This window comes from Poecile atricapillus, chromosome 2 (genome assembly GCF_030490865.1).
Source record: "Poecile atricapillus isolate bPoeAtr1 chromosome 2, bPoeAtr1.hap1, whole genome shotgun sequence".
Lineage (NCBI taxonomy): Eukaryota > Metazoa > Chordata > Aves > Passeriformes > Paridae > Poecile > Poecile atricapillus.
Window position 1 is genome coordinate 99,609,318 of NC_081250.1, and position 144,179 is coordinate 99,753,496.

General features: G+C 36.3%; 1 protein-coding gene across 1 annotated transcript; it reads right to left on the bottom strand.

The window, feature by feature from the left end:
• Nucleotides 1–29,750: 29,750 nt before the first annotated feature.
• On the bottom strand, nt 29,751–110,912 carry LOC131575816 (cadherin-7). The gene is made up of 12 exons (XM_058831799.1): nt 110,583–110,912; nt 101,403–101,815; nt 71,212–71,506; nt 63,713–63,832; nt 61,231–61,398; nt 59,693–59,880; nt 47,913–48,166; nt 44,012–44,148; nt 41,983–42,104; nt 40,468–40,585; nt 38,173–38,424; nt 29,751–30,907 (listed from the first exon to the last, which is right to left on the bottom strand). The coding sequence occupies exons 2-12, from the start codon at nt 101,610–101,612 to the stop codon at nt 30,414–30,416; spliced, it is 2,358 nt and encodes a 785-aa protein (XP_058687782.1). The 5' UTR covers nt 101,613–101,815; nt 110,583–110,912; the 3' UTR covers nt 29,751–30,413.
• Between the last annotated feature and the right edge of the window lie 33,267 nt (nt 110,913–144,179).

Here is a 144,179-nt window from a genome sequence, read left to right on the forward strand (position 1 = left end):
ACTGTTCCATTTAAGCGAACATGCTTAACTCAAACATGGCAGAGGAGTAAAAATCAGTGTGGACTAAATATGAAGAGATACAGCAGCTTTAGAAGATACCACCAGAGACAGAAAGGGGAAGAATGAGCTGTGCAAGAACAGATAGCACTTATTATGTTAAAAAAAAAACCAACAAAACACCTCTCAGAAACAGAACAAATGTAACTTTATCGTTAATATAGAGGTTTGTATGTCTTCTCTGGAAAGGTGCTAAGGAGGATCTTTCTTAGAGCTCATCATGCAGAAATAGGTCTAATCCTAATGGAGGAAGAGTCCGCACAATCTAATGCCACTTGAAGCCTTGAGGATGAGCACTAATCTCATGCTGTGATGCAGGACCTGGGTCTACAGAATCGCAGAATTAGAGAATATTCAGAGTTGAAAGGGATCTACAAGGTTGCTACAGATTTCAACTCCTGGCCCTGCACAGCCCCATCTTCAAGAGTCCCACCATGTCTCTGAGAGTGTTGTCCAAACACTTCTTGTCCTGTGTCAGGCTGATGCTGGGACCAGTTCTGTGGGGAGCCTGTTCCAGTGCCTAACCACCCTCTGGGTGAAGAACCTTCTCTTAATATACAATTTAAACCTCCCCTGACACAACTTCAAGCCATTCCCTCAGGTTCTGTCACAGGTCACCACAGAGCAGAGATCAGTGCTTGCCTCTCCTCTTCCCCTCACAAGGAAGTTGCAGAATGCCATAAGGTCTTCCCCCAGTCTTAATTTCTTCAGGATAAACAGAACAAGTGACCTCAACTGTTCCTCATATGGCTTCCCCTCTAGACCCTTCACCATCCTCTTGGCTCTCCTTTGGATATTCTATAACAGTTTAATATCTTTCTCATATTGCAGGGCCAAAAACTGCACACAATATTCAAGGCAAGGCTGCACTAGGTGCAGAGCTGATTGGGACAATCCCTTCCCTATTGCTGAACTTCTTTCTTACTGAATGAATCAAATTAGGTTAAGTTTTTAAAACAGAACTATAGGGTTTTTTTATGAAATGTTATAAGTGAAATCATTTTATAAATGATATGATAAAGGATATTTCAACAATTGGCAGAAAAACAGAATCTTAACTGCCTGAAGTATTCCTGAACATTAAAACACCTAAAGTTTCTTCTGCTCCCAAAGAGACTGTTTTACAATCCTCTGATTTCTTCTGGGAAGTTTCTTGAGTCTGTGATTTTGAGAAATTTTGGGATGTTACTTTTCTTGATGGGAAAGGCAAGAAGAACTGACTGGCAAGAGACTACTAGGAGGTATCTTCCCTGATACAAACCCTTAGCCTTCAAAAATGTACCCACTACAGGAGAGTTGCTTCTGTTCCTTCACACCACAGGCACATATACATAGCTGCAATCAGCAGTCACAGAAGCAGCTTATTTGCACTTTTTAATCACAGCCTTCAAAAAAACCCCATCATCATGTCGTGTTATCACATTATTCCAAGAATATTTTGAATTCATTCATTTTATATTTGGGTCGCTAACTCTGAAAATTTTTGTCTGTGGTCTTTGGTGAAAATTTTAAAACTTTTTACAATCATATTTTTTAATTCCCCTAACTCAGTTTGTTCGAGTATGGTTTAATGATGCCAAGGTTGTTGATTCAATCCATGTATGGACCACTCACTTTAGAGCTGGACTCCATGACTCTTGTGACTCCCTTCCAACACAGAATATTCTGTGAATCTGTGTCCAGACAACAGTAATCATTATTCCTTCTTTATTCATCAGATTTTATAATAGGGTTTTTTGGGGCTTTTTGTTGGGGTTTTTTTTCTTTTTCACAGTTTGTTTTTTTAGTGGGTAGTTTTGGGATTTTGTGTGGGTGTGGGTGTGCATGTGTATATATTAAATTTTTCCCTTTTCTTCATTTTGAAATACTTAAATAATACAGAAGAATGCTATAGTGGAACATTCTCTGACTAAACTACTAAGAAATTGTGTTAAATTTTTATTTTCTCTACTTTATTCAATAATTTCAGCCTGTTTTTGGAGAATCATAAACTCTTGACCTATATTGTTTATACACTTCATAGTCTTGTTGAAGGGTTTGAAAAATGTACTTACTCAAAAGAGGCAAATAAAATTAAATTTTCTACAGCAGATGTGATTAAGAAGAATCTCAGTTTTGACATGTGTAAGATTTCTTACTCAATATGAATGAGGAGAAATACGAATAACAAGGAAGAGAGTTTCTGCTGCCATTGCATGGGGTGATTGAAAGAAAAATGTCTATGATATGCATTTGGAAGTAGGAGTGATCAAAGCGTCTATTTCCTGAGGTCTCCTCTCCTCTGATGCCTTTTTAATAGCAGATCCCGCAGTGCACCTGGAGATTAGGAGCTGTCTGCTTTGTATTAGTACATGTATGGATTAGTTAAAATGTATAAAATCAAGTCTGTATTCAACAATGAAATAATTTTAAAAGTATTTTATATTTTTAAGAACACTGAATTGAATAGTTTTATGACTAAACTTGTGTAAGTGATACTGGAGGGGAATATGTTAAAAAGTGAGAGTTTATGAGTTCAGAGGTTGATTAGAGAAGGGCTTCAGTCACAAATATGGACTTGATTTAAAACCACTACCCACTCTTTTCAAGATGTCTATTGAAAGTGTGTTGTGTTTTAAAAGTAATTTTGAACAGCTGTTAATTAGGAGAGATTTGATAGAAAATCTGTAAAAATTTCTGCTCCAGACCTACCACTTAAGGCAGGTGTTTTTACTCAGTAGTCACTTACATAAATATTCCTTGCTGGAATTTACTACAGCACCCAGACACAGGAAGCTTTATGACTGTTTTAGGGGCTGGTGCCATCTAATAAGAACATTAATCTTGCTCACATCACTTTCCCAGTGTTGCAAAGCAGAATGAGTTAAATGATGTGAGCAGCACAGCTGATTTGTTAAAGCTTGTGCAGCAGCAGCCTTGAAGCTGATCACGGGACACGAACTGCGTCCCAGAAGAAGAAACATCGCATCCTGCTCATGTATGCAGCATAACCACAGCACCCTCTGTTCAGGAGGAGAGCACAGTAACAAGTAAGCAATAAGCATTAAGTGGAGCATCTTATCACAGCTTTGGAAAGTATAAAATAAAGTGCTTGAAACCAATAGAAGTCTTTGCATTACCGCTGCAGTGTCCGAGCCCTATTTCGTAGGCATTACAAGACATTAGTATTTAAATCTGCATGGTGTTCCTTCTGGTGTGTATCATATGAGCCTTATCCCTTCAAGATAAGAAGAAACCCTTCAGTTTTGGTTCAGTGACTGTGAGATTGAGAGCTGCTGTTAGGAAAGAGCTTAACATTCACAGCTTCCACACATTTGGTAGGAAACTGTCTTGTAAGACTAAAAATCTAAGCAATACAACAAACAATAAACATTAAAAAAAAACCTCTCCAAAACATTTCTCTAGTCAAATACAAGCTTTTATATTTTGCAAAAAATTATTTAATGCCTTGTAGAAATATCAAATGAGTAGTGATTTTCTAGTGCTGCTAACAGCAGGAGGCCAGAAGTAGGAGTAAATAAAGTGGAATTTTAACTGATAAAAAGTCCAAGAGCTTATACTCTCTTGTCCCCACATGTACATTCTCCATTTTGTAACTGGAAACTGAGTTATTTACAAGATGACTTGCAACACTTCCATTCCACTTTCTCATATTATTTTTATTTCTTGCAGATAGAAAAAACAAGCCTTTCTTGCCAGCCTTCAGTTATTTAGAATATTTTCTTATTTTTTTGCACCTAAAACGTGTCATTGTCAACATAACTACTGCATGTGACTATATAGGTGGATGGTTACTTGTTAAAAGGAGGGACATCTGTAAAACTGATGAAGGGATCATGCAGTGCACAAATAAGGTTTGCAGTCTTGGGCTCCTACCTGTATTTACTTTCCCAAACAAGTAGCCTGCTTTTCAAAATCTTTGAATCCCAAGGATTTTACTAGGAAGTAAAAGAAACTTATTATTCTTCATATCCACTGAAGATTAGCATTCTTCCCATACTTCTTACTGAAATCTAAACACATTTCTGCTAATTCTATATTCAAAAGGGTTTCTTCATACCCATCTCATCTGTAAGAACCTCTTCAATATTTATCTCTAACAAAGAAAATGCATTTTTTTCCTTACATGTCTTTAGGGGGGCAACAAAACATTCAGTAATAATCTGCTTTCTGTGATAGGATATGAAAACATACAGAATGAGATTAAAATTAAATTGTTAAAACTGAAACTCTTAAAATTCTTGTTTGGGGAAATAAATTAAGGAGCTCTTTATGTCTGTATTTCTTCCTAACCCAAAAATGCAGCAAATACTCTCCAATGTTAATAAATCTTAGAAAGTAATACTAAACTGTGATTTATAGGTTGGTCCCCAAGGATGTCAGTAATGTTCTTTCAGTATCTTGGGCTTCTAAAGGCTTATGCACTCAAGAGAGATTTGATTGCTTGGCAAAGATAATGATAAAAAGGACTTGAAAAACTTGCAGAAACATAAAGATCAAGTATGAAAGAGGAAATTTGGTGCAAAACATACCTGCCGCATTTTCTTCCTAGTTACAGCACCTTCAAAAGTGTGAAGTTTCTATGTATGATGTGAAGAGAAATGCACAAAAAAAAATCTGTAGCTTGTTAAGAAAATTGTTGGGATGTCAGTTAGCTCACAAAAGGATATATCTTTGTAAAGGATTTTGTGAATGACAGCTGTTCCTCTCACCAGTAACTGATGAAATGGAGGTGACTGCTCACAGAATAGCAATGGCAATATGAGGGGCAAAGGAAGAAATGTGACAAAATGTACAAGTAATATAATACTTGGCAATCAGAAGAAGAAAAAGGTGGTGAATATACTAATTGTTCTTCAGATTTTATATTCTTATGTTACTTTATCAGCAAAATAAAGCAAGGTATCAGATTAAATACCAAGTAGAATTCCATTTAGTCATTTTAAACTTGAGATAAAACTAAATTAAAAATGATAAAGGGTCATGGGATTTTCAGAATAAACATTAAATTCACTACTGATCAGAGGCCTGTTCTTATCAAGTTCATTATAATTCATAGAACCATAGATAACTAGGTTCAAACAAAACTCTGAAGCTCACAAAGTCAAGACTTCTACTGAAAGCAGGGTTAAATTCAAACTGAGATCAAAAGTCCCATAGTCTTAAATCAATTGCTCATTGTCTACCTGAACTTTGAGTAACTGCCAATAATGATAGCTGAGGGACTGGGAAATTCCAAACCTATAAACATGAATTTCAACAGCTTGAGCTAAAAAGCCAATCTTTTGGCAAGCCTTATGTACTTATATATATTCATATTTTTTGTGAATTGAGGAAGGTTGAGTGCTTAGCCCATATTCCCCAGTCTGCTACACTGTAATTCATCTTTAAAAGAGATTAGGTTAGCTCCAGCCTGTACTGTGAAATAAAAAGTCTTGTGCTGTACAACTTGGGCTTGTAATGCTGAGAGTTATGCTGACGAGGGCAACTTTAAGTGTGCCGATACCTGACACAATATACAAAAGAAATAAAAGCCCGGCAGCATACCAGCTCATTGGAGGAAATGCTCTGACTCAGAAGGAAGTTTCAGAAATAAATTAAAGGAATCAAAGGAGAGCAGAAAGTAGTTTACATTTTAAAAGTGAGGAAGACCTGATGAGGCAGCAAATATCCGCTAGAGAAAATTCATTGCTCAAACATCTCGGAAAAGGCAAGACATAGACGATAAGCTATTGCTAAGGAATTCTCCATATTCTGATCCCAACACAGGCATAACTTTAACGTTAGCAGCAGCTGGGGAAGACATTGTCTATAGAAGGAAAAAATTTATTATTATTATTATTATTATTATTATTATTATTATTATTATTATTATTATTATTATTAGTAAAAGTATTAGAAATAAAAGTATTAGAAATAAAAGGCTCAATGGGACTATTCTTTTCACGTTCCATGCATTGTGTCCCAACCTTCCCCAGAGCAGTTCTTAACATTTCTTAGGTGAAAATCAAATCTCCCTTTTCTGCAGACTAAAATATCTTTCTTACTTCCATGCCTAACATTTTTTTCTGCTTGAGAGAAATTAAGTCCAAATGCCCTAAAACCAATAAACAGTAACAAAAGTTAAATTCAGGGTGCATTTTGATGTAGATATTTCCACATTTGTTAGCTCCCAAGGACTGTCATTATCCCGGATTGTTTTAATCATCTGGCATGTAGCAGTGGCCCACACCAGTAGCCTGCAAGCATTTACTGTCACAGCTGAGGCCCCCAAAAGTTGTATGAAGGACCACTCAGAGGGAAAAGCCAGGGACATATGAAACCAGGGGAAGGTGTATGAATGCTGGCAGTCAGTACCAGCTTGGCCTTAGTCTGAGTTCTGATGAAAAGTGGTGGTGGGTTCAAAAGTTTAGTTTTCACAAATACTCTATTTTTTCTAGGTAGGAATATTACTTGTCATTACAGCCTTTTCTCACTTTCATCCACTAAGTGCTTTATATTCAGAAGGAGCTTGGTTCTCTTCATACATTTCAATTTCAGAATAAATATTTTGATTTTCAGTTGCTAAAATCCTATCTGGAAACCAGAAGAAGTGAACAGTAGTCTCTAAAAGCAAGGAGGAAAGATTTCTTTTTTTTTTTTATTTTTTTTTATTTTGTTTGTATTCTGTGACTAAGAAAAGAGTATGTTTGCCATCAGAACTTCATGAAATATAGTTTCCCAGAAAGCTTCTGTTTTTCCATATGTGACTTTTCTGGAAGTGGGGATCGCTAGGCTGAGATGATGATCAAAACAGCACTGTCCTTGTTCTGTCTGTGCCTGTCCCCACAGCCCTGCCTTGGGCTCCAACAAGAAGGAGATGCCCGATGCCAGGGTCTGGGGCTGCCCTAGTGCCCTCCTGGCTGCTCCTGGCTGGGGTGCTGGGATGGGCCCGGATGCCAGGCTCCCCAGCTGTCACAGAGCCCCAACACATTCTGCCAAATAATCAGGAATGAAACTGCAGATCATTTTCCACGTGTTCAGCCTATATGAACTTACTATAGCAGAGTTATAAAAATTAAATAAATGCTGAACAGGAACAAGAAAATGAGAGATCCTTAATTGTTTTCAATTAATTTTAATTGCTGGCATTTTAAGCAGCAATTTAGATACCTGAGTTCTTCCCTTCTCTGTCTCTAGATGACATTGTGATTTCTGCTAGTTTTTTATTGCTTTGGGTCCTCTCAGTGCTGTTTAAAATAGAAGAGCTTTAACAGGTGAAAAGTTTAAAATCCATTTTAGTCAAGTGACTACATGGAGACAGGATAGCATTTGAAAGCTTAGAAGTTTATTTCAAGGAATGAAAAGGGATAAAAGGAGGCAGCTCATCAGCAGTAGACTGAAATCCACCTTGCCAGTTTTGTGTATTTGTGTTATATATAGCCACTGCTGCCACACACACATCATGCACTGTACAAAAACAACCTTTGGAACCATTGGGACTAATAAAAAGAAAGAGGTTTTTCTGACATAAAAATGGGGTTGGTTGTTTTTTCTACACTTTTGCTGGTGCTGCTGTTGTTAAAATAGGACAAACATTTTAAGGTAAATCTTATTAAACAAGATGGAAGAAGACCAGCAGCCCAAACTGACAATAAAAGGCATGTGGAGTTTTAGATACCATAATCCATTTATAAGTATAGTCATTTTTCAGATGAATATTTCTTAAGATGCCACTTGCAAACACTTGCAAAACTCCCTGCAGTCGTCAGCTAGATTTGTCCCACGTACTTCCCTATCCTTCACTGTGTAAATGCTGACACCTTGCTCTTTTCTTAAATCCACAAGCCATTAATTACTGACAACTTGCCTTCTACCTCTGAGGTACCTTAGTGACTATAAGATCTATTCCAAGTTCAAAGTTAACCATCTTATGCTATGTCAGGGCTTTGCTGCTGCTGCAGCTGTTTGCAGATAAATAATTGAAGTGTTCCACCTATCTCATCTGAATCAATGTCTCTGTCTTATTCTACCTGTGCAGCTCCACACCACTGACAGACATCTTGGTGCCAGTGTTTCCAGCATTATAGCCTCCACAGTCATTTTTTATGCACATTAGACATTATGATCGAAAACTTTGATAATCTGCTTGTTTCCTGTCAAGATATACTGCCAAAAAAAATCCCTCTGCAGCCCTCATGGTCAAAAATCACTAAATGATCAGTGATGTGTTCAGTGAAAATGGGAACGAGTTAGATTGATTTTCCTGAAAGGCAGAATTTTTATGTATTACGAATAAATAATTAAAGATTCCTATAACTTAATCCTGCATTTTCACAATTAAAATATGCTTCCACCAAATGTCCATATTTATACAAAATGCTTACATATTTTACTTAGATAAAGGTGCAGCTGGATCTTTATGAGACACCAGTTTTCTATAAATATAAAAATTAGGTAATTATCACTGCTGTGCAGCAGTAATAAGCACAGCTGGGAAATGCTGCTGTAGTTGTTTCTTTGGCTACAAAGCTAAATTTCAGACTTGCAGGTTCTCTCTAGTTTTCATCTGTTTTTTTATTCTACATGGAATAAAGCAGCTTCAGCATATCAGACTTAAACCTGTGCCTGGTCTGTACATCTGGCTGTCCGTGACATGTTCCAAGGCAGTGAAAATGGAGTTAGTATGATTGTTTCTGTGCCTGTGGATCAAGCCACAGACCTCATTCAGAACTGAATCATTGATATGTCTAAGCAAAAGATGAAACTGAAAACAACAGCACTTTACTTCCTCTCCTCCCTCCTCTGCTGTAAATTTCCTAGCTGTTACAATTAAAAACTGGAATTATCTTTTAAGCCTTTCATTCTTTCTTTGTCTCTTTCTCCTTCCCTATATTTTATTGAGTAATCAAGGAACGGTGGTGTTTAAACTAATGGGCAGTATGCAAGAATGCTAACTATGCAATGATAGACAGCTAAACTGAACTAATATTCAGGAGGCTCTAATTACTTTGAAATTATATAGACACATAGGCACCTGGTTGCTAACATTTTAAATTGTCACCTGCTAATTAAATGTGAGACATTCACATACAGATTTCATTTATAGCTTGTAGAGCTTGAAGCTTGTTCCTGACTTGGTAGAAATTGCAGTCGTTTTTTGGCTTTTTAAGAAAATAGGCATTTAATTGAGGTATTTCTCTTTACTTACTCTCACTTTGTATTTCTGAAGTCAATATGGAGCTGTTTTTTCTACTCCTTCCAACATAAGAAGGTCAGACAGTCCTTCTTTGGAATGCATCCTCCATGATCTGATATGATTGTTCTTAATATAGAATTTACATTATCAATGCATCTCCATTTGGAAAGAAGATGTCCCCAAAAGCTGATTGGAAGAGTGACCTTTGTTGCCCTGTTGCATTGGTCTTCCAATCTGGTTGTCAATGCAGAGGACAGCTGCCTTTCATACTGTGAAATCCATTGTAGGTGTATTTCATTCCTCATCCTTTTCTGGTTTTATAACCAAGAAGTAAATATTACTTATTGAATATGTATCTTTGATACAGTTTTATTTTTTGCAAATTACATTGAGAAGGAAATCATGTAATAGCCAAGTCAAAATATCCACTAAACCTTTACTGAATTCCACAGGATTTTCAAGTGTTCAAGGTCTGTGAAAAATGAAAAGGCAGAGCAAATTGTATACTCTTGACAGAAGGCATTTGTTTAATTTCTGTTAAAGGAGACATTTATAAAACTTGTTCATAGTCTGGCTATACTTCAGCTTCTGGCAATCTCTCTTCTAAAGCTCTATGTCTGTAAACCACTATCTGTGAAACTAATTTCAGGGACCACATCCTGATTAGTTATTTGGGTTACTTGGGGGGCGGTTGTTTATTTTGTCTTGTTTTGTCTTCAGCTCATGCAGAAGGAAAATACGTGATGAAATAGAAAATAAAAATAAAGAAAGTAGGAAGTAATGTCATAACTTAGTGAAAAATTGTAGCAAAACTTAGTGCAGGCCCTGTAGGAGAGAAAGATGATGTTATTAAAAAGTAAACAAAATGGAAATAAATAAATAAATATACTCAATTACATTAGTTAATTACACATTAACACCCAGGCTCACATACTCACAGGCATCAAGAGTTTTGTAGTTTAGCATCCTCTTCGGTGTGCAATGACCAAGGTTCTTGTACAATAGTAGCTGGCCTCAGGATGATAACGTTTCCAAAGAACAACTCATCACCTCAGTTTTTCTTAGGTGAGAGACTTCCCCATTTTTCACTTGTCTATTGGACTCTTCTAGATTAATCTCTCCATCTTATTCAACCTCTACAGTCCTTCAGAATTTACTCAGTTTTCTATTGAATAGGATGTTTTGAAAATCAGTGCTACATGATATCAGCATATGCTGTTCTTAGAGGTTTAGTGTTCCGCTTTTTATTCCATTGCTTCTATAGCAGAAAAATCCTGTTAATTCTCCATTCGCACCAATCTTAATGATTTTACTGCAGTTCCATAGAAAGTTTCAGAACCAATTTCCTCTCAACTAATTGTGTCAACTAGTAAAGCAATCTCTCAAAACGCAATAGCCTGGTTTTGTAAGCAAACTGTGCCAATAAGTAACCATTACTGCCTTTTCAGATGTGACAGATGAGGAATATACATGAACTCATAATGGTCCTTGGTTCTCTGATGAGAAAACTTATCATTACCAAAGAATATGAAGTCACTGAAGTATGTTTATACAGCAATTGGTAGTTTGTTTTGAGGAAAACAAAGTATGAGTGGGATAAAATTAAATAAAACAGGAAGAACATATATGCCTAGAGATGTGAAAGTGCTTTCCATTCTTGACTTTCATCTGGGTGGTACAGACTAGGATATACCATCTGCCTTGTGGCCTAGAAATACAATTCCCATCTCAAGCCTAGAAAAGTTTTTTGAGAACCTTTCAGCACATCCTCTACTTGCTAGGTTTTTTCTAAACCAATTTTTCACTTTTGATTACAGGGCTTTTAGTCTGAACTATAGCCATTCTTAACATTTTTGTGGAACTTTATCTCATCTATGTCTTAGCATACCTCTCCAGATTTTCAAGGCTTCCTTGAATGACATCATCTTCTTATCTAAAATGCTGATGTAGTATTAAAAATTATTCACATAAATATGTTGTCACTTCTCAAAAGCACAGCAGAACCTGGATATTTTATATTTGCTGCAGTTTCATCCAAACTGCAGTTATTACCACATATGAGTAAGACTGTGTGAGGGGGAAGGAGAACATAAATGATGGATGATTACTCTCCATTATAGTGCTGAAAAGCAGCCAGTTACATCCTTCTTTGCTGTAGACCTCTACTTTCAATCTGTGAATAAGAAATTTAAGTATGAATGAAAAACACAGAGCTGATCACATCTTGTAAAGGATTTTGTGGGGCCATATGCAATAACAAGCACACAAACGCTGTTGAAATTGGAAACTTGCAGTTCTTCACTGTAAACCTCCCTTCAAATATGTGACAAATTGATTAAGGTGCAGCAAGATGTACTCAAAAACTATAAAAGATTAACAGATCTTTTAATTAAATGTTGTATAATCATTCCATGTGTTAGATATTTTAGTTCCCTAGCACTCTAAACAAAGTACTAACAAGTACATTACAGCACCCCAAAATAATACAGAAGTTTAAAAGTTTAGAATTTTTCTAAATATGTGTATATGTTTTAAATGGTAGTTCTGCAGAGATGAGAAAGTAGCATTTTATACAGGTATGCCATAAAAATGTAATTTTAAATGGATTTGAATGCATTGGTAATCCATTGGAAAATTTTATACAGTTTGAATATTTTAACATCTGTCTGAATTCATAATTAAAAAAATGCTTAATGGTATTGCAAACACTGGGAAAAAAAAGTGAGTACTCATGAAAATGCATATGTTACTTCTTATTCTGTATTTTCTCACTTAAATATTGATCATAAGGAAAGAATCTTCTTCCCTGTCTTTCTTGGTCTGATTCCACACTGCCTTAGGTAATCACTATCTTGTGTGCAAAGAAGTGTGGGTATGATCAGAATAGTAGCATTTTACATGCAAACTGAAAAGCTATAAAAAATTGCAGAGGCTTCAGGCAGTAAAAAAATTGGATTCCCTGCCTAGGTTGGATTGTACACTGCTGGCTAGTACCCAGTTTTGCAAAGGTAAAAGATGCACAGAAGATTTATAGACAGCTGTTCTGTCAGGCAGTGAAACTTTAAAGCCATACTTCCTCTTGCTCCTTCTGGTTTCTTACCAACTTATTTTTGTTCTTGTTTTTACTAACATACAGAACCACATATCACCCTACAGGAAGCATATATAGAGTTTGTCAGAAGACTGAACTTATTTTCCTAGCAAACTTATGTTAGTAATAATTAAAAAAGCCTATGTCAAGGAAAAAATCACCTAAAATAACTAACTGCTGGTGTTGGAAAAGTTATGGCTCTGCATGTCTTCCTTCACTGACTCATCCCCTGAACGTTACACCTGCTTTGGGGAATTACTGTTCAGAAAGGCACATTGTGTTACCTCGGAAACAGCTGTGACTGCATGTGTATATTTAGATAGAAGGTATTTAACTTCCTTCACATTTCTGTCTGATATGCCATTTACTTTGTGTTTAAGCTGTTAATACAGTCAGTCCTTTGCTATCACATCTGCTTTCTTGAATCTACCCAGCTGTAAGAGATGGTCTTGCAAGTATGTACCTCTGCTGACACTGCCACATTTCTGTTATTTCCAAAATTTCTACAGAAGAAAGAGTAAAAGAATATTATTAACATATTTAGGACCAGAAAGATAAATTCTATGCACCATCTTTAGAGAATTCAATATTTCATTAAGACAGGTCATCTAATAAAATCACACAAGGTGACTTCATTTCCTTTCATTTCACTTCACAATTGAGAACAAGGGTACTAGTCTGTAAGACAGATCCTTGGCAGGAATGAAGTATAGCTAGGTACAAAGGAGACTAGAATTATGGAATCTTATTTTTGTTACGGGAATTGAATTGTTGTGTGGCCTTGGGTAAGTAATTTAAATTGTCCATGCCAAGATTCTTAGCTTCCCGTTTCAGTAGAGTTTTAATAGTTGACTAAATGCTACTGAGCTTCAAAAATACTTTGAATTCTTCACACACAACACATAATATATATTTGAAATGTTTTCACTAACATTATTATTTTTATTATACACTGACCTTTCCCTAATTAGGGGAAACAGATTCATTACTGATTTAAATGCAGCATGATTCTGCTATGAGTGAATCTAATATTTTAAGTCATTCTGCTTTCTGTATAATAACGATATTTACTTCAGAAATATGTATTTCATAAAGCTGATATGTAAAAATTAGTGTTTCAAAAGAGATAACAAAAGAACTGAGAAAATACACCCAGCAATTTCCTGCTACTGTCTTGTCATGATAGAGCAGAAAAAAGTAGTGAAGAAGAAAAATATTAAGAAAAAATTAATATCTTCGTACAAATCTGCGTCCAAAATGGTCTACATTTATTTTAGCATATAAATGTGCAAAACAAATAAATATGCAAAATAAACTGTTGATTGAAATTATGTTTATTCCTTCAGTATTAAACATTTGATTTTCTCCTTCCTTAATCTCAATTTACCTTTTTATTTTTATCTAACAAAAATCTCTTTTTCTTTTTTCTCATTTTTCTTTTATAGTTCTGTAAAGAAAAATATTGCGTGTGTCTTCTGGATCTCTTGTTCTTTTCTATTTAGTGATATATAGAGAGCAGCATCAGTCATGATAACATAGTGATGAAGACTCCTGCGTGCAAGTATCATGAGGTTATTCCTGCCAGCCTGAGCTGTCTTTTCCCAATTAGCTACTGGGAAAGTGATCTGGAATGACATACAGTAGAGGAATGATAAGAGGTAGTTTCAGATATTCAACCAGAAATGAGAGAAAATGAAAAAAGTGAGATAAGTTTCAGTAAAGAGAAAAAGAAAAAAAAAAAAGAAAAAAAAAAAAAAAGAAAATAAAGAAAATTCAGAGCACCTTAACTAAAACCGGTGGTTTTGCAGTGTTTAAGACACTCTAACTGGCTGTCTAACTTCTAGAATTTTGTTCTTTGCCATGTCAATTTCAAAATGTTGTTTTAATACCCTAACAAACAAGGGTTACACAAAATGGGGTATTACTTCTGTAATCATGTGGGAAAAGAAAAGTCAATAACATAGCCTAAATGCATATATAAATGCAAGTAAGTAAGGAAAGAGATTGCAGGGGAAAAAAAAAGTTCCATAGCAACAGGAGTCAGTGCTCACCAGTTGTAGATAGAATTGTATCTTCATGGGCAGGCACTGGGAAACCTAAACTCAAAAGTCATAATAGGATTTTCTTTCACCCAACTGAAGATTTCAGTGTTTCATCATCAGATCAAAAGCTACAAAAATGCACAGAAATAAAGCCGAGAATATCAAGGACATTGACATTGTCCTAGATTACAGGAAGAATATGAGCATTTGTCAGATGAAACTATCTAGATAAGGAGATTGAAAATAAATTGAAACAAATTTCCAATGTTTTCTGACAGTCAGTTTTTGATTAATCCCTGACTGTTACTTCAATGATATACGAGGATCGCTTCAGTATCTAAGTACCTAAATATCTAAAGTATCTAAATACCATGTAGATACTTGAAAAATTATCAGTATTCCTAGAGCTACTTTTGAACCTGTATTGCGCGCAGTGATCAGTCTCCGAATGCTTCTTGGGAAGAAGAATGAAAGATGGAACACCAAAAGAAAAGCAAATTTATTTGTCTAGGACACAGTCTTGGTGACATGTAAATTTTGTGTACAACCAAAAAGCAGGGTCGGCATTTTTGATCAATGAAACCCTTATGTTTACTTCAAAAACCTTTGAAAATTTACATGAGTTGAATATATATAATCTTTCATCACAAGAATTAGGATTTTTGTTTTATGTAATCCTTTTTTCTCTAATCTTTTCAGCTTCAGTGTTAGAGCCAAAATCATTAGAAACCTTATCCCAGAACCTTACTTAGAAACACCTTTCTGATTGTAATGACATTATTCATAACCATCTCAAATCCCTCTGGTCATGCATAAGCATTGTCTTCTCGAGGCAGATTATTCTTTTCCTTCTTACATTTTCACACTTATAAAGAAGGTAATCTTCACTCCACATGTGTTTCACTATCTCTTCTAACATGAATTCATAGGGATTTTTCCATTTTTACAGTCATCCTTACTGTAGTTTTCTGTTTCAAATTCAGGTATATTTTATCTTTATCAGCTGACTAATATTGTATATAATATTTTGAGTAAGATCATGACAATATGTTCAAAAATGGGAGTAATATTTTCCTATCTGTAATGAGAATTCCTTGTTTGATGCACTACAGGATATTATTTTCAGAACCATGTCACAGTCATCCTGTTACTCACCAATGTATTCAAGTTTTCCTTTCCTTTCTTGCATACAATGAATGTGGTTTACATTTATAGGCTCAAATTCTCATTAATCATAAATCGTTTATGATTTAGATTTTTTTTATTTTTTTTATTTAATTAAATTTAATTTCCACTGCTTTAGCACCCAAGTTCATCCAACTCTTCCACTTACTGATCAGGTTTGGATAACACTTTCTACTTTCTAACACTTCCACATTTCAGGGTGCCCACTTACTTCCTGCATAAAAGTCTCTAATGGAAATATTAAACATATCTACCACAAGAAGAATGACTGAGGGAAATAATTGTCTAATTTCTTCCCAGTCTGATCTGTTTAACTCAACTGTTGCCACGTTCCTGTTGCCTTGCTATTCATAATTCCTAATGAATATGAGTGCATTCCTCTATAGGGAAGTGTATGAAGTGTTTTGTAACTCTAGACAGATTGGAATGACTTGACTACAATGACCTAATAAATCAGCTGTCACAAAATATTTATATATGTGTATTTCCAAAAAAATATATACAGAGTGAATCTACTGTGCTAGATAATAATTTTATAATTTACTCAATGGTCCACAAAGTTGCATGGATTTAGCATTTTTCTCCAAAATATGTTCTAGGCCATTATGCAGCACCACAGCCTGTTATGTGCATATATCTGAATTACTCACAGTGGTGTGTTTTCTTTTCATTCAGAGAGCATTTCCTTCATTCATTCATAGTACTAGACTTTAAATTTCAAATGATGTTTCTTTAAAGGACTATATTTCTCAAGTCAGACACTAAATGACTATTCTGATTCTTTTTAGGATTTGAAATCCAAGTTTTAATTCCCTTTCAGATATCCTAACTTTTGCCATGTAATTCTTTTTTGTCATCATTTATTTTTTTAATTATTTTAATTGTAATTGGCTACTATTTTTTTTTCCTGTATAGCAGTTAATTTGAAAAAAAGAAAGTCTGATGCAAAATTATTCCTTTGGCAATTGGAATAGATTATCATTGATCTTTTCTCCTTTCTGAGCATGTATTAGTATAATTTTTCTTCTGTTTCCTTTTCCTGCTGACCCTTTTCTATTTTTATCTTTGTCACTGACAGATGTAATTTTCTTTAAAAGACTCAGCTTAACTGTATTTTGACTATTTTCACTTTGTTTCTATGCTTCTTTGCAATTTTGTCATAGGAAAATTTATTGTAGAGTCTTTTCCCATACTTTGTCATTGTTTTCCTAACTGTTTGGACATACATTATGTTGTTTTGTGTTGGTTTTCTTCTCATTCAGTAAGGCTTCCACTTCTTCCATATGAGTTCTCTCCTGCTTTGAATGAAAGATCATGCTTAAGTTTGCCCTTTTTTCAGAAAATAATTATTTGCTCATTCCATTCCAATACTTGTGTTCATCATTCAAACCAATCAACATCATCAATTAGAAATAAAAAAGTCAGAGGTTAATTTTTGTCTTACATTTCAAAATATCAGATTGCTTTCTGTGCCTAGCTCTGTTATAAATATGCTTTCTGATCTAAAAGAACTTATTTCTCTGCTTCATTTCAGCACTTGGTAGAGATATCTGCCCTCTCCATGTTCTAGAATAATTTGTCCCTGAAGTTATTATGATATCTATTTTTAAGTATATGCCTAGAAAATTATAGTGTTTTAGACCTGTTTTCCTTGTTACTTCCAGAATTTTACAGAGCTTATTCCACAGTGATCTTCTTATTTCTTATAGGTAAAAGGAAACAAAAAAGTGAGGAGAAAGGAAGACTCTGGAACTTTATCAAAACCTGGATTTAAAGTCTATCTAAAAACATATCTCATTTAATGGTTGGTTTTGATACGATTCGAACATAACTGATAGATGTTTTGAAAGTTGAGCAAGGTAAGATATTAAATATCAGAAAGGTTTTATGACTGACCTTCACTTGAATTATCTTTGCTTAGTCAACAATCTCCTTTTGTTTCCACTGCTATAAGAAAAATGCTGAATTAACAGTTTATTAACATCTAAAGCTTTCTTGTTCTTGCTCTGTGATGGCTAATACAGCTGGTGTGACTAAAAAAATAGGCCTGAAGGAATTTTGTAATCAGATGGACAGAGGGAGGATATTTTATTCTGTGTGTTGCTTTAGTTCTTTTTGTCTTCATTGAAATTGCTGAAAAAAGTCATTAAATTAATGGTCAGCAGTTACGTGAGGACTTACACTCTTGACCTAGTTTCAAAACCAAATTTATTTGACATAGGCTCCCTGATTCTCACCTGAGTGTAATGCAATGTCATTCAAATATTATTGACTATCACTGCTTCCTACTCAAAACTCATTTCACATAAGTAGGTTTTTCTTCCTAATTCACTATTAACTTTCTGAGGCACAAAATCCATTGTCTTACTCCATCCTTACACTATACAGTGTCACAGCTTCTTGAAAAACTTTTCTTTTAGAATTCATAGAATATGAATATATTATATTAATATATATGTACATTCACAGAATACACATGCAGAGGAAAAAAACATAAGGTAGTGTATTGGTTTTATGTCTTTTCCCTGCCTTTTATACAAAGGAAAAATTCTGATCACATGTAAATAGCTGTAGAGAAAATGTTGAAGGTGGATCTAGAAGGCAGCACTACCATAAGCAATGATTACAAAACCCATTCCTGAAATCTAATTTTGCAACTCAAATAGTGAGAGTGCCTGGTATATCTTATCCTTTTAGAGATTGAAAGATTGTATAACAAAACAGATTTATTAAAGGAAAAAGAAGACAAGGGGAATAAAGAGAGGAGAAATAACAGAAAAAAGTGGAATATGGTTTTAACAGAAGTCTGTAAAATCATGTGAAATATCATTTATTTCCAAGCTCCCAACATGGCTAACCTCCATAAAACTGGTGTACTATCACTGCTAATTGATCTTTAAATTTTATGCTAATATTATATTTTAGATATATTTTAGAAATACGAGAAGGTTAAATTTATTTCTTGCAGATTATAATTTATATATTTGTTCTTCCATGTTCAATTACATTTTTCTGAAGTGCTTTAAGTTTAATTATTCATACTTAACAGCTCTCTGATGAATACACTCAGTTGTATACAAGATGTGCTGTTTCTAAGCTGGTTAAAATTGCATCCTTTTAACCTAACATCATGTTGTCTTGTACATACTCAGTCTTCTGCCTGTTGGGTATAAATAACACTTCTCTATGTCCTTGGACAGTATGTATAAAACCTGTTACATTTGTTGTCTGTCTTGTCAGTAGGATCTCACTTATAGAAAAAGCATTTAAAAATAAAAATAATAAGTTGTTTCAGGAGGTATTACAGTTTTATCTGAAGCCCGGGTAGTTTGCTAATTTTCTAAACACAAGATTCTCTAATTTATTCTCCTGTTCATACTGTCAGAAAATTAGATTTTATAGGAGACTAAATAGTAAAATAAGAGCCTTATTGATGTTCTTCATCCAGCCCATGGAGTGCATTGGTTTAATGCTGTCTGGATGCCAGGTGCCCACCAAAGCTGCTCTATCACTCACCTCCAAAACTGGAGAGAGGAGAGAAAATATAGGAAGTTAAGGACTGGGAATCACTCACTGGTTACAGTCATAGGCAAAGCAGAATCAGCTTGGGGTTATTAAAGGAATTTATTCCCAACAAAATCAGAGCAGGATAATGAAAAGCAAAGTAAATGTTAAAAACATCTTCCCCACACCCCTCCCTCCTTCCCAGCTCTACTGCCTTACACCCAGGGGTGCAGGGAAACAAGTAATGGAGTTTATGGCAAACTCTTCACATGTTGTTTCTGCCAGTGCTTGAGGAGAGGAATCTTTCTCTGCAAACTTTGCCAGTGTAAATCTTTCTCACAGGCTACAGGTCTTCATGAACTGATCAAGAGTGGGTCCCTTTCCACAGGGTGCAGTCCTTCAGGCACACCCTTCATCCAAATCCAGCATGGATTCCTCACAGGTCACAAGTCCTACCAGGAAATCTCCTATTCCAAGGACTGCAGGGAGGCAGCTGCTTCACCACAGGTTGCAGGGGAATCTCAGCTTCAGCAGCTGGAGCACCTCCTCTCCCTCTTTCTCCAATGATCTTTGGTGTCTACACAGTGGTTACTCTCACATATTTTCACCCTGCCCTTCTCTGGCAACAATTACATCTGCACAATAACATTTTTTTCCCTCTAAATGCATTATTGCAGAGGAGATACCACCATTTTTGACTGGCTTGACCTTTTCCAGTGGCACATCCAATCTTGGAGGCAGCTGGCATTGGCTCTGATGGACTTGAAGGAGCTTCTGTCAGCATCTCACAGAAGCACCCCCTGTAGGTTCCCTGCTGCTAAAACCTGACCAAACAAACCCAATACACAGAGGAGAAGAAAGAAGGCATAGATAATTAGAAACTTTAAAAGACTTCCTTTTTAAATGCCAAAAATTCCCAAGAATAATTAAGGAGATTTTCTAAAGAATTTAGCTTACAGAGTTTTAACATGAATTTTGCTGATAAAGGTTTATGCAATGCTTTGGTTGTTTGTTGATAACTAGATTTCCTAAGGTAGAGACTTTTGTCATATTCTACTGTCTAAAGGGTGTTGTCCTCAGATGTCTGGTCTCTGGGGAATTTGGAAGATGAGGGTTCAGTTCTGATCATGGCCCTTTAGAGGTCTTTAGCTGTCCCACTGCCATTGGTCATGTGCCTAAATACTGCTAAAATTCTGAGGCTGAATATGCTGAAAACCATATTGTTCTCTGGGTCAGTTCACTGCTGCTTTAGTACCAAACAGGGCACCAAATAATTGCCACCATATTGTACAAAATCTTAGCCATAAGAAGACAAATAACTACTGTAATTGCAAAAATATCCTCTTTGAGAACTTTGAACTCACGTCTTATGTTTCTCTGGGTATTGTTTTTATTTTTTTTTCTCTTAAGCATGTTGAAAGCAAACAGTGGAACACATGTTCTGTGAAATCCCATTTAGTCCAGAAAATAATTTTGCTGTCAGATATTGGCATCCTTTTTAATTCACTCAGAAAAAAAATATAAGCAGTCCAGATTTATTGGCCTGAATCTTGATGAATTATTTCACACATTATTTTTGGACAGCATGGTCACCTTTAAATCCAACAATGTGTTAATTTCTTTTTTATCAATTGGTTTACATAATTTCAATTTGCCAAAAATTTACAGAAATAAGGTGATAGACCTAAACTTGTTTTTCTACTGAAGTTGATAAGAACTTACATGAACTGCCTCCACTCTGGTTTTCTAAAAGAGTAGTGATTTTGCTTTTTTAACCTGATGATTCCTTAGGCACATGGCAGATTAATCTTAGAGATACCGTTTGGTGAAGTAGTCTGTTCAAGGCCATTAGATTTTTTCACATTGCTTTGCCAATAAAACTCGCTAGTGAGAGAGCCTTTAATTTCTTTAATTTCTGATTTCCAACAAGAGGACAGATTTTCAAATTTACAAAGCCATTGGGTTTTCTTATGATTAAATGGCAAGCAAGATGAATTAATTATCCCTCTTCAGATGGAGCTTCCATGTCAATAAAATTTTTATTTTTTAGTCTCATATTAGTTAAACCATAAGGTTTTAAAGATAGATGTTTTACTTTAGGATTGGGTATTAACAAGCTTCAGCTGTTGAAATAAGTTAGCTGAGGAGAAAATACATTCTCAAAACCTCCCTGGTTACTTGCAAATATGTCTTCTTTCATATTAATGTATCAATCAAGTATTTGTCTTTACCTCCTTGTAGAATATATTCCTTCAAAGGAAGGCTATGTAGCCTTCTTTTACTTCAGTATAAAGTGTACTAGTCCTCCAAATTATTTGTGTGGCATTGTTTTGTTGCCGATTTGAGAGAATGCTTACTTCGATGACAGAATGACTAAGCAAATTAATTTAATGGCTCTTTTTTGAAACTCTATGAATTATAAAATGTCTGAAGTTAAAGTATTTGAAACCATTTTGTGTGCTTTTTTTTTTCCCCCTAGAGCATTTCATCACATTGTTATGACTATCACATTGCATTTCTATGCCTTCTTAATGCTAAGACTTTGTTGTTTTCTGAAGCTTCCTTGTCATCCTATATACAGCATTGAGATTTCATTGTTGCTGACATTGACTAGGGAGCAGTTTACTCCACACTTATGCCACGGATGAAATAAATTAACAAAACAAACAAGCAGTTATGAAAAAGTTGCCGTATTATATTCATTCTCCAAAATATTGAAAGTCCTCTGTTCCTCTTCAGGTCTTTTTGTCAACAGGTGACAAAGATAGATCAACCAGTGCCAGAGATCAGATCACTGACAAAGCTGGGCAAATACCTTGATATTCTGATTCCAAGACCAACAATGTCTATTTTTGACAGCATCATTGCTATTAGTAGTAAGAATAACATCAGTATTGCTGTTCTGTTTTTATGGTTTAATTGACATCTATGACTAGTGGTATGAACCACCAGACACAGGGAATTCACAAAGTTACATCTCTTCTCTAGGAAATACCAGCTAGAGAAAGAGATGAGCAGTGGAAGGATGAAGAGTGAGGCAGCAAGACATTGTCATTTACTGTAGGGAAAAGAGTGAGGCAAAAATTAAAGAAAACTGGGAAGTTATAACAGTACGGAAAGAATAGGGGGGGAATGCAATTGCTGTTCCTTGGATGGAAAGTAGCCAACATGCCCAACATCCCACACACAATATATGGGAAAGGAGGGATGAAACTGAAAGAGGAGCAGAGTGGAGAAACGGTGACAAAGCTCAGCGGAAATCCTTGCAGAGTAGGGAACTCAGTGAAATTTTTTAGATGAAAAGCCACATATCAGCTTTCTACCAAGAGAGATAAAAAGAGATGTCTTGCTGTTGAAACAGAAACCAGGGTGAAATCACTCTCATCATAAATAATACTGATGTCCATCTCCATCCCAAAGTTACACCAGATGTAATACCGATCCTCTATCCCAAAGCTACCTGTCTCCAGGATATAAGCGCTCCTCTCTGAACATGATGTACGTCTAGAGTTACTCAAGCTCCACCACAAAGAAATATTACAAAAGTTAATAACTGGGAGAAGTTAGGGAAGACTCCATGATAACTGCCAGGATCAGCTGACAAGCTGAACATGTCTTCTCCCTCATGGTGATGTCTTCAAGGTGAGAATCACTCTATGCACACTGAATTATTATCACTAGCTAATGTTTTTAGGGATTAGAGCTTATTCATATACTGCTTTGAATAAGTTTTTACAAATACTATCACCAGAAATCTTTGGGCCTTAACCTTACAATTTACTATTATACCAATAATATTATTCTGTAAATTGTTCATGTGAGTCCTTCAAGGGTGCTGGCAGTCACTGGCAGTGGGTAACGCTCTTGGCTGCAGGGGCCTGGGAGGGGGTCTCTCCTACACTGTTGGTGTGTGTCCTTGAACAAGTTAATTGAACAGCCCCGTGTTTCAGTGGACTACTCAGTGGAGAGTCCCCATAATGACAAACTGGTTGGGCACAAGGATCTTGGCTTTCCTGAGGTCATGACACACAAATCAAGCACAAGGGGTTTGAGGAAATCTTCCCTTTCATGTGCCATTCAGCATGGCCCTCCCATACCATCAGGTGAGACCAGACTTCAGACTGCCAGTCAGCCACAGCTTTGGTCTGGGTTTGCTTTACCTCTTCATGAATGCAAAATTGACCAGAAGGCAACTCAAATATTTTCACTTTTGAAGTTGTTGCTTTTTGCATTACACAAAGCCCAAACTAAAGACAACTCTTAACACAAACAACGTTAATTAGCTAAATTAGACTGAATAGATGCTGAAAGCAGGAAGGGAGCACAGACCCTCTGTGAAACTAAGTCACACAGGCTTCTCATTCTGGTCTGAGAAAGCATAAGAAAGAATCCAAACAGTCCTTGGTAAAGGACAACAATCTTTGCAAGTGGTGTTTAGGAAAACAGTCAAGGAGTGATGTTACATTTAACCAATGATGGTGGATGTGTTGCTTTAATGACCAATGAGAGTTTTACCTCTCAGACCTTCTCGAACTTGTCTATAAAAGAAGATTAAGAGTAATAAACTTTGCTCTCTTGGACAATGCAGTGAAGAGAGTCATGTCGTACTGCTTTGCCATTCCCAAAACAGTGAGACAAGACTGACTAGAATGAGCACCGTTGACAGATGCCTTCTGGGTTTCTATCTTGCTTTCAGTTGAAGTCAATTGGATTTTCATCCATATTCACTACAGGTGTTAAATTCAAAGAGCTTGCCCTTTCAGACTTCTCTGCATATATCTACCTGTTCACAGAGAGAGAAGAAGTATGGATTGCTAATTACCTCTGTTTATTTCCAAGGAACAGTGGCTTCTGAATATTTAAATAACTGCACATTTTATAGTAGCTATTTGAATTAAAAGCCCTTCATGGAGATGCTATGTGAATGAGCCAAGTTGGTCTACATTAATCTCTGAGTCTCAATAAAGTATATTGACCTGCACTAAGCTACAATAAAAAAATATGTCGTACATCCTATATTAACCTATTTTTCATGATCAGCTGCTAATTACTATCATTTTATCATATTATTTTATTTTGTTATCACATACTAACTTCCACTAAAGATAAGTCACAAACTACTAGAAACAGAAGGGGGAAAAAACATGAACAAATATCCAGAAAAAATCAGTAGCTTCATCAACAGGTTGCATGTCCTATGAGAGCTTTATGCATGTGTTCTTCACACCTAGAACAGGAAACCTCCATGTCTTGACCAATTGAAAATTTCTTATTAGCAGTTATGTGTTTAATCTGTCTTAATAACTCTTTCTTTATATTTGAATAAGAAGATGAGGCCAGGCCAGGCCAAGCACTGCAGACTGTCGGAAAATTATGTTCCACAGGATGGAAATATTGTTTCCTGAAAGGAAATTGTAATTCAGTATAACATTATTTTTCACATCATTAGATCATCTATGAAACAAACAAACAAACAAAAAAAAACAAACAGAAAAAGCTTGATACTTTTAACCTGTTTGGTTGTTTTTTGGTTTTTTTTTGCTACAGCCCTTTTCTATGATTTAACAAAATCTGAAGCATCAGCAATGCAAAATATTTTGAAAGAAGATTATGGTTAATCTGAATTGTACCTGCAGTCACTGAAGTCAGTAAAGCTACAGATAGTCCCACAGTCTGAGGGAAATATAATAATTTAATTCTGATAGCCTGAAAATTCTGTATGTTATTTATTTTAATGAGAAAGTGTTGTTTGTCTGTGTTTTGCTTTGGTTTGGATTTGTTCTCCAGACAGTATTTTACCATTGATACTTCATCAAATATAAACCTGTCCTAACACTGTATTTAGCATGTGCACAGAAATTATCTTTATGAGCAGGGATACTACTCAGTACAGAAAGGTTATGTGTACTATGCTACTGGTAGTAAGTAAGTAGCTTATGCCATTAAAACATCCTATTAAGCTACATGCATTACCATTCTAAAAGGTTGTGTCTTCCAAAATGAAAAAGTTATTAGAAGAGATTGTGTAAAAAGAAAAGGTATCCAACTCAAAGCAGCAATCCCCCATCCTGATGGTGTAAATGATCATTTATCTGTCTCCCCTTACAATGTATAAATCTTGACACCTCTTGAAAGCCATAAGGAGATCTGCCAAGTACTTCAACATGATAAAGATTTTGCCTAGCATTTTGTAGGTGAATCAGTAAACACTTCTTTCTCCATAAAATTTCGACAATCTGATGACAATAATAAAGGATGCCCTGATCATTAAGGAAATAGAAGGACATTAAAATTCAGACTGAATATTCTTGTCAGACTCAAATGGTCTAACGCGACTTGAATATCTGGCTCGATATCACACTATCTTAATTTATTAGTAGTTAGTCTCAAAGAAAGGAAAAGCTACCAGTGTATGAGGAATACTAAAGCAGAGCAGTAATTAAAATGCTGCATTAAATGTCAGTGCACATAGGGGCTTCTTGTACTGTGGTTGTTTTACTTTGCAATTTTTCCTTCTTCTGCGCATCTACATCATGACATAAATAATTAGGATGAAACTGAGTTACAGGTAACAAACCTTGACAATTCTAAAATTTGATTTCATTAAATGTGTAAAAATTGCTGCTAATAATGCTGGAATATTTTAAAGTTTCAAGTTGCAATCCATGTCTTTATTTGAATGGTGTTAATGCCAGCTTAACTATGGAATCTGTGAGTTTGTGTTTCAAGAAAATGACAGATTAGTTTCACTGCAGTCTGTTGATCCTCTGTTTATCTTTTTCTTCACAGCTTCTTGACATCAAAGAGAGGGAACACCTCAGGACTTTCTTTTTGCTACTAACAGTACAGTAAAAGGTGGGTTTGGAGTCAAAATAGAAGAAAAGTCAGGATATACATGGCCGGCATTGTTTTGACCAAAGAAAAACAAACCAAATAAATTCAATGAAAAAGGTCAGGTCATTCAAACATAAGCATTCCAGCAAAAATACCAGTTTTAACACTAACAAAAACATAAACAAACAAGCAAACCTCACTCCCCCCACAAACCACAACAACTTCACAGGTCTCAGGAAGAATGATCTAGGCATTCAAGACATAATCAGAAAAGAATATGCGAATAAATTGATAAGGTAAAGAAAAAAGAGTAAACAATAAAATACATTTTTAGCTGCATTAAAAGTGAACTGAAGAATAACGATTGGTGTGGAAGGAATCATTCTGTGGTGAAAACATTTCTTAGGATGTATCTGAAAAACTTAGCTGTTGATCTGGCAGACTTAAGGATGGCATAGTTAAGAAAGCAATTTTTAGAGCTCTTGGTATCTTGCAGACTTTCCCATTTCTGTCAAATAAAGTGACATTTCTGTCTTTAGCAATTCACTTTTAGTGTCACAGACCAGTAAAAATATACTTGACCCCTTCTATCGCTAATGAGGTGAAGCCAACAATGCCTCAAAGCAGTATTACTCTGCATAGATTCTAAAGTAGACAAAAAAAATCTATATGTAAAAAATTAAAATCAGTCACATGACAGACTGCAAACAAGAATTTAATACTAGATTTGATATAGGTAATCGTGCTCACCTTTCAACTCTTTAAGGATCTTAAAAGCCAATGTAATTGTTTGCTTGATTTATATTCATATTTATTTCCTTTTCAGAATGACAAACTATGACTTTTCTTTATATCATACAAGAGTATCTGTCCATAAAAATAAGATATATTTTATAACATGTTTTCATCCAAAATGTCTAAACGAAAAAGTATAAGAAACATTTTTATTAATTATTGCTAGCGCTTGAAGGGTAAACAGAAAAAAAAAATTGAGAAAAGACCTTAACTAAAAAGGGACATTGTAATGAATCATCCCTCTCCCTTTTGAAATGGCAAAAAAAGAAAGAGTAAAAAGGAAGTTGGGTTTTTCTCTCCCTTAATTCTTGGGGAGTATGAGAAGTTTGAGTTGGTGCCATCAAAGTTCATGGGTGAACTTTGTGCAATCACCTACAGTGATTGTACTAAGCAACCATCAGAACTAGAAGGCTTAGGAAGGCCTGTGCTATGTCTTAGTGGGAATATAACCTAGAATAAGTACACTAAATTTATTCTTTTGAATAAGGAATATAAGTCAGAATGTCCATTCTTTGAGTCTCCTGAATTCGGTTGATTTCACACTGGTCAAAACAGAGGAAGAAGTCTTTGTCACAAGTCTTCTTCAAACAGCTTAATTTTATGTAAGGGTATTCTAGTAGCACTCTTAAAACTGTGCACTTTTCAAGATTCTTGGAATTCTCAATTTAAAATAAGCCTATTCAATTGGCATATGGCAGAAGGAAAGACATGTTATTCCACTATAAGATGGGAGTGATTTCTATGTTTGACATATTTTTTATCTAGGATTTATGGCCTCTATTTTATACTGAAGCTGTTCAGAAAGTTAAATAAATAAACATGATTGCAAGTCTTTTTAAGGGGCTGTTCTAACTAATTTTCACAAATAATTTCATTACCTTTCCAGGACAGAGAAAATATTTTATATTATATTTTATATTATTTAGTCAGCAGAATATACTTTATGCCATCCAGCTATGCAACACAAATAAGACTCAATGAAAGAATTTGAATCAGATTACAAACTGTAAAAACTTATAATCGTGGTAATTTTTGATGAGCATTATATATTGTGTATATTATGCACACGCTATGTATATTCTAGAGTAATATCTGTCATCAAGCACAAGGGATTTCCACCTTCCTTTCTTACTGCAACAACTCTATCAGTAGGCAAGCACGTAGAACATAACTGTAAACTTAAATTAGAACTGTGCAACAGAAAACATATATGCAAGAGTTTCTATTATATCAGAGTAAAACTTTTTTTTTTTTTTTTCTCTAGGAAGCACACCAGAAAACCCCCACCCTAACATAGTTTCTTGATAGTGGAGATTTTGGGGTTTTTTACAGATACGGAGGGTGGAAAAACCAAGGAAATTGGGCTGTTTACTCTAAACCACATTTAAATCTCCTGTGAATGTTATGTGCTAAAATCAGCATTTTTGACATTTTAATCCAGATGCATGAATTATCTTCCCACAAACAACAAGGAGATTAATGAAAAACGGTTCTCTCAGAACCTTGCTGACTTAATACCTGCTTGAATTCTGCAGCATATCTTGCTCTCATTAAACTGTATACACATGGTTCTTTTTTTTTCTATTTTTTAATATTTTTATTGAAAATCTTACATGTATGACTAAAAGTCATGGACGATATCTTTCAGTTCCATTACAAAATCTGTCATATATATATATATGCCTATATATATATATTTCATACAACTAGAAGCAAATCTACTGAATTATGAAACAATGATTGTCTATTAAAATGTAACTCAAATTATGTTGTAGATGATTAAAATTATTTTTCTTTTCTGTTGGAGCTGAAGGCCACTTTCACATAGTTAATTGATAATGCTGGGCTGCAAAAATTACAAAGCCTTAATGATAATTTCCCATCCCCCAGCCTCACATCACTCATACATTAGAATTTCAGTACAAGGATCCTTCTCTCAGAAAGAAGTACTTTTAGAGTGAGCATCATCCTCTGTGGAGCACCTTCTCTTCACAAACATAGTTCTGTAAACAATTCTGTGTACCTTTCAGTAATTGCAGGCAGGTCAAGTCATTTCAAGTTAGGTACAAGCAAAAAATTTGCAGGAACAGACTCTAATTTAGGAACTCATCTACATTGTATCTAAAACAAAAAAAAAAATCTGAAAGAATACCTAAACCCTCTATTTTACTTGAATATATGCCTTATTATGTAGTAATAAATCATGAAAGATGAAGTATAAATATTGTCAGAATCATAAAAAAGTTTTCTTATTCTAAGAAATCCTACTTCAAAATCATACAGTATATTAACCAACAATAGTTTTCCTTCTGTTTTGGCACTCCTGAAAGAGCATAGAAATTATGTGTAGTGAGTTAACACCTTGGGGAAATAATACTTATGTGCAGCAGGATCTAAAGATGACTGCTGAAGTTAATAGTATTACATTGCTTAACATAAGAAAGAAATAGAAAAATCTTTTACTGTGATTCATCAGCAGCAAAAGAGAAGGGGAAGGAGAAAAGCAAGGTGTTTACAGTCTTTGAAGTCTACAGCATGTTTAACCTTGAAAATTAAATCTTGCATTAAAGACGCTCCCAGCTACCTCTGCAGTCTTCTTTCAAAAAATTCAATGTACAAATATTCTCTTTAAATGTCTCAGACTTTGTAATGGCTCAGAAGAACAACTGCACATCCTTGGAGCTGCTCTCCTTTCTGTGGGTGAATGGTGGGTGGCATTGTTTACTGTAATTTCTCCACTTCCATGCTTCATTTCCTACATTTATCTGAGACTGGAGAAAAATCAGCATGTTCTGACAAGTCTAAAACCATGAGGCAGTAAAATGGACCTGAATTTAGTGGAGATTGGAGTTCCAAAATAAACATAACAGTTTATGTCAAACAATAATAAAAAAGGATAAATTCTCCTGTACAAATCAGAAGAGAGAATAAAAAATAGCAAATAGATAGCAACACCTTTTTTATACCTACATCACAAAACTTCCCAACCAGGAGATTACATGTCCATATTTATCATTTTATGTCGATTTTCGTCTGCTTCGTAAGTTGATGACACACTGTGGAATTTCTTAGTAAAAACAATATTTTCTCAAAAACTACCCAGAAAGTTAGAGATATTTCTAATTAAATAGCTATGAAAACAAACAGGGAGAAACACAAAAAATGTATTTCCTGGGCTTTTGTTTGTTTTCATCAGTTCTCCTGCTTTTGTTCTAGTAAGCTGTATGCACACAGTAAAGAAAATTTGCTAAAAAACCTTTGCCTGTGTAAATACCATGAACTGTAATATTTTAATTGATATTGTATTTAGTTATATATTTGAAAATTTATTTCTTCTTAAAACAGAGACTCTGCATTCTCAATATAGTAAAACTGTGAAGGCATCTACAGAGTATCACCAGCTCACTGAGGTGACTGTATAACATACTCTTGAAAGTGAGTTGCCTCTGCAGGTATTTGAGGGTTGCTATCTATTTGAACGTGGCCGAGCATTTCATTTTATCAAAAATGCCACCAAACGCTCATATTCTGTGTGGTCAGTGCAGTCCCTAGGACAGGTCTAATGAAGATATGTTCCACAAAGGAAAGAAGAAAAAAAAAAAAAAAAAAAAAAGGAAAAAACCTAAAATTTTAAAAATGGAGAAATATTTACAACTTTCCTCAGTCTGTCAGGTTGAGTTTTCTGTTTTAATATTCTTCAGTGCATTTTCAGAGAAAGGTTCCAAGGCTAGGAGTATAAGCAGTCTGGTCCAGTCCCATACATATCTGCAAGCCTTTTAAAACGAGGGCCCCAGTCACTGAGGTAATCATAGTTCTGGTCAGAGTTTGAGCTGATGGAATCTAAAGAACTGAGTGACTCTGCCACCGAACCATTCCCCTCAAATGCATACGTCTGCAGGGAGTCGTAGGGTGGCGCGCAGGGGTCCACGTCAGCTTCTTTTAGTCTTTCCCAGATAAATTCCCTAAAAATGACATTATCTGGGATACTTTTAAAAGTTGGTCTGCTCAAGAACTGAATCTCAGGTGTCACGTCCCTTCTGGTCTTGGTGTCCCGCATGATGTTGAGGTTCCTCAAGGCAGCCATGTCAAAAGCCTCTGTGTCTTCTTCTCCACCACCCTCGTCATCGTACCTGACAATGTTTTCTCTGATATCTCTCTCTTCATCAAAAATGAGGGGCTCTTTTTTCCGTCGCCTCATGGTGACAATCAGCAAGACAAGAACTGGAAAAAAGAAAAGCTCGAGCTTTAGCAGAGCTGAAGTTTTCTCATATTTTCCTAATGTTGGAAGTACTTATTAATTTATATGGCAAAGACCAAAGGAAATAGCAAGCAATTTATGTGATTAGATGTGAAACCTAGCAGATTATGAAATAACGTTTAAACCATAAGCTTTTTAGACACTAAGGAATCTATTTCCCAAATCATTTAGGTGTAGCATCTTCATCTCAAATTCTAATATTCTATACTGTCTGCTAAACATAAATTTCAATACTAGTTCAGTCTGACTATGACAATCTCAACCCAAAAAATTATAACAACTAAAAAAAATAATTAAAAAAAAATACCTTTACCTGAACCCTTAAATGCCCAAGGGGTAAAAGCATACATAAATTGATGGAACAGAAACAAAAAAATGTAGTTTGGCAAGTGACTGAACTAAAGTCACTGCACCAATATTTGCTGAATAAATATAAAGTTAAAAAAAAAAATTATATTGGAGAACACTGTCTTAATTCATGGAGTAAAACCATCTCTATATAAGATCTCACTTTTCTGAAAAGTGCAAAGTACTGCACTTGAAATTTATGCCTTATATCTAATGAGAGCTGCTAGGGCTAGAGTTTACTGGATGAACCAGTGCTGCAAATGTAATTGGTTATTTAATTTTAGCTCTTAAAGTTTCTTTCAGCTTGAAAGCTAATACTAAACTGCAGTTAGTACTAGCCAAAAGCACTGCAAGAAACTAGCTCAAGGCTCCTCTTGTTCTAATACAGTTTTGGTAGAGAAACATCACTGGTGACACACAAACCATGGAACCAATACCAGGAATATTGCACCTATCTGTGAGACATGATGGAGTGTGAATCATCCATCTAGAAAATAATTAATACTATATTGCAGCATCTGGATAACATTTGCTGAATTAATGCCAGTCCTAGGAAATCACAGGCATCACTGTGATTGTAAAGATAACAGTATATTGAAAAGTGTCACTCCACATTTAATTAACCTCTTCTGATTTTATGATTATTTTTAATGTTAAGAATATGTGATTATATGCACTGATAACATTTTCAGTCTTACAATGCCAATTAAATGCTGTAGAAACATATGGAAAAGCAAAAGCTAAAAAGTGATAGAGATAAAATTGAGGTTCCCTAGGTACTCCCAAAAGTGGCCTCCACAAATTGCATGATGCAGGACTATCATTCTTGAAAGCCTTTTCATGGAGGAATCTTAAAATCAGTATCAATCTAGTCATTGTGAGGAATGACTTAATATAAGGACCACTTGGCTAGAATAAACCAGTAACTTGCACATGCAAGAAAGCTGTCTACAGATATTACGATAATATTTAGAACTGGCTAAAGCTGGAGATGCCTTTCTGCACTATTTTTATTTCCCTTTGGAGCCACATGTCTAAAAATAAAACTGCAACTACATTTCTTTTGCCCTAAATTTTTTGAAAAATATATTAGGCAACAATTCTTTCCTCTTTTCTCAGTAGCTACCAAGCATATATCCAATAATCCATCTACTAATACATGTCTTGTGACTATAGTACTACATAATCAGCATCAGCCTTTCACATTTTTTGCCCCTGGCATCCACCTGATTCATCCTTTATGTATTGAATTCAGAAGCCACTAGTTTGGGGCATTTTGCTTTGAACAATATTTACATAAGCAGTTTAATAATATGAAATATTGACCTTTAAAGTGACATTTGTGGAATTTCAAAACATTCTGATATTTGTATAATACAAATTAAGCTGTAAATTATACAGCAGAGAACATAAAATTGTCACCAGATACAATTGCACTCCACTCTTAATATGTTTCCTTATTGTAAAAGATATTTTAAAGTGAAATTAACTTGCTGACAGTACAAATAGATATTTAAACCAAGATTTCTAGTGACATAACTTTGTAATTATTATTTTTAACATTTGCTGCTACATTTTTATTGCCATAAAAGTAAGCAGCTAATAATTTACTTTACTCAAGTGTAAATGCATTTTTACTCTACTGTCCCTCTTAACATACTTTATGTTGAAAGTTAAAGACATGCTAATAAGTGTAAAATAAGAAACTTAGTAGGAAGGTCTGCCTAAAGGTACAATAAAAATCAAGATACAATGAATGTTTTATATAGTGTTCCTTCTACCTCTCACACTTGCTTGAAGCCAAGAAAAATATGGAGTCTTTCTAAAGGTTAAATATTTTAGCATTTAGATGACTTTATAAGATTATTAATTTCCAGTCTTTCCAACAGCCATGAACAATAAAGTTTAACCTCTAAATGAACAAAGCTTTAGCTGCATTGCAGGAGCTGCAGAGATGAATAAAAGTCCTAAACAATTTTCACAGCTATCTAAATCAAATGATTTTAAAGTTTTTTTCATTTCTCATTAAGTCATGGTGGGTTTTTATTTCCTACATTTCTGAAAAAAGCAGAGATTAAGTTAGTAATTAGGGACTGTCTAAATTTCTAAAAACTTAATTTTATGATTCTTAGAGAAGAAATAATACAGTGGAAAACCTTTAGGCACATATGTATTGCACATCGAGGGCACTAGATTGGCTCCATACTGATACACCCAACTTATACTAAGGAGATGACAATACAGATTTCATATGTGATGTAACAAATAAACAAATTAATCAATATTTTAAGCAACTAATAACCAGAATTAACAAAGACAGATTTAAATTAACCTTTTAATTCTTCTGGTTTACCTGACTTCTTTTAAAATATTGATTTCCTTTAATAGTTACAATAGCCAAGAAAAAAGATTTGTTTGTCTTTATATTAGCTGTGGTAATACACAGTTTTATCCTTGTATTTAGTATATATTTAATGCTAATATTTGTAGTTTCAGTACATCCAAATCAGTCTTTTAGCAAACACCTTTGAATGCAAGAGTGGACTTTTGCTTTGCCACTTTTCAGTGTGTTTTCTGGAATTACCATGAAATTTCCATTTTGGTATGATCTGGTAATAAGTCAGGTTTACTTCAGCTGAACATATTTCTCTGGTTTAGTATTAATTTTTCCTTTTGTACTCAAGGCAACTGCAACATAATTGTAAGGAAGCCATAAAGGTCGTGAGACACCCTGAGGGAGAAGACTACATGCAGAGCTGTACAGAAAGGCACAGAGCTAAATCACAAGCATTACCGTGCTTTGTATACACTACACCCCTAAGCCAGGAATTTACTATAGCAATAAGCCACATCAGCTGCGAGGAGATCTGCACACTGCTTTATGCCTTAGGTGTGTCATGATTCATAAAGCTGATGATTGGAGATCCTCAGCCATCTAAGCAGTGCACTAATAACCTATTTAGTTATACCTTGCAGTTGCCAGTACAGTCAGACAAGGTTTGGGGATTACAGAGGCCAAGACTCAGGAAACTTGAATTTAATTCTCACTTAACAAGCTTCACTTATACCTGTTGTTTAATCAGTTTGGACTGATATTTGCAAAGTGACTGTGACCTTTAAATGCCCACACTGAGTGACCCTAATCAGCTCCCTAACTTTCCAAAAACAGCTGCTGCATTTCATACTCAACCACTTTCTGGAAATGTTGCTTTAGGTACCTCTAGTTAATTGTTTTCTCCCCGTTACACATTTATCACTTTAAAACTGCAAGGCCAAACCATACACATATTACATAGTCACATTCTGTACATGTTGTACCTATTAAGAGACTAGGATCCTTATGACTCACTGTTTCTTCTTGTTTACAAATCACAGTTATGTGTTCTGATTTAATTTGGGTTTTTCAGGTATTTTGATAATGATAACAATTTTGCTGTCTTTAAACTGAAAAGAAAATTATTTAAAGTTGTGTTTTCTAGTCTTATTAAAGTATTATTCTTGTAAACTCTAGTGCTACACCAATAGGAAGTTTTCTTCCATGTCTCTAAGAAAATAGGAATAATAAATTACATTCAGAAGTATGAAAGATAAAAATAAGGAAAAAGTATTGTGCCAATCTAGCTTTCAATACAATCAATACAAAGAAAATACTTAACCTCTCAAATGTGATTAGGTTATCTACAGGTGAATATTGTGTGTGTGATTTTATGTAAACATTTTATGCTAAGATGTTGTTACAATAGCAATTACTGTTTCTGGAAGATGCTAACTGAAAAACAAATTACCTTGAATTAAATTACCATATAATTTTCAGAAAAGCTAAAAAATTCCTACTTACTTTCTTCAAAAGTATGTGCAGTCCAAAATTAAACAAACTACCTTTTCATATGCTTTTTACTATTTTTTAGATTTTTTTTTTCTTTCTGTAAAACAGCCTTACTTCATAATTGGAAGGCTGCTTCGTGAAATTAAAAAAGTACTGGAATTTTCTTGTAAAATAAAAATTACAACTTAAACTCCATCAGTCAGTATGAAGATAGAGACTTTGTTTTTAAATGTTTTTAACTTTTAAAAATTATTTTATTTTGAAAAAATAGTCTATACTTAGTCTATACCTAGTCTATACTAGTCTATGTATGCAATTTTCATAAAAGAGTGTGATTTAATAATTTTCTTCCTTCTTAGATTTAGTGAAAACATTGTGCTTATCTAAAAATGATTGGTTTCTTAAATAAAAGTAGAAACACTAAGAAATCCCACTGAGACAATCTGGGTCTCGGTAAAGACTAATGGTTATATACCAGCCATGGGCATGTATGGGGCAAGATCAAAAAGTGTATCATACTAACTTTGAGAAAGTAAGAGCTGATTGAGAATTCAAGACAGAATGCATGTACTCATTCTATGCAAATTTCATGCTTTCTCTGCTTTACAACTGGCACCCACATTAAGATGACATTGATTAATGTGACTGGATTTGCACTGCGTGTTAATCTCGAGTTAGGAAAAGATATTGATCCAGTAGACTGTATCTCTTTTCACTGATAAAGTCTTACACAAAAACATGCATCTCTTGTCCCAGTCCTGGAACCACTTGCCAACAGCTGAAGCCTGTGTTTTATGCTGTACTAGTGGAACTTCAGCATTTTTCTCAGGAATGTATGCAAAGAGCAAAAGGGAAAAGAGTAATTCCTAGAAATACCACCATGCAGCTGTTCCCAGAAAACATACTCTAGGAGAAAATGAGAGAAGAAGAAAGGCTCTGGGACCAGACTAGCAGCTGGGTTTCACTGGGAATCAGTGATGCTTAAGTACCTCTTCCTCGTGGACACTGGCATGTGGCTGAGACTAAAACAGCATACAGTATCAAAATGCAACACTCAAAGCCAGGGTTACCATACAAACACAGCCTAACCTGTTCCTGCAGCTTTGAACCATATTCAAAAGGAACAGTTTAGGCTGGAAGTGATGATGGCACATACAAATGTCTTTTTTGGATAAACAGTGTTGATGCCTTCAGACAGAAGACATTGGAAACCCAAAGTCTTTGACAAATAAAATCAGTGGTAAGGTGGTAATATGTAAGATTTTTTTACCAAACCCTTGTTCAGAACACTTTAATAATAACTGGAATAAAATCTCAAATTTGTGTGTTTACTGGTTGTATTTGACCCCAGATGTACCAAGGAAAATAAGCAAGTTATTTGGTGCCAACATGCTATGTCTCCACTCAATGGTCTTCTTGAAATCCTACTGCTTCTATTGAAGTCAATTTTGTGACCAGACCAAGCTACATGGTACCTACAGCAGTTTCCCATGTAATTTTCAGAAACTCCCTTCTCATATATAACAAAAATAGTGACATTTCATTTCAGGATCAAATGAATTGCTATGGTTACAGGAATTTTATTCCTAAGTATATTGGACTAAAGTTTAAAGAGGGTGTTTTTTCACCGATACTAATGCCAGTTGATATAAGGGAATATTTTTATATCTTTTTGAACTCTAACATTTAGCTTCATGTCCAAATAAAGTTCATTTGTGTACATAAATTGGCTAGAAATGCTACTAGAAAAATGGTATTTAAAAAGGTTCGTTAAAACTTTTGGCAATAATTCCCTTCCATTTCTTAAACCTAGGCCTAACCATGTGTTGAGCGAGAATAAAGTCTTATGGTGTTAGATTTTTTTATGTCACGGAGATGGAAAACTTTAGAAATGCCACCTCCTATACGTATATATAGCTACTGGGTGAGTTGGTTGAGTTCATTGCAGAGGTAGTGATTTTTATTACTCTGTAAAAAAAGTATGAAACAGGTTTTTCCTTTTGGAGTCCTTTAGAAATATTTTAGCAGAAGGAACACTTGCTTCTAATGTTTTCCAGCGACATGAATCAGAGTGTGAAAGAAGACATATCTATACGTGGTAGAAGTGCTGCCATGAACAGAAGTTTAGACACAAGTCTCTTGATTTGACCTATCCAAATTACTTTGATAAGAGTGACAGATAAAACACCACTGGGATTATACCAACATAAGAAGACCGTGGTCTTCTCCGTTTCCTTAGATTGGTATGTAGAGATAGGGAATAGAAAAATTTCTTCATTGATAGCAACCCTGAGGAAAATTCTTGTGTGCTGAACTGGATATCCTTACTAACATGAATTTTCAGACAAAAAGCAAAACTTCACTTTTGCTTACCTTATCCTTCATCTTTATTTCTTGATTTGACCCCTTACTCTCCCATTTATTGTTTAATGACTAGGTATTACACAAGAAATGCTAGGCAAACTAGGATGTTGACACCATTCCACTCTTTTCAAATGCCTTTTATCTAGTTGCAGTTTCAATGTTCAACATAAAATCCAGCTGTGCTACCATTTGCATAAGTAACAAAAGATCACTCTGTAGATGATGTCAGTTAATTATGATTCTTAGCAGTAAATTGCATCTGCTATATTTTCTGAATATCTTTTGTTCTATGCAAATCAATAAATGTTTAAGAACTGTTATGGCTGTGGAAAACAGATACACTGATACTGGTTATATAGTGAGCATGCTAAACCAAATGATTCCATAAACTGTCTTATCTTTTAAATATTGCATTTGATGCAAGTCATGATTTTTTTTTTTTTTCTTTTATTGCTATTTCTTATATCTGTCTGGAGGCAGCTTGATATAGAAACAAACTATCTGAATTGATAATCTCAATCCAAAGGGGGTTTTTTTGAGCTAATGTTGTTAAAAATGTTGTTCTTTCTTGAGTACTATCTGTGCCAGTTCACAGAAATCAGGGTGGAGGGGAATGTTGAAGCTTATATACATGTATCTTTTGCTATGATGCATTGAATGGAAAACAAGGGTAACAGAAAGAAGACATACCTAGCAGTGTCAAGACACAAGCCAATATTGCTATCAGGGCTCCAGTGCTAAGTCCTGCAGGCAAGATGTAAGCTTCTGCATTGCATGTCTGAGCAATGCCATCTGCGTCACAGTCACAGACCCTGATGGTGAGAGTGTTAGTGCTACTAAGGGAGGGTGATCCACTGTCCACTATGAATATTGGCAAGTAGAAAACAGACTGTTCCTGTCTTCGAAACCCATTTCTTTTGGTTAATACTGTAGCAGTGTTATCTAGATAAAGGAATAAAAAGACAAATTATAAAATATGTAACTTTTCTAAAACACAAGCCTATAAATTCTATAGTCTTCTACTTAAAGACTATAAAAACATTCATATTATTTCAACAAGTTTACTTTTCCAGTCGTATTGTTTTTAATCTGCAGAGGTAAATTCAACTTAGGTATCACACACTACTAAACAAGAAGATTTCTATTTTCAAGAAAAACGAACATTTCAAAAATGCAGAGGTCCATTTGTTTTTATCTAACCTTACATTTTCACAGTCTGGATAGACAGCTGAAGAACAGATCATTATAAAAAGAAAAAAAAATACCCTTCAGTGATCAGAGTAGGTATCTAAATACACGTTTCCAGTTAATTTACCAACATCTATTTCAACTATTTACAGATACAGATATCATATTAATGGAAGCAATGACCATATTAATAGGAGAATAGGTTCTGAAGATCAATGAAATGTTTTTTGAATGCAAAAAATATTCCAGTCTGTGCACAAACAAGGTAATTGTGCATGAAACAAAGAAATGCTGTTGTTTTTAGACTCTTCTGAGATCAAGATGGCCATTATAATCAGTTGAAAATGTATAGTTTGACACTGGTCTGAGTTATGTGATTAAAAAGCCTGTGTGTTCAAGAAGATATGTGCAAAACCCACTGCGTACAACACAAATTGGGAGCTCCTGAGAAGTAGGGAGTTACATCCCCCAGGATGTATAGAAATGTTCATTCAGTTGGTCTATCTGCTTACCTAGCTATCCATAGACAGATATACTGACAGTCAGTAAAGTTATCTCATTGTGTCACCCATTATGATCTAATTGGCTAAATATGCAAAAACCTCTTGATATAACATAACATGAGACATGCATAAAATTAACTAATATTGAATGAGGCAGCTGCTGCTGTGTCTTATACCTCCACTGATTTTATGGGCATTACAAAAGTCTGTTATTACTCTTATCAAATTATAAGTTCTCTGGAGGAGGGTCTCTTTTCATTAACTGCTTTACAGTTCTCATGATTTCAGATTTCTGAACAGTCCTATTCTAATGCACTTTTATTATTTTGATCGTTGATACTATTAGAGTCTTCAGTTTTAAACTGCAAGCTGCTCATATGAAGAAAATTAAGCATTTCATTAACTACATGTAAGGTAAGGCAATGAAGAGCTGCATGAAAGAACTTTTTTAGGTCACACATTATACTTACTGGATACTATTCAAAGTCTGCCTGTACAAACAGTGTCCTTCAGTGTCCATATGTTTGTTTTTCTTGTTTTACTAATAGGATGACTCTGTAGCTCTGGCTAAGTACTGATCCACAAAAGAGCAACGCAAGAGCAATACCGTGTCTAGTTAGTTCTGTTTGCTACAGCTAATAGCTAAACTGCCTGACACGTGCCCAGCTGCTGTACTGTGCAGTGCAACTAATGAGGGCAGTAATTAGAGTGTGTTCTCGGATATTTTAACTAACAGAAATGGGACGTCAGTGGGAGTCTTTGAGGAAACAGTCATAAGACGTCTGTGCAAATATTATAGGCAGCTTTTATTATTAAAAGCATTCTTCAAAAGGGGATATACATAGTCACTGAAAATATGTATTTTTCTAAAAACAAAACAAAATCCTCACAAATCACAAAACATCTCCATCTATCATGCACTCATTTTTTATGCCCTGAGTTATATTAATAAGACATGAATTCCTGGACATTTTTCAGTCACTGCCCCAAGATAAAATCTAATTTAGATAAAAACCTATAAATACAGGGAAAAAATGTGAAGAGTGACTGTTGGGGTGGGGGGAAAAAGGAAAGATTTAAAGATTTTATGCTGCTCTGTTTGGCTCAAGGCTTTAAATGATTCAAACAACAGCTTAATTCCTTTGACAAATAGTCTACGGATAAAATTATTTGGCAGGCTGATTGTAGTTTATGTCCTTACCAGAACACAAGTTTATGTAGGTCATAATAAGCATGCTGCATTGAAAATGGAAAGCCCTAGTGGTGAGTATTTGCCAAATCAAAATTTTCTTACCTTTGTTGTCTTGCAATGTAAAATTGTGGTTATTTGCTGCCTCTGCTGTTAAACTGAAGTAGAACTGATGGCCATTTGGTGGGTCATCCTTATCAATTGCACTAATTTTTTGGATCACCTGTTTTGAAATACATCAGGGTTTCATTGGAACATATGTACACGTACATTACCTAACCACTCTGTTACCTATCAAAATACCAACCCTCCCTTGAGTTCTAATCATCTTCCATTTTGGTCTTCTAAACTCTTAAGCATGCAGAGATTGTTAATCGGTGACTCAACTCTTTACCTGTAACAAATTTCTTGGCCAAAGCAATGCTCTGCAGGGTCTGGGGAGAAAGTTAGGTCCTGTCATTCATCAAAGCTTGGAGTAATAAGTTATATAGCAATGGAAGAATTGTCCTCTGGATGGTTCTTAGTGTAGTTATCAGTGGCTGCAATCAATGTTGCAAACCTTCACAAGGAAACTGTGATGGTGTTGATCATTTGAATTAATGCATTTTTTTTTAACTTTTTTTTTTTTTTTAATATAATGAGAAACAGAAAGGCACATCATAAGTATATTATTATTTTCTGGAATTTCATTACTATTATTTTTTTATTTTTATTTTCTAAAGTTCTGTCAAAATGTATCTCTACAGGAAGTGTCGCCAATTCTTAAAATCCACAAAAATTGGAAATTCCAATTCTCTGGTCCAGTTCTGATCAGAGCACAGGGAAAACAGGGAGCTTCAACAATAAGAGCATGAACACTGTGTTTCTCGTGAACACAAGCTAATAATCATAGTGGTTTTTCATCAGAATTTAAATTATGAGGTGATTTTGAACTATCTGCTACAGGAAGGACAATACACTGGGAGAAGGCACAAAAGTGTGAAGTCTTCCAGTAAATACGTGGGATTTATGCAGTTGCAGCATCTTCTAGTTTTCTGGAAGTGGGAAGAGAGACTGAGAAAGCACATGTATTTTTTGAGGTCTTCCAAAGTAGAGATGAAAAGGCCAAATATAAGGGATGCCAAGGACAAACAAGTGATAGATTTAGTATAAGTCTAGGACCATTTGGAAGATATTTGGGTAGTTAAAAATATAGAAATAAAAAATAGGAATATATTCCCTGTTGTTAAACTGTGTCCTTACAGTCCATACTTCCTAGGGGGATTAAAAGTGTCTACTCATTTTCAGAATGGTGAGCATTTAGCCTCAGAATAACCCTTGTGTTACTGCTTCCCACTTCTCAAAAAAATTAGGAGGAAGTATACATTCTCAGTATTATTCAAAATTAGGTGAGTTAAGCAGAATACATCAGTTATACAAGTAAGAAAGCCAGAGATTTTAACACTACTTTTGACCAATATTTTTTATACCTGCATCTTTCTTATTGTTTGCTTGTACTGCTCATCAGAGCCTCATTTTTACTGTTATAAGATGATTTTTCTTTATCTTAAAGCTGGAAGGCTTTCATAAGGAATGGCTGTTTATCTGGTAAAAATAAACATAAAACCTATCAAGACATACCTGACCAGGCTGAGCATTTTCACAGACAGTTGTCTCATACTCCATGGCAAACTCAGGGGCATTGTCATTGATGTCAAGGATTGTGATGGCTACATAGCCTCTCCCAATCTGTGCTGGATTCTCTATAGGAAAATGTCCAATAAAACAGTTAAGAGGAGATCCTTGCAAGTTATTCTGAAGGTCATTATCTTTTTCACTTGCTTTCATCTTTTGGATATGCATGTCAAATCAATTATAATCCCTCCCTCAAATACAAAGGAAGCTCTTGTCTTGATCTTCCAGACCAACATTTATGTGCTCCAGCTGCTTCAATTAACCTAAGGTTTTACTTTCAGGATAAACTGGAAATCTAACTCACTAATCACAGCATTGAATTAAATCACATGGAAGGCTAAGAGCAAGATGATATAAAATCATCACCAAGCTAGCCCAGACATCACTATTCATACTGGGAATAGCAGGACTATTATGGGTTAAACTCTTTTTTTTTTTTTCCTTTGAACTTTAGATGTATCAGTCTATTAAGAAGTCAAAATCAGAATTTTATCAGCTATGTGTAAGAGAAAAGAAGGCTGCATTCTGAAGCAAATCCCAAAGTATTTAGAGTGTGCACACAGCTAAGCATTTTAATACTGTTATTAATATATTGAACAGCTTAAATACAAATCACATCCTAAATTGATACACATTTCTAGCTATGAGTATATTCAGTTTCCAATGTCATAGTTTAACCTTAAACACTATATTTTGTACTAAGCATAGGGACATCAGTCAGTGCAATACTTCTTTTGTCTCTCTTTTGGAGCAGGGAATAGAGTTGTTATAGTCCTTTTTTACCAAAAATGTTGGTATTAGTGTTGCAGTAGGACAAAATGAAAAACTTTACAAAATGTGAAATATGTATCTATCATTTTATAGTGTAGTGCAACCACATATAAATAAATATTTTAAGCACCTAAATGTAAATCACAAAGTGGGTTTTTTTTCATTTGTTTGTTTTTATACCACATGTGAAATACCAAAGTAAGCCATTTTGACATCAAAATTTTCATCTGTTGAACTAAATTTATTGAAAATCAAGCAGGCATGAATATAAGTTAGTACAGTTACTTGTGTTCCTAGACTGTAATTTTTGTCAGGTATTCCCCTTGTCTATCTCATCAGTTTTGCTACCACCCAGGAAAATTTTTGGTTTTCATTTTGGGTTTGTAGACCAAAATTCTACTTGTGATCAAGCAGAGTAATACAAGATAAATTCATAGAGACACTAAATGGTAGATCTTAACTTTCAGGTTAAATGTTAAATTAAGCTCACTGAAATCAAGAAATGATGGTTTTTACAGCAGCAAGCCAGAGAACTGATAATGTTTTTATTATCACAGCCCAACAGAGCAGTAATAAAGTTAAATTTAAAGATATAAATTCTTCAAATATAAAAACACTTCAAAAAACGTATTCAAAGCATAATAAGTTTAGGTTTGAACCTGCATTAGAAGAATTCCTGTAGCCATTTGAAGCATTACATTTTTTAACACTTTTTATCTTACACCAGAAAAAGATACCAAGTACAAAATAACTTCTACAGTGGTACCTTAGAGTCAAAATGAAACCACATTAGTATTCACATCCCCTTTTTTTTATACCTTCTGAGAATGCTGTGGTTGACCAACAGCAATCAGCTCTGACAGCCCTCGCTGAGATGGGGTAACCACTCTCCCCCATCTTCTATATCACCTTTCCTGTAATCAGTCTTAGTGTGAGACTGCTGACTTAACATATTTCATCTTCCTTTGTACTTGTCTTTCTGAGACAAAAGAATACACAAGGTGTGAAGCAAATGAAAGAGCAAACACCTAAACTGCTGTATTTTAAAATTTTTATCATATAGATTTCTTTTGCATTAAGTAATATGTTATTTTTATCTGCCATAGCTTGCAACTGCCAGAATTTCTCTGAATGAAGCTCATCAAAACCGAGCCTGAAGCTTTACACATAAACTGTAGATAAAAATCTTTCTATGGATACTTACGACTTTCCATGGCCAAAACTGTGATATTATGAACAGCATTAGTTTCCCTGTCCAAAGATTTGGCAGTTGTAATGACTCCACTGTTGGCATCAATATTGAAATACCTCTCCAGGTCTGTGTTTCGATCTATCGAATACCTAGGTAAAGGAGTATAGAAACTTTTCATTTATGTTCAATTACAGCTTGTAAAAATATTTCACTGATTTCTTATTAGAGGGAAAGCATTTCCACTGTTTCCTCAGCTTGACCATTGCTCAGTAGAGTTTCCCTGGGGCATGGAGAGAAGCAAAGCCACATGCAAAGGTGAGAGAATTACACAGTGACTTGTGCTGACAGTGGCAGGCCCCACTCCCACAGTGTTAAGTGAGGTTTTAGGTATTCTTCTTTTCTTTCCTCCTCTCTGCTGTAAAGCAAACCCAGGAATTAATCAAACAGTATCCTCCTGAGAGCCAGCAAAGGAGAAGGTGAGTTGGAATTTGCTACAAGGCTATACCAGCCAGGCACTGGTCCCATGGGGCCTGGCAACCTGAGCGCAGAGCTTTCTATCACCAGCAGAAGAACCCCTGAGTCACCCAGAGCTGCAGGGGAAGAGGGAAAAAGCAAAGATGATGCCGACTAGGGTCAAGAGATTGCATGTGATCACTGCCAGCTCACAGTGCTTTACTGTCATTAGACAAACACGGACTCATGCCCTTAACTCTTTGGCTTAACATTACTTTACCTCCCAATTTGTTTTAGGAAGGGGATCCCCTTAGGAGCTCCTTAGAAAACTGAAAGTAGCATAAGAGAAAAGGTCAAAATAGCTATGGGTGATTTGTTTATATCCCCTTTGAGAGTAAGGGACAGTTGATTAGGCAGATTTAGATTTACACTTGGAATATTCTTGACATTAGATTTATTATTGGGTTAGATTCTTGCACTCTCATTTAGGTAAAGTATGTACTCCAGAGCACTTCCTTACACTCAGGATGAATTAAAATGTCTGAACCAGATCAAGTATTATCATTGCAATTACTGACACAGTGATGATATATTAGATTATTGATATAACATAAACCAAATTCTTTGAACAACATGGAAAGAAAGAATTATGCAAGGCAATTTAAAAAATTGGACTTTCTGGACACAGTGATTTTATGAAACTACTTGTTCTGTGTTGTAATATATCATCTTCTTTACTGTATTGCTGTGTTTTTGTCTATCCCTCTTAAGTGTGCAATCTAAGTGCAGGGCCTTTGTTAAATAATTAGAATTGTTTTGCTGTATTGTGTCACAGTGAGAGAGAGAATGAGCTGTAACAACAGTAACAGTATTTTTTGTGGATTACTGCTTTCCCTCTTTCACTTTTCCTTTTCTTCTTTCACTTTGTCTTAACTGTAGGCCATTTTTCACTTTGTTTCTTGCCAGAACTGCTGTTTATTTGGTCAGCAGTGCTCTACAACTGCTCTGTGGCTGGCAAGTTTCCCCACGAGACTATACCTGTCACCTCTGCTATGTAGTCAATCTTGGCAGGCCTCATAGCTGAGATTCAATCTCCTGCCAGATTTCCCTTAGAAATCCTTAGATTTCTCAATTATTAAGACTATCACTATGCAGCTTGAAGAGTCAAAGGATAAGAAGTAAAAGAAAGGAGAAAGAGAAATGAAGGAGGACATGGAGAGGTAGGAAAGAAGAAAAGGAAGAAAGCAGTAAAGGAGGGAGACAAGGAGGGAGACAGGGAAAGAGGAAGGAAAAGCAAACAAGTTATATAAATTGGATGACAGATCCTTATGAAACAAGGAGAAAAATAATTTTATTCATAGGAAACAAGCAGTTTCCCTTATTTATAAGCATTGTATCCACACTTGAATTCTAAAAAAAATATTTTAAATACATTTAATCCTTTAATTCCTCACAGCCATAGTACTTGGAAATCTTCGAGCTGCAGGAGTTTTAAATCCTTTATTTAAGCTAGTTCAAACATCAATAGTTCTCTGGTCCTTATGAGATAACCTCTTATTTTCAAAACATTTATTATTTTCCCTAGTCCTTGGCATTGTCAAGGTTCTGTGTTTGATCATGTAATTTCAACATTTTATGAATTGTAACAAATCTAGTTTTTAATCAGTATCAATATAATCTAATGTTTGGAAGTTGGAATACTTATTTATAGATTAATAGTTTAAACTCCTTAAACAGATCATGAAAAGTTTTATGCATTAATCCTACTTAGCACATTCCAATTTTAGGTGAATCTGTCTCTGATGTATCATAGCATATGTAGAACAGCTTTAAATTTTATGATCTTTCAGTACCTTTGACCATGTACACAGTAGGTTCACAAGTATATTGATAAATCCTCACTACTTTTCTTTTTTCCTCTCCCTAAAATTTCAAGAAACTTTGAAACAGAAGAAATCTTCAAGATGTTAGCAGGTGATATAATTATTTTTTATGCTGGAATTGTAAAAATTCACCAGATCAAGGCCAGCAAACCCATCTGTATGTTTGCAAAGGAGTCAAAAGAATTCTGAGCACGGCCTGCACTAGTGGAACTGTGTTTAAGCCTGTTCTAAATGATTCTGGTAACCAGATATCATACACCAGATGCTAACATTGGTGCCAAAAAGTACTGCCACAGCAAAGATAAATTTCACAAGTAAATCCATGCCAAAGATTCATCTAGGACTTGTTTATACATGATAGGAATCAGCTATTTTGAATATGCTGCAAATATATAACGAAAAAGATAGAACACTTGCATCACCTCTAGGAGTGAAACATATGCTTTACTTTTGCAACGTAAGATCTCTGCTTTAGAAATTACACTAGATTCCCAAGTTCCCATTTTCAATGCATGAAAGGAATGATTTACCAAAACAAGTGACACCCAAACAAATACCCACAAAGATCTTTCCTATGTATGCCCTAAGCGAGCAATAAAAACAAAAGATATTAAGCACTAATTTTTAATGGTATATGAGTTCCTCCCCCTGCAGGTGTTTAAATTCATGGAATTCCTGATTTATAACCATTACTCTCTAGATGCTTTGCATGTTCCTTTGAGAAATAATAATCCTACTCTGCATAAGAAAAATAACAAGTACTTCATTAGTGGTTTAGCTAAGGTGGTGAGCCTTTGCCCTTGAGATCTGACCTTAGATACAGGCAAACAAGATTGAGAATTTGTGTTCTCTTGTGATTTCTTAATGATCTTGGACATTGTATTGTGTAAGACATGCAGGTTTTTCAGACACTGAAGACAAAGGAAGACAAACAGTGTCTTGACAGTTTAAGAATCTCCAGTGATCATACCTCTTCCCATTCAAATGGAAGATACTTGGCCACAGTAAAAGTTACAAAACTAAAAGCCTCTAACTATCCTGACTGGAACAGGATGCATTTTATCCTGTCCACTTCTCTCATCTACAGAGTTTTCACTAATGTTTCCTGCTATGGGGCCTCAACTCCATGTGGGAATTGATGTCCCATTACCTTCTGATTCCTAGTGGACACAGACTGTGAATCATTATTCAAGCATGCATGTATAGTATAGATATAATTTTTGATCCTAGTTGATTTAAGAGACTGTAACTTGCTACAGATAATAATAGTCTCTTCCTAAGTGTAGAGAGTAATAAATATGAGCAATATTTTTAGGTGAATTTTTCATTTGGGATTCTGAATCTTTATCTTCTCTTCTCTGCTTCACAGACTTCAACTTTTTTTCTTTTTTTTTCCAGAGGTTCTGTAGTTCAGGTTATAAAAGTTAAACCATGCAAACTCATAGAACATCTGAATGTCCCTCTGCAAAGGAAGAATGCTTATTAATTACTTTCAGTGTAACCAAATACCTTCCCAGTACAAGATGAACAACTTCAATGCAAAGGATGTATAAATAATTAAGATCTCTTACAATTACCTGACAGGACTATTTGAGGCATCTGGATCATGGGCCGCTACAGTTCCAATGATAGTGCCAACCTTTGCTGCTTCAGACACCACCATGGAGTACAGACGTGAAGTAAACACAGGCGGCTCATCAACATCTTCTACAATTATCTTCACTGTTGTCATATCACTGAAGGGCCCCAGACTCAGGAAACGAGGGTCAACATGCATATTGGCTGCTTCTATCCTCAAGGTATAGCTTGTCTTAGCTTCAAAATCCAGCTCCTATACAGGCAAAATTATTTGGAAATTTTATTATTCAGTGATGTTGATACAAAACTGTTCTGCTTAAAACTTCCAGTAAGTATAAAATGAAATGAGGTTTACTATTTGTATACAAACAGCACTTCTGACTGACTGACCATAGTTGTTGGTTCACTTTTTAGCTTTCTCGAAATACTATTTGCAGAGTCTCACTAGTGAATACTCTGCAATGACTTTAGTGATAAAGATAGTTCTCCTTTGCGAGTGAAACAAATTTATGAGATAGTGGCAAAACTTCCTGTAACTTCTGTGAGGACCAGATTCTCACTGATTATTTCACCATTGTGAATTAATACTTATTTTTGTCTCACTAAAATTTTATCTAAGCTAATGGCAAATAAACTGTAGCATACTACCCAGACATAAGAACTCAATATAATCTTTAAAGGTTACTTAAAGGTGAAAACACCTCATTCAGAAAATTATGGGTGGGATTTTTTTTTTTTTAATTGAATTTATTGGTTTTTGTATAGTATTAGGATTGACTAAACAATTTTTTCTCCAAGCTCTTATAAATTTGTGTAGAAAATGTGGCAATGACTTAAATGACACTGTTTATATCACAATATTTTGTACTGAGATTGTTTTGGTCTGTTTTTCTTAATAAGCAAAATACACAAATTTTTATATCATCCTTCTGCTTTAATTTTTAATTTTTTAATTTTCATCAGTGGAAGTACAGTTTCTTTTATAATAAATACTGCATTAGAATCAAAAACTAGCCCCCACAACAAATGAGATACTGTAATCTGAGGTTATTCAGATTCTTCAGAAATAAGAAAATTTTATTTGAGGAAAAAATAATTTTAGCTCACATGAAATTACTGAAAGAAAACATCAAATCAATATTACTAGAACCATTTACCCTGTATCTATAGTCTTAGTTGGTCAGCTTGCACCAAATATCCAGCTAACCATTCCTTTAAAATTTCAAGTTTAAGTCATTAAAAACAACAGCAAAACACCTAGCTGAAGCACTCTAAAGCTACAGTCTGGTTACTCAACCACATCTTCAAACTACAATTCCAAGTGTATAAAACAGATTAAAAATGTTTTTCTGCAGTTCTGCTACTGAATACATCACAGGGATCTGAGATGTGCTTGCAAATTAATCCTCCAGCATCTGTGAAACATTCCAGTTTTCACTCAGAGGAGCAGCAGAGGTGAAACACACATCTGTTGACCTACAAGGGCCTAAGTTCTCCATCTAGTTACAGTCAGATAAATCCCAAATGAGCATCTTAAAGTCAGCGATTATGTTGATGCTATAATACAGCTGCAAACAGTCTAGATTTAAATATGAAAGATGAAGTGCAGCACAGCACACTCAGAAAGGCACTGAACTTTTACAAACTCTGTGTGGCAGCAAAAGGCTTCTCCATTTGGGAATACATGTGATCCTCATATTATGCAAGCACTTCTTGAACTGAATCAAAGCTGCAGTACCCACAGCTCTTGGAAAACAGATATGCTATAATAGAAAGTTTGTCTGGATACTGGTCCCTGTCCTGGATACAACTGGTCAGTATTCATTAGTAAAGCATGTTTAATAATTTTTTTTTTTTATTTTCATTTTGGTTTTATATTTAAAGTGCAATAAATGTGTTATGAAACAACCTCACAGCCATATTGCAAATGTAATGTGATGTTGGAATAAGGAAAAATGACTCAGAAACTTCATTCTGCAGTGATAACAATTAGGCAAATGATATGACTAGATGAGGACAAACAAGCACACAAATATCTTAAGATATCACATTATCTAATAAAAGCAAAATATTAATTAAAAAATTAAAACTTGAAAAAACAGCATAATAAATAATGATAATTTGAAAAATGTCAAAGGCAAAAGGCTTTTTTGTTGAACAAAAAAAAAAGAAAAACAACAAAAAACACCAAAATCAAAACTCCCCATCAATAAACAAAAACACCGACCCTTTCACAAACAGTATATTTGCAGTCAGAATGTACAAAAGTATGTAGTGGAGAAAGGAAAGCTAATTTAGCCTCGTTAATGAAGGGTATCCCTTGAAATTGAGTGATTGAGATTACAGTCTAATCAAACACATGGAAACATATCATGAGACTGCAGAAAAGTTAGCTGTTTCTGACATACTAATGTAAACAGCACAGCCCTTCAAAGTAAAGAAATTATTAAATTTCTGATTTAATAGACAAAATGCATACCATATATGTACTTGGAAAATTATATAAATTTTAATTTTATTTTAATAGACCAGCACAACAAAAAAGAAATACTTAAAATAATTTTAAGACACCCCCATGGTTTTTTTTTTCAGGAGGAAAAACTCCCATCAGTCACCAGTAGCTTCAACTTCCCCTCTTTTTTACTCTGTCTTAAAGGTGAAGCTACCCCATGACAATTGATTAAAGAAGACTCCTTTAAAACTTTATTAACTGAAATAATAAATAAGTGTTTTTTCATATGAATTTTTATCATAAGGGAGTGTTAGACTAGTAGGGAATTCACCAAAAAATACACATTCATTAGAAAAATATTTCCTTATAGGAAAAAAAGGTTGAAAAACTAACAGCGGTGCAGATACATATTCTAAACAGCCTTACTTACTAAGTGCATGTTCAACCTTCTCTAACGTAGCCATGTACATCTGAGAAAATCACCATATGGTCCTTAGTGTGACTGTAGCAAAATTATTCCAGGAAAGATATCAGCTGGTGAATGCCTGTTTTACACCAGTCACTAGTAAGGGACTCTAAATAACTGAAAGAAGCAAACATCTGTTCTCAGCAACATGAATCCTTCCCTAGGATTCCCTCAGATATCTTCTGGTACCCAATGCTGCTGGCAGTATTCAAAATATATAAGGATCCTTGTTAATGAAAAAATAAATAAATAAATAAATTTAAAAGATCTAATCTATGTATCTATGCAGTGGATAAGAGTTGGTGTTTAGAAGAGGGTAATTATGGATTGACTGATGGATTTTACAATATCCAGTGATTTTATTTTCAGTATTGTTATTTTCAGTTCTTTCTAGCAGAGCCTTTCTTCTGTCTTCAAGTATGGCAATGTCTACAAAAGCTACAGTCATCATCCTCGATCTGTTGCTCTAAAATATACAACCTCAGATCCTGTGGGGAATACAGAGGTGTCAATCAGGGTTTGAGGCCAAACATAATCTGGGAAAATCAAACAAATTATCTAAAGTATGATTAATGTGAAAGTGCTCTTGACCTGGCGCAAATATTTCAACATTTCTTAGCTAATATAATGAAGAAATTGCACGCTACATACACTAATGAAAGACTGATAAAATGAAAGGGAAATATTTTCTTTTTTTTGTTTCTCCTTATCTAGTCATCATTGGTGTCTGCTATACAGAGAGCATTATTTAAATGGCTTTTGGATCATGCCTTCATTATTTCCTGCTATAACAAAAGCACAAGATTCTAGTGATGGAACACCAAGTTCACAGTCTGCAAATCACTACATCAATGGTGAAGGTTAAAGGGACAACGTATATTTCGGTTCTTCAGTACAGTGAATAGAACTTCATTAATATCTGTGCATTAGTATTATCTGATTAGATCCTGTGCAGGATCCATTAATCTTTCCTTTTGTGAGGTCTGTCTTTTTTTTTTCTTCTTTTCCTTTTAAGGGGTAAGAAATTTATCCTTTCTGGAGGAAATTGCAAAACAAGTCTTCTATTTTAGAGAGGCTGGATATGAAGTTATAACTCACAGAAAGCCCATTTTTATAATGTTCATTTTTATTGCATGGTAACTTTGTAATAATATACTTTTCAGGGGTGAAAATCCCATTTTTAAGCCCAGTTGAGGTTTTATATTGAAAACTGCAGTACATCAAACAAATGCACACAATCTCTCAAAGGAACCAGGGAAGCCTCAATTTCTCACATTGTAAACTCTGATACAGAATTGAAAGAATAATTTTTAGCTAAAAAGAAAAAAAAAAATGTTAACAATAATGGAAAGATAACTTTTCACTCAAAAGCTTATGCATAAACCCTCTCTTCCCCCTACCCCCATTTTATAATTGCCAATATTGCTTTTAGAATGAACTCAGGTTTTAAAATAATCTCTTAGCAGTCAATTTCTATGAGAAAGTACTTTACAACATTATTTTTCCCTTTAACATTCATACCGGTTGGTGATGGTGGTTGGGCTGTGTATTGAGGGTAGAAATGAAGGCAAAGTGAGCAAGAACTCTACCATGGGAAATATTAATGCTTGTCACTTTCAGCAGTAAGACATTACAACCCTCACTCTACAGAGTATTTAGGAGTTTTTGCTCTTTTTTTTTTCCCCCTTAAATCCACTAAAATCTCTCCATAGACTTCCAAATGGCTTGAATCACATCTCATGACATTTCAAGAAGTCACAAATGATACATAAAATAAAAATATACCTTGAAGCCTTTTTTTATTATTAAATTACCATAACTACTTTAAGTACCAAATATTTGATAAAAGTGTAGGTGGATAATGAGCATCATGTTTTTATCTTCAGATGTTTTGCTACTAAGCTATTAATATTACTAAAGTCTAACTTTAGCCTGCAACTTTGTGGATAAAGTGAGATCTGTACTTATACGATGCTTTTTTTAGTACACTATTTCTAGTAATAGTGCTTTGGAAACCACAAAAAATAAGGGTTTGTGTACTTTGCTTAGAAAGTAAAGCCGAGACTCCATTCATGTGTATTACAATCAGGATTCTGTGAAAAATCAAGATGAATTCATTTCAAAATTGTACATAGGTTTGCAAGGACACTTCAGAATCTGTTGTATTAAATGACCGAACCATCATTCACTTCAGTAAATGTGTCTTCAATTCTAAGATTTCTACTGCACAGGAAAATCTGACACATTTTTTAAAACTCCAATATGTGCAGAAAAATTACGCTTTTTCTCCAAACACCCTCACCACTGTGAAACTGAGTTATGCAAATGATCTGAGTCCTTACTGACGGAGCATTGATAGCAGTATGTAAATTACAAATGAAACCACAGGAAGGAATTGATCCTACTCTACAGATGGAGAATTGAGTCACACTGCGAACGAAGAAAAAATGTTGAGATACTTCTAAGAAATATGAATGCTTGATTCTTTTTCATAAACTCTACAACTCTTCCTTTTTTTTTTTTTCTTGAAAAGAACACATAAGATGGATGTTTTCCTAAATCTGATTTAAGGATAACTTACACATCTAGTTTAATTTTACTTTGGAATTGTCAGCCCATGGTTTCAACCTGCGCTCTCTTCACTGAGTTAAAAACTGGCCAGGCTCAGACATTTGGTAGTGAATGGAGATCCAAACAGTTGCCAGCCAATCAGCAGTGATGTTCTCCAGGGCTCAGTGCTCAGTGAAGTCCCAGTTAATATCTATAAATAATTTGGATAAGGGCATCGACTGCACCTCAGTAAGTTTGCAGATGACACCAAGTTGTGTGGGAGCATTGATCTGCTGGAGGGCAGGAAGGCTCTGTAGAGGAATCTGGATGGGGTGGATCAATGAGCTGGGCCACTTGTGTGATATTAAACAACAAAAGTGGATGGTTCTGTGCCCGAGTGACAACAACCCTCTGCAGTGCTACAGGCTGGGGACAGAGTGGCTGGAGAACTGCCCATCAGGGGATGCTGATCATGAGCCAGCGTGTACCCACGTGCCTCAGAAGATTAATGGCTTGCATCAAACCCAGCGTGTCTGGAAGGACCAGGGCAACAACTGCCCCCCTGTACTTGGCACAGGTGAGACCATGCCTTGAGTCCCGTGTCCAGTTTTGGGCCCCCCACTGAGGAGGTGTTGGAGTTTAAAGGGAAGGGCAATGGAGATGGCAAAGGGTCTAGACAGTAAGTTGTCTAAGAAGTGGCTGAAGGAACTGGAGTTATTTAGCCTAAAGAAAAGGGGTCTCAGAGGCAACAGTGTTTTCTCCAGCTACCTAAAAAGAGATTGTGGTGAGGTGGCGGTCAGCCTCTTCTTCTAGGCAGCTAGGGATAGCACAAGACAACACAGCCACAAAATTTTCCAGGCAAAGGTTCAGGCTGGGCATCATGAAGACTTTTTTTCACTGAAAGGGTACTTATGCATAGACTTCCCAGGGGATCATCATCCCTGGAAGTATTCAAGAAATGACTGGATGAGGCACTATAGTTCAACTGACACGGTGGTGTTCAGCAAAGATTGGACTTGATGAATTTGGAGGTCTCTTCCAACCTTAATGATGCTATCTTATGATTCTATTCTCTTCTATTCTGTTCTATTTTATGATTTACCAAGAGACTGTGATACAGTATGGAGGTTAACCAAACTCTCTTATAATTTGCAACATCATAATTGTAGCATGAACTCCTCTGAACAGGATAAAAATAAGAAAGATTTCTTCTCTCTTATTTGACAAGCAAGAACTTTTAATTTGTTTGTTAGTATTATTTAACAAAAGAGAAAGTCAGTAAATAAAGGAGTGGGAAGATTTCCACGGGGACTTGAAACTGCTAGGCAACAAATTGTATGAACATACTAGGCTACAGGAAAAGACCCTTATTAGCTTTCCTACCTCTTTCCCACCCTTCATTTAAGCTGAGAATACAGGTCTTATTCACTTGTTATTTATAACTTATGAAGAAAAAAGAAAGACCAAGGAAAAGAAAGTCAAAGTTTGTCTTCTAGAATTTTTCATATCCTATTTCAGGTAATGAAACAGCTGAAAATAGCCTAAAAATTATTTACACACTTTTATATCCAATTATAGATACATGCTGGATATATTTTTATATATGAAATCGGTTAATATATTGCAGAAGACAGTAGATTCTATTTAAGTGCCAATAACCAAATAAATGGTTCAACACTGTTTTACTAACTTCTATCATTAGATGAACTTTTAGCTTTTCTAATCCTACAAAAACCAATTCTACCCAGAAGTAACATGCTGTTAGTATGTAAGCCATAAATTCATTAACAAAATTAGTCCTTGTTCCAAATATTTTAAAAATGTTTTCTGTGGGGTTCTTCATTTATTTGTTTTTGTTTGATTGGTTTATTTTGGTTTGGGGTTTTTTTTTGGTAGGGAGTGGTGGTTTTTTTTTGTTTCAAAGGAACTAAAGCAGCTCCTGGAATATGTGAACTACTTATTCATTTAATTTTGACTCAAATATCCCAACAGGGATAAAATAAGGTGTGACAAGTATGTGAAAGCCCATACGGCTGCAAAAACTGAACAGAGATACAGCACACATGTTTTTAGTTGTACTGCATAAGGCAGTACAATCCCACTCTTTACTCTTTGAAAAGAAAAAAACAGGTGGATAGAAACACAGACAAAGCATTCTTCCCTTGTCTGCTTCCATATGGACAAGGGAGTAATTACAACAGTGCCAGACTATTGCCAAAATGTTATTTTGATTGAGGTTTGGTCTAGTTGCTAACCTACACTGACATTAGGCACTAGGTAGCAACAGTACTTGCATGTTCAGGAGCATGTAATCCCTAGTCCTGCCATGGCTATACAAACTATGAGCAGAACTACCACTACTACTCAGAAAACACCATTGTTCTCAAAATGTTAGAAGAAAAATCCATCCTGAATAAACTGTGCAAGCCAGAGAGATATCTGGGTTTGTAGCAGTGCTGGAGAGTTATTAAGGAAGGAATACACACTATATATTTCAATGATTATCAGTACTAATAGTAAAAAGACCTTTTTTTTTTCCCCACTGGCTTGTGACATTTTGAAGTCTCTTTGTTGCAGTGTACAGAAAAGAAATATGTTAAAACAGGCATGGAAATCAACCAAAAAAGATTAAACAAAACCCAAACCTATTCACCAGTAATCTTGAGATACACCTAACCATGTAACATTTTTCTCATTATAATATCATGGTACTTGGTATCTCTGTTTCAAACCAGATCCTTTTCTTGCAGTTTTTGCTCATCCCTGGGCATTTTTTTAATTGCATAAAATGAATATTGTGGAATAAAAGTAAGAAAGAACATAAAAATCTGTCTTTACAGACCGATTTTTTAAATCTCACTTATTTTCCTACTGTTCTCTTTTATTCTTACAATAACTCTCTTTTTTTAAATTTAATGCTACATATGTGTTAGAAGAAGTGTTAGTTTTGAGTGAGGAAGTCAACTTTCAAAATTGTCTTGAAGTGGTTATCCTTCTAAAAACGGAAAGCAAAATCCTCAGCTTGTGTTTGGAACTGGGATAACCAGGTGCCAAACTTTCTCCAACAACACCCAGCACAAAAATGAATGGAGAAGTGCCTTCAGCTGCTCAGTTACTGCTGGTGATGTTCATGCCCAGCCTGCTGAGCTTTATGTACAACTGCAGCAGAAGCATGCAAAACTAAAGCACCCATTTGCATTTAGAACCAAATTGTGCCTTTTCATAAGTCTTTGTCTTGGCATTTTACTGCCTGATGTGTACACAGACATGTCATCTGAGCATATAAATAATCAGAAGTTGAAAAGGATAGGCATGCATTTTGAGGCTGAGCTGCTTTTCAATACCTCATCTGATTTTAGGGTATGAAAAGTAGAAAGGTAATTGCATCAGAGGAGTACAGAACATCATGTGCTGGACAATAAAATTTTTAGGCAGATTCCAGGCTAAAAACTTAATTTCTTCCATGATTTCTTACTAACAAGCATACATTATCATGCAGGGATAACGTGACTCCACAGCGAACTGGAAGGTAAGGCTCAGAAACCCACTTAACCTGCATACACAGTTATTAATGGTCTTTAATTCAATTTGTTGTCCAGAAGACAGTGTAGTTGCCTTATTCCTGTGCTTCAATTCCTCACTTCTATCCTAGACAATGTTCTTTACAGGGTGGGCAGGGAGGGTCTCTCAGCACTGGGAAAAGCACAAGGTTCCCTGTAGTCAAAATGAAAAGCTAAGGACATCCTGAGGTTTGGGAGACAGCCACCAGCGTGGAGAATCACCTTTGCGTATTTCAGAGTATGTTGTCGAGTTTGGGTGAAGGGCAGTCAGTTTTCCCCAGAGCATAATAGTTCCGTGCTTTGCATTGGTAGCTGGAAAGGTACTGACAACACACCAGTTTTTTAGCTACTGCCAAGCAGTGCTGGCACAGCATCAGTGCTGTCTTTCCAACATTTCCCACACAGATGGGCAAGATCTTGGGAGGAGACACAGCCAGAACAGTGGACCCAAACTGACCAAAGAGATATCCCATGGCATAGGGCATCTGCTCAGATATAAAACAGAAGAGAAAGGTAGAGGGGATGGAGTTGGGGAGTGGGCATTCATTATTTATAACCTTTGCCTTCTGATGAAATTGTCACTTGAACTGAATCCCTGCCTCCTAGGAAATGGCTGGGCATTTCCATAAGGAATAAGATCTGTTTTTTTCACTTTTCTTGGCATGTATGTGACCTTCAGTTTTGCATTTGTAAACTCCTCTTTTCTTGAACCACAAGGTTCACCCCATCTTATTTTGTCACACTGTCCTTCTGGAAAGGAGGTGATAGACTGGCTTGGTGGGCACCTGGCACTAGCCAAGGACTACCTACCACACAGAGGAAAGTAGGTCAAAAATAGAAGGAAAATTAGAGGAAAGGTCTAACACTGCAGAGAAAGAAGTCTGAATTCTTGTGTCAAAATACAGCAGAATGTAGGTATAAAAATTATTAACAGATTAGACCATTTGATCATGTCAACAATTTGTACCCTTTTAATGTAGTTCAACAGCTATCTCATACAGCACCTCTCTGGTCAAATATTCAGTAGTGCAAAGTCCAGTTCAGCTCCCTAGCTAAAATGATTATAGAAATAACAAATGCCAATTTTTGGTCCACTCTATAGCACTGAAATCAGGATACTCTAGGAACAAATAAACAACAAAACCATACTAAAAAATGGAAATTAACTCACCAGTTCTCATATTAGATCACTGAAGACCCTGACTGATTCAGTGTTGCTAATTGTGGCACCAGTAAATGTTCTCCCTCTAGTATAGGCACATTTCTCTCAAATCCTTGCCCAAAAACTTTAAATGAGCAAGCTGAAGGAGCCACATTGAATTTGGCTGTTGAACAAGAAGACTACTAACTTTTCATCACTTGTATTTCAAACGTGCTAAGCAGAAGTACATTTTGCAAGAAGTCTAAGATGGGTGTTTTTTCCTTGAAAAAAGATGATTCACATTACACGTATTATGATCTTTCAAGGGTGAACATGCTTCATTTGTTGTGACATCTATGGATGATTACCAGCTCTCAACAGGTGTTAAGGACATCAGAGAATTAACCCATTGCTTTGCAACATCTTGCAGTCTTAACTTCTTTCAGAGGAGAAATATAACTGAAGCTCTATATTGTTTGAAGAAGAAATTGGTACACCAGAGAAGGGGAAAAAAAGCCCAACACAAGACAAGAAAAGCCAGCCCCCAATGGATAGGTGAAGTCTACAAAGATTTTAAAGAATACATAGGGAAGAAAAATCTGTTACGGAATAATAATAATAAGTACAAACATAGGTCCTTGTTTGGAAACATAGATCCATGTATTACAAAATGCCAAGTCATTCCCACATTTTAAGGATATTAAACTGTTGAGGAATCAATTCAGTGTAGGTCACTGGGTAAGCAGCTGCAGTGGGAGCTGCAGGTTGAGCTCTGGCTGGGAATCCCAGGCCCTGACATACCACCCTTTGCATAACAAGTGTCACAGGGACCTTGCCAAGCATTCACACATTAAGAGTATGAAATTATATGACAGATTATTCTAAGGTGTTATATTTCTTTTACTGTTCAAAAAATTTAAATTTTCTTGAAAAATGTTTCAGCACATTTTTACTTTTTAAAGGAGTAGTCTAAAAATATGTTGCAGCAATGTAAGAAAGCTCAGTTTTAATAATTTTGTATCAGCATGATTTTTCAATTTCATAATGATTTCTAACTGCACATGTAGAAAACTACGAAGAAAAAAAATACTTATTTAAATTTTTCAGGGTTTTTTGAAACAATATTTTTAATAATATATGATCTTGTAAACCTACTACTTTTACTGTTAAATAATTTTGAATAAATAATGTGTGCTTTCTGAATAGTACCACCTCAGCCAAAGACATTTAGATAATTATTTTCAAATTTAATTTCAGGATCCATTTTTATTTGGAGCTTCAATTTTTTGCTGCAAGATATATTTTCACACTTTCCACTATTTGATACAAAGATAAATGAGATTAAAGTTTAGATTCCTATTCAAATGCAGTGTTTTTAAACATCCTCCTCAGGATGATGTTTTAAAGACAGGTCTTGTCAAAGAAAATACAGCATATTTTTCAGCATAAGTCATTAAAAACCTCAAAATCACAGAGTAAAATTAAGATGAAGTACATTAATGGAAACATTTACAGCAGACAGGGCTCTTAGAAACAAAAGCTCATGCTCTCATTAGTTGCCTTCAATTTGAAGAGTTCCAAACAGAATCAGTGGATAAAATCAGACTCACCTTCTGAATAGTTATGATTCCCTCCTGGGTGTCTTTGTCAACAGAAATTTTGAATACTCCCAAACCATCACCATCTACAATCTTGTACTCCATTTCAGCATTAGGTCCAACATCTGCATCTGCAGCTTTTATTCTGGCCACCACAGAAGCCACTGGCAAAGACTCTGGGACATTATACTGATATGATCCTGCAAAATTTAAAAAGTTCATGAATTCAGAGTCTTCTGGGACTGAAAACCAAAAAAAAAAAATCTAGCATTCTTAAATCCACCTTCATTTAAATCATGTGCCTGAACCTCTACTCAGGCTACAAGAATATATTCCTCAGTTTTGAAATAGAATTGCCCTTTTTGTTAGGTTTTCTTTGTGATAGGCTCTAAGTACAACAGGCATAACTTCTTAAGAAAACAGAAGTATAAAGCAAAAATTGCAACAACAAGATTTAAAAGTTAAATGAAAATCATGATTTGAGTCCCTGATAATGCAGTTTTACTTTGTTTTCCAGAAAAGAGGAAAGAGGAGATAAATAATATCAATATAAAAACTTATTATTCTATATATATATTCTATATATAGAATATTCTATTATTCTATAGCTGTATATCTTGATTAGTCAGTTCACAATCTTAATATTAGAAACTAATATATGTTAATTTCTTTAACAGTAAGTGCACAATCTTGAGAACTCTAGCTTTTTTTATTCAAGCACAATATGCTGTCAAAAGGATATCAGAATGCATTCTGTAGGCAATCCCTCACCTTCAAAAACAACTTTGTTATTCTATTATTATTTCAAGCAGCTGGTGGCTTGAAACAACAGGAAATCTATTATGTGCAGATCCATTTTTTCCATCGTTGGAGGTGAGGCTGGAGCCGACATGAATATAGCCTTCACATTACTTTAATTTTATGTTACCATGGTTTTTTTGCTGTGTTTTATTTTTTTTTTTTTTTTTAGAAAAAGCACCCCAGACAGAATTCTATGAATAAACTGAGCTCTTCTGGTTTGAGCATACAACTGTGTTCTCCTTTCTTTAGGTTAGGGTGAGAGCCACCTTGGTCACGAAAATCAAATGGAGAGAAGGTGACTTTCATGATTGACTCTTTAGGAAACAATGTAAGCATATATCAATGCCAAGGGAATACAAAGAATTAAGGGTCAAATTAAAGAATCCTTAAGTCTAAGTGGAAAGACCTAAATATCTATTTGGATATATATATATATTTTTGTCTATTTATTCATAGAGAAGAAGTAAAATACATTAATGCATGTCCCTTCTGCTGTACACCACTTCATTTCAACTGTGCAATTTCAAATGTACATGAGGCAAACCAAAACAATGCTTAACTATTATTATTATTATTATTATTATTAATAATAATAATAATAATAATAAAAATAATAGTAATGTTGCAGTCAGTGTTTAACAAAGTACTTAACATGGAAAATAAGCACTTTTTGTTCAGACATAGCACAGTTAGAAAACAGCAGTGTGTAGGAATAATACCACAAGTCACACATTTACAAAGTAACTTACTGCGTGGAAAGCGGGGTGGGTTGTCATTAACATCAGTCAGGGTGACAGTTACAGATGTAGTCCCTGACAATCCCCCATTCTGCCCAACCATGTCCTTTGCTTGGATGACTAAGAGGTACTGGTCCTTGGCTTCTCTGTCCATATTTGGAAGGGCAGTCTTGATAACACCTGCAGAAAGAAAAGGTGTCAAGGATCGAGCAAGCAAAAATATGCTACTGTGAAAGCTGAGTTTGCCTTCAAAAGGGAACAGCAGATAAGTGATTGCAGCAGGAGTGGAATGAATTAATTCCAACACTAATATAACAGGTTTTGACTAGGAGTTGCACTGACATACAGTAAATTTATTTTAAAGAGTCACCAAATCCACTAATTTTTATTTAGTACTAGATTCACTGAGTAATGCTGTGCATGATTGTGTTTTTCAAGTATCTTCTCCCTGAACTAGTCTTCAAAATGTCTTGGGTAACACCTCCTTCCTTGGAAGGTGTAATCTTCTGTATTTGATTTCCCACTCTTTTAGAGCTAGGAAGAACAGCATATTCTGCATTCATTTTTAAAATTCTAAGGTCAAGATTCATTTAATTATCTTTTGAACACCCATTCAAGACATTAACCCTTACCAATACTGACAGCATGCCACACTTTGCAGATATATGAAATTATTGTATTTTGCCATATATTGGGTTTACCAATATCCACTTCTAAATCATAGACATAATTAAGGAATATTTTTTTTATTTATTAATGCAATACTTAAATATCTGAAATAGTTTTTCTTATGTCCATTTGATGATCTACATAATGAATTAACTAGTAATTAATTGACCTGAAATGACAACTAGAAGAAAATTCTGTGTTTCATCCTTTCAGCTATGCTGATATACACCCTAAAATAAATATGCTTTCTCAAAATATGATGATTTTATGAATATTTCATGCTCAGTACATAGTACAGATGCTAACCCTGATTTCCAGAGAGGCAGCCGTTTGCTCCTCCAGCACTTAGTGTCAGCAGTAAAAGAAACATAAACAAACTAAATAAAGAAAAGGCACATTGGGACACATATCTCTTCATCTGCTATTTGCTGAATGTTTGCTTAGAGTTTTATTTCTTTTTTCCCTTATGAATGTTAGACCTGCCATTAATCACCTCTGGGTTGAAACATTTATTTCACACACAGACTACCTGGCACTATTTCACCCATTTTTCGAGACATGTAAAAATACAATTAATAGACAATTTAATAGTGTTACTGTTTCTACCTTGCTTCTCGTGGCATGCTTGTTTTTCTGACACAGTTAAATTACCAGCCAAAGTTACCCAATCATTTGGAAGAAAACTGTCATGCACACAGAAAATTTGAGTATCACATTAAAGTGATGAAAATGTATGCAAACACTTCAGTCTGATTTCTTCAAGATTTTCATTTAGCAGAAACTACCATATTATTGTTCAAGGGCTGCCTGCAGTCATTATCACAACATACATGGTACATAAACACACATGGAAAGGTAGAAAGAGAAACAGAGAGAAAAACACTATAAATCATACCCATCAGAGGGAAAAGGAGAGTGCTATATATCCCTGCTGAGCATGGATCTGTTGCAATATGAAGATAATTATAGTGCTTATTTCTGCAAATTTAGATGTTGCTAAATAGAGTGTAACCTTTTGGTCACAACATTGGGACTCAAGTCTGATTCACATCACAGTTTATTATACAAAGGGAATTTTTTTTTCCTCTTTTGTCTCAGCTTGGTTGTATACAAAATGAAGGTTATAACTCTTCTTGTATGTATAAGTGAAGGTTCAAACACTAAACTGAAATGAGTAGAGCAGGAACCTAGTTTCCTTCTTTATGAAATGATACAGTAGAATGCGCAATATCTATTAAACCAACAGAGGATAAAAATTTGCATTTTGTCGTGGCTTCAAAATATTCACAAAATTTCAAGCAAATTGTAAAAACAAAGTTTCACCAGTAATATGCTTTGAAAGCGGCAGAAAAGTATTATACCTGATAAGCATAAGAAGCACAGTGCTTTCTTCTTCAAATTAATAAAGAAGGGATTTGTTTCCCACAACAAAACTTCAGTTTGAAAAGTAGAATGGGCAGTAACTATTCCTTAAATCTATTATTACGGAACCTGGCTATGTGACATTTATATATTTCTGAAATCTGAAAAAAATGTTCAATGTATTTTGAAATTTTCACTGATAAGAGAGATGACAATGGGCAGCAGACCAAGCAGCTGATACATTGAAAATACATTAAATTCTATTCCAGCCAAGTCTGTTTATGACATAGTTCAGATGTGTGGCTTTCATAATCTATTCTAAAGAATAAGAGATTAAAAGATCAACAAAACCCGAATGTATTCAATTAACCAAGAGGTCATATTAATATAAGTTCCCAGCAATTTTTAACGCATATTTTCCTCTTTTTCTCAGCATTACTGCAAAAGGTTTATGTAAGTTTACCTGTTTTGGGCTCCACAGAGAAGTAAGGCTGTCCTTGCAATATGCTGTAGACCACTCGAGCACTGTTGCCATAAGTAGGATCATCTGCATCAGTGGCTGTCACTTGAACCACAGAGGTACCTGTAAAATGTTTGAGGGACTATTGCACATGATAGATAGAAAAATCTGAACTACACTTACTGAATATGCTATGCCAGTACATATCTAGAACAGTGTGAGGTGGCTTTTTCACAACTGTTCATCATTTCCTGACTCTGTTTAGTGTATCAGGTTCTATTTGTAAACTAGTAGTATCAGCTGTTACAACATTCCATCTTCCCAAACAGTCACAGGCATTCACTTACACCAGTAAAAACCACCTCACTCGTTAGCTCCTCCTTTCTATCTCTGCCTTTGCTTGGTGGAGGATATGTCAGCAAAATTTCTGTAATGTAGTAGTAGCTTTCCTTTTAAGAAAAGTCTGCGTGCTGAAATTGTAGTGACTCATTAGAAATTCAAACATACATACATATACATGTTTTACAAATTTTGAAAAATATACACAAAACTATGGCTAGCCTATGAAATTACTTACTGCTTCATAAAGAGATGGCTGAATAGTTTCTTTCCCAGCTCAGAGAAAACTTGGTGAAAGCTCTCTAAATTTCTTTAAAAAGCAGTAATTCCCTTCAATAATCTGCAATACTGATTTCCTTCAATCCTTCCTATCTGCAATATCAGTTGTGGTACTCTATTGCGTAAAGATTCCTTGAGCAAGAACTATCTCTATATTGACAGGAATAAGGAAGCAAAATTTCTAACTGGTTGATAAAAAGGTTGTATTTTGTAAGGACCTTATTCTGCATCCAGCTCCTATTCATTATGTTCTCCATGTCAGTTCCCATTTGTTTTGTTCTATGAGACAGCTTCCATGGTGTATGCTGAGAGCAGAATAAAATAACACCCGGGAGCCAGGGCCTTGGCCATGGTCACCACCCGTTGATAGACAGAAAAGATTATTTTTCTCACTGGCAGATTGTCTGGAACATTCAGACCTTCCATTGAACAGCACAGGGACCCATTTGGAGGTGAGATTGCAAATTAATATTGTAACAATTTGGCAGATGCCCAGTAAAGGTCTTCAAGAGAAGACCAGATTGCTTAATAGACTTTATTTAGACACACAATTAGAGAAAAACACTTGTTAAACACAGTGTTCATTTTCTGAAAGGACACATTTTTGACATGTGAAAATGAGACCAGCCTTGAAAGCCTTGAAATCTCTATTTAAGAACAAATTGCAATAGCAAGTGTCCAGGGTGAACTTGACATAAATAGTATTCTGGTCAGTTTAACTTGGAATTTTCAAGAAATGGGATAAAGTTTTGAAATTCTTTTTATCTTATATAGTATGTCTCCCATCCATTTTCCTCATCTTTTCCATTCTCAGTTAAGTAGAACAACATGAATGGAGCCTGGGACTAGGCTGAAAGTTTGGAGACAGGATTAAGTGCAGTCCTTCATAAAATGGAACAAAGAATGGGTCCTGCTTGAAAGAATTCTGACCAGAAATGATCATTAATAAGATAAATTTATTCAGGTTATGGCCTAGTTAGCCCACGTTCCTGATCTCTGTTCCTGAAGTATCCATGACAAAGTAGTATGATTGCAGTTCTATTTAAATGCAATTTTTCTCTCTTGTGACCTGTCTAATATTTTTGGACAGGGAAAAGGTTCTTCCCAACCTGAAATTTCACATGCAACTATTAAGTAGATGGAAAGTTTAAAAAGAAAATTGGTAGTTAATCCATCAAGTCATTTATCAGTTACAGGACTTAAAATACATCCATTTTCTGTTCACCAGTAACTAAGAACTTTGATTCAGTATGTCAAACTGATTTTACAGATTACTCTATAATGTAATTTCATACAGGGACCTATTTTAAACTTGCCAAAGTCTATCCAGCTTTTGAGAACAAGGGTATCATAATGACTGTTTGACATCCTGTGCTCTTTGTGAAAGCCAAGCTTACCACATTTACAAAGTCACTAAGCCCTGCCAATGAAGCTTATAATGTCTGCAAATATTGGCAAAAGTGCTTATAAACCTCACGCACAGTTATTTCTTTGCCCCCTGCTCTAGCTGCTTTCAAAGGCTCCAGACCAATACAAGATCAAAGAAATTACAAGCTCTGCAATCTCAGCACAGACATTTTTGAAATGCTGCAAGTTTGGAAGTGCTTGTTTGCTGTAAAAATCTATTGATGCAGCAAACAAGCCCTCTACATTCCAGGAAATTAATAAAGTCATTATCTGAATCTAATTGTCTCTCTCCTAAAATACATCAATCCTTCAAAAAAGGGTGGTTCTTAAATAGAAATTCTAACATCAAATCTTTCTGCGATAATTCCATTTAAATGTAACCAGTAACTAAAAAACAATGATACTTTTCCAGTCCCTCTGTGCTAATCAACTTCTTTTAAACATCAGTGGGGGAAAGATCTGAAACCCATCCTATTGTCATTATTTCTTTACTAATTGTACACACAAATAAAAAAGAGCTTCTGAAGCCCAATGCTGAGAGGGAGATTTCTGCACAACATTTCTTTTAAGAATATGCAAGATAACAGAAGGTATTCTAACTATGTGAAAAGTCCTATGTGTAGGAAATCTGTTCCAAGGAAACAAAATGCACAGAAAGATCCGTATTTGAGGATTTCAAGAGACTTTTCCAGAAGAAGCAGATTGCTCTTGAAGAACAGGAATTCCTTCAGAGTATGATAATTGCCATGCACTGCTGTCCTAATCCTTCTGCAATGGATTGATGTCAAATTAAAATACTTACTTCCCCTTTAAAAAACCCAAACCATAAAGCTGTGGGGATACTTAGGGATAGTAAATAAACATAAAACTGTGAGGAAAAATGGGTAGTTGCATTGTAGTTCCAAGTACATCATTGTACAAGAGTTTGTGTTCCTGCACTGAAATTGTCCTCCTTGTATCCCTGAACACTTTGCCTTACCCTCTAGCAGTCACAGTCAGCTGTCATCCAAGATTATTCATCCAAGATTAGGATTTACAGGTAACAGGGTCAGTCAACAAATGGTAACTCCACCCAACAAAATGAGTGTGCCAATAAATGTTGTTTAGTCACCACTATTCAGAGCCCTGGAGTGCAAGTGTACTTTGACCCTACCAGAAACTTTCATCAGTGCATTTCAAACTTCAGCTTCGCAACTATAACTTAAATTATTACTTACAGTTTGTGTATTTTTGTATGGGTGGTTAAAAAAAAAAAAAATGCATTATTTATTTTAAAAATAGCTTTCTCTTTTAAATATGGATTCCTCTAAAACAAATTTTTTTCTACAGTTATGCGTTTTTAACAAAGCTTGGATATCAGCTCATTTAAAAGAATTCTGCATGTAACAACTTCATAAATTTTTTCAACAATTGTATCAAGTACTGAGAAAAAAATCTGTGCTGCTTATCAAAGTGCTCCACATAATTCTTTTTTTGAGAGTAGTTAAGAGACTTAATACTGTGTGACAGATTTCTTGTTTTATTTTCCAGAATTTTTAAGATAATTTGTAACATAATATTTAATAGATATTGGTAAAGATTACTAAATTACAGTAATCTTAGAACTTGACCTATTTATACTGATATAACGGTAAAAGGACAGGAGGATATTTGCAGAGACGACCTTGAATTTAGAATGTTATTTGCACTTAAATATAGCCAAGTCAAGGCTCAACAATGTTCCTGACACACTGCAGAGATTAACCTTTTCTGTGATAGGAAGAGAAAAAGCTAAACTGGTTGCTGAAATTTGAGTTGGAGATCCTTTGAAGGGATCCATTTTGTATCTCTAAGTGTATTATTTTAGAAATATCTACAGAGCTTTTTAGAAATATTGCTAGTAACTTGCAGTATATTTTATGCAAATTTTGAAATAATGTTTTATGAGAAATGATTCTGTGCCTTCTGTTTTAATTGGTGAGATCATTCAAAGGAAAACTGGTTTCTAAAACTAGATTAACAAATGGCTAATTTTTAAACTGCACAAACTCTTATCAATTGAATTTTAGCTCCATTAACAAATTGAAAATGGAGTTTTAAGGCAGTCAGTTATGAAAAGTATTAATTTATAACAATTAATGATGTGTACTACGTGTAACAGACAAAACAATTACATGATGGCATCACATTTCTACATGGTATCAGCTGCTACTAAAAACATTAAACACCTTTACTATCAAATTATTCAGGAGTCCTGCATAATCCTTGCATACAACAATCCAGACTGGCTCTGCTCTGTGGCCTCTGGTATTTCTATGCTTTTACCACTAGGTCTCACCCACAGTTGATGCAGCAATGCCTCCACAAACTTTCCTCTCCGGTAGTATGAAAAGGGACAGTCAAAACCCCCTTCACCTCCTCCCTCCCCTCCCACAGCCTAGTTACATTGCCATCACCTGGGGAAAAACTCAAGAATGGTTCCAGCTAAGCAGCAAGGTCAGACAAAGGGAAGCAGAGGTGGCTTGTACTTGGAGAGGGACACTTCATGCAGGCTCTCAAAGCCCACTGCGCACTGTATCAAAGATTTAAGCCTGATACAGTGCTTTTGCTTTTTTAGTTTGTTATATAATTCAGATATTTCTATACATCTCAGTTGGGGTAATAAACATGGCAAGAGAGATATTTGTTGTGCTGGGTAACAAAAAAAGTTGTTGATATGGCTGGAGAGCAGAGAATATTAAATAAACCAAAACTATGTTGGGCACTGGAATTCTCATCCCTACTTCCTTTGGCTATAACTCAAACAGACCAGTATCCTTTTGTTTGAGACATAATACTGCTCAGTTTTTTAAGTACCAGGACACACTTTAAAAATATATAACAAAAACAAATCCTTATGATTTTCAGATAAGCCATATCTTTGGGGGGTTTGCCATGAATAGATTTACAAGCCATCAAGATATTTACTCTATCAGGATAATCAATATAATTGGGTCTGACCCAAATATAATTTGAACCTGACCTGAAGCCATTTCAAATAAAAGAAGAGATTGACTTCAATTAGCCTTAGATAATGTCCAAAAATATTTGTCAGATAAAATACAGAACCATTATACTTGCATAACCAGCCTGTAGGTTAAAGGTTATAGTTTTCCTAGCTTTACAGTTAATTTGGGTTTACAATCTTGTGATCGCTTTCATTTCCTTTAATATCCAATTAAAAATCCCTGTCATGGATATAATTTTAAACAAAATAGGAGAGAGATACTTTCTGTCTCCTTAATATTTCATGGATGCTCTAGGTGATTAATTAAAAATTATGTTTTATGAATAAAGTATGAATTGCTGTAGCTATGTAAGACAAAATGCGACAAAGTGTGACAAAGTGTGACAAAGGAATTACATAGTAATCCTTAACTCTAACAATGTAACTCTCTAACAATTTGGTAGGTGTGTGATACTAACCATGAAGATGTTTAAAAGGTGAAGTTTCAGGAAGTTCGTGAATTTGAAACCACCCTTAGTTGACACAAATCTCAGCGAGTGCACAAATCTCAATTAATAATTTTGCATAATACTTCCCCTGAATTGAAAATACATTTGGTGTTGTGTGGTCCATATGGGAGAGAATTTCTTTTACTACTTTACGATGTGAAGATTCAAGAAAATATGCAAAGCAATTCATTTTGAAAAATAGTCCTTATATTCTCCTCTGAACACAGTGCACTCCCCATACATTGATTTCCAATATATTTGTGGACCAAATGGAGCATAGGTAGGAGTAGAGGTATGGATTTGTACGTGTAGGTGAACCTCATATATCTGTAGTAGTTGTCTGTACATCAATATGTCAGTGCAATAAAAGACAGAGGTGATAAATGCAAGAGTGAAATATGGAGATAATTTCTTTTCAGGCTATAAGACAAAAGTGAAAAAAAATCTAATAGTTATTGCATGCTGCATCTTAAATAATCTTATTCTAAAATAAAAGGGCAACTTAAGAAAAAAAAGATGTATTTTAACACAACATATTTTTGAAGTGGATTATTTAGGTTTTATGGTCTTAGATTATCTGTTCTCTAGATTTTTTCAAGGTTCAGAAGTAAAAAGTTTCCAGCAATATACCACAACTTAATCTCCTCCCTGTTACTCTGAAAAAGGTTTGGTGTCTGTCTTTCTTCCAAGGCTAATCTTGCTTCTTCAACAATCCACACAGTGCTCAAGTGACAATGAGTAAATGCCAAGTATCAATGAGAAATAGTGCCTATGCTTACTGCTTAGTAAAATAAATGTATGGAAAACTCATTAGCAATGTTTTACTTATCTTATATTGACTCTTAAGCTGAGTTTCAAATACATAAGCAATGTTTGCTGCTGATTGCTGCAGGCACTTAGGTAGGGAAGATTCTTTTTCTCTCTCTAGCTCTAATTTAGATGCATTGTTTAACAGTCAAAAACACAGGAGATCATACTGAAGAAACTATAGCAAATTTTATAGTAGCCTTACTGTAAGAGTACCACATTTTAATATGGTTTAAAATCAGTCAAGCAAAGAAAATCTTTATTTCAATCACCACAGAACTCTCTCAAGCTGAAGTGAGCCTTCCCATGCATCTATTTGTAGTAAAGTAAGTTGGTGTTCTTGTTTTGTTTGGAGTTTTTTGTGTTTGGTATTTTTGTGTGTGTGTGTTGTTTCAGTTTTTGATGTTGGTTTTCTTTTGTGCTTACATTTATAATTTCACCTAAAAGTAACATTTACCAAAACATCTCTGGGTCAAGCTTTAATCTGGTCTAAAAGAGCTTTCAAAGGAACAGTGGCAACTGGCAATGGATGAGCATTTGGTCACTTTAGAATGACGAGATAATGGATTTAATTTTGAAATCCTTCCCTAATTCAAACTCAGGAAAAATCAGCATTTCTTAGTTTCCAAAAAAGGGTCTGAAGCCTCTAAAACCCATTATTTTCTGGTTTCAGTAGAACTTTGAACTATTTCAAGTTGTACTCCAGTTCCTGCTGCTTGCCTATATTCCCCAGAAAATGGGATTTCAGTGTATGGAAAAATATCCAATAAACTATTACTAAAATGTGAAAAACTTACAAAAAATTATATACTAGAAGGAATTTGAAGAGTTTGTTATGAACAGACCTTATCTGAATGAAATCATAAATTATAACCTCTGAGTACCATAACATAGGTGTGAAACTTATTACTCTTAATGGGAGTTATAAAACAAAGCCTCTGGGCCCTGGAATAAGAAATGCACCATAAAATGGTTATCTGAATCCTTGCATAGCTGTTTGAGTTTCACAACATTTTTGAAAGGGTAAATACTTAATCTAGCATGTTATTTCCAGTTAAGTCCTGAAATATCTAACTGTTGCAGGTGCCTCATAGATAATTAAGTAGCTTAGTATGAAACAGTAAAAAATAATGAAACTTTTAAAAAGGCAATAGGAACAAATTTCCCACAACACCAACAGTGTATTTTGCACTTACCCACAGGAGACATCTCAGGAACTCCAGCAGTGTAGGGACCATCCAGAAATTTTGGCTCATTGTCATTGATGTCCTGAATCTTAATGACGAACTCAGACTCTGGCTCCACGGGTTTATTAGTCAGCCTATCTAGCGCTTGTGCTCGGAGTGTGTAGTAGGCCTGCTCTTCTCGATCCAGCCTCTTTGTAGCATGAATATCCCCCGTGTTCTCATCAATAATGAAAATGGAACTTGCCCCTTCGCCTGACAAGATGTATTTGATGGAACCATCTCCTTTATCAACATCAGAGTGAAGCTGGTGAAAAATTGATGAGAGATGAGATTAACTTACAAGAGAGTCAGTGGCATGGAGATATGTAAAAATAATTCCTATGTTGAGCAGTAGTACATGAAATTTTATTGTTCCTGGAAATATAAGCTGAATGCTTTTCAGACACACAGCATGTGAGGGACCATTAGAATCTGTAAATTTTCCACTTTAAGCAAGAAAACTTCATTCTTGCCTGCAAACAATCTCACTCTTCTCATGCCAGATTTTTACACAGGCAAAATGCATGCACACACATTATCATAACCGTGACTTTATTCCTACCTGAATTTAACCACATTGCTCACTTCAGTTTATAATCCTACTGAAGGGTGAGACTTCAAACAAATGTCAGTATAAACTTAATGTCAATGTGTGTTTGCTCTTGTGTGTATTTACATATTTCCTCAGTATTTACTGCATAGAACAGTAAAACATGTCAAATGTTCCTCATGAGGGAAAGCAGCAGGCAGGTACTGATCTCTTCTGTCTGATGGCCAGTGACAGAATTCAAGAGAATGGCATGAAGCTAAGTCAGGGAGGTTTAGGTTGGATAGCAGGAAGGTTTTTCAGCAAGAGGGTGGTTGGGCACTGGAGCAGGCTCTCCAGGGAAGTGGTCACAGCACCAGCCTGCCAGAGTTCAAGAGGCATTTGGACAACAGTCTCAGGCACATGGTGACTCTTGTGGTTTCTTGTGCAGGGCCAGCGATTGGACTTGATTGTCTTGATGGGTCCCTTCCAGCTCAGCATATTCTATGATTCTATGAAATGAGGTAAAATGTACTGGTTGATAAATTGCTCATTACTATCTGATGGGCCTGTTCAATTCTTCACTTTCATATCTTGCTTTCCATTATCTAATTACAGAGAAATGCAGACTCTGAGAAAGTGTCTTGGCACTTTTGGAAGCACGCAGAATTAAAAACCAGGTGCAGTTTCCCTGGGACTACTTGTAGTAGCCACGCAAGAAATATACTTCAGTAGGTCAAAATGTCTATTCCATCAGAAAGGCAAGATAGATTTACAGGAAGAACAATTTTTTCCTCATCACTCAAGGTATTTTAACTTACAGAGCAAGATTCCACAGGTTTTTTAGCTCTATTATGTCCACTGAGTTTCATCTTTCTGTTACAGAACACAAACTCAAACACCCCTTACATACTTCTCAACCGTGTATCAGGAATGTAATTGATCTGGATATCATATTATAGCAACACACACGTATGATATATTTAATAGTGTACAGGTGAAAAGAATATCAGTAAAATTTAAAGCATTTTCTTGCTTATTAAAAGTGGATTAAATTGTAAATAGCTGAAGACAATGTTAAATATGCTTTGAATTGTTAAATATGGATTTTTCTATCTTATATCTTCTTTGTACCTGTCCTAATTCCATGTTATCTTGGTTTGGAGGTAAGTCCACTGTCATCACCATCATCATCACAATTTCCATCACTAACATTTTTTCTCTATGTTAGGAGAATCACTGTGACAGTATTCACTTCCCAAATACATGCAGAAAATTGTTATCTTGGGCATGACTTAGCACAGCTGCAAAATCTTTTCCTATTTCAGCAGGGAAGTATTCATGCTCAGTTTTGAATTTTTCAGCTGGATAAAAAGCTGCCTATTTCTTACACATTATTTCACTTACACTGTTTGGATATCTCATACTTAGGCAATTAGAGTGCACTCCTCTCTTTTCAGACAGAAATGGAATCTGGAACCTTGGACTGGATTAGAAAAACAGAACTAGGGTATCTAAATCAGATTAGCTACATTATTTTGAAATATGTTTTATCCTTATTCTGCTGTTTCTTAAATCCAGAGACACCAAAACAAGCCTGAGATTTCTTTGGTGGAGCTCCCCAAACATTTAAAGCCCGACTTCTCTGCACACTCAGGAATAAACTGACACTGTGAGCAGGCCAAGGTAAAATGTATCTCACATTCAGGCCCTTTCTGGATCCACAAGGCTGGTGGTATTCCTCAGTTCCAATGGCTAGGGTTTATTGAACAAGCCATACCTCTGTTCAATACACACATCTGACAGCTGGGGCTTTCAATGCTTTTTCAAACTTGACTGGAAGAAGCATCCATCTTCCCTACAGAGGAGCAGTGGCCTGTGCAAGAAAGAATCTAACTTGTCTTTGATTTTGATGTTTTTTTCCTTCCCCTTTTCTTTCTCTAATACCTACTTCAGGGTGCATAAGTCTCCTGTGTGCTACAGAGGAACTGTGTGGGTTTCACTACGTAGCCGGAATCTTACAGTCTAGGCTGAAATGCTGAAAACCACATTACAAAAGAACTGAGGTTATGTGCTACAAGGATGCCATGCCTTTGTCTTTCTTAAGCGATTCTGTTTCTAGCTGGCCTTTCTTTGATGGCTGAGACTCTCACATTCTCCATGTAAAGGCTGTTCCACCTTTTCTGGCATCTTTTAGGATGGATGCTGGATGAGAGAAAAGCAGAAGACACCAGTATATCCAGCAGCTCATCAGGCAGAGCAGTTTTCTGAATGTTAGAGGTGTACAAGTAAATCTCTTCAAGCAGAGAAAGCTTCCATATCTCAGCTGCTGAGAGCAGCACAGTGCTGTCTCATGGGGTTGGAGCTGTGCCCATCAGAACACTACAGTGGTCTCCAACTGCAGGGCTGCACAGCCTTCCTTTCACCTTGTATCTGCATCCAGCCCTATCCCAAATAACTAACCAGCACTGTTTTGAAAAAAACAAAAAGAGACCTTCAGGGGAGAAGCCAGTAAATCCTTGAAGATGCACTGAGCAAGGCTTTCACATCCCAGGGAAAGAAGAAATTGTGTAGCTTCAGCATTTCCCATTTGCTCACTCAGTACCTTGCTGATTAACAACACATTGTTCTTTAAGGAGTTCCACTTTGAGGTCCATAAATCTCCACATGGATTGCACTACAGTGGTTGGTGACCTGGAGTGAAATGCTGAACAGAAACCACTTTTTGGAACGATGCCTTGGTAAGAAAACTGCTACTGCATGGATTAGTAAAGTGATTAGTGAGGACCTTTGTTTTTCCAAGGTTAAGGCTCTGGAACTGCAAATTTCTTTGTATCTTTGTAAAACTTTGTTCTACTAAGAATTTAAAAACAGTGCTGGCCCATGCTCAAATAAGTAATGTACCATTCTCTACCTACTTAACCCCAGGAAGGTGATACAGCTCAAGATTTAGTTTATCTTTGGCACTATAGAACAATCAATTCAGGGTAAAGCACTCTAAAGAGCTTTTTTCAACACTTTTATATGCATCTTCGAGGAGATCTAAGATAACTTAAAAGTACAATACCAGAGAACAATTCAAAAAAGAAAAAAAAAGTACTTTGCTGAAAAGATTGAGAATTTTGATGCAGTTTTCATGTCACCTATGTTCCAGTTTCACACGATATAATTCTTCCATACAGTGATCATGAAAGTCATTAATGCAGAGGCATCAATGCTTTGCAACTATAAGCAAAATTTTTGAATGTCCTATATTATATTCATAGCTGTATTACTACCAAACATGACTACAAAATACCTGTGGTTCCAGCTACTTGATTTAACATCATAAGAAGTGAGAAGTACATTTTTCCATATAATGTTTGCTTTAGAAAACACTTTGTACATTCTTTATTATTGTCAGGTTTTGTTGTTTGGTTTTGTTGTTGTTTTGGGGTATTGTTTGCCTCTTTTTTAATAGAATACATTAAGTAGTAAGACCTGGGATTTTTATTTGTTCTTATTATTAATTTGGCAACAACTATATATAATCATATTGGACCTCAGGACAGTTGTACTTTACAGGAAGGTTCCAGAAAGCTTCTATGGCCATGCCATCTGCTAACTTGTCTTTCACTCTTCCCACTTTTTACAGGGCCATTCTTTTAGGAGACAGAGCTGCAGCTCAATCTGTAGCTGCACATGGGGACTATGACTTTTGAAGTAGAGAGGCTCAAGACAAAGTCACTCTCAAATTCTTCTTTTAAAAGACATGGAGGACTCATTGGGTAAATCTCATCTGGTTCCATTCTGGGCCATTCCAAACAATTCTTTCAGAATTAGTTTGCATAGATATTGTAAATAAAACACTGTGCTTTCAGAAAGAGGAATGAGACAGTTGTATGCTTCCAATTAATTTCATCCATTGCCACCTCCACACAGTATCCATTATGGTGACTCTCCAGTTTGCCTTGGCTATCAACTAGGCTTTCTTTCAGTATAAGATTCATGATCCAACTCCTATATGCTGATCCTACAGCTTTTTTGTTACATACTGCATACATTTAACATGAAGATTCTAAGAGTTCTGAATTTGGGTCACCCCTGCATGTACAAGAGTACATGAGAACAGGAAAGGAAGCAACAATCTTTTAGAGAGATGATGCATTTTTTTACCATGAGGATAACTTTTGATGCAGTAGGAAAGTTAGCAGAGAGCAAACAGATCTAAGAAAAGCCACGTAAGTTTTGTTGAGGCACATAAAAAGTGCACTTTTTTTGGTTCTTTAGAAAATAATTTATAGAGTACCTTCTGTTGACTTGAACTCAGGCTTAAAAAACACTTAATCTTTTTAGGCTCTCAGTTTTAGAAAATACTTGTTTGGATATGTGTGAGAGAAGGAAGCAGCCAGCTTCACTAAACAGCAAAGGTGTTATTACCCTAACTCTTTTAACAAACCAACTTTTTTCTCACATTTTTTTGGCCCTACAGCAATATAGCTTAGTCTAGGGTCTTCCCTAACACATTTATGTCTACGTGGACCTTTAGGGTGGTGATTATTCTAAGGAAACCTAAATGAAACATTTTTTTCAAAATTCCTAATACTCAATAGTTTTTAGATATTGCCTATTTGTACATTAAGAGATGCACGACCAAAGATGATATCATTTTGTATCACTTGCCAATAAAGTACTAATGCATTATTTTCACTACAGAAGGAGACATTTTTCTTAGCAAGGAGAGATACTGCACTGCATTATTAAAAGCATTTAAAGTATTAAAAGCAGATTTTGTGGCCACTACTCATCTTTTGTATGCCTGAATGGAAGGTTTTCTCTTTTTCTGATTTTCAGATCAGGCGCCTTTAAAGCAGGTGCAATGTTCATATGCCTCTCTTCTCAGATTTCTCTTCCCTAAAGATCTGTCTTTGCTCTTGCTTCTCTCTGTGCCAGCATGGTTAATGATTCATTGCAGAGTTTATAGATTATTGGTGAAGAAGGAAATCAAAGGGAGAACATGAGGAGCTGATTTTTTTTGACACTAGCAGAATGACAGAAGTAATGGAGAGAAAGAGATGCACAGGAAAAACATTAGATGCTTCAATACAATCTAGCTTCATTGCTCTCTGAGACCATAGGAAATGCACCCTCTTTTGCAGAATTAAGAAGTTTTCTCAAAGAAGAGTTGCCTTGTCTGCACCCCATCCTTTCTCTCTATGAAAGTAACTAGAAAGAAGGGAGAGGAATGAAAACTTCCTCCTCCTCATGCCCTGTGCAGCATACATAGTTATTGGTGATATGGAACTGCAGCTTTATTCCTGGCTCCTCACAAAATGCAAGGAGGCACTAAGAATCAAAACAAACCACGAAAAAGAAAAAAATAAGACCAAGCCAGAACCAACCTTCTTGTCCATTTTATAACCACAATTTAGTATCACAAAACAACTGAGAACAGATTGTGGGAAGAAACATTTTTTTTCATGCCACCTTCCCCTCCTTTCTGGGAAGAATTAAAATGGGTATATAAAGATTAAACATATAATTTCTAAAATTAAAGAAAGCTAGTAATTTGAAATAAAAACATAATTTTGCCATTTATATTAAATTTTGGTCATCACAACAGACAGGTTCTTAAGACTGCTGTTATTGGATTTTCTTGGAGTTGATATTTACTATGGTTACACATACGAAGTTTTCAAATCTCCTTTCCCCTTATCATTGTTAGTAAGTGTTTTGTGGTGATTCATAAAGTACTAGATATTTATAGGGTTGATTTTTAGCTTTGTTGTTTTTTGTTTGTTTTTTTTTTTTTTTGTAACACTGTATTTCTCAACTATCAGGATAACTAATGGTGCAGTGTTGGTGCTTTGGAACAATTTCAATGCAAATAATAACCAATATTTAAAATTCAACCTAGATAATGGAGTTAACATTTCAGTAAAATCTAATGTGCACACATACCACGTTTCTGCAATGTCTAAGGGCTTCACAAACACATTAGTTACTAATAGGATCATTGTCTTCAAAGGCAGCCATGAAACTATCATTCTTGTAAACTGAAACCATATTTAAGTATCAACAGCCTAAGACATCTTTTTAAATTTATCTTTCAGTCTGATTACAGAAGTCATGTGGGAAAGAAAAAGATTCTTCAACATTTTATTGATGTCAGCAAAGGCCTGTGATTTGTATAATTGACTTTATACCCAGGCACCAGTGAAAGTATTATTCAGTAGATAATGATTTTCTTATAAAAGTCTATTCTCCAAGAAATGTTGAGAAAGTGATAAAGGAGCTCCTGGAGGGCTTTTGTTTTCTTTTGGTTTTATTAATTTATGTAAAACTATAGTATAGGCCTAGGCACAGAGAGAAATATGCTGGTCTACATTCTCTGCTTTCAGCATAACAGATAATACTGAGGACAAGAGATCAAGTCAATATAAATGGCGATACCCAAAACTCCAACACTTTCAATTAGAGTTTGAACAGAAGGAATATGCTTGTAATGCTGCCAGAGTTTCCTTGTCTCAGCAATGTTGTCAGCATAGTAAGGAACCAACACAGACAACTGTGTCACTGTGGCACAATTTGCCATGTTGACGTACTGGCAATTTCATGCACTGTTTTGCTGCCTTCAGACTTGCTCTTTGTCAGTCAAGTGCAGAGACAGTCACGAGGGAATACAACAAGGTCTCATGCTGCAGACCACAGTATAACCACATTCTATTTATCTAACACAAGCAGTTGGTGACAGGGTTACTGAAAATCTGGTGAGCCCAGACAAGACTTCTGACTTCATTAAAAATATCCAAAACAGTATCTGGACTGCTAAGAGCTGACCGAAGACCTAAGAACTTCTGAGACAATTGAGGTCCAGGACATTTCAGAGATCTCATCACATTCAGCACTGACCCTACAGGCTGCCTGAACTCAGACTGTCTCTGAATCATATTTTGTTTTGACACAGGTAATACTAGAGGCCTATGAATGCCCACAAGGCAGACATATATCTGCCCAGGATCACCACAAATGCAATGAGGTCATCAGAAGTTACCTATCAAATTAACACATTTCAGATTCAAGGTAAAACCAAGGCACATCCCTTTGGGAGTATCAGTTTTCATCCCACAGATTGTCCTTAATAGTCCTCCTGCCATCAAAATGTATGACATTTGGTGCAATTTGAACACCCAAGACCTTAATATTCAACAGTATATAAAACCAGTCAGAATAAAAGCTTCATCTAAAATCAAGGTATTCAGACATTATTACAAAAGCATATGATGAGATAAAATAAATATAAATGCTTAACAGGGAAGAGAGGGAAATTTAAATAAATAAAAAAATAAAAGGTAAAAATATTCACAAACCAAAAGCCAAAATGAATGAGAACATGGATACATCAGAAGAGCAAGAGTAGTACCTCAGAGTAATGTTGTATAACTGTATCAGAATCTTCTTTTCATATCCTGCTTAATGCAACAGCAATTTTAAAAGATGATTCCCTGAATCTGGTTTAGTGTTATTTTACTGAGGGTGTGTATATAACACTACTACTCCAAGTGTACAAAAAAAAAAAAGAAAAAAGCTTTCTCTGGAGGTGAAAAAAAAAAAAAAAGGCTGAAATTTAAATTGCCACTGATTTTTAAATCCTGAAACCAGAGGAGAAAACAAAATAAACACGTATAATGGGAAGGGAGAGTAGCATAACTGTCAGCTGACTTTGAATGAACAAGGTATTTTTCTTTAGAAAACCCTGAAACAATCCTTATTTTGCCTCTTAATGAAGTTTTTGAACTCTCTCTTTTCTGCATGTTTCTGTACCTAAGAAATTAAAATAGCAAGAACTTGTATTAATTTAATACAACAAGCAGTTGTGTTTTACTCTTCTGTCCTTCCTCTGTATTTTTTCCAAAATAAAATGTTCAGAAATATTGCTGGAAGAGTTTAGTTAAAGGCCTTATACAGCACTTATACTTTTAAGTGGTGAATCAGTGCTTCAGGTAGATAATAATCTTATCACCTCAGCCACATGAAATGAAGTGTATATTTAATTTTTCCACCCTTTCAAAAACAGGGGTTAAAGAGGTAAGGGAACTGTGAAACTTCTTTATTTCCTTGATGGCTATTGTTCAAACAAAATTCAAATTAGAAGTGCTAAAATTCTAAAAGTTTCACTTCATAATATTCCACTTAGCATCTAAGTAAGCCCTCAAGGCTTCTAGGTTGAAGACAAAGTTCAGATGAAAAGTTCCCCTAGGAATAACTGATACTGTCATCTAAAGGCTAGCGAGTTGAATAATTAATAGGAAATACTGAAAAACTTGATGTGATAAGAGCATCCATGTAACATTTCTATTGTATCTTTTTCTCCTAATAATATTCAGTTGTGCCTGTAGTGTTCCCTCTCCTCATGTGTACTCATACAATGAATGTCTTTATATACAGACAGATTTTGTATCTATTCATACATTTAGGTGCACGTATGTACATGCACACATGTGCATACACACACATACACATGTACCCTTTCCTTTTCTGTCCTCTTCTTTTCCAGTCTCTGCAGCTGCTGTAGTCACAAATCTGTGCCTTCTCCACTCTGCAGTTTTAATAAGAACACAAAATGCCCTGTGGCGACAGGGAATTGTGCAGCCAGCCCATTAAGTTTACTGCATTTACAGGAGGAACTCAGAAGCAGCTGTTGCTGTGGATGGAGCTGAGTGGGCATATGTAGCTGGCTGAGTATTCTTGAGGAGATTTAATGGGCTATCATCATGACATGTCACTCCCCAAAATGACTACTTGTCATTCACACTCTTAAAAAGACAGTTTGGCAGCTTTGGGAGGTAAAAACCATCTGCATACTGTGCATCATCATGTACTAATTGCATAATATTTATTGGGGGTGGGGGGCCAGCAATACTGTATTGTAGCACCACCAAGAGCCTTTAGATAACATAACATGTTCATAACAGGAACTGGAAAAACAGAGACCTGCTTTCCCCTCATGCACAGGCTTCAAACTTTCAGAAATCAGCTTCCTAGAATGGAAACAGACCACACTGTTTGCAGAAAACATGCACATTGGAATCCTTATAGAGCTTTTCAATATTCAGCTTTGCGTGGGTTTTTTGGTTTGGTTGTTGGGTTTTTTTTGGTGGTTGTGGTGGTGTTTGTTTTCTTCCCCACTCTACTCTCAGTCTATCAGTATTTATTCCTTGGAGTACTCATTCTGAATATCTCAGTAACAAAACAGCATAATTGACAAACCAACACATAGAATGGATTTGCCATCTGACTTACTTTTTATACAAAAACAGCTGTTTTTTACTCAAACAGATTTAATTTTTGATTAACAAAACCAGTGACTCAAACCTCATTTATACAAATGCTTAAAACAATTAAATCATGTGAAAATACCACTGCAGTGAAACTATTTACAAATTCCTTAATATTTATTCTTACTAGTTGTATTTTGGGTCTTACTTTTCCAAGAAAGGGCCTAAGTTCCCTTCCATACATGCCAACAGCATTTCCACATGATCCATATCTATTCATAGTGCACCATACAACTTGCTGTTATATACTAAACCAACGTATTTGCTGGTCCAGCAGTTTGATTTATTTTGTTGCCAAGAATCACTGAAGCTGTAAGACAAAATTCTCTTAAAGTCACTACACTCTATTTCAGCAGTATAATAAACTTGTTTTAAGGATGCTTCCTCCTTGAATTCCCCACATATGGCTGCTGCTAAAGTGTTAAGGCTTAAAAAATGTAGCATGGCAAACAAATAGCAAAGTTCCCATCATACTTCATCGAAAAATATCTCTGGGCTAGCAGATGTCCACCGGCTTGAAAAGGTTTTGTATGCATAGCAGGTTGCAGAAACAGAATCTTCAAGAAACTTCACTCATCCTTCTTCTCAAATTGCTTCCTCACTACACATGAAATAATCTCTGTTTGCACAGTATTAACACACCTACAGTGAAGGACTGTTTCCTGAGCATGTATTTTTCTTGAATGAAACACATACATAGGTGCACAAATATAAATATATCTATAGTAATATGAAGATTTTCTCTTCTTGTACCACTGTACATATTTCTATTAATTATTATTTCAGTACAGTTTATTTTTAGTTAGTTAATTAGTTATTATGACCAGCCAATGCATGAATGCATTAGCCCTTACATCACAGAAAGAAGGGAAAGAAGGTAAATGAAACAAGAAAGGCAGTAACAGAATTTATGTACCTTCAATAATAAAAAATTAATGCTTTTTACTTTTTTATCTGTCCTTGAAAACAGAAATAAGAAATTAGAATACAAATATGGTAATTGGAAAGTTGTTTCTCCCATAATGCTTTTTCTACTCAGCCATAATAATTTGGGCCTAGGATTTCAACCATGGAAAATGTGAGCACATTAGAGGATCTATTTTTTCATCTCTAACTCTGTAATCTATAGAATTATCTGTAACAGCACTGCACAGGAAAAATAATCATGCACACTTCTTGTTTGACTACCATATCAATAGTACCAAATTTACAAACAAAAATTCATTTGGTATTAAAGTATTTTCTGAGATAAGATATGTACTTTTACTAAATGTATTTATTTCAGATTGGAAATTATACCTCCCATATTGTCTCTTCTTTGTCAAATTACTGATCTATAGTTTAGAGTGATTATCCTCTTTCTGCTTCAACTATCCAAAATAGCTTGCAGCACTGCTTGGTTGATAATGATTTTTCTCATAGGAACCTGCTTTCAAAGAACATTAGTACCAAGGAATAGACGCCCAGAGGGTGTAGAGCTTTTTTCATTTGTTTTCACTTTGGTTTTATGTTGTATCAATTCCTCACATTTAATTTGCTTCTGAAAGTTTAATGCTACTAAGGATTGACTCATAATCTTACCTTTTGTCTTAGTGGGAAGTGCTGACACCCTGACGGACTGGAAGAGAGTGGTAAAATACCTAACTGTAAAGCAGTGTAAGTAACTAGGGCTGTGTGTCTGGAGAAGCTTTTAAAGTACTGGACTACGGAAGAGAGTATGATAATATTGTCTTAGTGATTAAAGACTTGCAATACAAAAAAATGTAGTTGACTGGGTCCACATACTCACTAATCTTTAATTTCCTGAAAACAATTATGGAGTTGTTAATTAATATTTAAAAAACTGCCAAAACAAAACAGAATTTACATGTTAGTCTAAATACTAATTTTAATTTTTAACAAAAATGATAACACAAATATCAGGATAATGGTGTTAATGTGTTTTTCTTCTTAAGAATTAAATTCATATTCTCTTTATAACATTCTATATGTTTGAAAAAATGCAATACTTGGTGTTGACTTTCATGAAAGATATATAGTCAAGTTAAAATTGACAATTCTGCATAGGAACAAACTGGTTATATGCTATAAAATATTTCACACCACCCAGGTATTTCCTAAAGCATGTTCAAAAATCTAATCCCAAAGGTCCCTAAAATCAGTGGTCTACTACTCCTAGACCTAAAGTGCAAAATTAAGATTTTGACACAATGCCCACATTGGACATAATTAATACCTTGGAAGGCATGTGTTGGAGAATGTCACAAGTCCCAGGGCTGACAGTGGGCCAAGGAAATAAGTCAGTAAGAGACAATTTGAGCACAAAATTTTAGTATAGTATTTAAAAATGAGTGAATTTCATATGAAAAAGGGTAGGAATTAATATCTATAGTAAAGAATTATAGTTTCCTTGCTAGTATGACAATGTAGATGAAAAACCAATGCATGGCCAAATAAAGTGGAGTATTAGATACCTTCATATAGATACCTATCTTGTGTCTTAAAATGAGTTCAGGTAAAAAAGAGTAAAAGAATCCCTTGGATAATTTTTATCATAAAACACGGGTTACTGTAGCTAATAAGTTTACATTTCATTTAAAATCTCTTTTAGGGTCTGTCTTGATCAAGCACCCTAATATTTCTGTAAATGCTTTCCATCAACTACTGTGACCCATTTCTAACTCTGTTGTAAAGGTAAAACACTGAATGACAAATAACATGCTCTCTTTTCAGTAGACTACAGGACAGTTTTTATTTTCTGTCTCCTACTATTATTTATTTCAATGAAAGTAATTTATCATACTGATTTTTAACCCAAAAATATTTTTCAAGTCTGTCCATCCACCCATATATATATTGGCTAGTTAATTCACAGCCCATTTTTCAAAATTCACTTCAAAACCCACGGAAATTTAACCTGGTGCTGCATCAAATTAAACCCGTTTTAGAATTTTCTAAGTTAGGAAATCATCCTTGTGCATTGTGTCAGGACTTCTTAACAGTCATGAAAGCTGCTACTAAGCATATGCCTAAGTACCTTTCTGAAATAGCGCCTTAACCCCTGTTCAAAGAGGAAGGTTGCTTTAATGAACATGTGTGTCACATATGCCTAATTATAAGAAGCAGCGTTCAAAGATTAAGAGACTTCATTACATAAATTCATACTGTAGCTGTTCAGTATTCAGAACAAGCTGAAGCAGGGTATGCACAGTAAATATGGACACTTGAAAGTCTGCTTGAAACCGTTCAGATCATTTAAAGTGATCCTTTGTGAATAGATACTTTAAGAAGTTTGATTTCTCCCTAGCTTTTTTTTTTTTTTTTTTTTTTTGTTAAGCCTTCAACTTGCAGGTCTGCAAGGGTTTTCAGACATAACCAGGCTGACCTCAAGATAGTAATTCATATCTTGATAAGCATTTAAACTCCATAGGATTAAGGTCTGGGAAATAAATGCTTTTAGTGCCCATGTTTTCTGCTTGTTTTTCAGAAAATATTTGAGGGGGAGGATAATGCCTATTTCAAACCCATAAAAAACTGTCTTAACATGAACAATACTAGGTTAATTGTAAATCCTCCCAGCTTAGAAGGATTTTAACAGTTCTATATAAAAGGCAGTGCTCTCCTACTGCCTTTTCCTATGCTGGTATTCATAACGAGCATTTAACAAAGAAAACCTCATCAAATTCCTCTGCAGTCATTATGCCTTGTTTCCTTAAATCATATTTTGACATTGCAAATGTTGTGACTTATTTCTGAGGCTTCCAGTATTTCACATATATTGAGAATTTTCAATTTCCATAGAGACCCCTCTGATTATCTCAAACATCATATCGTTTGACACTATAAAGGACATTGAAAAGGGTACATAATTCAAGTTCTTATGGGGTCTCTGATGAAATTACAGCACTCTTACCTAATGATCATCTTCTTGTTGAACCCCTTCTGAGTGAGCTTTGGTTCAATGAAAATAGTGCACACAGTGAGCTACTTATGAGAATACTCCCTGCTTCTGAAACATTGCAGTGAACATGAAGATACAGGTGTTACTAGAAATGTGCATCCTGTTAGCTGCAAACAAGACCAGACATCTGAGTTTACTCTCATCTACCTCAAATGTTGCAACTCAAATGACTCCTATTTTCTCTCATACTTCTGCATACCATCAAACATTAAGGGATCTTTTATTATAGTATCCGATTGTTTTAGTACAGTATCTGATCCATTTTATAACTAAATCTGAAAACAATGAATTACTCTTGGAGATTAGAGTTTAAGTCACTATACTTGCCCCCAGCATCCAAGACTGATCTTTACTACGTTTCACTTGACACAGCATGTAAACTTCACTACCAGATTGTCTGAGCTTTCTCAAAGCTTAATTGATCCAATTTGCATGTCTCATCCTGGCAGAATTGTGCATCATTTCTATCCTCTTGGACTAAGTAATCACAATCTAATCACTTTGTATACAAAGCAGATGGAAAGTTTCCAGCTCCTTTGCTATCCTGTTGAATCCATCCATATTAAAGCAAGTCTAATTCAACTAACAATCTGAATTTTCTGTATTTTTATAGGATTACTGTCTCATTGATAGGCCTTCTGTCACCAATCATAATGTTCAGAACTTTATACTCAAGGCATTCCCACTTTTGCCTTGTACCTTCTGTGTGGTCCATTAAAATGATCATTTAATTTAAGGAGGTCCCCTTAGGGAAGTTTTATGCAGATTGGGGTAAATCAGCACAGCTCTGTGCACCAAAAGAAAGGTACAATTTCTATTAATTGAGGATCCTGTAGTTTCAAGGGAAATCAAATAATTAATTATATCCCTATTTGTTAGCCTCTGAGCCTTGTACACTAAAAGATAGTATCAAAATTTTTATCTGTTAAAAGGAAAATGCTGTTTTCAGTAAATATTTTTCAAATAGAAACTGCTCCTGCACATGAAAAAAAATCTCTTATTTATGTTATTTTGCTGTACATTTTCCCTTCAAAATTGTGCAAGTTCTCATGTAAACTCAATGGCATTTTAGTAAATAGTTATGTTGCTCACAAATAGATGAAAGTTACCTTGTGAAAATAACACAAATAAGAGTTCCTGCAAAGAAAAGTCACAAGCAGATTAGTCAGATTAATGAAGGATCTACACACCTCAAATCACAAACATCAACCTTTCCGAAGTGAACTGAAAGTTCTACTTCTTAATCTCACTAGTGATTCACTGATAGAATTTATATTCTCCACCTGTCTCTAGTTTGTGTACGTCTTCAAACGTCTTTGTGTTTCTTCAGCCACACTCTTTCCACATATTCCTACCTCTTGAATCCTTTGTCCAATAGTACCTCTGCTCTTCCAGGAGTTTGTGGCTGGCTTATTTTTTTCCTACATACACCCTTTTCATCATCTCTTCCACTTTTCTTCTCTTCATTAATCTCTATTCATATTTGCTCAATAAAGTTTATAAGAAGGCAAAGAGATTGTTCAGGAATTTTTAGAATTTGCTTTCAGTGAAGAATAGATGAGAAACTAAAGCATGTTAGATTGAAGTCATCAATCATTGGTGGTCAGTGCTCATGACAATTCCAGATAAGGAATACCCTTCAGTTTGCTCTGCAGCTACTTTTAAAATTTGTGGAAGACTGGAAAGTAAAACCAGTGCCTATATAAGAGAGCAAAGGAACCAAAATACACTATTAAATTCTGTAATAATATTTGTTAAAGGTAAAGCATGCCAGTTCACTTATAAAACCATGATTTTGCATCTATATATACACAAAAGTAGTGGTACAAGTGGAAGGATAGTAGGTGTTCAGTAGAAAACCTGGTGAATTCAACATAAAACAATGTAAAAAAAAAATTAATTAACCAACTACTCCAAATTAATAATTAAAAAATGTATTAGGACAGTAAACAGAGCTTCCATTAATATGCAGCAAGACAAAAAGTAGTAGTATAAAACTGGCAATGCCTTTCTTTGTCTTGTACTTCAGACTCAGTGGACAGGTCACATACAAGCTGTTCAAATTGCAGTTTTGGTTGAGTCTTTCCCCTAGCTGCATAAGCAAGTCAAACCCCTGCTATCTTCAGATTCTGTTCTCATTTTAAAAATGTAGGGTCCCATAGCTTACAATGGGGTTTTGCAGGCGTAAGTCAGTGGAACATAACAAACAGGTCTGTGGATGACACTCAGTTTGCTATCTCTCAGCCATGTTAGCTCAGCAGGACTAATGGCAATAATAAGTGGGAAAAAATTATCACTGGAATAGGCAGGTGTAACTCACATATAGAAGTCATCTACTGAGTAACACAGTATAATTTTATGCAGTCATTTTTAAACACAAATTTTCTGCTAGTCTGTAAACAATCAGACACATATTAAACCATCATATTGTTTGTATGAGTTTCCAAGCCATTGTGAAGACTCAGGGCCCTGAGCAGCTCTTCCCATGTGACAACCTACTGCTTCTTCTGACACTCCACCCTGAAGGTATTTAAATACTGAGAGAAAAAATTTAACAGTGTTAAGTGCTTTTGTTAAGCCCAAACTTACAGGAAACATCAGGGAGGGTTTATTGATTACTGAGACATACAATTTCTGGAATATATACAGAATTACTCTTACCTTGCCTTGAAACACGTAATTTATAAAATGATGTTACCCTCTGCCAAACATTATTAAATAGTGCCTTGATGTTTAAGAAAATCTACCTTATTTTATTGCACTAGTTCTCTTGAAAACCACAGATGCACTTTGAGCATACACCGAACGTACTGTTCAACCTCAGTTATATCTATATTTTCATCAGTTACTATGGGAGAAAAAACGTCTGGTTTCACTCCATGACTCTCTACAATGGCACACATATAGCTTCAGTTGAAGTTCTCTTCGCAGTAAAGGTTATTTACAAGTACAGGACTGTTTGATTCAAGGAAAACTCGTGACATTGCAGATAATTTTGTTCATTCTAATAAATGTAACTCTCCTAACCTTGGAGATGAATCTGCCACGTCTCCCTTTATCCTGCTAATTATCTTACAAAGTAATTTTCAAAAAAATTTAATCTGAGACAAAAAATTGTTAGCACATCCTGTTAAAGCCTCAAACTGTGTTCCAAAATGATATTTGCATTTTAAGCATAATAAAAAGAAGCATCAAATTATCAGAACTGGAAGATGGGCCACTGTCTAAAACACAGATGATAACATAATTTCAGAAGCAAAGGTAAGTATCTTCCCTTTTTTCTATGGTATACAGATACAGACCCTTCTATCTTTAAATCAGAAGGATCTGTCATCAGGGTGGACATCTTAATCTTTCCACCTTCCTCACAGTCTCATTTTCTGCTTGGCAGGTATTTTGGAAGCCTGACAAAGCACCTGGGCCCTCAGTCTGTATCATCCCACATAAAAAGCAGTCATTGACTTCACTTTGTTATACTTAGAAGTAAAATTGCCAAAAAAAAATAAAAATCCAGAAAGATGATGCTAGTCATCAGACTAGCAGAATGGACCATCATTGCCTACCCATCTCTGCTTACTAAAATAAAAGATGAATGGAAATTTTTGAATGTGCTACTGTGACTTAAATAGTGTGGAACAGCATCAATTTTGACAGGACATTGAAATTAGTCTGCACGAAAAAAATTCTCATGCAGCCTGCAAACAGATGGGAAGAAATATAGTTAAATGAAATGATCAATGTCAAAATACCAGTCTAGAAGGAAAGGTGTCTACCAAAGTTCTGAAAACCATGTCATTATTTAATCCCTTTACCTCCCAAGAAAAAATTAGCTTTGTAGGGTGTGGGCTGCCTTCTTTAGTGGTAGACCAGAGAACTCATCATTTTGATTTTTGGCTCTTAATTTGGAAAAAGTCTGGACATGGTCCAGTTACATCCCTGACAGCTGCACATATTTGCATCCTTCCATCCGTCTGCTGTGAGCTCAGAGTTGCTTGGACTCCTCCAGATCTTCATGTTGTTTTTTACTTATCCATGCTTTATCTTGACCCAGTAATTCTTGGAACTTCTACGTACAGAATGCTATTCTGTTTCATCCTGTGCTGTTTGGCACTCTGCTGCTCATGTTTTAGGCTTTTTTGAACAAATTCCAAATTCTCTAGCCCTCTCCAGTAATGTTTTATAAGAAATATTTACATCTTTCTCATTTTCTATTCATTGCTTCCTTACTCTCATTAAAGAAGCATAAAAGCTTGTTCTACTAGTTTTTGTCTTGATGATGTTTGCTTTTGATGTTTTGTGTCACAGATTACCTTGCTGCACATGTAATTTTCCTCTTTTGATTAAAAATGAACTTTACCTACCTTTTTGTCTCTTTCAAATCCATCTGCTAGTTAACAGACCTACTCCCCTGCATATTTCTCAAACCTGGATGTTACTGGATCTCTGGCTACTTGTCCTCCTTTTCTGTCAATAACCTCCTTTTCCCACGTAACCAAGTCAGGCCTTTCTAGAACCCATGGGGTGGTTTGACATGACCTAAGCCAATGTGGGATCCATACAGATGTATATAGCTTCTTTAGCAAAGAGCACAGGCAATCAAGACCTACACATAATTTTATCCTCACCTCAATCCCTGACCTCACTCAAAAGACCACCTATATCCATGTGGATGATGACAAGGTAATTGGGAGTAGTCAGCATGGACTCACTAATGCAAAGTCACACTGGACTGATCTAATTGCCTTCTTTAATGAAACAACTTCCTGGAGGGATGAGGGCAGTAAACATTGTCCACTTTGACTTCAGCAAGGCTTTCAGCACTGTCTCGCTCAACATCTTCATAGGCAAACTCATTCACTTAGGTGTGGGTTGAATGAGTGCACAGTGAGGTGGAATGAGAACTGGCTGAACCAGAGGGTTACAGACAGTGGCACAGGGTGTAGCTGGAGGACTGTCACTAGTGGTATCTCCCAAGGTTCAAAACTATGCCCAGTATTTATCTTATTCATCAATGACTTGGATGAAGGGGCAGATGTCTCCTGAGTAAGTTCCCTGATGACACAAAGCTGGGAGGAGTGGTCAATATCCCAGAAGGCTGGGCAGACCTTTTGAGGGACCTCTCAACAAGTTGGAGAGATGAGAAGAGAGGAACTGTCTGAAATTCAGCAAAGGCAAGTGTAGAGTCCTGCCCCTAGGTAAGAATAATCCATGGACCAGGACAGACCTACTGGAAAGCAGCTCTTCAGAGAAGGATCTGGGGGTCCTATGAGACAACAAAATGTCCACACCATGGGGTCAGTGTGTTCTTGTGGCTAAGAAGGCCAGAGCTATCCTGGCCTGCATTAGGAAGAGCATTGCCAGCAGGTCAAGGAAGGTGATCCTGCCCCTCTACTTAGCCCAGCTGAGGCCACATCCAGAGTGCTGTGTCCAGTTCTGAACTCCTCAGTACAAGAGAGAGCTCCTGGGGTTCCATGGAGCTCCTGGAACAGGTCAAAGAGAAGGCAACAAAGATGATTAGGGGACTGGAGCACCTCTCTTACCAGGATAGGCTGAGAGAGCTGGGCCTGTTCATCCTCAAGAAGAGATGACTGAAAGGGAACCTCACCAATGTCTATAAGATTCTGAAGAGAGGTATCAAGAAGATGGAGCCAGACTCTTCACAGTAGTTCCAAGCAATAGAACAAGAGGCAACAGGCAGAGACTGATGCACAGAAAGGTCCACCTGAACACAAGGAAAAATGCTTTTATTGTGCAAGTGACCAAATACTGGAATGGGCTACCCACAGAAGTTTTGAATATCCCTCCCTGAAAACATTCAAGAGCTATCTGGACACAATCCTATGCCATGTGCTCTGGGATGACCTTGTTTGAGCAGGGAGATTGGACAAGCGACTGTGTTCCCTCCTAACCCATTCTGTGATTAGATTGTTGTACCTTAATCTAAATTTATTTTCTCATTGACTGCTTTGGTATGTTGCTTTCAGTTTTACATCAGGCTCTAGAGTGATAACAACAAAGCAATATGCTTCATCATGTTCCTTCCCATTTCACACTTACTCTTTTGGCATACTTTTTCTTCTCTTTAACTTTTTCCATCTCTATTTTCCCAAACTAAAACCAACATAGACTAGATTTCTTTTACATTTTCTTTGAATCTTAAGATAAATCTGAATTAAATAAATGTGTCAGTACTAGCAGGAATTATTCCTCAATGTGAGGTCCCTCCATCATTTCCTAGACATATATACCCATTTGTGTATATGCTTCATCACTGCTATCATTCTAATTCCTGCATGTTTGCTCCATAAAACCTTGTTTCACATGGCTTCACTTGGTTTGTCAGTCAAACAAATTGAAATGTTTCAACTATTATTTCCTTCGCTTTGGGACTGATACTCACTCAGAAGTATTCTTGATTCAGCATAAAGATAAAAAGAACAGAAAAGCAATAAGGCTTTAAGATTCTCAGCATGGTAGTGGACATGAACTTGCAATGAAAGAAACAAACATGAATAGTGCAATTTGAATCTTACAATGAGAAAGGAAGTAACAGTTTCACATGGCTTATTTCCTGTTTAGATGAAGCTACAATAGCATGCTTTTGTTCACAGCTTTTCACTGTCAAGAAGATATTCAGAAAAAGGAGGGGATGAATAAAAGAGCAGTGTGGATGAACACAAGACTATAGTGTTGACTCAAAAGGAAAACCTTTTAAAAGTATTGCTTGGCTAAGCAACAGCTAAGTGGTAAAGAGTGAAAGATGGGTTCAAGGATAACAGTCTACATATGCATGAAAATTATGAACATTTAGGAGCAAGTGGAATTATTTAAACAGTTTTTAATATGTAGACTATGTAGAATTACAGCCCTGCCAGGTAAAAAAGAAACTTAAAAATATGCCAAGCACTTTTCCAAATGCCTGCTCTGCCCATATAATGTGCATAGATTGTGTAAGAAAGACAAGTTAAGTATTTTGCTAATTTATGGCATTACGTTTATACTATGATTATGGAAACCTAAGAAATGACCATCTGCTTTTCCCAGCTGTGTCTGAAAACTTTTCATTGTTACAGGATAACAAGCTAAACTTCCCCTAATACAGCACCTGCCTACCTTCTAAGGAAAACGAATTGCCTGATTGCCTAGTCAGCAGGGTTACAGTTTGGTACCTCAGTATGAAGTGTTTAAGCAGCTTATCATCCTTACACATGTACCATCCAACTACCAGATTTCCCATATTTTGGAAGCATTTCAAAGGAAAAATAACTTTTTGGGTTCAATTCTTCTTACACATACTCCATAGCAACAGAATTTTATGTCTCAGTAATCCTAAAGGTAATTTCTCATGATTTACAGAAACAGGAAAACTAAATGAAATAGTATTACTCTGGCATTGTCTTGCAGAATTCATGCAGCAAAATCTGTTAATATCACCTAGAAAATGGCATTCAGTTTCTTTCTTTCTACTCAGAGAGGGCCTAAGAATTTTCTATGATGTAGGCAGGATATTATGTCAGACTGTCCTTAGTTGTTCTTAGCATGCACCTTTTCACCCACATGAAATGCCACAATGCATCCCTTTGGTGCTTTAGGAATATTAGAGTACTATATGAAAGGAAGGCACTATTTCTTCACTGTAAAAATATGGGATATGATCATATATATTGCAAATCAATCCTTAGTATTCCTCTTTCACTAACCTACAGAATAAAGTATCAGTTAAAAATTCAATTTTGAAATGACCAGATATTTGTATTGCAATATTAATATTCTCAAATGGTCTCCCAGGGTCAATAAAACTGATCTGAAGATTCTGGACTAAATCTTCTGTTACTCTATGAACAGCATAACTTAATAATCAAAACATATTAAAAAACTCTTCTTGAATGTTAAGAATTATCTTCTTCTCTCAGGGGAGAACTCTGAAAAAGACAGCTTGAGACCAAGTCAGTAAGGCATATTTTGTGTTTTCTGGTACATGAGTAGTGGCACCTGAACTTCTATATGCAAAAGAGCTATATCTGTCTTGGTATTCCTATTTATCTGGAAGAAAAAATAAAGCTTATTCTTTGCTATGTTTATGACTTGTAGTGTGCCACTACCATACTATGTGCCTTAAAACTACATAAATAACAGTATTACTTCTGCAACAGCACAGGGCTGTAACATTTTTACATTGATAGAACTATTGATGGTAGTATTTTTTTTTTCAAGAACATCTGCAAAAAATAATCTTTAATATATTCTTCAATGTTATGAACCTATTCACTGATTTTAGTGATCAGTGTCTGTTGCCAATGAGCCTCTTCATTGGCGAAGTTGACACTTGCCTGAGAAGGTTAAGAGGATTCCCATTTATACATTGAGCTCAAGTGATGTATAATTAGGTGTTCACAGCATTTATTTATATCAAATAAACACACCCCCCCCAATCTATTTTTTCACTGGCTAATCTTCATTTTTATAACCTTAATAAAAGATTAAGCATTATGACATCCTCCAACTTCTTGGTATAGGCTGGTACTCATACCATGACCGTGGTTTGGACAGTTGGAACAGAATTAGAGTTCTAGAGCACACACTCCACTGCCTTTTACAAGAGCTACTTATCTCTAATTTACATGACAGTAAGAGTCTCTTCCAGTGCAAGAGTGACAGAGAAGATGCTGGTAACATAAGGTAGCTAATAGTTATTCTAAAAGTACTGAGCAACCTAGTGTATTAATATCCTTCTTCTCTCAGCAGTTCCACCATTAGCACTTTGCTCAGCTATCTCTTCCAAGGAAATGCATAATGATGAGAGAAAAAGATTATACTGAAGAGATTTTCCAGTACTTATCACCAGAGTATTTATGTAAAAGCCAGCTTATTGCATGCAAAGGAACTATTCCCTGATTTTTTTTCAGGAAGCACTGTCCTAGGTCTTCCCTTTAAGTGGTTAAAGTTAGAACTGAAACGTTCACATATGTACCCAGGTGCTATTTTATTAAGTGATTATTGAAAAAAAAAATAATAAGGGGGGGGGGTGGGTAAAGGAAATTAAGGAATGCAGTATAATATTTAAAAACAAATGTGAAGCAAAGAAATTCAGCAGTATAATTATGTCAAGGCAGCAACAGTCCTGGCAGCACTTTTAGATGGTGACACAGGGAAAATACTTAATACATGAAATGAATGCCCAATGAGTCTGCAGATAGACACTCATGGTTAACAGAAGATGTATAAGAAAAAAAATGCAGCATAAAAAAGGTAGTGTGACAGCAGGCTACAAGATGTAAAACTATAAAGCATATGCACTCTGATATTTTGAAAGCAATTGGAAAACGTCCCTTATCTTTTACTGGTCTGAAAGGAGATGTAGCCTTGTACTAACATAGATATTAAATAGGTCAGCACTTAGAAGTCTCAGTCTACTTGTCATCTATAAACACTGGGAAGTAAAGACAGGAAAGAACTATTGTATATTCATAATGTTTTAAAATGTTGTATGAGTCTCATTCTCGGAAAAATAAATATTTTATCTTCATAGAAAACAACACTAGTGACCCACTATTCTCAAACTATTTTCAGATGTTGATTAACGCTATAGTTCTCTGAATTCTGTCCTTGCTTCTTAGTCTGTTATTAGCTCTTGCCTTATAAGACCACTGCCTCAGAGCAGGGGTTGTGTTTGCATTTTAGCTAGCAAAATAATTCACAAATGGACTTCCTTAGTCTTAGAACAATGCGAATTCTCAAAGTTCCTGACAGCCATAGTTTTACAGTGCTGTATTTCCAATGCCATTAAGACAGAACTGTGAAACAAGAGGACGGACATAAAACTGGATGCTGGATGACAGCCAATAACGAGAACTAAGGGACCAAGTGCAATCTCAGAAGATGAAAAGAAGGAATGTCAGAACATCACTAAAAATGTCAGCTGAACCAGCATCAGCTTGACTGACATCAGAGCTTTAAATCTCATGCTCTCCTGAAAATAAGGAATTTTCTGATAGCCAGCCAAGCATATAGGAGTCTCTCATCTACATATAATTGCAAAATTAGCTTTTACTCTTGCTCTTCTATTTTGTCAGAGACTCATAAAATTTAGTTTTGAATAATGCCCAAAAGACACTTTTGCTACAGAGCGCTGCAGGTAGAGCCTCTCAGTCTGCTGAAACACAGAACTGGTATTACAGGATTACATAAATAGCATGGCTGTGCCATTGAACGAAAGATTGCCATGAGGGCTGCCTAATTTACTGATGTTGTCATCACCTCCACTAACCTTCCTCTTCTGTAATGGCACATGTTAAGGATCAATGTTCTATATTATAGAAAGAGATCAAAAAGCTACATGTCCTGGTTCAGTATCCAACCATAAGTCTCTCAACTCTATTATCACTTCTAATAATGAAATTACATACAAATTGTCTTTTAGTGCTTGGGCTTGTGAAATTGTCATCATTTTAAGTCCCTGGAATAAAACCTTCTACAGTATCCATTCAGCTATGAGAGAAGAGGACTTGTGGTAAAGAGGAAATTACACTGTAGCTGTGCAGGCTGATGAAATGGACCAGGAAAAGGCAAGAGATTTTAGGTTATCCTTTTGGCTAATTCTTCCTGTGTGCCTTAATCTCACCATTCTCCCCAGAGACACTTTAGCCCTTCCTGCTAAGGAGGGAACATTTGGATTGTCAGTCAGCTCAGGGTAATCCACATAAATTATAGCATGGAATAACACAAAGCCCAAGTGACTATCCAGTGAAGAAAAGTGTGTGATACTGGGAATGGACAGAACAAATTGAAATGGTAAAGTCATACCTGTGCAGTACAACTGAAGCATCACTTCCCCAAGACCTATTCAATACATAAAGCAAGTAAGCAGAACTTAACTGTTTTGTCTGTTCATTCATTCCATTTGCAGCACTTATGGTAGGGAAATACTTGACAGGAATGGCATGTCCCATTTTACTTAAAAGGTCAACTCTTATCAATTTTTATAGCAGAGAAAAGCAAAGAGTTCCTGAGATGGATAAATATCAGAAATACAGCAGATTTGCTTTTTCCCCTTTCATAAATGGCCTTCTGGGAGTATATAAAACAACAGGGCTTCAAAGATTATGATAAAAGTAAAGATAACACAAATAGAAAGGGATGAAAAAAAAATATAACAAAGGGGAAGTTTCCTTCTGAGTTATGCTGTGTGTTTTCCACACAGAAGCCACAAAGACAGATGAAAAATAGTTGGTCTGAATTTGGTTTGTTTGAATGCTTTTTCCCAAAACTACATGGGGTGTAAAATGAGCAAAAGTCTGCAGAGCTGGGGGTACTCTCAGCCAAGAGCTTACTTGCAGAGCAGACATGAACATTTACCCTGCACGGGATGCTTGGAGGGGAAAAAAACACAGGCTGAAGCTGAGCAGAGAGTCCTAGTCCCTGTGGGTGCCTCTGGAAGAAGCAGGAGGGTCAAATCCCTCCAGGGAATTGTGCCTGACTAACCTCCTTCTTCACTATGTGCAAGTGAGGCAGCCCAGTCCTTTTTTTTATTTAGCCTTTGTAATATCACCCTATGTCCTCTACAGTTCCCAAAATGCCAGTTCAGTCTCAGTTTGACTGAGTGTCCAGCACTTCCACAGTACTCACTGCCTTAAAAGTATTTTAGAAAAGACACTTATTATCCAACTCAGTCAAAATTCATCAGCCACAGCTGAAATTGTCAGGCTATGATTCTATGAAAAGAGCCGTGCTGCTGACTGCATCGGTATGGCCTGAGACAAGGTCACACCACAGATAAATATAGTATGTGAGTAATTCTGTCACCTTATTGATACATTCACCAACACCTTTGAAAACACAAATCATTAACCCAAAACCCCAGTATCCTCCCCTATCCAGCTTCCTTCCCTCAAAAATGAGGAGACTGGAAAAAAACTACCCACTCTCAATGCTAATAATAACATAAACTTGTTATATGGCTGCTTTAAAAACCCTTTCCCCACCCTGCCTGTTAGTTCTCTTAAAACTTGTAAAATCTGAAAATTCTCTTAAATGACCTAATTTTATAGGAAAAGCTTAAGTTCAATTCGTTCTTTTTCATATGGTCCCTCCTTCTGTACTACTCCAGGAAATAATAATGCAAATATTAGGTTTTATGCACTTTTTTCCATGTTTGAAAATTGAATCCAACAGGTTTATTGACCTTACAACAGTCAGAAGAGGCAGGTAAAATTGTGTTGGAAGGCAATGACTCTGAGATCTAGGAAACTGTATGCTCTTAGCTCACTCATTTAACCTTTTTTCTTTATTTTACAGTCTAGAAAATTCAAGTTAGGACTTAAGTTTTATTTTCTTCTACAGTATAAATAAAAACCAACACACAGGGCATCTTACTAGTTCAATGTGTTATTTTTGAGAATTACCAGTGAGCCTCTCAAAGTTACATACTAATTTCTTGGGTTTGTGCTCAGTTAAAAGTCTGTCTTTTATTTTCAGTCCTTCATATGTTAGAGAAATCTCAAGGGAAAAGAAGAGTTCAACTCAGCAAAAAGCTTGAAACTGCCCTGTAACTAAAATTAGAGCCATTGGAAAAGGAGAGCTGGTTTGGATCCAAAACAAAACAGTGAAGCCATCTATCAATCAGCATCTCACATGGAGTTCAAAGACTGCTTTCACTTCTTCACGTTTATTTGAGGCTTCTTTTGTTTGTTTGTCTTTTTTTTTTTTTTTTAGCTTTTTAATAATAAAAATGAAATTATTATTGGCAGAGATTTTGTGTCATTATAATCCCTTTCATGAGACTGACACTCTTTCAGTAGAAGACATTAAAAGAAATAATAATTAAAAAACCACAACCCACCACACCAAAAAACACCCAAACCCTGAATGTCTGATAGTTATGTAACAAAACCAAAAAAGTATCAACAAAATGTTCAAGTTCCACTTTTACTGCACCCCTTTTTGCCATTGTGTACCCATGGAAACTTCAATTACAAGATTGTACACAGCTTTTCAAGTATTCAGCATAATAGCATACACTTTTTTCCTAATCTTAGGTGTTTATGTTTAAAATAATTTAAAACTGCTCTATATTATTTTTTTCTTTTGACCCAAATAGATTCCATTAACATCATTTATGAGGAAAATATGGAGTAAGGCATTTCACAAAAAACATATTACCAAGCAATAGTAAACATTTTCCAGAAAACAGAAGCCAGATATGCTTCTAGCTCAATAAGCATTACAGTTAACTGCCTCACCTCCTACATGGCATGTCTGGAAGAGAACAGCGCCTATCCAAACATTTTAATGCGTTAAACAGTTAAATGCTTCAGCCCTTCAAGTGAACGTGACATATGCTGTGCTGACCAAAAAGACTCGTATATGGTTCAGTCCACAATCTGATTACATGTTAAGCACCTCCCAAGAGGTGCTTAGAATTACATCCAAGATGATTAAAATTCATATCATAGAGAGGAAACACCTAAATTTTAAAAGAAGAGAATAAAAAAGGCACCAAACTTCTGTCACCTCTGACTCCTATTAGAGTAAAATTAATGGAACTCCTCCAGAGATTTCTCCAGAGTCACATGAGAAACAGGCCTTGTTGCCTTAATAAAAAAAATACATATGCATTTAGGAAAACAAAAATGGATCTCCAGAAGAAAGGCTGCAGGTGTGCATATATATATATATATATATATATATATATATATATATATACACACCTCTGGTATAGGTGTGAAGCCTGGTCAAACAAACATGAAAGCACTGAAAAATTAAGGGCAGGACTTGTTTTACTGAGGTGAATAGGAATCCTATTACATTGTTACATTATTTACGATGAATAGTGTTTTAATCTGCATGATCACGTAATTAAAGTGTCAGCATGCAGACACCCAGGAGGACAGAGCTAGTGCTGAGTATGGAATTAACATTGGTATTTCACAACTCTTGAATGACTTGCCATGTAACCCTAACATCCCCCAAATGCTTCCTTCCAACTAGAACTGCCTAGGGCTTTGTAGAATTGAATAGTGGAAGGGAGACAGTATTCCCCTATTACAGATCCATTTCCCTGAGTGTTTCTGAAGCCTTTTTATCTCACAGCCATTAAAAGCTGGAAGAAGGTCTCTCCTTGGATATGCAGTTAGATTGGCACCCTGCAAAGCCTCCTGAACCTAAGACAGTGCAGGACTGGCCTCCCCAGAAGCAGAGCACTCTGCAGAGTCTGGTTTCTGCTTCCACTTCATTTGATGAGAAAAGTGTGCTATGCCAGATTTTTGCTTGCTGCAGCTTCCTCACCAAGAAGGGAAAAAAAAAAAAAGGAAAAAAACTTTATCCTTCATATCCAAATCTCAGCCTTCCCTGTCCCTACCTGCCTGCAAAGGATTTGAAACAAGAGCAACCATGTTTTTAAGAGGAGAAGAGGGGTAGGAAGGTGATTGCTGCTCACTTCAGAGTGGTGCTACACATAATATGTTAAGACAGAGAAAGAAATTCACTTCTTCACCTTTTTGCTCCCCTGTGTGGGAATGCAGCTTCGGTCATGATTGCACCTCAGCAGCCACACAGTCAAAAGTCTCTACAGTGAGAAGGTTAGGAACTGAGCACATCTTATCTTACAAGATGCTCAGCAAGGACTGTGCTTCTAGGAAGAGGGGCTTCCTTATGTAAGTGAAAATTTTTATCTGCTTTTCCTACAAAATGGATTGCTGGTACAAATTCCTGAGCCAACAATTCATACTGATGATACAAACGCAGGCTGGGCACAGAATGTTTCCAAAAAAAAAAATAAAAAAAGGTTGCGTTTTGGAAGATATCAGCTTGTGAATGCTAGGACTCTTGCAAAGGACGGGAAAGAGCAGACTGTGAAGCTAAAAATAACCACGTGCATGCAAATATCATGTACTATAGCACTACCACAGCATTTTTGGCCATAATATAGCAATCGACTGAATATGAGAATTACTACAGATCAAAGCTAGTCTTCACTTGAGTATTTCAAGATGCTTCTTTTCCAGGAGAGAAATTCAAATTTACAAGCCACACTTCTTTCTTTATCAGTGGAAAAGAATGCCAAATAGGCCATTTCCCGAGCCACAAGAGAAACTCCAACCCGGGGACAAATTTACCTAAAAGACAAACCTGCAGAGACAACCAGCAGCTGTGTGGCATCAAAATGGATACTGCTACATAATGTAAAACTTTACCAAAACTTTCAAGACCAATGTAACATTTCTGATTCTAGCACACCTTTCTTAAGGGTCCAATTATGCAAAGTACTAGTCCCAATTCAGAAAAGCACCTAAACACAACCATAGCTGCAATCATGAAAGTAGTTCCCTATTTAACTTGATTATTCAGTTGGCATGATTAAATTCTAAGTGCTTAACTGTATTAACACAAACATCAAGGTTTTGTCTCAGTAGGATGAATTAGGTAAACTGAAATTCATTGCACTGGTATATTTGAAGCAGTGGATTTCAGATTACTTCATCTCTTTTTCTGTAAGCATGCTGTTGTGCCAAAAGCTGTCACTCCCCTGTTTTCTATGCATTTGCTGTATTTTAATGAGAAACTCTATTTATTGATTCTGATATTACGGAGAAAATGGGTTTTCCTTTCAGTAAGATGATTACACATAAATGTTACAGAGAAACACAAGAGGGGGTTTTGTTTTGTGGGCTTTTTTTTCCCCTGCATAATTGCTGAAGGCAGCGTACTACCCACTAGCACAAGGCAGTAAATGAGCTAAGTCCCGGATTCACAGCTGTGCTCAGTGTGCTCCATGTGCAGCGACGGGCGCTCAGAAGGAACCATTTGGGATGCCCTGATGTAAAAGGACTGGCTCTGCGCTGGACCCGTGCCCATCGCAGGCGAGGTAAAGCCACAAGGCTGTGCTGTGCACAGAGGACAGCGAGGCCCCCAAGGTGCCAATCTGCCAGCCAGGCAATGTCAAAGAAAAGCAGTAATGCAGACATGCCCTCCTTCTCACTCATCACACCCACAGATGCCTGATTCTTTCTCCCTTGCTTTCAGTAGTGCTGAGTTTTAGGGAGCAAACAACATAATATAGAACTTCTTTTTTTCTGGGACTAGCTGCTAACGCTTAAAGAAGGATACTCATCATTATGTTCAAAAAAGAATACTCATCATTATGTTAATCTGTTTTAAAATCTAATATGAGTAATAAATATTTTCTTCAGTGCTAATATGTAGAGCTCTTAAAGAAAATTGCAACAGGAACCTTGCATTCTTACAAGAATGCAATGTGTTGCTGCTTGGGGCTAACAGAATTACAACTTTTAGGTTGCATCATATAAACACATCAAAAAGCAAGCATCTGCACCCTCCAAAGTTTATTTAAATCCCCTACCTTTCCTACATAGAGTGGGTCTGTACCCATGTATTCTTCCAGCACAAAGAATTGATTCCACACCCAACTGCGTTTGGTTCTCGTCCTCCCTGATTGAAAATAGGGCTTTGACCTGGACCTTGTGAGCTCTGCTTGATTCATCCCAGAAAGACACAGGAAAAGAGCTAGTATCTGAAGAAAATGGCAAAACTCCACTTTGCCCAACTTCATCTTTTTTTTTTTTTTTTTTTTTTTTTTTCCTCGGTGAAAGAAAAAACCTTGACCAAAGCAGGCACAATTCCAGTTGTCTCAGTAGCTCTAGCCTCCGGCAGGGTGTCAGCTGGGAGTCCAGAGATAATAATTTGCAGAGTGGTTGATTGGAAGATGTCACCACTGCTGAATAGCCTTCACCAAAGAAATGGTATAATGGGTACCTATCCGGGAAAAAGACAAGAATCGTTGTCAGAATTTTAATTCTTTTTAGAGAATGCAAATTCTTTGCATGCATCAAAACTGTTCATTTATTACTTTTCTTCTCATCAACACCAATGAATTTACATAAATCTCTCAAAGTTTATCGCAAACTTCTTGGATGACATTACTACTGCTGATACAACTGTATTTATAGCCATAAAGTTTTCTCCTAAATGTTCTCTTAATACACCTTTTTTTTCCAGTATAAATGTTAAAATTACTTCTTTTTAAAATAATCAGAGTAAGTGTAGTTATTAACAGTCATTTGGTTTGATATTTTCTCTTCTGTCTACTATGGTCTGCTTTACTTGCCATTCCTATGATATAATTACAAACCAGCCACAGGCAGTGAGTTATATTAATGGCAGGGACATATCCTAGTTTAACTCTCTCCCATATAACTCAAAAGTAAAATGAACAAGCACAAGATGAATCAGAACAATTTGATTGATTCTTAGTCACAGTACACCAGATGCTATGATTTGTTCTGATCTGAACCTGACCTGGTAAAAAGCCCTGAGTCTCCCCACTCAATTTCACTACATTCCTAAAGCAAATGTCAGGCACAGTAAGAAACATGTTAGACTACTTTATATATTTATACAGAAATATGCCCAGAAAGATCAGAAGATAATGTCATTTTATATTTTCAATGAAACCTTGATTTAATAACAAATAGTCTTTCAGGATGAATGCATGTAAATTGGTTTTTATTTAAAAATTTAATTATTTAATAACTCATAGGACTTACTAATAATTTTTTTTTTTTTTTTATAAACACAAACTTCAATACTTAAACAAGACATTTTTCTGCCTTTTATGACTGTGAGACTTTTCTGCTCATGTGAAAATGTATACCTAGCATAACATTTTTAAAAGTATAAATTCTGTCAGTCAGAACCAAACATAGCTTTGCCTTTTGGTACAATCACCAGGTAAGCAAAGCTGTCTCTTAAACAGACATTTTCTTTGTCCAAGTGAGCAATAAGGGAGACAAGAAGCATTTACGAGGTGCCAAACATGAAGTGGAAATAAGGGTGAAATTAAAATAGATAACGGCATTAATTTGGAGTGAACTGCTGCTACTTAGGAAGCCACGGAAGAAAGAAGATTTCATCCTTTATACTTTTAATTAATCTAAAAAGGCTAGACATTAAATCACATACACATTAAACACTCTGGAGTGATTATCACAGTCCTACCCATTACTACTAAAACTGAGTGAAATGAGATATCCACTATCTGTTTTCAGTATGTCAGGCTCTTTCAGCTGCAGAACGCCTATGCATCATGCTGCCAAAGGTACCTAGAGGGCAGAAACATGAAACAAATAAAAAGCTCTTCTGATTACAGACTGTATTTAAAGCCTTTTTATAGTAATCCCTTCTGTGGTACTGCCCTGCACCAGAAAGGCTTTGCTTAGAGGCTGGTGGGATAAACCACAAACCCACTGAGCATGTTTGCTAAGCAGCAGCAATTTGAAAGCTTCCATGTAGGAAAATCCAGGCAAAATGAAGAGAATAAGCAAGCCTTACCTAAAGACACTAATTTTGAAAACATGATGCTACATTTATAAAAGACATCATTCCAACATGGACCAAAATTCTTCTCACAGCAGGATTAACAAGCAGGTGTCATCCTCGTTAGAAGAGCCGAGTTTGAAATGATTAATCCCAACTACTCATAGCTCAGTTTTGATCTGGCCCTTTGGGTAAATCATGACCATATGACAGTAATTACTGAGAGGGCTGCCAATGAGTGTTAAGGAAGTAGCTGTGCTTTCCCTGTGATATGTTTACTTCCTAGTGCTCTGTTCAACTACGGTAAGTGTTGTTTGTAGTAGAGGCTGTTTATGCATCCTTGATTTCCCCTCTCTGTGTCTGAGTTACATCATGTTAAAGACATCTGATATTGATAAACTGTCAGTTTATTTCAAAGAGGCAGCAGATTGTTATTTAACAGAGATAAAAATACAAAATGGATTTTCTTAAGAAATGTCAGTAAAACATTTACAATATGTTAGAGTCTTTTCACTAAGCAGTTTGAAATGTCTTGTTCTTGCTCTGAACAGACATTTCAAACCTAGAATTGCTCTAACCTTTATCTCAAACAGTGTTCTCTTATATCCTTTATTTTACACCTGCAGGAAAGTATGAAAGCCACCATATGGAGTGCCATGGTCCCCAGCCACACGCCACAGCACAGAACTGAAAAACGCACCCAAAATACCAACTGAAAAACAGTCCATATGCTAGACAGCACAATCTGATGAAAAGCAGAATACTCACACCTCCTGGAAAGAAAACATTGTTGTGGTTTACTCATTCTCAAATACTTTCACCACACAGACTCCAAAATTCCAATTATTTTTATTCAGCTGTGTGGCAGCACTTTCTGCTCTGAAACACTCTTCCTTCCCTTTCTTCTCTTCTTTAGGATAAGTCTTCCTATTCCTCTTAGAGCCCTTTTTTATTTGGGTTTTTATTTATAAATCTTCCAGCACACTGCCTTTTATATGTGATACCTCCAAAAGCAGAAGTCTCTTGTATTTAAAAATAATTTCTGTTTTGGGAATAGTTCTTTATTAAATTGCATTTCATTACCTTTCTTACTAAAATAGATAGATAGATAGATAGATAGATAGATAGATAGATAGAAACATAGATATATAGACACACATTTTATACAGATTTTTTTAATCAATATTGTCCAGGCATAAGTAGCACTTCGACATCACCTGTTCTATAATGTCCTTAAGTATCAAGTCCATAAGACTACATAAGCAACGTCACATCATTCATAAAACTGAAAACTAAGAGGTAGTGTAGGGCTTTTTTTCCTCATTAAGGTATAGCTTGAGTGTTCAGGGCTGCACTTGCAGCAGTGGATAAAATTAACACTGACAGCAACAGAGGGTACTCAGTGTTCTGATTCCAGTGTCTTCACTGTCATCTGTGTTTACTGACTTGAGTGTAATGGCAAAACTGACCTGCAACCACTCTGTAATTTTTTGTTTAAAGATGCTCTTTTATGAAACTCTGTCTCTTTCTGCAAAACTAAGATTCAAAGTATACAAAACCAATAAATATTTACACTTTTAATTGATATCATTAACTTCGCTAGAATAAAAGTGTACTTTTACATCTTGTTTCTGATCTTCCAAATGCTACTGCCCTCCCCAAACAGGGGTAAACCAAATCATATCTCCTCATTCACCCTTTGCCAACCTAAAAAGTAACTTAGGCCTTAAAAAATAAAATTGTAATAACACTGTTAGTGTATTTAAAGCATTAAGCTATAGCTTTCACATCTAAGCTTGTTTTCCTTATTTGCTTTACATGTTGTCCTGACCATCACAAACATGAAAAATACAAAGTAAAAGAACTGTTGTGTAATTTGGAGAGTATGTTATGTGATCTGGGCAGTGCAGGTAGCATGTCTTAACTGAACAGTAACACCCTGTCCAGGTGAACAGCTGTAAGAATAAAAAAAACCCACAAAACCCAAAATAACTAAGCATAAAAAATATTCACAAGATATCCAAACTCTCACGTTTATGTTCTTAAATAGTTGGCTGATATCTAAAACCTCAGACTGAAGAATGCACATTTGAAAAAAATAATAACCTCTTCATTCAATATACATCATAAACCTTACATTTTCCCCCATCTGCTGTACAAAAATTAAACTATATTTAAGCCACAGTGTTCTGGTGCACACTGCTAATCTGAAAAATGTTACTACTCTACTTTGCCAAAACAATCTGCTAGTGTCAAAAAGACACTATTATGCGCTCTCTCTAAGGGGCAATCTTGATTTGTTGAAAACATTCAGATCATGAATAAGATCCTCAACTTAAAGGAATAGTCTCCCTCACTGCAAGCAATTAAGGGTAATTTACACCCACTGAAAATCTCTCTGAATATTTTGCTTCACTCCATAATTTCTAAAACAACTCATCAAGTCTAGCATTCATTGTTTGTGTGTCACAATGAGCATCAGTAGATAAGGACAAGTCTCAGAGATGCCGTCTTGGAAGCCCTCCTTCCCCACGTCTAAGATTTCCCCAGCCCCTTAGGGCAGTTTACTGAAGGCTCTTGAGACCATTTTTTACCACCTAACCTTCGCAGCCAAAATGCAAATTCCTGCAGACTTCTGCTCACACATTGCTACCAGTGTCACAGTGCCAGCTTAATCTATGAACCATATCATTTTCCTGTCAACCTCTTCAACCCAACAGAGAATTTTGTCCTTCAGCATATTTTGCCCTTAATGTGTAAAATGCTTCAGGAAGCAGCAGAAATCTAAACCCTTTTCCATTACTAAACTCCACCAGTCTGGATTGCATGACTCTAGTTTGAAATCTGACTGTCAGTCACTCGTTGAAGTTATAACTGAAGAGCTTACCACTCCTATTTTATTGCCTTCTCTTCCCTCATCTTCCCCCCTGCCCCATTATTCTCCTCTCATCAAATTGCTTCAATTTTTGATACCATTGCAAAATTTACTGCGCAAATATGGACCTCACTGACTGAGCAGCCACTTCCTGCTACTAAATCTGGCTTTAGCTTGGTCAACAATACACAATTATTCCATGAGTTTGGGGTTTTTTTTTGTTTTTTCGCTACTTTAGTCACTCAGTAAAATCAGACCCAGGGTGTTGAAATAATTCCAAGGGTGACTGTTGCCACTGGATCTTGAAACATGATCCTTTAAACAAAGTCGAACCAGGAGGTGAGCCCCTTGACAGCTGGACTGCCCTCACTGAAATATTTATGCTTTGACATTCAATTTTACAATGCCCATTGGACAGGGTGTTACATTTAGTGGCAGAGAAAATTCCCCTTTGTTACAAGCCTGCAGCTCCTCCACATCACACATCCTAAACATTGCAGGAGACTCCTTCACAGTCATATGAACAGGAATGTGATCCTTGAGACAAAAAGGTTTTGAGAAGATAACATGTCTAATTACAGTGTCAATTGCAATGTCTGGTTATCACTTTTTTCAGGGAAAGAGAAAAAGAAAAGGAGGGTGCCTTAGAGCAAGTGAGGTGGGGACCCGGTGATGAAATGAAGCTCTTCAAGTCAAGGCAGTATGATGAAACCTATTAACTCCCTGTGCCAGATGACATTACAACTACAGACCACAACCTCCCGCCGCTAACTGGCCTAAATATTCACATGGGAGATCTGTAAATGTAGTGCACATCCTGCAGTCTGCATCTGGTTATCAAGCAAAAAACTATCACTGCTCCAAACATATGGCACTGTTACACTAAACTGGCTCCAATACCCTCTGACTCAGGTGAAAGGACCTGATGAGACGACAGAAAAACACTAGGAACACTGCAATAAATTACATGGCTTAAAAAAAAAAATGCATAAAGAAAACCAGGTAACAGCTTTTGGTCTTTTATACTGCGCTGCAGTTGATCATAAGATTGCACGTGTCTAGAGTGCTAAATTGTTTGAGTTGTTGGTAAGTTTGTTTTGTTCCCCAAGCAAAATTAACTAAAGAAAGATTTTTTTTTTTTTTTTCCCCTAATTTCATTTTCTCCATGTGAAAGAGTTTTGCTGGTTTTTCACCTTGCCATGGTACACTTGAAAGATCTAAGTTGCTGGGAAGGATTATGCTAATTTGATCAGTTGTTGAAAAGAAACGCCAGCAGTATTTGTGGATCTGGGACCAATCAAGGCAAATATTTAAATTTCCACAAGCTCAATTTCTGCAGCCTCATTTCAGCTGAAGAACATCACATAATGCCTAGGGATGACTTTCTTGCAGAACTGCTGAATTCCCAGAGGAGGCACTCCTGCATTGCTGCTTAGAGTTAAGCCTGGTTTGACAGGAAGAACTGAAGTAACCATCTAGTTTATGCACACTTCCTCAGATAGAATTTAACGATTTTTATTGCCACAAGAAAACAATACCCAGTAGTAGCATGAAAGGCGTACATGAAAAGAAATGTGTGTGATAAACTATAGGAAAAAGAATGGCTCAAGAAAGGCCCTCATTGAAGAACCACTGAACACATCAGATACTGAAGTCAATAGATTGAAAACACACATAAACTTACTAGACATCACTAGGACTGACTCCCAAGCAGTATATTCATCTGTAAAGCACTTGAAATTTAAAATATTTTCTATTTTCATCACACATCAGAGTCAATTTGTGAGTTGAATCCCTTTGAGAAAAGGCTTAGCCAGGTTTATAGCAAAGTAGGAATTTAAGTTGGAGTAGAACAATATAAGGTCTTGCATTAGTAATGATTTTCTTCAGTCAAGCCTGAAGAAACAGAAAAATGTGGGTACAACATGTACGGACACACAGTCTTATGTGAAAAGGATAGGCAAAAATATATGTGGATATTGTACCCATTCTTCTCATCAAAAAATTCAGTTAATCTGCAGCTGTACAAATGCTTTACAATTACCTTTTTACATGAAAAAAAAAGAATACTTTGCCATTAAATTAATAGCAAATAATCAATAGTGCCTTGCTATTAAATCAATGCAAGTAGACTTAGGAGAGTTGTGAGGCTGTCATCTGACTTTTAACACAATTCTAATGACCTACATCAGCCTTTAATTACAGTAAATTCTCCCATTATAAGGGTGAAATGCTCCTTGATTAAAACTGCAATCTTTAATGGCTTTTTGCAAGAAAATAGGCTATATTACTGATATTTGTATTTTCACTCACATTACCTGACACGCATTTCTAACATGCAGTGGTTGCTCAAATTATTTTCTTTGATATTTTCCTAATATTCCTGGTAGTTTTAAATCTTTATGGAGTACTCAAACCCTAGATATTGCACATACTTAATATTAAAAGCTGTCAGAGCTAGGCCTTCCCTTACTGTGGATTTTATTGCAATTGTTTTTTAAATCTTACTTAGCCTTTCTTCATGACCCTGAAAAAAGTGTGTCTAGATGTCTAGATTAGATCCCCTGGTAGCTGCAGAGTGAAAAGCTATAAAATTGTGTACAAGGACTTAAAAAGAATAGCACTTTTGGTCCCTAGATAGTTCTTTTGGGTTTATTAAGTGGGTTTTGTGTTGTTGTTTTTTCCTCCAAAGATGGTACAACACCCGTTGCACTGAACTAGCTCTAATGAGGCACAATCGTACCATTTCCAAATATTCTAACTTCACTTCTGCATCGTTAAAACTGTTATATTATTGCTCAGAGAAAATCAGCATCACTTTACGGCTGATCTTTATCTGTTGACCTGTTGTACCTTCAGAAGCTACACGGTAAGCAAACTTCATTTAGTTATGCAACTTTCATGCTACTGCTCATCTAAACAGCTCTGCACCTGAGCTTACGTAGAGCCACCTTTCTCAGAAACAAAGTACCTAGCTTTCACCAATAAAAATTCCCTGCAAACTCAAATAATGTAACAGAGAAACAATTAGGAGATATAATAAAGATAGAAAAGTAAAGTCTTGCATCAATGCCAAGGAGAGACTGTTTCAAAAACTGGCATGCTCAAGAGTTTGGCTCTTTTATGTATTTATAATTTTATCCTGGAAAAGCAATTTATTTTCTGCAAAGCTGCACAATCACCTATGTTTCAGCTGAAAAATGGCAAGTCAGTATGTCTTGTTAGAGAGACTATGAAGTATATTCTGCCCTTTCAAGTCTCTGTTTTGGCTTGAGCAAGTTATCTATCAGAACACAAGATTTCATCCTTGCAAGGGGAAAAGATTAAAGTATCAGCATTTCAGTTCCCAGAATCAGAGCACATCACAAGTATCCATCTCCCATCCTTTCCCACATCCCAGGGAAGACATCGTTTGTAGAATCTTGGCTCACCTGAACTACTTCACCTTTTGAAAGCAGTATAAAGGCTAAACCATATCTCAAAAAGGGTTATTTTTTGCCTCCATTAGCAACTAGAAGTCTGAGGATCCAGATGACAAACCTCTTGCTACTGGTGTACACAGCCTATTGTAGGGAAGCAGGACATGCCTGTGCGTGGATATGTGGACGGATTGGGGGACAGGGTGGAGGGGGAAGGGTCAGCATCAGCCAAGCACTGCAGAGCTAGCCTTACCAGCTGAATACTAATCAAAGAAACAGCTCCGGTAATTTCAACATTTGCAAACTCCAGAACATCCTTGACATAGAAGGACGAAAGCTCTGGGAAAGAACTCAGGAAATTTCCTTCTCTCTGCAATCTTTTGCACTGTGGCATCACTGCCAGAGTTCGAGCCCAAGCAAGACAACAGCTTGGGTTTGGCAGAAAGGACCGAGACAGTCAGGACTTTGAGCTGCCTATATTTTGCAGAAGTCTGTGGTCCTCCCTTCCCCCACCCCACTTCCCCGCTTGTCTGTGAGGCTTCTCCAAAGAGTCAAGAGTGATGCTATTGTTCTCTTATTTCTCAGAAGGTGCACACGCGGCTACAGTCCTAGTGCTCTCACTTTCCACGGTTTCTCCACCACACCTGGTGTTGGGTGCTCCCACGGCCGGTCCCAGCCGGGCTGCCCGGGCCGCCCCCAGCCCGGAGAATGCGAAACTTACGGCCGCGGCCGTGCCGCCCCCGGCGGCTCCGCAGAGCCGCGGCCCCGCTCCGGGCAGGAGCCGCTCCGGGGCGAGCGGATGCGGGGGAACAGCACACAGCCCTTCCCTGCACCTGCTCCGACCGCCCTCTGCCTACATGGGAGGGGAAGGGGAAGGAAGGCAAGGAAAGGCACAGGTGCAGCCAGCACTTACCTGCTCCCCCTTTCCCTCGGCTGCCCAGCGCGGTGAGTATTTTAATCCCAAGGGCCGACGGTGCCTCCGCGGCGAAGTGCCTGCGGGATGCTCCCAAGCCGGGGGGGGGCGGGCTGCGGGCGGCGGGGCGCCCACCGGGCATGGGGGCTGCGCGCCCGCCCGCGCTCTCGCCCGCGCCCGCGGAGATGGGAGCGCTGCCGCTGCTCCGCTCCTCCTCCTCCACGGCACGGCGCGGCACTGCACAGCCAGCCGCTGGGCACACGATGGGAGAAGTGGGTGCCGGTGCCAAGCCCAGCTCCGACTGGGTGCGGATCGTGGCTGCGGGAGGAGGAGGAAGAGGAGGGAGGGAAGGAGCGGAGAGAGAGGGAGGGAGAAGGCAGAGGAGGTGGGGATGCTGCTCTGGGCAGGGGATATCACGGCTCGGTGGCTGGAGCCGGCTGCCAGCTCCGTCCGAGGGCGCGCGGAGGCGGCACAGGGACTCTTTGTACCTCCCGAAGACCCAGCGGTGGCTATTGAAGAGGGATCCAGGGAGCAAGCAGCCTGCCCGGCCCCACTACCCCCCGCCTCTTCTCCTCCTCCTCCTCCTTGACAGGATATACAGATGGAGTCCTTTGGATAAAAATCAGGAGCCGGGCTAGGGGGTGGGGCGGGAACCAGTCTCTCTGCCTATTTGCATTTGAAACGGGGAGTTGAAGGAGAGACTTCAAGATTTTTTTTTCTTTTTTCTCTTTTTTTTTTTTTACTTCTCCCCCCACAACCCACCATGCAATTTGTCCTACAAGCTGCGATTGAGCTTTCAAGGAGTGAAGACAAAGTCGCAAAACTAAACCGAACTTGCGAAGTCTCTGCTTTAAAGCTTTGCCCTTTCAGCCTGCCCAGCCTGCTACTCGTGAAACCCACACTCCCTGCCCTGGCCCGTCCTCCTGCCTGGCGTGGGGCAGCGGCGGGCACCGGCCCGGGCCGGGGTCCCCTCCCCTGGGCCACCACCGACCTGCTCGGGGCACTTAAAACGCCGCAGCCCTGCCGCCCTCTGTCTCCCTAGAGCTGCTGTCACGCCTCCCCGGCTACTGTTTATACCGCGGAGGTGTGGTGAGCGGGGAGAAGAGGATTAAAAAAGTCAAAAATACGTTGAATAACTAAACCAGGTGTTTTCCCAGAATAAAGGGTGGAGAGAGGCGGGGTGTGCGCACCGGCAGCAGGAGAAGGCTCAGTGTCGCTCTGGGGCTGGTGCCCGGCAGCACCCACGCACAGCCCCCGGAGCTGCTCGGGGCAGCCGCTCTGGGAGATGAGTACCTGCTTTGTTTGGACGCGGTCCGGCTGGGAGAGAGGCAGCACAAACTTTCTGCCTCATTTCAGCACTGCTGAAGCCGTTTGGGTCTGCAGAACGAAACGGATCTACAGCTGAAACGTGATCAGCCAGGAGTCAGCACGCCTCCTGAAAAAAAAAAAAAAAAAAATTAAAAAAAAAAAAAATAACAACAGAGGTTCCAAATGTTGGCAGAGCTGCTGAACTGGCATTTTCCACGGACAAAAATATTTTTAACACATAGTGTTTTTAGAACAATGGGCTGTATCAAGGGCAACTGTAAGATATGCACCTTGGCCAATGTCTTTTGATTTATATGTACCAGAAAAACATTTTCAACGTGATATAAACAAACTAATAATGTAAATATATAATTACTTTTCATTCCTACTATACATTATACTATGAAATGTGTTGTCAACACTAATAAAGTAACGTGCAGATAAAGTCACTTCAATAAGAAAAAAACAGCAACAAAACAAATGGTTTGGGTCACAAATGTTCTTTAAAAATATTTTTAACTTGTGAATTAGTTTGTGGCTTTGAATACACGAATGCAGCATGCATGACTATTTTAATAAATGTAATATGTAACTGCTATGTGTTTCTTGTCTTTAAGCTTTACTTTCAGATGTGATTTCCAATGTCACCCGTCTAATCAGAGGGAGGCAATTGAACATCATGGCATTTGTGAACTGAAGAAGTGGTATAAAGAGAGCAACTAGAAGCAATCTACATTTTCCAAGTTGTGGAGTGTCTGTGTGCATGGTTACAACTTAATAAGATGTATTCAGGCAAGAAAATCCTGAAACATGATTGCACACAGTTGCCTAAGATTGTAATTAAGGATTCGCCTTTCCTTTGTTCTCCTTCTCCCAATCCTTAATTCATCTTTTACAAGTTAATCAAAATAAGAGTCTTTGCACTGATCCTTAGAGGACAAGGTTCAAGGACAGATTATCCTTTTTTTTTTTTTTTTAAAATCATGAAATATCATAAACACCTCTGCTTCATCTTCTTTCAAATTCATTCAGAGATGTAGCCAATGGAACCATGAAAATTTGTCTTTTACCACTCAATTCAGTAGTTATGACTTCAATGATGAAAATGGGATAGTTAAAAACAGAGAAAAAAAATCTTTGTTTTCAAATAGGATGACACAAAAAAAGGAATCTTCAGGGTGTCATGAGCTCCATAAACTTCAGCTATGATGCTCTTCAGGTTCAAAATAGGCACTAAATAGTTGTACAGTCACTTAAAATCATTATAAAGGAAGGACTCTTTCTTATTAATTTTGATTCTGATCCAAATATTACTAATGGAAAAATAGAATAGTCAATTATCACCCAATTAAAAAGCTTTCATGTGTAGCTTCACGGAGTATTTCATGACATCCTTCCTAACAAACCTCTCTCAAGGATGTGCTTTATGTTCCAAAAATCTAGTCCCTCAAGCAAAACCTTTTGTTAAGCTGTGTGTCAGTGAAAACATTTGAACTTATTTTCACTCTGTTGAAAATACTATAGATATTTTTGTCTTATTATTTTTCTAAATGCTTATGTTGTCATATCAAAATAGAATGTATAAAACCCTTTGACTTTCATGGGAGTAACACAGTGACTCCAAGCAAAATATGTGACTAAGCAGACCAATATAATTTCATTGCACAGGCAGAATAAAATATGAAGAAGCAATTATTCTTAGTCACTTTTGGCAATCTACCATTTTTAGTAACATAAGAAAAAGTATATTTTTTAATACAATTTGTTCTTGACTGTCTTGATTGTGGGCTTTTGCCAATGAGTCAGTCCATTCCAATGCATTGACTGGATCATTTTGGCAGGAATCCACACCTACAGCGCTGTTGTGTTTCTAATATGTTTTGTAGTGCATTTACCTATCCTGAGGGGTGTATCACTTCCAGAAGAAAGTCTACAGTTTGTACAAACAAACCTTGGACCATGCTAGACTGTCTCTTAGGTAGGCGCTGTAAAGAGTAACTGCAGGCATCAAAACACATTGGTACTGGCACCTTTCCCATCTTTTGGGAAGGTGAAACTGTCAAGGATGCCTCTTCTCATCACAAGTTATGTTTTGTAAAGTGGTTCCATAGGCAGCATTAGGACCACAAAACCCAAAACTGCATGTCCTGAAACACACTGTTAAATGCTTATTAGACAGAGAGAGCTTTGGTGGCTGCTGCTTATGGAGGATTTTGACCTAAAACGCAAAACAGATTCATTTAATGGTTGTATTCAGTCCCCTGAGCCACTGACTGTCTCTTGATATTAACGTTTCTATCTGTACACTCATTATACACATTCTGAAAAAGAGCAATGTCAGGTAACTGCTACCTAAGTCCTGTTAATGCATTGTGTGGGAAGAAGCAACTTCCATTATGAGCTCAGCAACAACTTGTAGAGTTGCTTCCATATGAAATGTATTACGCTTAGACGCAAAATGCTAACTTTTCCTTTTCTTAAAAATTTATGTGGATACTGGTCTTTCATAAAGCAAGCAGGAGAGCTTTCAGTTTAGTATTTTTTTTTGAAGGAAAACATTTTTTAACACCATTAACACATGGTTTCCCTGTACAGGTACGAATTCCTCTGTATGTTACTCTTAGCTAAGAGCTTCAGCTGTCCAGAAATAATACTTACTAGTGGCTACAATTTTGATGTGAATATCTTGCTTCCTGTATCACAAGGGAAGTCACTGTCCATTGCTCTGGTTTTGTTAGCTCTGATTCCAGTCTAGAACTGAGTAATGTTTTTCTTCTTTTTTTCTCATTTCTACAAATCTCAGAAGGCAAAAAAATAAATCTTATTGAAATTGTAGACACTCACAGCCTTTGGCAAGATATTTAACAGAGGGATGTCTCTGCCTTTGTGTCCTCACAGTTATGGTTTAATTTCCTATTTAAACTTTGAGATTTTTGAGACAATTACAATGTTGTCTATATTCCAAGAGTGTTTTCCACCCAATGTATAGCCACAGGGGACCTGCCAAACAATAACAAGTTCAACAACATGTTCTTTTGCACATATTTTTCAGAATATTCTCTAAAGATATATCAGCCAAAATGACATAATAATATGAACTAAATTACAGTAAATAATAGTGGTGATGGGGGAATTTATGAGGTCATTTTGTGTATCCACAACCACCCATTCTGTTTAGAAAGTGTTACCTTATCAATTCAACATTACCATTATGGCTCCATCTGTCCCTCTTTGGCTCCTCTCTATCTTCCCTTGAGTTTCCATAATTCTTTGATGACATATTTGGTCCATATATACTGGCAAATCTGAGTAACTGCTATATTTGCAAGAGTGGTATTCTTCAAAAGTAAATCTAGTTAATCGAAGGCAATGTAACTGTAAAAGTAATAAGAAGTCACAGTTGCCTGAGGTAATAAAAGTGAATGCAGTTAAAAATGGAGTCTATGTTGTCAGGAAGAACAGGGAATAGCAACAAAGGGAGTTGTAGGAAAGGAACTTGTAAAGTTAAGAAACTGTAAGTTGAAAGTTTGTTTAATCATAAGAAAGCTGCAAAATTAAAAGATTCTGCTATTGAGTGTAATTTATTAGTCACACACCAGTAAGAACAGCACAAGAATAAATCAATTGAAAAACAAAAACATGGAAAGAATTTTGAAAATGTCACAGGACGATGGTGGCAAATGGCATGTAGGCGGTCAGAAGACTGAAAAGAGAAATGGGGAATTTCATTATGGCCACACAGGAACGGGCTATTTGTACAAAAGGATAGATGGCTTAAAAAAGCCCTAAGACCCGAACAGAGGCTGTGTGGCCAGGCTCCAGATGCTATTCATCATATTATAAGTGGATGTACCAAGCTGGCCAGCGCTGAGATACAGTACAGAGTGACAAAGCTGGCAGTGTGGAGCAATGAGTGCTCTGCAAGAAGTATGGATTACCAATAGAGGAATAAAAAATAAAAATCTGCAGGGTGCTGATAATAAAAGCATTAATATTTGTTAAAACACAAGAATTAAATAAAAAAAGAATAAATAAGAAAAAGAAGGGTGCTGATAATAAAAGCATTAATATTTGTTAAAACACAAGAATTAAATAAAAAAAAGTGTGGGTCTAGGAATAAGAGATAGGAAATGAGATGAGAGGATTAAAAGAGAGGCAGGATCATTAAAAAACTATTTTTTTCTGTTTCATTCAAGAATGATGTCTAAACAAAAAGCTACCAAAAATAGAGTCAGGGGAGGAGCAGAAAAGAATTCAGTTTCTGAATTCTTTGGATGGAGAAGAGCATGCAAAATGCCAACTACTTTTATATCCTTGGAGCCACACTAACATTGCAACAGTGCTAAGTTAAACAGTAACTCTCTATAAGATGTCACGTAGCTGCTTTTGCGAGCATCTCTTGATGAACACAATCATTCAAATTGTGTTCAGAACAGCACGTGGGTCTCAGACTGATGCTTCGTGATGGCAAGATCCTGCTGGTGGAGTAGAAGCATCGCTGTCCTTAGAATCAGCACTCCTCTCTTTTCTGATACATGCTGAAAAAAAAAATGTTAGATGCATTTCTCCTGGATATTAAGATACATTCTGCCATGCATTCATACTGTGGCACACCTGATGTAATTTTTTCAGAGGAATTGTCATAGAGAATCACAATTTGTCTGATCCTATGAAAAGCTATACATAGGAAGACCAATTGGCTTCAGGGAGTTTTGCATGCCTCAGAGACATTGCTACTGTGTAACATCCATCAGAAAATCTGCAGCTAAGTTACTTGTGAGAAAAATGCCAATATATACACAATTAAATCAGTAACTTCCCATACTGATAGACATATCAGTATATTTACCTTCAGGTCAGACCTATACTCTGCATCAGCTATAGAAAATTAATATGAATAACTCCCTCACTGACCTCTTAAACAAAACTAGATTTCAGTGCTCCAGTGTGATTTATCAAGACAAGTTTGAACACTTGCACAAACAAAATTGGTGATTACAGCTGCAATTTTAGGAGTATTTTCTGAATAAATGGCCTGAATTATGTATACTTCTGCATCATAACTGGTATTCAAGATGCTCATAACCTTCCCTGTGTGAAAACTTTCTCTAAGTAAGCAATTTTTTTATTATTATTTGTAGGTTTTTCCCCTGACCACAGCAAAAATTGGACAAGCATTCTCTCTTTCAGAAAAACCCTCCCAAAACTGAAGACAAAAACAAGGCAACAACCCCAAAACACATTTTCAAAATGTAGAGTATTAAAAGCACAAGAAACACTAAAAGCAAGGAGAATGCTAGTGACCCTTCCTTTTCCCCTTCAAGCAATCCAACTTTTCAAGTCTGGTTGTTAAATGAAGTGCTAATCTCCTATACCTGAATATTTATGTAGAAAAAATTCTACATCAGCGTGTAAGCAGTTGTATAGGAAGCAGATGGAAATGTCTTCTAAATGAGTTAGAGAAAAAAATGTCACTAACTTCATCATCCTGAACTGCCCACTCTCAAAATTATTTGGTGTGAGTGCTGAAGGAGACGTAATTTCATATGTCAATTTTCCACCCAGCTAATGTAGCCATCAAATTTTTTATTCCTTAGGAGTGACAACTTAGACATTACTTATATATTTAAAATGTTAAAAACCTTATAAATCCCTTAATCCTATCCAGCTTCTACCTTTCCTTGGGATAGATTCTGCATTCATTAAAATCAGTGGGAAAACATTGTTTAGTCAATGAGACAAAAATAAGTTTTATGAAAAACCTAAGTTATTGTTGGTTTGAAAACTAGTTCAGAATACGAAGCACAGCATTTTGTACCACTCCTGAAGAAAGTGATGGAAATCTTTGCAAGTCCCAAATGGTGGACATGAAGATGTAAGTACAAAAGCATTACACCAATGGTTGTGCTGCAAGAATAAAACTAAAACTTGATCAATCCTTATTTCCTTCTGCTTCTACCCATAGCTGTATGTATAAGGGAAAAATTGGGCCGAGGGCAGATGAAAGAAAATAGCAGTTCTGTGGAACTTGCTTCCTCCCACACTTAGCAGGTTAATAATGCCCTAGCACCAGAAGTAATTCATTCAATCCCATTCACTCTTTTATCATATTTCCTCCAATCTGGCCTTTGGAGACATCAGTGCTGGTCACTGGGATGCTGTGCCTAGTCATTCAGCAATACTGACCTTGGTGTTACCAGCCCTGAAAGCCTTGCTTTTTCAAAAGTACTGCTTTTGTCTTCCTCTGAGTCACTGAAGCTTGTCATATATATTTCTGTTGGGAACTTTCTGGGACAAGGGGTTTTTTTAGGTCAGTCATGGGACACAGAGCACCAGCACCTTTATCTCAGTGTGAAGTACTACCATACAGATATACATTAATAATTTACCACACACATGAGTATAATACACAGGAGTCAGCTACTCTAAGACATCCCATGTCATGAAGCCTGTGCTCATCCATAGATATTCATCTTGTTTTGAATTTAATGTGCATGGCCTGATCAAAACAAAATTCAGGAAAACTGGAAACTCCACAGGATTTCTCCTTGAGGATTGTAGAAATATATTTTTTGTCTACAGACATGTACTTATATCAAGCTTCATTGCAAATATATGTAATTGAATAACTCTACTAGACTTCCTCTGAGTAGCTTTTATTTAATTTACTGTGATTATCCTCAAAATAGGGGAAGTCTGATAAGAATGACTTCATGTATGGGATGCAATATACCTTCTCTCTCTCAAGGCCAACAAAAGAATAGGTGCCTTTTGAGCAGCAGATGCCTGCAGGAGGATAATATACCCACCGGTTACTCAGCTGCTTCATCTGTCATTTTTATGAAGGCATGTCATGGTTGGACAGACCAAAATTGCCTGTGAAAAGCTATGTGAGGAAAAAAGGGAGAGAGAAACAGGTAACTGCCTCTTCCTAAGTGCTGGATGGAATTAATATTTATGGGGGAGGGGGGGAGAGCTTACAGGAAAACAAACATAAGAAATAACTTGGTAAAATGTATCTTCATACAATATCAGTCATCTCAATAGTGCTAAAATGCTGCAGTTGCTCCACTGCTATTGCTAGTTACTTTAAAAGATAAATTGATGTGGAAATTAGAAAGTAACAGATGTGAAGCAATCTTAAGCATAAATTCCTTCACACTTCTTATTAACTGTGGTTAAGATTTTAGTCATCAAACACCCTTTAGTTCAGACAATAAAAGGAAAGAAAGGAAAATTTAACTGTTCTTCAGTGTTGTAAGCTCACTGAGCTTTGTAATTTGCTGAAGATTTGTTTTCTGACACTTTCACCAGAAAAGGGGAGACTGGGGGAGGGAGTGGAGAAGTATTTCTCCAAAAGCATTCTGACCCACAAAAAAGACCCAACTGTATGTGTTGGGAAACATGTCCAAACACTTCTCCATTTAAGTCTTTCTTCTCTTTCAGCAAAGTGTCAGTAGCTCTTTGAATAGCTATTGGCCTTGGCCAAGACCCTAGTGAAAGGCAACAGATGTTGCTAAGATTGTACCCAGGCTATCCTCTATCCTGTTTCATTTCTGAAAGAGAAAAAGAGAGAAAGGGAGAAGAAAACTTGCATTAAATCACTGGACCATTTTGTACTTCAGCAAATCTGTTTGCACATGCTCGACTGACCTCGCCGAAAAGGCTGAGCCTTTTGCATTCAGCCTGAGGTCAGTCCTAATGCTCTGTTCAGTGGTCCACACTCCTTTCACTAGGAGCAGCTGCCTCTGATTGCTAGAACAAATTGAGGTGATTCAGGCCACCAGCAGGGCCACGGTACAAGTGCTTTTCACCAGAAAGGGAGGGAAAGCTTTAGAACAGGACCAACTGGGGCTGCCCACAATAAACCGTAGGATTAATTTGATACAGTCAATATTAAGACATGCTCTTGCTGAAAAGTGGGCCACAGTGACATAAACTACAAGACAGTTGGACTGAAAGAAGAGGGAAGAAAGTGGTGTTCAAACATTTATTAAGTTACACCTAATTATTTAATTGGGGGACATTTAAAATGGTAATACTGACAGTTCGGGCTTAGGAATGACTTGCTGTTTAACCCCTGGCAGAATATTCTTGGTGTAAATGGGATTCAAGATCAGTTGCATCATCATCTCCCTCACAGTGTTGCTTGAAATATTGAATGCAAGTTCTCCAAACTATTTCTGTAATCAGTTTAAAAAGAAGAACAATCAGCAGCACTATTTCCAACCATATTTACAGACCTGTTTCAGTGACTGGAAGTGGCTACATCGCTGTTATCCAAAAGGAAAAAAAACAAACCAAAACACAACATAACAAAACAAAAACAAAAAATACAAAACTGAAGATTTGGTATTTACCTCCTTCTAAATTCTCTTCCCTCTGTGAAAAGAGATAATAGCACAGAACCGGCACTAACAGGGAGAGATTAAGGCAAAACCCTCCCCCTTTCCCTGGTGGGGGGAAGCTCCTGTGTTACTTGCTTCAGTCCCAGCTCCCAGATCACAATATTTTCTGCTGTGTGAAGGATCAGACCAGCAGCTTTTTGAGTCTGAGGCCGAACAAAACAATACAGTACTGCATTAAGGCATGATACCAAGCACTTACCACTTCAAAAGGAAGCACGCTTTGATGCCTCTGAAAGGAAAGCAAAATCTCTACAGATAGATAGGTAATTTTACCAGACTGGTAAAAAAAAAAATGAGTGCTAATGTTAATTCATAAAACTGTGGATTTAAGATCAGGGGAAATTAGGAATTACAGCATTTAGTCTGGCTCTGCATTTAGATGGGATGGCTGGGTGTAGCACATGCCCTTTGAAGTAGAGTACTCCAAAAGATGGCTTAGTAAGCTGAAGAAGAAAGAAGATCTTACTATTTACTTAATTAGCAGGAATAGAAACAGAATTTAAGGGAAAATATATGCAAAAAACATGTCTTTTAGCTCAGAAAAATTGAGATGTAGAAAAGTGTCCAAATAGTATACTAGAATCTGTGATACAGAACTTGACAAAAACAAAAATAAAATTAAAAATATTTTTTAATTACTTGAATTATAGACAAAAAACTGAGGTACATCTCAATCTTCCTTTATTAGCATTTCATCCTATTACTTGCCACTGTTGTCACATAGAAAAATAGAAAAAAAAAGAAGAGCTCCATGTTCAAGGAAAGTTTTGAGAGAAGACCAGAAGGAATTGTATTTCAACAGAAAATTCACTTTTTATTCTCCTTAAAAACATTAAGTAAGCAAGTAAACATAAAATTAAATCTTCATACCACTTCTTAAAACTTTCTTTTCTTTAAGGCATTGCATATAATGAGTTTTGAATAGTTGCATCTTAAAACTCATTCCCAATATGTGGTTTGCAGCTAGGCAAGGGGTGGAATTGTGTGTTTCAGTGCTGCTGACAGTAAAGCCAGCTGAGACATTCCTCTTCTCCTTCCTTCCTACCACCAGTAATGGCTCTCACACATGTGATGTCACCCCAGCTGAACTGAGAGTGGGTCTACATTGCAGAACAGATCAGTTCAATAATTCAAGTTAAATCAAGCAATAAAAAAAGATAAATTTTCAATTAATTTTATTTAACATGTGTTGCTTCCCTGATCAACTTCACAGCATGAGTCCATACGTAACTATGCAGAACAAAGAGTAGGGACAAGCAGGCGGAAGCAAGAAAATTAAACTTTCAGTTTCCTTCAGAAACTTTCCAAAGATTCCTTCTTTGGGAAGCTTAATGTAAAAGGTATTTGGGCATATCTGCTGTTTTATTACCAGCATTTTATCTCATTCTTCTAGTTGAGTATATGCTCTTCTGGTCTTTTTCCAAGCCTCTGCCAAGTCATAGTATCTTGACATACAGATATTGAATGAGAAAGGGGAAGGAATTGAACCTTACCAAGGTCTTCAGTGGCAAGTTCTGGAGATGGAAATGGGGCCTTCTGGGATTAATCTGACAAGAAAGATCAGAGTCACTTCAGCATGCTTCTGCCTACACTTGCCAGATTTATACAGCATGTAAGCAGGAATGTATGACTGACAGTGTCAAACACTGCTGAGGAGAACAGTAGAAAGGGTATGGGCATTTGCCAGTTGTCAGTCTGATGTGATACAGGCTTTAATAAGATAGGCACTGGGGTATAGAAACGGACTAGATTCATGTTTGACAGAAGCAAATTCTCATTCGGGCTTCTACACAGTTTCTTCTTGTGCATAAAAGAAAATAAAATAGTGAGTGTGCAAGCCCTTGTGCCTGCCCTTTCTGGATAGCACAACCAATTTAAAACATAATATCAGTTCCCATGCATTCATTTTGAGGGTACAGGGCTCAGTATTCAGGTATGCACATTGTTTTGGTGACATACAAAAGAGTTATATATGCGTGTGTGTGTGTGTGTGTGTGTGTGTGTGTGTGTATATGTTTCAGCAGAATGTAGCCTAAACCCCAAATACTCAAGCCCTCTAAAATTAAAGCAGATAAGCTACTAGAGAAAAGACATTTTAAAGACCTCTTCATTAGATAGAATTCATGGATGGTTATTGCTATGCCATGCTTTAATAAAGGTACCATCCATATCTTATTAGTTGTGCTCCATTGTGTGTACAATGAAAATTGTATTCCTTTTCAATACTGAAAGAGAAAGGCAAGAACCATACATATCTGAGTTCCTGTATGTGTATGCCTCCTAATTGGTAGCACTGACCAAAGGTCTGTAAGAGTCTCTGATGAGTACAACATGAAAAGGAAAAAAACTACAAAGCTTTTTTTGCTGCAGAGATTTTTACATTCTTAAAGGGTTAGTACTACTTGGGATAGTTAACAAAATACATAATAGAAGCAGGCACTATAACTGATTTAGAATTTCAAGAGCCTTTTGAAAGATTTCTTCTTTTGAGGATATTAAGCAATGAGAGGGGATGATGCACAGTCATGTCATGGATTAAAAACTAATTAGGAGACAGAACACAGAGTAGGAATGTATTCCAGCTCACAACCCAGAAGTGAGTGATTGTTTTTACACAGCAGTGCCAGAGAAAACCTTATTTGCACAAAACTGCACTCATTGCTCTCCAGTATCCCTATAAATTAAAGAAAAAGTAAATCAAAACACTATTTCAAAACTTCTTTCCTTTTTCACTATAACTGGTATAGAGTGATCTTCAACATCCGTAGGATACCATGAATTTTAGTTTTGTTTTTGACTAGTTACCTGGAAGAAAGAAGTAAAAAGGAAATTTCAAGATTAGCATAGCATTTCTTTTTCTACCTGAAGCAAGAGGATGAAAACTGAGGGGAAGTGCTCAGCTCTGAAGTGGCTTCTTTCTCTGCAGAGAACTACACTGGGGGTAGTTGGCATGCAGTATGATCACCTTATTTCTTGCTCACATGTGGTACCTACATTTGGCACACTGGCAATTCCAAGACTGTCAAGAAGACTAGACAGCAGTTCAGAGATTTCTCCCACTATGGATTCATGGGAACACTTCAGGGTAAATTATGCCCATTTATCCCTTTTCCAGTGCTTCATGGTGCTCCCTTCAGTAATGATTATTTGCTAACCAGGACCTCTGGCATCCATTAGCATATGGCCATGCTGAAGGGATGGGTGATCCTCGTAATGCCATGCTGGCTGCAGAGGATACCCCAGTGAGAGCTCATTATCTCAGTTTAGTTCACAAGCCTCACTCTGTTTGGTCCTTGAGGCCACAAACTGCAGGTAGTCACCTAATGAAGTTAGGAGCCTAAGGTAAGGAACTTCTCTACTAAGTAAAAAGCTTTTTACTGGGCAGGGATCTGCTATCCTCCTTTTTAAAACTGAACAGAACCTGATAATAGTTACAGTGAATGTAGATTGGAATACTAACAAATTAGGAACGTAATCAAGGATTTAGTATCAACTTCAGGCGTCTTTCCAGTAAGAAGGGGCTTCCCTCATTCCCGCTCATGCAGTACCATTTTAGTTTTTTCAGAGTATCTTTAAGGTCTATCAAAAATTATCCAAATGAAAGACAAACCAAAGGGTTATGAAGAGTTTTGATCTTTCTTTAGTTTTAAACCCAGAATAAAGAAGTGATTTATGGGTTAGAGGATTATCATAGAGGCAAAGTTACACTGCTCTGTAATCTCCTGAGAGAGAAATAAAACATCTGAGAAACAGAATCAGAACATGTATGCAAAATAGTTGACTGAGAATGAGATCATGGATAACAGAGGTAATGAAGGTTTTAGGAGATGAAAAGGAGCTAAGGGTTAGAGTTTGTTTGCACACAGCATTTTTCTTTGAGGAACTCTTGCACAATTGTAAGAGTTAGGGCAGCCCAATGGTTGACTCAATTGTTTCCTTGTACAACTGCCAAAAACCTTTCTTCACCCACATCTACTCAGAGAGCTTTGCTTTTTTTGCACACAATACATCAAGTACTATATTTTTGTACATAGAGACATATTGAAGTGCTTCATGATTCAGGGTTGGATCCCTGGTTGCAACCAAAAATGTACCAAAAGTGGAGGCAGACTATGTGATAAGAAGAGCCTGTGAAGAGGGCTTTAGAACTTCAAAGCATCTGACATTGGCCACTTTCTCAGATAGTGATTCTTCTCAGGATAGGCTTTGGAGCTGAATCCATATCACAATTCCCATGTAATAATAGCATAAGGTGGTCACAGAATTAGTCACAATTTTGCAGGAACACTTCTAAGTGTATATAGTGTGAACATAGAGTCCCGTCTTCACCTTTCTAGAACAATTCAATGATGTGCTCTTTCACACAGGTTTTACCCAAGATGGAAGACTGTATCTATTACTGAACAGTTTTAAATTATGTATTGTGAAAGTGGGAAACAGCTAAAGGAGGTGCATGATATTTTGGTAAAAATAAGTCTTCTATTATGTAATGCCATGCTTTCTCAAAGCACTTTGAAAGCATGAACTAATACTTAATAGAGTATACATTACTATTATTTTTTATTTGTGAATTACCCTCAACTATTTTACTTGAACAGACAAGAAAAATCAGTGCTAATAATTTCCTATAAAACTCTTTATTATCTTCACCTCTTCCTTTTTGTTGGAATTAAATCACCAATAAATTAAAATAAAAGCATTACACAGTTGTTGAATTTAAATATAGCTCTTACTTGGAAGCCAAAATGGTACCCTCACCAGTTCTAAAATCTGACAGTCATGTTATTTTTAATTTATTTCATTATCCTTCTTTTTTATTTATCATATTATGAGATTTGCCTAATCCATACCTATGGTTTCATATGTATGGTTTTATATCTATGTGTGCTTGTGCACGTGTGTGTATATATATATATATATATATATATATATATGTGTGTGTGTGTATATATATATATATATGAATAGTTCCATAACTAGTCAGAAAAAGCTCTCACTGAAGTCAAAAAGAATTTTATTAACCATACAGTGAAGATTTACTATGCAGACTTCTCCCCAAGACAAAGTGTTCCATAAAGTAATATTCCTCAATTTCTCCAGGCTACAAAGGCTTGAAAATATGTCACTGAGTTAAATATCACAAAAAACAAGCTTTCTTCTATTCCAGAAATTTTCATTAATATACTAATTTACATATATTATATTTTTACTTCCCTCCATATCTTATGAAATATGATACTTTAATTGGTGTTGTTAACACCAATATATATAAAAAAAAAGTAATTAAGAAAAAAAATAAAAAGGCATCAGTAACAAAAACCCCACAACAACATGTAGCATAATGTGAGACTAAATCACTCTGAGAGAACACATTTCTTAAAATACTTGAACTATTGTTTTGGACCACTTTTACTATTTTCTGTTCAGAGTAAAACATTGTTCTCAGTTTGACTAGACCAAAAATATTCTTTGGATACTTTTTTATTAGTAAGCAATAGCTGGTAACTACTTACCAGCTTAGAAGCCTCCAAACCATTTTATGCTGTTACCTAGGATATACAAAAGTGTTTGAATGTTGCTTCAAAGGACAAATTTATAGAGAAATTCTACTTTAAAAGTCAACTCCCAACAAAACCTCTACAGTACAAGGTATATGAAATATTATGTTAGTTAATTAGTATATCAGCTACTCTGATGTAACAAAATAAGACTGATAAAATTTGTCACTTTAGAATTTTGCCACTGTAGAAGGGCTGAGGGTTACACAGGTTAACTGACCTTCTCATCGAACACAGTGAAAACACTCACAGAATAACCACAGAAGAAATCTGCTATAGATTCACATCTAAATATATTTAGCCCTTAGTGGTTCAATTATTTGGTCCAACAGCAGCCCTTGTATTTAAAAAATAAAAAAATACAGAGGAAATTAAGTTGAAAGTGCACTGTAATTTAACAGAAGAAATCTATAAAAGAATAACAGGAGTAAGTCATAGTTCAATTATGCTTCAATCTGTTAAAAAATCTTAAAATATAAAGCATAATCCATGAAAACTTGCATATCCAATTAAATACATTTAGAGTGAGTTTTGGGTTTCTTTTCCTGAAACTTGATTCTGAATTTAGCTTTGGTGACCCAAGTAATATTTATGACATCTTGAAATCTTTATAAAGAGAGAGATTAACAAAACATTTTTGTATGAAGTGGAAGAAAGAAATATATTCTAAGAGTTTTTTAACTTCAATTTTCATTTTCAATTGATAAAAGTATCCACCTTGGAAAACCTAAACAGTATTTTTCTAGCTTTTTTATGTTCTGTTAATGCAGCAGTCTTAACATAGAAAGGCACCTAAAGAGCACACAAACTACATTTATTTGTAAGAAATATTGTGGCTATATGGAGTCACTTTGTCCCAAGCATGATCTGTAATTAGAGAGGTTATGGCAAAGGGCATTCCACTACTGCTTGTTACAATGACTTTCAAAAGAAAATATATATTCAAAAGAGCATTTATTCTCAAATGAAAAGAATGATCAAAAAAAAAAACCGGATGTCAGATGAGGTTACTACTTTCTTAGAGGCATGAAGGAATTGAACTGGATATCAAATCTCCTCTATACTTTCAAAAATCATAATCATCTGTCTGACACTGAAATATTAAAAAAAAACAATTAAAGCACCCATCTATTTTACTGTAATGAGGAATGAAGAAACCTTGAGTAAAAATGCATAGTACTATCTTTAAGAGATAAAATAATATTTTAATGCAGCATACAAACAGACAAAATAAATGTATTTCTAAGAAGAAAAATATTAATTAAAAAAAAAAAGAAAATAAAATGGGATCTGCAGGAAGATTTTTCTAAATTTATTATGTAGAAATAAAGTCCTTTAATATCTACAGTAAATTTTTAATTCCTTGTGTATAAAGTAATAATCATTGTAAACTGTGAATACATAGATCTCTCAGCCTTATGGCTTGCTGGAATAAGCATTACAGCATTACAGCTGCAAGTATACTCTTGTGCTACAACCATGACTTCTAAAACTAATTTTAACTATGTGGAACACTGCACTGATTTGTTAAACCTGAACATAACCCTGTCCCTAGCAAAGATGTTCATACTTAGATGAGTTTGTTAACAGCAAGAATGTCAATACTGTAAGATTTACAGGTTCATGAAGATGTATATGAAAATTCATTTCTTAAAATAAAAATACCTCATTCATTCTACACTTAATTCTTAGAGTAGATTTTATACATCTGGGGAATAAATTCCAGACTTTGCTATCAAAGTCTGGAATGTAAATACACATTGAAAATTAGGAGTGCAAGAATATGAAAAATTCAGTTAGTTGCTTGGTTCATCTGTGAGATGCAATCAGAAACCAAAATACAGTCACTTTTCAAGTCAATTTACTTAGTTAAGAAGAAAAAATGCATCAAACTGATCTGCTTGGATGTTACAAGTTAACATAGCCCTACACTTTAGAACTGATGTAGATGCTGAATCAACACAAGGCTTATTAAAATGAGTGTAAAAGGGTTAAATTGCAATGCATTATATATATCTAAATGCATTCACTAGTCTGCACATATAGCTTCTCAAAGAAATGATTGGTATGCAATTTGTATGTTGAAACAACTGCAAATGTCCTCTGAAATCATACTATTTTTAATTGTAGAGCATCCAAATTTAGACATTTAATGTTTCAAAATTCTTTTTATATTTTTGAATATTAGCCTCTCTTTCTTGTCTAGAGAGACCCTCTACTTCACTCTGGGTAGTTGTTTGTATAATTGATGATCAATCTCCCAAAACATAAAATGTTCTCCTGGGCAGAGATCCCAGGTAAGGAATCACTGGAGCTGAAGGATCCAGTGACTAATAGAACTGTGTTTCAAGTCATCCATGGGGTCAGTTGTCAGTGGCACAGCACTGAAGATTGATACCAATAAAATATATTCTCCACTCAGCTCTTATTTGCTTGAGCCTGAGAATCAGGATTTCAGCTCCATATATTTATTGAATCTCCTCTTTGAAAAGAATTACATAAGCTGCATTTAACCTGGCCTGGGTTTTCTTTAGAGATTACTCAATAACTGATTTGCCCTCCACTTTTGTTTTGACCTCTATTTCATGTTGATTTGGGGGCATTCTGCTGACAAATTTGCAGCAACACTTTCTTTGCAGCAGCTTGCCCTGTAGCTGAACTCAGTGGAGAGAAAGCACAAGGTATAGGGCTGATATACTTGCTCTTTTAAAGTGCATCTAAATGACTTTGAAATAGATTTAAATCCCATGCCACAATGTCTTGGATGCATTAACCAGGACCACCCTTGCTTATGTGAAATATAAATGGCAACAAAAAGAAGTGTCTAAAAAGGAGAACACCACCCCCTACCCCACCCCCCCCCCCCAAAAAAAAAGTGTCAATAAAATCTCCTCAAGAAATGTTAGCTTGGGTAGGATATTACTTACCTTAGTTTTCACTGTACCATCAAAAGAGATGTTGCATCACTGGGCACAAGGCAGATGTATTGGGTTTGCATGGCCAGGTTTTGGTAGTGGGGGGTGGGGCTACAGGGCAGCATCTGTGAGAAGCTGCCAGAAGCTTCCACCATGTCCAGCAGGGACAATGCCAGCTGGCTCCAAGATGGAAGTGCCATTGGCCAAGTCTTGGACAATTAGAAATGGTGGCAATGCCTCTGTGATAACATATTTAAGAAAAAGAAAAGAATAAAAAAGGTTTTGTGCGGATCCAACTGTGGCCAGAGAAGAGCAGAGTAAGAATATGCGAAAGGAAGAACTACATAGACACCAAGGTCTGTGGAAAAGGATGGTCAGGAGCTGAGATTCCTTTGCAGCCTGTGGGACAGACCACGGTAAAGCAGCTGAGCCCTTGCAGTCCAGTGGGACCATGGGGATGCAGAGATCTGCCTTCAGCCCCTGAAGGACACCCACACTAGAGCATTGGAAGCCTGAGGGGAGGCTGTGAACACACGTTGGAGCAGGCTCCTGGCAGGGACCTGCAGACCTGTGGAGAGAAGAGCCCACACTGGGTGAGGTTTCCTGGTAGTAATTGTGATGCTGTAGGGGACCCACAGTGCATCAGTCTGTGCCTGAAGGACTGCACCCCGTGGAATGTCTTACATTGCAGCAGTTCATGGAGAATGGTTGCCCATGGGACAAACTCATGTTGGAATTCATGGAGAACTATATCACATCCACCGGAGCAGTGGAATGATTCCTCTCCCTGAGCAAAGGGAGAAACAACATGTGATGAACCAACTATAACCTCCATTCCCTGTCTCTCTGTACTGCTTGGGGGAGGAGGTAGAGTTGGGAAGGATGGTCGGGTCGGGGAAAGGTGTTTTTAAGGTCTTATTTTACTTCTCATTATCCTTCTCTGATTTTGTTAGTAGTAAATTCAATTAATATATCTAATTCAAGCCTGGTTTGCCCATGATGGTATTTGGTGAGTGATTTCTCCTAGTTCTTTTCTCAGTCTATAAACCCTCTGTTAAATTTCCTTTCTCCACTCCACTTCGAAAGGGGAGTGATAGAGAAACTTTTGTGGGTGCCTGGTGTTCAGCCAGGGTGAACCCTCTGCAGCAGAGAAAGCCCAACTGTGTTTCAACAGTTATTTCAGAAGTTTGTGATGTTCCTGTGGTTTGTGATGACTTTAGACCAGTTTGGCTACCACTTTGGTCTCATTTTTTTTTTAAAGTTTTACCAAAAAAAATTTTTGGGAAATAATAGCTGAAAAAGACTGAGCAACTTTCTCCACATCATCAAAATCAAATCAGTTTTACTGTGTGGGTCTAGGAGTGAGATACGAATGCAATCCCTTATTCCAGAGAAAGAATTTCAACCTAGAAAATGTCCTTTTTAAAAAGTTTGTATTTTAGCAAGTTTGTTTTAAATCAAGAGTGTACCTGAGGGTTTGTCTTTTCTGGGCTGTCAAACATGTTGTTACATTTTGCCCTTAAAAACATTTTCTATTGAATAAATGATTAGCCCTAGAAATTTCATGCAGTGACTCTCTAAGTCATCTAAACAGTAAAAGGATGACTACCCTTTTTTCCACAAGTGTTCTTTTTGAGCTACAGTGGCCACAGGCTTGTCAGAGGGAACTCTCTTTAACAATGATCTTTAGTCATTTACCAAGACACTTGAAAATCAGTACTGCTTTAAAAACACCAAGTCGTGCTTAATATTAATGGTGAATATTAACATGAACTCTTTCAGCAATTCCTCCCACATAAAAATTTCTAGAATTCAATTGAAAGCTGTACTTGAAGAACACCATTTTCTCAACAGAACTTGCTTGTCTTAGCAAGCTTGTCTTAGTAGGACCATGTGAACTATTTTGCCAAAAAGAATTGCTTTTCATAGTCCTGCTCTGAGCTGGAGTTTATAATTTATAGACTTCAGAAAATAAAAATTATGCTTTCGACTTGTGTGAAACTTTCTACCTGAGGCTCAAATAGTGCTTCCTGATACTTTTATTTCACAACCTTCACGATACTGAAAAACACCATTATGATCTTACAGATGGAAAAATTTGGGAAAAAAAAATCTCTGATAACTTAGATGCTAGAAGTCCTTAGCAGAAATATACACTGGACAATGGAGTAGATTATTAATAAATATATAAGCTAGGTGACCATGCAAGTATATTTCCATGTAGTTATTTACAAAACTTACAGGTTTTTTTATGGTTGTCAGGAAAACTTAGACATGTCTTTGAGCATACAAAAAATGCTTGTCTGATACATCCTGAACCTGGTGTTACAGCTAATACTATACAACATTTCTCTCTTCATCTTCCCAGAGACACAGCAGCCTGAGCAAGGTCCCAGGAGGGCCCGTGGGCATCTACTGGGAGTTCCCACTTACTTTAGATCCAAGAAATGTCTAGCTAGTGCATTGATTGCTTAGTTGCTGTATGTTGTCAAACAACAGTAGCCTTATTGTTTACAGCATGTTGTGGTCAAGTTGTGCTGAACCTTAGTAAGAAAGCAAAAGAGGAAAAGATATCTCAGGCTGCATTTTTACCCATTGTATTCAGAGGATTGCATGATGAGCCATAGTGGATCAGAGCAGGCTAACACATGTGACATAATCCAGACAATTTATCTAGTTGCGTGGGTTTAAGTGTAAGTTTGGATATTATTTTTGAAACACATGTGTCCTAGATCTATGGATTAACAGATTGTGAAATGTTCTTTAGTTTTTTGGGTTTTTTGCCTCAAGAAAGAAAAATACTGTAGTGAAGGTGATGCCTAAAGTTTTAGCTTTCATATTTTTCAGATTCTGCACTACCTAGGTGTATGGTTTGAGCTTCATATTAAGTGTTAGTGGGCTCTCTTCACACAGTAGGTAGGCAAAACAATTCCTTTTCTAGTTTGATACCAAGGACAAATGTTACAAGTTTCAGGCCCTAAAGCATAAATGGTGGACTGAAGAGAGAAAACAAGAAGCATGGGACTTCATGGCCTGAAGATGTGATAGGACAATTAACCCAAATATGCAGATGGATCAAAACTTTTATAAAAATATGAGACCTCGTGACCAGTGGTCCATTTTGTGACCATTTTAGGTCTGTCTTGGGTGTAGCCCTGGACAGCTCTTGTACTGCCCAAGGTGTATCCTTTAAGGCCTCTCAATAAATACCTATTTTATTCTTAATTTTGTCCAGCCTCTCTTCTAGGTCAGCCTTCTCAAGGCATCAAAGGCATGCCAAAGGAGGGAACTTTGTGCTAACGTAAGATTTCAAACGTGTTGGTGTCTATTCCAGAAAATTCCAGTGAAGTCAATAACATTATTCTGCTTTCATACTATCTAATTGAGTCCAATGTTATTCTTGAATTCCTCTGGTATCACCCCAAACAAAAGAAAGCTGAGCATTTTTGGCAGTGTTCTTTGAGAGAAGCATACTACAATGTATTTTCCCTGATACAGAAAGGACTAATTCACATGCAATACACCAGCACACTATATTTCACATTCCCACTCAGAAATATACACATGTACTCACTCTCACAAGAGTATACAGTAGCTGCAGTCAGATTTATGTCTCTGTGGAGCAATTTGAAGGAGTGTGTTCCAGAAACTAAGCTGAACATTAAGCCTGGAGGAGCTGTTAAGCAACAAGGCTTTGCTGATTAAAACATGAACTTTATTTTAGTTTGTTTAATTCATTTTGCATTTGGGTGTCTTATGTTAATTAACTCTTATGCAATTTTTATTAAATTTGCTTTAGTCCCTAAACGAATATTTCAAGTTTCTATTGATAATTGTTTATTGACTATAGAACCCACACTGAATGTATTGCCACATTTGATTCCCAACACATTTACGAAAAAGAAAAGTTTCTCTGTGGTCAAGGACAAGGATAGAAATTCAGGAGGTATAAATATAAATGGAAATCTGCATTGTACTCTCTGTGTAGGCTGGAAAGCTACAACTTCTTTAGACTGGGATGATGACTGATTTTTGAAAGAGTAGCAAGTCATAACCTTTCAATGCTTGGAAGAAGATACCCTTGGAAGACCTAGTAAGAGGATGCTCAAGCAAATAGTAGGCCCTCAAAATGAAATAATTTGAAAGATTCTGCTTTGTCCTGTAGTGGAGCATAGAGAGAGTTACCTGGAGGAAAACCCAAAACTTTTGGATTTCAATCTCCTCATTTGTATTTGGTCATGGTTGCCTGCATGTTTGAAGTGCTTCAAATTCTATAATGCCTTATGGAACAGATTCAGTTCTGGTATAAGCAGATACAGTTTGACTGGCAGTTGTACTACAACACTGGGTAATCTTTTAAGTAATAAGTACTATCAGTAATGACATTATTAAAAAGCATTACTATCTTAGCTTTGCAGTGCAAGGCAGAGTGGAAAGATGATCTTGTTGTTACAGGACAGAAGTTATGAATTCAATACCCAATATCCAGGTTTATTATACACTTACTTAACAAGCCAGGGGTAGTGTCTTCACATTTCAGTAAATGTCCTTTCTGCAAAACTACATAAATTTTTGAGATTAATTTTTCTGGTTGTATGTTTAGCACCACCACAACAGGACAATTAAAAGGTAGAGACATTAGCAGAGGTCTTTTGTTTGCCCAGCTGATATTCTCTGAAACAGTCTAAGCAGTTTAAGTCCTGTTATCTGTTACTACGCTTGTTTCCCTCAAGTTATTTTTTAAAATTTTGAAAAATGAAGAGCTGGCAACAGTGGACAATAAAATTCATTTATGCACAGGCTAGAAACATCAAGAGAGTGATGTGCATTAGACCCTTTCACATCTGGAAATTTCTGCAAGGTAGTTCAGCTTTTCAGTGTCTTCTCTCTTAAAGCCACTTAAAGATAGTAACATCTGTTCTAATGGTTTTTGCTGATTGGTATGCCTGATGAACAGGAAATGGGCTGAAATCAGCAGTTTGTTTTTAGGTGAAGCACTGCAAGTAGAAATAAGTCCATGCAGTCAGCTTCTCTAAAAAGAATCAGGTGAAATGGTCCTCTCCAGGGGCAGAAGAACTTGCAGCCCCAGCAGATGGCTGCTTTACTCACAGGAAATAGCTCTAATCGGGATGTTTGTAGAAAGATGAGGTCAATGGAAAATGGTGCCAGCCACTGTGTTAAATGACTGAGGAGGTATAATGGCTTTTATCACCTTGCTTCAGTCTTTTGCTAAAAATAAGAGATGGTATTCTTTCCTCCCTGCAGAAATTGGTACTGTCCTGTCCAGTTACTCTATGACACAAGGGGTAACAGTTGCCAAGTTCATAAATGTGAGAGGTCTTCTGGAGTTATAGATGGATACAGCCATGAAAATATAGGAAGATGGAAAGGAAAAAAAAATAAATTCATTTTTATGGCCTTCTCTAAGCAAAAAGGGGAATACTTCATCTTGGAGTTGGTGCTTCAACATCTACATGCGGAAGAGTTCTTTTGGATAATTTAGAAAGTGGTGGTAGTGTTGCAAAGACAAGGGGGATTCTTTTTTTATTTGTTTTCTGACCACTCTGCAGGAACACATCTGGGAAAAAAGTTCTTAGAAAAGTCTGGTATACTTCCTCGTTCTTCCTTATGTCCTCCATTTTAGGGGCTTGCTGAAATCAAGGCAAGAGCTTTCCTTCCCACAGAAAATTATGAAAGGGATATAAGTGCTATGGGAAGCAACCTCTTTGAGGACCTTCAGCAGAGCAATTACATTATGTCAGAAAACAGATGGCAGATCTGAGTACTGGTAAAAGGATGTACACGAAGTTAATCTCATACACATTGTGATCTTTTTTTTTCACTCAGCCACTGCCTTCTCTCTTTTGTTTCTGCTACATTGGCTGAACATGGATGACTGATAACGTGGAAAACCTGAGTTCCATTTCCTCAATAGTGTTACTAACTGCAAGAGGAAAAAATGCTGGTTTGTGCTAAAATCATGTTAATCATTAAAAATCTGTAATTTTTTTAAAATGATCTCAAGCTATTAAACTGAGAAATAGACAAATCTAATTTGTTAAAATATTACACTCAGTGAAAAATAGTGCTAAAGTTAAAGCTTTTTAGTTAAAGTGTTATTATCTGATAAGGCTTTCCTCATCTGACTATGCTGCACAAAGGCAAAAGATAAAGAGCATGTACTTTAGATGCTTGCAGTCTCTGGAAGAAAGGGCCCTTGCCATTCTACAGTAGGGGTTTAAATGTTTATTTTATGTGTGAATGTAAATCCCCCCTGGAAAAACACTGGGGATGATGGAAGATTATCGGGTGCAATTTATTCACATCCATATCCTGAGAGACAAAATGCCTTGAAAGGGTCCCCCATGTAATCTGATGTAAATTATCATGGATGTAATAAAAGTAATGAAGAATGTGTACTGTTTCATATGTAGAAAATGTTATTTTGCATACTGGCAAAAAAAAATCGTGTTTTGATTGCACAGTTATTTCCAACAAATCATCGACGGGTGTTTTGGTTGGTTTTTTTTGTTGTTCTTGGCTTTGGTTTCTTTTTTGTTTTGTTTTTAATGATGTGCACTTTTGCCCCACCCAGTGGCCTTTACCTAAATTGCCAGCTCTGCTTGTTTTTTGGAGGCGTTTTCTCCCCTCTGCCCCAGTCTGCGGGGTGGATCTGCCACTGAAAACTGAACAAAAGAAGCATCTGTCCCCTGTTGCTACCCTGAGTATATTAGGCTATCATTATCTGCAATGGCACTACCATCTGTAATGTGCTCTGGGGCAAACACAAGCACTGCCAGTAGCTTCAGCACCACAGGCAGATGCTTCATCATGCAAGAAGATACATGAAGCCAAAATATGCTGTACGTGAATTCAAGTACTTGACAAGAGAGAGAGAAGGAGAAGGAAGCCAGGAAATAAATGCTGTTCCTATTTCTCATCAACAAAGACAGAAACAAGGAAGCATAGGCTAGGTCAGGTACATTACTCAGTCTAAAGAAATAACGGGTATAAAAAAAGAGACTCATTTTATTGCACTAGGAAATCTGAAAGTCTGTAACTTTTTATGGACTTTTATGCCTTCCCTCTTTTCACAAAGAACTTACAAAAAATTGGTTTCAAATTTAAGTAATAAATAGAAGTTTGGGGTTTTATTCCTCAAAATTTCTGCATTCATCTGTAACAGAAAACAAAACACACACACATTGAGATAGAAAATTATGCCACAGAAAGTAGTTTCTTTTTTTCTTTTTGTATATTTGTGATTTTCTTCTCTCTAAATCTCAGAACTTCTATGCAGAACTCCACCTTCCTCTCTGAACTGATGTCTGTGTCATCAAGTTCTCAAGGAAACTCTCTCTCTGGATCTTGTTGTCACATGCAAAGGCACAAGTGCAAAACAGAAAAATAAATCTTTTCAGAAACTACAAGCATTCTGGCCAATACTCTTTTATTTTTATATCTTTAAAGGTCAGAATGCAAAATCCTGTATTTGAACCAATCTCCTGATTTGTCTACCTGCATGACATACATTCAAAGAGCACAGGTCTCTTTTTTTATAAACTAGATGCTTACTGAATATATGCATTGTGTGTTTATTACAACACTTCCTAGGTCTCATGGTCAAGGCTTGACCTTCAGTGTCATCTACCTTGTATTCATACAGCAAAAGAGACCCACTGTCAATAAAAATGCACTTTCCTTCCAGAATGAAATGCCTCTACAACAGCTACTTCACTACTCTGTAAAGATGTTAACAACATCAGTTTCCAGAAGTCCCCTAATACTTGGGGAGCATCAGATCTGCATTTTGGTATCATTTTGTTCCTCCCTCTCTGTCTCCCTTCCCCCATGTGTGGTCTCAGGATTTTTCTCTGGACATTCCAGAAATGGACTGCATTGCTGCAGGCAAAAATCCATCTCCCGAAACATGCAAAATGCTTTTACATGACCATACACAGCACATATATAAATCAGCAATGTTTTCCCCACTATTTCATCTGCCCAATATAAAAAAAAAAACCAAAAAAATTAGTCATTAAGCCCTGCACTATTTTCACAGAAGTAGAGAAAAATATTTTTCTATTAATATGCTAAATTACACAACCAGCTTTAATGACAGGTATGGAAGAGAGGACTGTAATAATTTGGTGGTGAACAGAAAAAAAACCAAAACCTGAAGGATTATGGCTTCCTAATGCACAAATTGTTGTACGTCACCCTCCAGTCACTCTTTTATTGAACCACAAGGACACTGTCTCGCTGTGGGAGGGAAGGTATGAAACCTTTGTATGAGGCGGTCCAGTGCTGCCTCTATCAAGATTAAGTAGGTCATTTATAAGAGCCCAAGCACACACCGTAATTTGCAGTAGGAGTTTGGAGTTTAACAGACAAGCAGCCATCCAGGCAGCAGCAGTGATCACATTGTATATGAGACAATATTTTTCTTAGTGACTCTGCTTCCAAACAAGAACAAAGTATCTCTAACATGTCTAGAGGGAAAATGCTGCTTTCACTATGTTTTTTTCATATGGTAAAGGTTCTGTAGGCACTGTTTACACACCACCACAAGAAATCTATTTTCTGGGCATTTTTACAGGCTTGTAATAGTATTCCATATATTGTTGCTTCTTTTCTAAAAAGAGCCTAAGTAAAAAATACAGTCCCAAAGAGTTAAACCAATTGAAGCTATTCTAAACTTGCCACATTTGTCTAGAGGAAGTTTTAGGGGGGTTGTCAATTTTAATTAGAAATGGCAAATGATTGTGCACAATGCAGCAGATTATCAAGGCTACTTGTTAAATTATAAAAGGCTGGCTAAGCTTCAGAGTGAAGCTAGTGTCCAAATTAGCAAATCTGATAGTTTATAGTTTGTGCTCAAAAAAATAATTGCTTTTTCCTCCTTTCTTTTGCAGATTGTGATCTTTGTCTGAGAAAAAAAAAAAAAGCTTATAGATCTCTAGCTAATTTCTGTGAATTAAACCTGTGTTCACAATAATAAAACCAAGTAAAATGCCATGCCCTTTCATAAGCCTTATCTGTTTTTAACATTTCTAATTTTCTATCTTAAATCCATAATTCACCCTTTGCTGGTGTATGGCGTTTTTTTCACCTCAGAAGGTCATTTATTGTGAATTGTGAAAACACATTGAACTAAAAAAAAAATATAAATCTTCATCTAAGAGGTGCTATGCATGGATAGAAAGAGAGAGAGGAGTAGTCCGCCACATACCTTTTCTATTAGGACTATCTGAAAGGAAAGACAGCTCCTGCTCCAGCACTGAGGCAGAAGCCATGTCTTTCTCTACCAATGCAGCCTGAACAAAACTAACCTGGCACTGGACACGTACAAAGTTGAAACTTATGCTTTCTCCCGCATCATCCTTGTATGATTTGCTGACTTGTTTAGACTTGACTTGTGGGACAATTCTGATTTCATGCCCAAGATAATGTGCTGATTTTCTTTCTTGCAGAGCTAAGTCTGGAGACAATTTCAACTTCATGAAAGTTAATCAAAAGAAAGATAGGGATGAAATTCACCAATTATAAAAGTCTCAAATGCTAATCCATGACACACCAGCCTTTTAATAACACTACTGGTAGTCACTGGGAGACAGTCCTTCTTTTAATCTTCAAGCATTACCTTATGTTCAAATACAGTTAGGAAAACACTGGGTAGGAAGCAAACTATATTTTCAAGTAAAGCAAAATAGATTTCAGGAAAATCTATCAGAAACATATTTTAGAAGAAGTTCTTAAGATATTGTAAGCAGTTATAACTATGCAAAATCTTGGATTCATTAACTAATGTTTTGTGGTTTAGGAAACAAAAGTTTTCCAAGTTGCATAACTGCATGTATTCAATTCAAGCTCAATTAATAGCACACAATTAAAAAAAAAAAAGAAATAAAAGAAGTTAAAAACCTGCAGTCTGAAGAGACAAGTGAACCAATGACACTGATTCTGAAAAAAAAAATAAAATTCTTAAGGATGAAATGGGGACAGAAGATAAAACCCCATTTCTGTGTACCAAGTCCAGCCTCTCTACTGATTGTTTGAGTTGCATTGGCACCTGAGGGGCACAGTAAGACAGCTCAAAAATGTGCCAACCATGCATCTTCCCTCTTCGGAGTCACGTTGTCATCTTCCATCTATCACATGATCAACAACCAGATGGTTTGCTGAGGCCAAATTATTCCCAGTACATGTCAAGGGGACCAGAGAAAGGAGAAAGGTATGGTGATAAGCTATTTTTAATTTTCTCCCTGGTTTTTTCTTCCCCTCCCTCCCTCCTTCCCACCTTCTTTTCTCCTACTCTCTCTCACATAGTGTGTTGACTGTCAAAACAGCATATCTGCACTAATACATTCCATCTAGAAATAATCTCTTGCAAAGTACCTTATTAAAGAGTAAACCCGTATAATGATTAATTTCATTAAGCAACATTCTTCCCTGAAGGCTCCTGTTTGTAATGAAATCTTCAGACAATCACTGCCTAGGGAAGTAATATGTCTGCTAAGAGCATTGCAAAATAATTATCAAATGACAAAATATGACATACCAACCTTTTTAGATGATTGAGTAATAATACTCTAAAGAACACCACCCCACCTCCTCACCCTCCTTTTTTTGCCATCTACATTCAAGCTGTTTACACTGCATAGTGCAAAATGACCGCTAGCTTACCTAAAACTTCACAATACCAAAGCTCTCTCATTAGAGCACATTGACATGCAGAACAAACAGTGAACTAGAGAATCCCTAATTTTAAAATAGTGCCACACATTGTATATTCTAGAATTGAGTATGTTCAGTGGGGATACTTACTTACTGTATCTCTGTGTCACAGTAATTTAATGAAATCCTGAATGTTTTCTTTACAGATTTTACCAAATGTAGGAAATATGAAAACTGCCCGACACACAGAAGAAATAGAATTTTCTTAGAACCATAATTTAGAGACCTGATTAAAGCTCTTTGTTGAATCTGTAACAAGGAGCTTGTTTATACATATTTTTTGAATGAAAATATCTTGATGCCGAGACTCAAGAAAGACTTATTTCAAATTTGAATAAGCTTCATTTAGGAGCAAGACATTAAGATTACAGTGGACAATGTTTTTCTCTTTACACAGACAGCTATCTTGTATTGACAATAAGCTATACTGAAGAGGCCTTGCTCTGAAGGAATAAAGAATATCTGCATTGTGCACACATTCCTGTGCTGAATATTTACATTTGCCTACAAGAGTTTAGACTCCAGTAAATAAGGATTATGCGGTGGATCTGCCCTTACAAAGGTTTGCTTACTGTGTGAAAAAGCTAGCTTCCTCTATTGCTCCCTTTATTGCTGATTTTCTTTTCATTTCTCAAGGACTTGGAGATAAAACATGTTTCGAACCCTTTTTCGATAAAGTTGCCTCATGTGCACAATTCACCCTGTATCTCAACCTCTGCATTTTGCTAGTTTGCTCTAATTTATTTAAATGTAAGCGTCTTTCAGCACAGCTTTGTTCTGTTCTATATTAAAATGATTGCAAAGATATTAAATTTTCAGAATAGTGTATTAGCTCAAACTACAGAAGGGGCATTCTAGTAGAAAAATTCTGATTATTCAGCAATGCAACTCATACTTCCAGTGTTCTGCACAGAACAGATGATGTAATCCCATTTTCCCTAGTGTTGCAACTATCTGAGCTAGGAGTTGAAGAAAAGGAAGAAGATAAGCAGGAGGAAAATGTGTCTATCGTGATATGTTTTTTTCCAATTATCTTGTTTCATGTTTCAAATAAAATTATCAACTTCAGGAAAGTACTGGTTTTCGTTATTTTTTTCATGGTTTTGAGAAAACAGGATTCTTTTTTCTTAGTAGATAGCAGTTTTTTAGCATTTTAAAAGTTGCAAAATGTCTGCAATTTGCTGTCTGTTTTATGTAACATAATTAATTCAGTAATTAAAATGCAGTAATTGTCATTATGAGTTCAATATTTGCTCACAGTTGTTACAAGCTGATATTGGAGAAAATTTGAAATTACAGTTTCCTTACCATGGGAAGGTATGGCCTCATTCATATCCCACACAGAGCACTGCATTAACCACCACTGACACTCTCATTAACTCCTGGATCTTTAGAGCTATATTTGGTATGCTGTGTAGGATCATCTTTCATACGTACTCTCACCATTCTGTGTAGATACATTCATCTTTTACCTTTCATTTCCCCTTTTTCATCATCTCCAAATGATGGGGCTAAATGGAAGCCATTTCAATGAAGGATACAGTTATCACTCCTTTGCACTGCCTCAAGTACCTGAGATTTTCACATGATTTCTGTAATCCTTGGATGGATACAGAACGGATTTGTTTCCAGGTTCACACTCCTGCCATTACAGCAGAGAGAGTACTTAATTGCTGGGGTAATTTACTTCCTCGCTTTTAACATATAGCAGAGTATTCTGGTCAAATGGTTAGCAACAAAACCAAAAGTCTTCTCTAATCTGTTTCAGGCACTAGTTTCTGCTTTGAAATCTGTCTTGCATATGTCCTTCCCAGGGATTCAGAAGTCAGTCAGTTGCTGGTGATGACTGCACTCCAGCCCAGGCCAGAGCCCGGGAGTGGGAGGACTCTGGAATAGGCTGGACTTGCAGGACCCACAGCAGCCCCAGGTTCCCTACCACAGTGGGGTTGTGGACTCGCTTTGGCTTCTGATCAAAACTGCAGTGCAGCAGCACTGGGAAGGAGAAAAGGTGGCCTTACAAGCAGGTCTTTTTCCTAACTTTCAAGGGAAACAGGTCGTTAAAACAACTTTTGTTAAAACTGTGTGTACTGAGTTTGCATGGCAAGGTTTTGGAAATGGCTCTGGGGTGCTACTACAGTGGTGGCTTCCATGGGAATTCTGCTAAAAACTTCCCTCGTGACAGACAGAGCCAATGCCAGCTGGATCCACCACTGGACAAGGCCAAACCCATTAGCGACGACGGTAGCACCTGTGGGATAACAGTTAAAGGGGGGAAAAACCAAACACTTCAACAATTCCATTCAGAAGGAAGAATGAGAATCTGTGAGAGAAAGACATGAAGCCCAGTGAAGAAGGAGACGAGGATGTGCTGCATCTTGAAAATAAAGCATATTGCAATAGTCTGCACTGAGCATGGAAGGAGAAACCCAGGTCCCAGAATATGAGTCCTGCTGCAAACTGAAGCGCTCCACACCCCTAACCCACTGTGACTGTGCTTTCCCTGCCCACTCACCCTCCTCTCTGCTCCATTAAGTTCAATTTCAGCCTATTAAGCTCAGGAGTAAAGAAAAAACTTTAAAGAGGGTTACTTAATATTAATTTGAACTCCAAATTGTTCCAGTAAAGGAAAAAGAAATCAATGTTGTTAAGATGTGCAATATTTTACATAATAAGGCTGGAGGAATAATGAAAAAAAAGTTCAATATCTTATTCGGAAAACCTGTAAAATCTGTTAAATGAACTGTTTGGTAAATATATTCATAGCTATTCCAACCTAGCCCACAAAAATAATGTATTACAGATATTTTAAAATACTATAGACAAAATGTGAGAAAATATATTACATTTATAATTTGATGAACAGTATAATGAGACATCAACAGAAGCTATTGTTCTTCTTGCACATTGAGAGTTATGGTGTATGAATGGGCTATTGCTAATTAGATTTCCATGGTTAATGTAGAATTTATCTCCTTTGCATACTACTAAGTGCAACTTCACAACTGCTTGTTCTTCAAGGTATTTGAAAAGGAGAATCGTTCTTTAATTTTCTTTGAACTTGATGAAATCTGACATCAAAATAATAAAATACCTTTTCGTAAACTCTATTCAGTGATGATAAATTTGGCCCATTGAAATGATTAAATTTTTTTTCTTCCTGTTCCATTTTTTTAAAATTAAAACTTGCTCACATGAAAATTTACATAATTACAAGATATGTGATTAAAGTATGATCAGGATTGGTTGGATCTTTTGAATTTGATATTAATGTGTCAAGACTGCTCTTCTCCATGTTGGATGCTGAGTTTTTTGAGAAACTTAACACCTAGCAAGTGCATTCACCTAACAGACATATGAGAAGTTCAATAGCCAAATTATCCACTAAAGCATCCTCACTACTTTCCATCAGGTTATACCAGGAGAAAATAAGACTTACCAAGTATAGTGCACAATTACTCTTGGATTCAGTGTGGTCAAGGACAGAAATCACTGAATGTTATTCAAAGAAATCTGTGCCAGTGTTGTGCTAATCAACACCTCTCCCACACTCTTGGAGATTTCAGAATATCACTTAAAACACGGGAATAATTCTGACTCTTTGAATTATATACATAGTCAAACAGTATAGAGTGGGGAAGACAGATTTGTTTAAGTATACTCAAATGAAGTATTTGTGGAATCATTGAATCTTTTAGGTTGGAAAAGACCTCTAAGATTGTGATGGACTTAATTCAGTGGACTAGGGCCTTTTCTTGTGTTACAAATCAATGGAAAAACAATCCTCATCATTATTCTTAAAAGGGAAAGCTAAACTTTTTCCAAAACTGTAGTTTTCTGCACTACCTACTCATATCATGGAGTAGTTGAGACTGGAATCCCAGCCTTCTGGTTAGTTATTTGGCTGGCATTGTACTCTGTAGCACTGGATCTTTGTAATGCCAAGGTTACCAATAAAGCTACCTGAGAAGTAGGTAGTTTCCTATGTAAAATATTTGAGTTACAAAATAACTGTATTTTTTTCAATAATAGTTTCAACTTCTAGCAAATAGATATATTTTCCCCTTGAGAGATGAAATATCAGTACATTAAAAAAATAGTCATGTTACTTGTTGTCCAAAAGTGCATCAAGGGGAAAAATCTTTGCTAATGAACCAAACCTACTGAGAGTAGTGGCATGAGGCTTCTGAATGCCCATGGGGCATTATTATCAGCAGATGTGAATAAAATGTTTCAGATGAGTATTTCTGACATTCAGGTGTTTTTGGGTTTGTTGAACAGATGCAATTTTCTGCAGAGGGCAAACACATCTTTCTAACTTTTATTTTAGTCAAAATCTATTAAATATGCTTTGAGAAAATATTTTCATCAGATATTTGTGTATATGCATCTTTCTTCTACCCTGTACCCTACCACAAAACTGAGAATTATTTTATTACTGTTGGATTTGTTTTGCTTCCTTGCTCTCAGAGAGATAGCATGTTTCTGAGAGAGCATCTTTTCAAACAGAATATGCACTTTGATATTAACAAAAATAGTAAGAAAATAGAATAAAAACAAAAATGTAATTGCTTTTGCTGCATGACTGATTGCTTCCACAATACAATTAAGCAGAAGGGAAAAATTACTGCATTTTGGCAGTTAATTCAGAGTGTAGCACACCACTAGTCCTCA

Bases quoted from the DNA above. Each gene is read 5' to 3' on its own strand.
- LOC131575816 (XM_058831799.1), bottom strand. From the start codon at position 101,612: ATGAAGTTGGGCAAAGTGGAGTTTTGCCATTTTCTTCAGATACTAGCT. The intron at 63,833-71,211 runs GTAAGTGCAAAA...AACATTTTACAG, and splicing joins TCCTGAGATGTCTCCTGTGG to GTACCTCTGTGGTTCAAGTG. The intron at 40,586-41,982 runs GTATGTCTTGAT...ATTTCAAAACAG, and splicing joins AAAATGCTCAGCCTGGTCAG to GTGATCCAAAAAATTAGTGC.